We start from the raw sequence: 142,337 nt of genomic DNA, 5'->3' as shown, positions 1-142,337 counted from the left end.
AGCATAAACACCGGCACAGAGCGGTGGGGTCCAGTGGCCTGTTTCTGGGCCATAAATACTTTATAATGCCTCTCGGGGTTACCACTGACTAATTAGTGAAACAAGTGACTCAGTGGCCAGCTACAGTAAGAATGGCAAAGTAACTGGTTTCTGTTGCAATTGGCTAACTGCACAAGCCAGTGTGCTCCTGGGCCGTACAGCAACAGGAGGAGGCCATTGAACCCTTCGAGCCTGTTCCGTCATTCATCTGTCTCTGAACTCCCGTCTACCCAAATTGGTTCCGTAACCCTGAATAACCTTACTCAACAAAAAATCTATCGTGAGAACATAAGAAATAGGAGCAGGAGTCGGCCATCTGGCCCCTCGAGCCTGCTCCGCCATTCAATAAGATCATGGCTGATCTGATCTTGGGCTCAGCTCCACTTCCCTGCCCGCTCCCCATAACCCTTCACTGCCTTATCATTCAAAAATCTGTCTACTTCCACCTTAAATATAACCCTAACCCTAACCCAGCCTCCACAGCTCCCTGGGGCAGAGAATCCCACAGATTCATGGCCCTCTGAGAGAAGAAATTCCTCCTCATCTTAGTTCTAAATGGGCGACCCCTTATTCTTAAACTATGCCCCCTAGTTCTAGATTCCCCCACGAGGGGAAACATCCTCTCTGCATCTATCCTGTCAAGCCCCCTCAGAACCTTACATGTTTCAATAAGATACCTCTCATTTTTCTAAACTCTAATGAGTATAGGCCCAACCTGCTCAACCTTTCCTCATAAGTTGACCCCTTCATCTCAGGAATCAACCTCGTGAACCTTCTCTGAACTGCCTCCAATACAAGTATATCCCTCCTTAAATACGGAGACCAAAACTGTACGCAGTACTCCAGGTGTGGTCTCACCAACACCCTGTACAGTTGTAGCAGGGCTTCCCTGCTTTTATATCAATCTCAGATTTGAAATTTCCAATTGACCCTCCCCCAGCCTCAACAGCTGAAATGGGGGAGTGAGTTCCAGATTTCCCCCACCCTTTGTGTGAAGAAATGCTTCCTGAGGGCAAGAGTGAAGCACAGCTGGCACTGTGGCTGCGTGCAAACTCCCAGTGTGTTTTCCGGCCTTGTAGCGCTCTCGCGGCCAACCATGTTCCCTTTCTATGCAGCTCACCTCGAGCCTTCAGTGAACGTTTCTAAAATTGTCTCTAGGGTCAGCAGCAACCGAAAATGTTGAATTCTACTCCAAAGTGGCGAAGAAGCTGGATCGATTGGCACAGCAGTACTGCCATGAATTGAGCCCCAACGCTGAAGCTGACTCATCAGAGACAGGTACGTGTTGTCTGGAACCCCAGGGAGAGGGGGCGTCTGGAAACCAGGGGGAGGGAGGAGTATCTGGAACCCAGGGGGAGGGGGTGTCTGGAAACCAGTGGGGTGCGTGTTTGGGGACTAAGGGAACCGGGTTGAATGCTCCTGTATCCTAAAAAGGAGCAGCAGAATTTTTCCGAGGAGCGAGGTTACAAAAGCAAACCGCTCCCCCACGGCCCCCTTTCTCTCCATTCCCGAGGCTGCGGAGGGGTTTGTGAGCTGGGTGCCCCGCCTATCGGAAAGGCGAGGTGTACGATGTGGGCACAAAGGACTGGCTGCTGTGGATCGGGGCGGCTGCAGAGGTGTCATTTATGCCGCCTGACGTTCTGTTCTCGTTGAATTTTTCTTCAGTGAACAATAATGCGATGACTGACAAGGAGAAGATGATTGAGAAGATTGTGCTGATGCTGCAAGAGCAAGGAGATGGAATCAACAAGAAGGTGAGAGGCAGCGATGTGGGCTGAGGTTGGGCGTGCTGACCCGAGGCCCTGTGGAGACCTTGGGGCCGAAATTGCCCCGTTCGATAAGAGCCATGACCACGGGTGGGTGAAGACTCACCACCTAGTCGGCACGGAGTCACCGACATTTCATAAATTGCCCTCCATTTTTTTTTCCAGCACTGCTCGTCGCCGCACCCTGTGTCACCGTCCCTCGGGCACGCGCCGACCAACCGACAATGGTGCCCATGTGCTCAGCTGGGCCTCCAACAGGTAGCCCCGTCACCCCCCTCTTGGGTGCCAGGCTGCTGGCCCGGTGTAAGTGGTTTCCCTTGGGTGTTTTTGATGCACCCCATCGTTACACTAGTTCTAGACCTGGGAGTGATTACTGAACTGAACAGATGAATGAGTCACGGACAAATACCTCCGTCTCAACCGTCAATGCTTTATTAAAGCTACCTCAACACAGCGAAGCTATAAGTAAACACAGTGACGATGCAGTACAGTCCAATACCCTGGCATATCTAAACCGCCCCTTTCGCGAAGTACCCAACGTCTAAACCCTCTGCTCGCATCCACAGTGTATCCCCGAATCTGTACCGACTGGCTGGGCGTACCCCTATGGTCCTTGCAGCAAAACCTCCCCACTAAAACCCTCCTACGGCTTGGTTGGGCGAACACACACAACACCCCCTCACACAGTGGCTGTGATCTTAAAGATGCGTGGGCAGGGATGATGCTCACCGATTCGTTGGCTTACTCGCTGCTTCTCCTGGTGAAAACGTGTGTCTTCTGGTTCCGTACTGTCTATAGTATCCAAGTCCCAGTCTCAAATTTAGCTTGAGCAAGTTATTAGTTAAATGGAGAAAGATTGCAAAGTGTCGCAGTACAGCGGGACCTGGGGGTACTTGTGCATGAAAGACAAAAGGATAGTATGCAGGTACAGCAAGTGATCAGGAAGGTCAATGGTATCTTGGCCTTTATTGCAAAGGGGATGGAGTATAAAAGCAGGGAAGTCTTGCTACAGCTATATAAGATATTGGTGAGGCCACACCTGGAATACTGCGTACAGTTATGGTTTCCATATTTATGAAAGGATATACTTTGGAGGCAGTTCAGAGAAGGTTCACAAGGTTGATTCCTGAGATGAAAGGGGGTGTCTTATGAGGAAAGGTTGAGCAGGTTGGGCCTCTACTCATTGGAGTTTAGAAGAATGAGAGGTGATCTTATCGAAACGTATAAGATTATGAGGGGGCTTGACAAGGTGGATGCAGAGAGGATGTTTCCACTGATGGGGGAGACTAGAACTAGAGGGCATGGTCTTAGAATAAGGGGCCGCCCATTTAAAACTGAGATGAGGAGAAATTTCTTCTCTGAGGGTTGTAAATCTGTGGAATTCGAGTTGTGGAAGCAGTGATGGGGTATTGTGACTGGGCCGCAGGGGCTGTTCACCAACAGATTTTTTTAAGGGAACATTGCTCTCCCCGTAATTGAAGTCCCTCATCCCTGGAACCATTCTCGTAAATCTTTTCTGCTCCCTCTCTAAGGCCTTCACATCCTTCCCAAAGTGTGGTGCCCAGAATTAGACACAATTCTCCAGTTGGGGCCGAACCCGTGTTTGATACAGGTTCATCATAACCTCCTTGCTTTTGTATTCTATTTTTGCCTCTATTTATGAAGCCCTGGACTCCGTAAGCGTTTTTAACCGCTTTCTCAACCTGCCCAACCTGCCCTGCCACCTTCAACAATTTGTGCACATATACCCCAGGTCTCTCTGTTCGTGGATTGTATCCTTTAGTTTCTATGTCCTCTCCTTGTTCTTCCTACCAAAATGTATCACTTCACACTTTTCTGTGTTAAATTTCATCTGCCATGTGTCCGCCCATTTCACCAGCCTGTCTCTGTCTTCCTGAACTCTATCACTATCCTCCTCACTGTTCACTACACTTCCAAGTTTTGTGCCATCCCCAAATGTTGAAATTGTGCTCTGTACACCCACATCCAAGTCATTAATATATATCACAGAAAGCAGTGGTCCCAGTACTGACCCCTGGGGAACACCACTGTATACCTTCCTTCAGTCCGAAAAACAACCGTTCACCACTGTTCTCTGTTTCAAAGTATTGTTTTACTGTATATAATATTTAAAGTTACAATGTGCTTCATGTTAAACTTACTGCTGAAGCCATCCATCCATGGCGAGCTTTGTTACCTCTAGACTTGACTATTCCAACGCACTCCTGGCTGGCCTCCCACAGTCTACTCTACGTAAGCTAGAGTTGATCCAAAACTCGGCAGCTCGTGTCCTAACTCGCACCAAGTCCCACTCACCCATCACCCCCTGTGCTCGCTGCCCCATGTCCTGACTCGCACCAAGTCCCGCTCACCCATCACCCCCTCTGCTCGCTGACCTACATTGGCTCCTGGTTAAGCAATGCTTCGATTCCAAAATTCTCATCCTTATTTTCAAATCCCTCCATGACCTCTCCCTATCTCTGTAATATCCTCCAGCCCCACAACCCACCGAGATCTCTGCGCTCCTCTAATTCTGCCCTCCTGAGCATCCCTGATTATAATCGCTCAACCATTGGCGGCCGTGCCTTCTGTTGCCTGGGCCCCAAGCTCTGGAACTCCCTCCCTAAACCTCTCCGCCTCTCTACCTCTCTTTCCTCCTTCAAGTCCATGATAAGATCAGCCATGATCTTATTAAATGGCGGAGCAGGCTCGAGGGGCCGTATGGTCTACTCCTGTTCCTATTTCTTATGTTCTTATGTTCAAGACACTCCTTAAAACCTACCTCTTTGACCAAAGCTTTTGGTCACCTGTTCTAATTTCTATTTATGCGGCTCGGTGTCAAATTTTTTTCAAATCTCATAATACTTGGGATGTTTCACTACATTAAAGGCGCTATATAGAAACAGAAAATTGGTGCAGGAGTAAGCCATTCGACTCTTCGAGCCTGCACCACCATTCAATAAGATCATGGCTGATCATGCAACTTCAGTACCCCTTTCCTGCTTTTTCTCCACACCCCTTGATCCCTTTAGCCGTAGGGGCCACATTTAACTCCCTTTTGAATATATCTAACGAACCGGCCTCAACAACTTTCTGTGTAGAAAATTCCACAGGTTCACAATTCTCTGAGTGAAGAAGTTTCTCCTCATCTCGGTCCTAAATGGCTTACCCCTTATCCTCAGACTGTGATCCCTGGTTCTGGACTTCCCCAACATCGGGAACATTCTTCCTGAGTCTAACCTATAAATGCAAGTTGTTGTTGTACGCTCCTGCAGATAAAGGAAGACCCATTGCTCCAACGAACCATGAAGAGGATGTCGTACCGCAGCTTCACCAAGCTGGTGGAAGTCTTTACGGCCAATGTTGAGGAGCAGCACGAGGGTCCGACCACCAGCCCCGAGCTGACGAAGATCGCACTGACCATGGAACTGACCCGCAGGGTGGCCGGAATCAGCAGCCACCCCGTGCAGCAACTGATGGGCTACAGCATGCAGTACATGGACATGTTTGTCCCCTGGCTGCAGGAGAACGGCGGATGGGTGAGTGGGCCGTCGCTTGGCATTAGAAGAAGGGACCTTTTCCCTCCCCCGGGGTAATGTTGGCACCGGAAAGCCATGGGACTGAGGTCCCTACTGCCGACGCGGGAGGAATAATCAGCTCCTCCCTCCTTTACCGAAGTCTGTAACCACTGCAGGCACGTGCAGCCTCCAGCACCCGATGCTGAGAGAGGCAGAGAGGTTTAGGGGGGGAGTTCCAGAGCTTGGGGCCCCAGGCAGCTGAATGCACAGCCACCAATGGTGGAGCGATGGAAATCGGGGATGCTCAAGAGGCCAGAATTGGAAGAGCACAATTTGCGGCCAGGAAGTTCCTACAAACAGCAGATGGAATCAATGAGCAGTTAGTTAGTCTGCTTTTGATGGTAGTGGTAGGTGAGTGAGTGAGGGAGTAACATTGGCCAAGGCACCAGGAGAACTGCCCTTCAAAGGATGTTTTTACACCCACCTCCAGAAAGAAAGACTTGCATTTATATAGCGCCTTTCACGGCCACTGGGCTTTACAGCCAATGAAGTATTTTTGGAGTGTAGTCACTGTTGTAATGTGGGAAACGCAGCAGCCAATTTGCGCACAGCAAGCTCCCACAAACAGCGATGTGATAATGACCAGATAATGTGTTTTTGTTATGTTGATTGAGGGATAAATATTGGCCCCAGGACACCAGGGAGAACTCCCCTGCTCTTCTTCGAAATAGTGACGTGAGATCTTTTACATCCACCTGAGAGAGCGGACAGGGCCTCAGTTTAAAGTCTCATCCAAAAGACAGCACCTCCGACAGTGCAGCACTCCCTCAGTACTGCCCCTCCGACAGTGCAGCGCTCCCTCAGTACTTCCCCTCCGACAGTGCAGCGCTCCCTCTATACTTCCCCTCCGACAGTGCGGCACTCCCTCAGTACTGCCCCTCCGACAGTGTGGCGCTCCCTCTGTACTTCCCCTCCGACAGTGCGGCACTCCCTCAGTACTGCCCCTCCGACAGTGTGGCGCTCCCTCAACACTGCACTGGGAGTGTTAGCCTAGAATTATCTGCTCAAGACTCTGGAGTGGGACATGAACCCACAACCTTCTGACTCAGAGGCGAGAGTGCTGCCCACTGAGCCACGGATGACACAGATGCCACCGAACAGTGCAGAGCTCCCTCAGACCGGCACTGACCATGCCCCTAGTGGGGATTTGAACTTACAACCTTCTGACTCGAAGATAAGAGTGCTACCAGCTAAGTCACTCTTGTGTCTTTGCTCTACATTTAGCTCAGACACAGTTTGATTTAGAACATAAGAACACTAGAATTAGGAGCAGGAGTCAGCCATTCGGCCCCTCGAGCCTGCTCCGCCATTCAATAAGATCATTGGCTGATCATCGACCTCAACTCCACTTTCCCGCCCGATCCCCATATCCCTCGATTCCCTAGACTCCAAAAATCTGTCTATCTCAGCCTTGAATATATTCAGAGACTCAGCCTCCACAGCCCTCTGGGGCAGAGAATTCCAAAGATTCACAACCCTCTGAGTGAAGAAATTCCTCCTCATCTCAGTCCTAAATGGCCGACCCCTTCTCCTGAGACAGTGACCCCTGGTTCTAGACTCCCTAGCCCGGGGGAAACATCCTCCCTGCATCCACCCTGTCAATCCCCCTCAGAATCTTGTATGTTTCAATGAGATCACCTCTCATTCTTCTAAACTCCAGAGAGTATAGGCGCATTCTACACAATCTCTCATCATAAGACAGCCCTCTCATCCCAGGGAATCAGTCCGGTGAACCTCCGTTGTACTGCCTCCAAGGCAAGTATACCCTTCCTTAGATAAGGAGACCCAAACTGTGCACAGTACTCCAGGTGTGGTCTCACCAAGGCCCTGTACAATTGTAGCAAGACTTCCTTACTCTTATACTCCAACCCCCTTGCAATAAAGGCCAACAGGCCATTTGCCTTCCTTATTGCTTGCTATACCTGCATGCTAGCTTTCGGTATTTCTTGCACAAGGGACACCCAAATCTCTCTGAACACCACATTTAAAAGTTTCTCATCAATATTCTGTTCTCCTATTCTTCTTACCAAAGTGAATAACCTCACATTTCCCTACATCATCTCCTTTTAGCCAGTCCCTCGGAGTCGAGGATGACTTGCTGCCACACTAACACAAGTTCTCAGGTGACTGAAGAGTCCAATGCGGGACCTATAGTCTCTGTCACAGGTGGGGCAGACGGTGGTTGGAGGGACGGGTGGGTGGGTGGGGGGCCTGGGTTGCCGTGCGCTCCTTCCGCTGTTTGTGCTTGGGTCTCCGCGTGCTCCCGGCGAAGAGACTCAAGGTGTTCATCGCCTTCCCGGATACTCCTCCTCCACTTTGAGTGGTCTTGGGCCGGGGATTCCCAGGTGTCGGTGGGGATGTTGCACTTTTTCAAGGAGGTTTTGAGGGTGCCTTGAAGCGTTTCCTCTGCCCTAGATCTCTAACAAGCTGTTAGTATTTTTATTTACGAGTCAGAAGTTGCTAGTACACCATGGGGTTGAAATGTGTGTGCTTAGCCAGGCATGTGACAGTCAGTGATTATGGGCTTGACTGTATTGTATTGACTGTACTTGTGCATGAAACACAAAAGGATAGTATGCAGGTTCAGCAAGTGATCAGGAAGGCCAATGGTATCTTGGCCTTTATTGCAAAGGGGATGGAGTATAAAAGCAGGGAAGTCTTGCTACAGTTATACAGGGTATTGGTGAGGCCACACCTGGAATACTGCGTGCAATTTTGGTTTCCATATTTACGAAAGGATATACTTGCTTTGGAGGCAGTTCAGAGAAGGTTCACTCGGTTGATTCCGGGGATGAGGGGGTTGACTTATGAGGAAAGGTTGAGTAGGTTGGGCCTCTACTCATTGGAATTCAGAAGAATGAGAGGTGATCTTATCGAAACGTATAAGATTATGAGGGGGCTTGACAAGGTGGATGCAGAGAGGATGTTTCCACTGATGGGGGAGACTAGAACTAGAGGGCATAATCTTATAATAAGGGGCCGCCCATTTAAAACTGAGATGAGGAGGAATTTCTTCTCTCAGAGGGTTGTAAATCTGTGGAATTTGCAGCCTCAGAGAGCTGTGGAAGCTGGGACATTGAATAAATTTAAGACAGAAATAGACAGTTTCTTAAACGATAAGGGATAAGGGGTTATGGGGAGCGGGCGGGGAAGTGGAGCTGAGTCCATGATCGGATCAGCCATGATCTTATTGAATGGCGGAGCAGGCTCGAGGGGCTGTATGGCCTATTCCTGCTCCTATTTCTTATGTTCTTATGAATGAAACTCCTGTTTTTTTGGTCCTTTTGACAGATGATGGTGTTGCCTCTGGACGATGTGTCGGAACACCAAATAGACTGACTCCTGCCAAACAAAGGGAATTAAACTCCACGGAGAAGGGAGGAGAGTTGGCCGTTGCCTTGATCAAAGAAAAAGTACGAGTCTTTTTTAAAAAGCTAGAAACATGTTCGACGAGGCTACGGCCATCGAACAACCGAGCAGGCTCCTCGGATGAATGGGACAAAGGATTCTGCCTGCCATCGTGCTCCTGGGCATTTTCTGAGATTATTTACAGAGATGCATGGTGAAATCTCTGTGTTTCTTGTTTGCTGGTATTACTATCACAGTAGTTGTACTTTATACAAGTTATTTGGTGATGCAGTCTATGCCACCAGTATGAGCCCTATTTAATATGCATATTCAAAAAAAAAGGTTCCCTTTTTGCACCTCTCAAAGTCGCCTTGCAGCAACTTGGTGTCCTCCAAATATCTAAGCTTCGAATTAATGATGGCAAATAAGTCATATTATTAGTGTAGAAACAGCCTAAATTTGTGCCTTGTTTATCGAGGTGATGCTCCCCTGTTTTCAAAGGAACTATTCCACCGAATGATATCATTGGTTGAACGGATAATGCAAGGAGAAAATTCTCATCCTTGTTTACAAATCCCTCCATGGCCCTCTCCCCTCCCTATCTCTGCAATCTCCTCCAGCCCCACAACCCCCCCCGAGATGTCTGCGCTCCTCTAATTCTGCCCTCCTGACCATCCCTGATTATAATCGCTCCACCATCGGTGGCTGTGCCTTCTGTTGCCTGGGCCCCAAGCTCTGGAACTCCCTCCCTAAACCTCTCCGCCTCGCTACCTCTCTTTCCTCCGTCAAGACGCTCCTGAAAACCTACCTTTTTGACCAAGCTTTTGGTCGCCTGCCCTGATTTCTCCTTATGCGGGCTCGGTGTCAAATTTTTAAAAATCTCATAAGCGCCTTGGGACGTTTCACTACGTTAAAGGCGCTATATAAATGCAAGCTGCTGAGATGTGGGCTATAACATCAGAGGAACAGAGGAAGCAAAGAGAGAGAAAAAAGTATTTAAGAAAACTGACCGCATGTTGGAAATCTACCTCGCTCTCACCAGCAGATTTCACGATAGATACATTCATTGTTAGAATTCAAAGGGTGTGCAATTTCTGATTTGGACTTTTGGTTTAACTGTATCACTCTATTGGAGTGTCAGCTGTGGCTCAGTGGGCAGCACACTTGCCTCTGAGTCAGAAGGTTGTGGGCTCAAGTCCCGTTCCAGAGCCTTGAGCACATAAATCTAGGCTGACACTCCCAGTGCAGTACTGAGTGAGTGCCGCACTGTCGGAGATGCCGTCTTTCAGGTGAGACATTAAATGGAGGCCCCGTCTAAAGTGGACGTAAAAGATCCCACGACACTATTTCAAAGAAGAGCAGGGGACTTATCCCCGGTGTCCTGGGGCCAATATTTATCCCTCAATCAAAATAACAAAAAAACAGATGATCTGTGTCATGTATTCAACCAGCATTGTAACCCATGTATAATCTGACCTCAGTTGTACACTGTGAGAACAATGACCACTAGGTGGTGAACTTGTGGGAGACACTCCTAACCTGGACCTTCAGGTATAAAAGAGGAAGCTCCACCCACTTTCATGACTTGAGTGCTAAGGAATAAAGGACAGGTCACAGACTGACCTTCTCTCAAGCATGGGCCTCGTGTGCATTTATACTGTATAGTAAGGACGTATCAATCTGGGTCAGTATCACATTGCTGTGTGTGGGAGCTTGCTGTGTGCAAATTGGCTGCTGCGTTTCCCACATTACAACAGTGACAACACTCCAAAAGTGCTTCATTGGCTGTAAAGCGCTTTGAGATGTCCGGTGGTCGTGAAGGGCACTATATAAATGTAAGTCTTATTGCTTTGTATGGTGAGTAAGCCCTGTGCAACCAGCCTTGATCAACAAATACTGATGGTCCATAAGTTGTCCAGTCATCAGTGAGTAAATCAAACTGGTAAAGTTCAGCAAACTGAGCACATGTAGGTGGCATAGACTGCATCACCATCCGCCTCTATTTATTAATCTGTTGCAGTGTTGAATGTGGGGAAGGGGAGAAATGCAAGGAAACTTTGTTCAATGGTGCAGTACGGGGCTGGGGGGAGTATCTGTGCGGACATCACAGACGAACATCTCCCACCTGTTCCGAAGCTGGGGTATATTGCTTTTGTTGGTGTAACTGTCAAAGATTTGGCGCACGTTTGACAGGAGTAGATTGTATTCCCAATGGAGAAGCTTCCTTGGAAGTTAATCCCTCATTTCCTGTCCGGTTGGACGAGCTGTAGATCCCACATTGGGACGTTGCCTCCCAGAAACGACTGGCAGGGTGGTGTGTTTACTTGTACAGTTCCTTCTTTTTTTGTTTTGATATGTCATTTGAAGAATTAACCTATGGAGAGGGAGAGATGAACCGGTTAGGCTGCGCAATTCTCCCCAGGCGGATTATCTGTAGCTGTTGGTACAGAGTGTCGCTGGTACAGATCGCCCGCAAATGGTACATGATGAATGTCCGACTAATACCTCTTGTCACAAGGCTTTATTCAGCTTGCTACAACTTTAATTCAGCACAAAGGGAGTCTCTAGAGCAGGACTATCTCCCGCTCTTTTGCAGCTGCTGTCAGTAATTTGCTTGATCTCCGTGGTTATCAGGTGTGTTCGACGACACAGGCCCCATTTTGTGTCCGGCCTTGAATTCTGTTTTAGTCTGCCGAGACACGGCAACCTACGATCGGCTTGAAGCCGCTGAGAACGGCAACTCAGAGACCTTCTTAACCTAGTGGTTAGTGTTCAATGAACGTGAGCTGGTCCCAACCGCAGGTAGACAAGGTCATAGAAACATAGAAATTTACAGCACAGAAGGAGGCCATTCGGCCCATCGTGTCTGTGCCGGCCGACAAAGAGCTACCCAGCCTAATCCCACTTTCCAGCTCTCGGTCCGTAGCCCTGTAGGTTACGGCACTTCAGGTGCACATCCAAGTACTTTTTAAATGTGGTGAGGGTTTCTGCCTCTACCACCCTTTCAGGCCGTGAGTTCCAGACCCCCACCACCCTCTGGGTGAAGAAATTTCCCCTCAAATCCCCTCTAAACCTTATAACAATTACTTTAAATCTATGCCCTCTGGTTATTGAGCACTCTGCTAAGGGAAACCGGTCCTTCCTATCCACTCTATCCAGGCCCCTCATAATTTTATAAACCTCAATGAGGTGTCCTCTCAGCCTCCACTGCTCCAAAGAAAATCCCAGCTTATCCAATGTTTCCCCATAGTTAAAATTCTCCAGTCCCGGAAACATCCTCGTAACTCTCCTCTGTACTTCTCTGAATTATTAATTTAGATAAGGGAGCGATTCCACAGTCTTCTACCTCGGACCCTTGACTTGTTCTGAGCTCGACTCAAACATGAAAGGAATTGGTTCAGGCACATAAGATTAGCCACACATAGATAGACCCAGGTCCTTCTAGTTCACCTTCCCCCATCCTGGCAGTCGCACGATCCCATGATAATGGAGTTGTTGACCAATCACAGTGTTCGAGCTCCATCAATGAGTCTACAACAGACCTGGACAAGAGGCGAGGAAAACCCCCAGTGAAGGAGAGCTTTGGGGAACCAGAGCTCCAAATCCCCTGTTCCTCCCAAGCTCGCTACACTCGCCACACGGCACGTCATGGTTTGCCAAAAGGAGCCCGGCAACAACCATTTTTTTTTTGGCTGATTGCAATTATATAGGGCCCTGGTGAGACCGCACCTGGAGTATTGTGCACAGTTCTGGTCTCCGTACCTAAGGAAAGATATACTTGCCATTGAGGGAGTGCAATGAAGGTTCACCAGACTGATTCCTGGGATGGGGGGATTGTCCTATGAGGAGAGATTGAGCAGACTAGGCCAATATTCTCTAGAGTTTAGAAGAATGAGAGGTGATTTCATTGAAACACACAAAATTCTTACAGGGCTTGACAGGGTAGATGCAGGGAGGATGTTTCCCCCGGGCTGGGGAGTCTAGAACCAGGGGTCACAGTCTCAGGATAAGGGGTCGGCCATTTAGGACTGAGATGAGGAGAAACTTCTTCATCAGAGGGTGGTGAATCTTTGGAATTCTCTGCCCCAGAGGGCTGTGGAGGCTCAGTCTTTGAGTATATTCAAGGCTGAGATCGATAGATTTTTGGAGTCTCGGGGAATAAAGGGATCAGGCGGGAAAGTGGAATTGAGGTCGATGATCAGCCATGATCTTATTGAATGGCGGAGCAGGCTCGAGGGGCCGTATGGCCGACTCCTGCTCCTATTTATGATAATGTTCCCCTTTATCTTTTTACGGGGGGTGCAGCTCCTTTTACGAGGTTGTGGGGCCCATTCAAAATACCGCGCGTTTTCTTTTCCTATTTAAAAGTCGGGAGCTGCAGAGCGTTGCATGGCCACACAGCGCAAAGGGAGTATTGCTCTTGTATTCCAGTTGTCCCCAGTGTCACCGAGCTCCTTGTAGCTCTTGCACTCCAGTTACTGTAGCCATTGTTCACATGTGTAAATAACCACACACCAACGAGGACCCCCTTCACGTCCGTCCCGTCCCCTTCTGTGTGCCCATAACCAACTACTAATCCAGAGCAGGTTCCAGCTTTCACGCCAAAGACCACTCCTTCTCATTCCTTCGATTCGTAGCGAAGAGCTTGACATCATTGGAGGCAGTAATGGGCCTTAAAGAGGGAGGAGATTTCGGCCCTCCCTAATGATTTTGACCACTACCGTAAAACCTGGTGTACAAGTTGCTCCATTTTATAAAGCTGCCATATCAGTAAATACTGTACAAGTGGCCCCCTTATTTTGGAGGGCTTTGAATTCTGCACAGAGGTGTTCTGTATACTTGACTTTAAAGTAACCGCTATTATGTATAAAATATCTAGTGCTTATTTTTTTTTGTAAAATGTGAAAGTTTTGTATTGTCTCATAATGTCTTTAACTTTAAACTGTGAGGTTACAGGGATTTTCTCACTCGTTCTACCTTGGTGAGCCTGTCCCAATCCGAATGTTTACAGGAGTCCGGGTTCTCAGTAGCATTTTTTGAAAATTGGTTCACAGGATGTTAGCGTCACTGGCAAGGCCTGCATTTATTGCCCATCCCTAATTACTCTGCTGGCCCATTCCAGAGGGGCAGTTCAGCGTCACCCACATTCCTGTGGGCCTAGAGTCACATAGAGGCCAGGCCGGGTAAGGGCAGCAAATTTCCTTCCCTGAAGGACATTAGTGGACCAGATGGGTTGTTACGACAGTCTGGTAGTTTCATGGTTACCTTTACTGACACTGGCTTTTTAAATTCCAGATATATTTAATTAACTGAATTTAAATTCCCCAGCTGCCGTGGTGGGATTTGAACTCGGAGTCTCTGGATTATTAGTCCGGTAATGTAACCACTATGGCATTATTCCCGCTTTGTTGAACGCATCATTCGCCTTGCATCCGGTGGGAATGGTGAAAAGCGATTTTCGTTCTCAAATGCATTTGTGTCCGTGTGCACATATTTTCCTTCAAGGCTCCTTCAAATAGTTCGCTGGTTTAAGCTGCAGCAGGTGGTGAAAAGCTGAGCTCAAGAAGATCTCCCGTCCACTCTCCTGGCCTGCTTTGGGTTAACCATTCGAAGCTGGGATAGTGCCGAGGGACCGCGACTAATCTCTGTGTCACCGGGGCTGGGGAAAGGGAGCGGGGTCGCAGGGGGAGGGGGGGGGGGGGGTTAGAAGGAATATACCAGGTTTCCCATTCCCTGACTCGTGCTGCAAAGCAGAATTGACACCAGACACTAACGTGTGGGTGGGTGAGAATTGGCTGTGAGGCTGCCCCGACCTGTGTGAGAACACCAACGCAGGCCGGGGCTATAAATAAAGCTAGAGCGCCGAGCCCTGGAACATCGTGGGCGAAGGTACGGCGAATGAGGGATACGGGGCCCAGAAGAGGCGAGGGCCCAGGGGCAGCACGGGCCCAGCCCACACTGCGATATGTGTGCGCACTGGGTCCGTGCAGCAGAGCAGGTCTCCAGTCGTTCTGGTTCAACCCTTGCCACTGGATAAAGGCCTAGCTCTGTCGAGCCCCGTGTGGTGGCTGGTGTGCAACGGTCACCCCACGTTAAAATAATCCACGCACAGGCATCTTCCACCCCCTCAACTGGAGTTCAGGACTGGAACATCGGGTCCTTCATTGAGACATCTGTGAACTCTTGTGGAGGCAAGTCACCCTCGTTCGAGGGAGCGCCTATGATGGGTGGGTGAGGATAGGCTTTGAGGCATCCAGTGCTCGAATGGCCTGCTGACTCTTGGCCGTCTAGACGCTCACAAGATAGATGTGTGTTGGGTAAGGTTATCACGGGAAAGTGGATCTTCCAGCGGCTAGACGGAGTTGAGTCACAGATCAACCTCGATCTAACTGAATGGCGAGGCAGGCTCGAGGGGCTGAATGGCCTGCTCTTGCTTCTGTGTTTCCGAAGAGAGGCCGCTTTGGCAAAGGTCTGTCTGTTCCCGTGGAAACCAGCCCCCACAGCACGAGTTGGCCCCTTCAGGAGATTAAGGCATGGAAAACCTGGGCAAAGGACAATGGAAAGTCTTGTGCTGTGAATTTGTGTAACTGGGATGATGCTAATTGTCTCTCCGTGTTTTCTCGTCACTACACCGGACCTGACCTGAACACCTCGATTAGGTTTACTGACAATAGGTAAAGATTTTAAAAAATATTTTTACTGGTGGGTGGGCGTTAAAAGGATTTGTATGAATTTAAGTTGTCTGATGCTCAGTTTTAATTTAGTAAGAACCTTTTAATAATGTCTGTACAAATGTTTCACAAATAAACCTGTCTTTCTAATGAAGTGTGATGAGAAATTGCGTGTTTTTCAACATGGAAGTCTGATTCTAACGTAATGAGGAATCGCTCCGCCTTTATCTCCGATTACACATCGCCGATTTTCATCGTCTCACCATTGGTGGCCCTGTTCACCACTGCCTGGACCCTAAGCTCTGGAATTCCCTCTCTAAACCGCTCTACTTCTCTCTCATCGTTTAAGATGCTCCTTAAAATCTGCCTCGTTGACAAAGCTCTTGGTCGCCTCTCCTAATATAGTGTCAGCTCAGTGGGTAGCACATTCGCCTCTGAGTCAGAAGGTTGTGGGTTCAAGTCCCACTCCAGGGACTTGAGCACATGAATCTGGGCGGACGCTCCCAGTGCAGTGCTGGGGGAGCGTCGCACTGTCGGAGGGGCAGTACTGAGGGAGTGCTGCACTGTCGGAGGGGTAGTACTGAGGGAGTGCTGCACTGTCGGAGGGGCAGTACTGAGGGTGTGCCGCACTGTCGGAGGGGCAGTACTGAGGGAGTGCCGCACTGTTGGGGGGGCAGTACTGAGGGAGCGCCGCACTGTCGGAGGGGCAGTACTGAGGGAGTGCTGCACTGTCGGAGGGGTAGTACTGAGGGAGTGCTGCACTGTCGGAGGGGCAGTACTGAGGGTGTGCCGCACTGTCGGAGGGGCAGTACTGAGGGAGTGCCGCACTGTTGGGGGGGCAGTACTGAGCGAGCGCCGCACTGTCGGAGGTGCAGTACTGAGGGAGCGCCGCACTGTCGGAGGTGCAGTGCTGAGGGAGCGCCGCACTGTCGGGGGGGGGCAGTACTGAGGGAGTGCCGCACTGTCGGGGGGCAGTACTGAGGGAGTGCCGCACTGTCGGGGGGGGCAGTACTGAGGGAGTGCCGCACTGTCGGGGGGGGCAGTACTGAGGGAGCGCCGCACTGTCGGGGGGGGCAGTACTGAGGGAGTGCCGCACTGTCGGGGGGCAGTACTGAGGGAGTGCCGCACTGTCGGGGGGGGCAGTACTGAGGGAGTGCCGCACTGTCGGAGGTGCAGTACTGAGGGAGAGCCGCACTGTCGGAGGGGCAGTACTGAGGGAGTGCCACACTGTCGGAGGGGCAGTACTGAGGGAGAGCCGCACTGTCGGAGGGGCAGTACTGAGGGAGTGCCGCACTGTCGGAGGTGCAGTACTGAGGGAGCGCCGCACTGTCGGAGGTGCCGTTTTTCGGATAAAACATTAAACCGAGGCCCCGTCTGCTCTCTCAAGTGGACGTAAATGATCCCATGGCATTATTTCGAAGATGAACCGGGGAGTTATCCCCGGCGTCCTGGGGCCAATATTTATCCCTCAATTAACATTAGAGAAACAGACTATCTGGTCATTATCATCTTGCTGTTTGTGGGAGCTTGCTGTGCGCACATTGGTGGCCGCGTTGCCGACAATACAACAGTGACTACACCCCAAAAATACTTCATTGGCTGTGAAGTATTTTGAGACGTCCGGTGGTCGTGAAAGGCGCTATATAAATGCAAGTCTTTCTTGATATCTCCTTAGGTGACTCGGCATCAAATGTTGTCTGATAATCGCTCCTGCGAAGCACCTTGGGGCATTTTATTGCGTCAGAGGCACTGTATAAATGTGATTTCTAGTTCATAACGCAGTTTATTCCAGTGTGGGAATCGGAAGTCATTCATTTAATTTAACCAATGATTAAATTGGGTCGCAGAGGATGGTGTGTGAACACAGGGGGGGGGGTCCCTCGGTTCTTGTTTGTTGAAAGCCCCTTGTTCAGACCCACTCTGGTGGGCGGATGTGGGGACGGAGTGTGGGGGTTCCCAGGTTAGATTGCTGACTCTTTCACACTTTGCCTTTTGTGTAGGTAGCTTCTAGTGAGCAGCACTTCCTGCTCATGATGTCATCGAAATGGGACTTCATGTCATCGTATCAGGGTTAAGAAATAAAGAACTTGCACTGCAGTAGCGCCTTTCTTGACCTCAGGCCCTCCCAAAGAATCTTACAACCAATGAAATACTTTTTTTGGAGTGTAGTCACTGTTGTAATGTCGGAAACACGGCAGCCAATTTGCGCACAGCAAGCTCCCACATGTGATGATGACCAGATCATCTGTTCTTGGGTACTGAGGGATAAATATTACCCAAGAAACCAGCAGAACTCCCCTGCTCCTCTTCCAATAGTGGCCATGGGATCCTTCACATCCACCTGAGAGAGCAGACACAGCCTCGGTTTAACATCACATCCAAAAGACGGCACATCCGATGGTGAAGCACTCCCTCAGCACTGAAATCTTGACCCAGATAATTACTCATTGAAACATACAACATTCTTACAGCGCTTGACAGGGTAGATGCAGGGAGGATGTTTCCCCCCGGGCTGGGGAGTCTAGAACCAGGGGTCACAGTCTCAGGATAAGGGGTCGGCCATTTAGGACTGAGATGAGGAGAAACTTCTTCACTCAGAGGGTGGTGAATCTTTGGAATTCTCTGCCCCAGAGGGCTGTGGAGGCTCAGTCATTGAGTATATTCAAGGCTGAGATAGACAGATTTTTGTATATTAAGAGAATCAAAGGAGATTTGGGGATCGGGCGGGAAAGTGGAGTTGAGGTCGAAGATCAGATCAGCCATGAACTTATTGAATGGTGGAGCAGGCTCGAGGGGCCGAATGGCCGACTCCTGCACCTATTCCATGTGCTCTTACTCTGGGATTTCTGCCTGCTGCCACAGACCCACGTGTTGGGGATCCGGGGGAGCCCAGCTGAATGCTGGATTGTGTCAACCGTGCTGTGGGGAGGGAGTCTCTCACAGGCAGACTGATTCAATCCTCCCCCCCCCACGCCCCACAGCGCTGCTCTTCAGCTGATTTATGAATAGCTCTGACCGTGACCCTGGGAACTCTCCTCTCGTGTTCCCGCTGCGTGCTGTACTCCAGTTTCTCACTTCCTCTTCCCGGGTTGTTTATTTCAGACCTGAACCAAAATGGACCACAGCATAGGTTTTTGGATATTAAGGGAATCAAGGGATATGGGTGTTATGTCCTTTGGATGCTCTGATAATGACTCCACGAGGCAATGTGCTGTACTTGAACTGTCGTGACCATAGTCCTTTATTGATAACTCCAGAGTGAGGATCACACCTGGTGGCCTGCCTTTTATACTAGGCCTGGCACACCTGTACAGGAACCCACAAGTCTCCCACTGCAGTGCCCTCTGGTGGCGCACCTTGTGATAGTACCAACAGTGGCCATGTTGGATACATGACAATGGGGACAGTGCAGGAAAGTGGAGTTGAGGTAGAAGATCAGCCATGATCTCATTGAATGACGGAGCAGGCTCGAGGGGCCGAATGGCTGACTCCTGCTCCTAGTTCTCATGTTCTTATGATATGCTCTGGCGTGGGACTTGAATCCACAGAGGTGAGGCTGCTACCCACTGTGCCACAGCTGACACCTGCACTACACCAGGTTTCAGGCAAAGTTTATTTTAAAAGTCCGAAACCGAATCCACCGAAACCAAAATATGGCAGAGAACTGGGGGGGAGGGGTGGACAGGAAACATTTGAAGGCCATTTCCTCAGGGAAGCTTCATTGAAATGGAGAAGATTTCTACGACAGAAGAGAATAGGTGAGTGGAAATTAACTTGTTGGAGGCAAAGTAAGTTGTGAGGAACTGAGCTGCTGGAGATCTGAGGTCAGAGGGGAGGAGTAATCCTTAATGTGATCCTATCACCGCTTCCTTTGAGCCTGAAATGCTCCACATCCGTAATTCCAGCCCCCAACGGCCAGACAGCCCGCACGTTCTTGCAACTCTGGCCTTCCAGATCTGTTATTCTGTATATTTGTATGCAGTTTTCTTTGACAGACAGGCGTCCATCCAGCCCTGCCCCCGCCCCCACTGCAGTTTTTTGGCACGCATACAAACCCCGCCCCTGTCTAGCTCCGCCACCCCCCCCTCCCTTCCCAGCTCAAATCATTCCATGCACGTGGTACCACGAAGCAACACCTGAGGCTCCGACTCTTCCCACCTGCACCCCCCCACCCCCCCCCCGGGCCGAGAGCGGAGCGGACTTTGGCCGGCCCTTGCTGTCTTCTGGGGAGCTCTCTCCTCTGTCGCTTCAGGAGGTCAAAGTGGATCAAGTTACAGTTTGCAAAGTCAGTGAGACCTTGGGATGGGCGGTTCCTGTGAAACTTCAGGGCGTAGCTTATCCTGCAAGGGGACCAATCAGAAGCAAAGGGTGGGGCATGTTGGGCATTTTTGCAGTGCAAATAAGCGCATCCATAAAATAAATGGAAACATTCTCAAGCCGTTCTGAGGAAGAAGTCACAATTGGAACATCAACTTCGCACTACAGAGACTTCCTTTCCTGCTGTGTGTTTTCCCCTTGTGATCTCGACCTCAATTTTACAAACATACGAAGGCCATCCAGCCTCTCGTGCCTGTTTCGACATTCAGTTAGAGATACATCTCAACTCAGGATGTGACAAAGCACTTTACAGCTAATGAAGTACTTTTGAAGTTGTCATCAGCATCACAGGCAGTCCCTCAGAATCGAGGAAGACTTGCTTCCACTCTAAAAGTGAGTTCTCAGGTGGCTGTGCAGTCCAATACGGGAATTACAGTCTCTGTCACAGGTCGGATAGACAGTGGTTGAAGGAAAGGGTGGGTGGGGAGTCTGGTTTGCCGTACGCTCCTTCCACTGCCTGCGCTTGTCCTCCACATGCTCTCGGTGACAAGACTCGAGGTGCTCAGCGCCCTCCCGGAGCGGGCAGGGAAGTGGACCTGAGTCCATGATCAGATCAGCCATGATCGTATTAAATGGCGGAGCAGGCTCGAGGGGCTGTATGGCCTACTCCTGCTCCTATTTCTTATGTTCTTATGCTCTTCCTCCACTTAGGGCGGTCTTTGGCCAGGTACTCCGAGGTGTCAGTGGTTGCACTTTATCAGGGAGGCTTTGAGGGTATCCTTGAAACGTTTCCTCTGCCCACCTGGGGCTCGCTTGCCGTGTAGGAGCTCCAAGTAGAGCGCTTGCTTTGGGAGTCTTGTGTTGGGCGTGGTCGCTGGAGCTGGTCGGGTGTGGTCAGTGCCTCAATGCTAGGGACGTTGGCCTGACCCAGAACACTGACGTTGATGCGTCTCTCCTCCCAGGGGATTTGCAGGATCTCGTGGAGGCATCGGTGGTATTTCTCCAGCGATTTGAAGTGTCTGCAATATATGGTCCACGTCTCTGAGCCATACAGGAGGGCGGGTATCACTGCAACCCTGTAGACCATGAGCTTGGTGCCAGACTTGAAGGCCTGATCCTCGGACACGCTCTTCCTCAGGCAACCGAAGGCTGCGCTGGCGCACTGGAGATGGTGTCATCGATGTCTGCCCCTGCCGATAGCAGGCTCCCGAGGTATGGAAAATGGTCCACGTTGTCAGGGCCGCGTCATGTATTTTGATGACCAGGGGGCAGTGCTGTGCGACGGGGTCAGGTTGGTGAAGGACCTTTGTCTTACGGTTGTTTAGTTTAAGGCCCATGCTTTAAGAACATAAGAACATAAGAATTAGGAACAGGAGTAGGCCATCTAGCCCCTCGAGCCTGCTCCGCCATTCAATAAGATCATGACTGGTCTGGCCGTGGACTCAGCTCCACTTACCCGTCCGCTCCCCGTAACCCTTAATTCCCTTATTGGTTAAAAATCTATCTATCTTTGACTTGAAAACATTCAATGAGCTAGCCTCAACTGCTTCCCTGGGCAGAGAATTCCACAGATTCACAACCCTCTGGGAGAAGAAATTCATTCTCAACTCGGTTTTAAATTGGCTCCCCTGTATTTTGAGGTTGTGCCCCCTAGTTCTAGTCTCCCTTACCAGTGGAAACAACCTCTCTGCCTCTATCTTGTCTATCCCTTTCATTATTTTAAATGTTTCTATAAGATCACCCTCATCCTTCTGAACTCCAACGAGTAAAGACCCAGTCTACTCAATCTATCATCATAAGGTAACCCCCTCATTTCTGGAATCAGCCTAGTGAATCGTCTCTGTACCCCTTCCAAAGCTAGTATATCCTTCCTTAAGTAAGGTGACCAAAACTGCACGCAGTACTCCAGGTGCGGCCTCACCAATACCCTATACAGTTGCAGCAGGACCTCCCTGCTTTTGTACTCCATCCCTCTCGCAATGAAGGCCAACATTCCATTCTCCTTCCTGATTACCTGCTGCACCTGAAAACTAACCTTTTCGGATTCATGCACAAGGACCCCCAGGTCCCTCTGCACCACAGCATGTTGTAATTTCTCCCCATTCAAATAATATTCCCTTTTACTGTTTTTTTTCCCAAGGTGGATGACCTCACACTTTCCGACATTGTATTCCATCTGCCAAACCTTAGCCCATTCGCTTAACCTATCCAAATCTCCTTGCAGCCTCTCTGAGTCCTCTACACAACCCGCTTTCCCACTAATCTTAGTGTCATCTGCAAATTTTGTTGCACTACACTCTGTCCCCTCTTCTAGGTCATCTATGTATATTGTAAACAGTTGTGGTCCCAGCACTGATCCCTGTGGCACACCACTAACCACTGATTTCCAACCGGAAAAGGACCCATTTATCCCGACTCTCTGCTTTCTGTTCGCCAGCCAATTCTCTATCCATGCAAATACATTTCCTCTGACTCCGCGTACCTTTATCTTCTGCAGTAACCTTTTGTGTGGCACCTTATCGAATGCCTTTTGGAAATCTAAATACACCACATTCATCGGTACACCTCTATCCACCATGCTCGTTATATCCTCAAAGAATTCCAGTAAGTTAGTTAAACATGATTTCCCTTTCATGAATCCATGCTGCGTCTGCTTGATTGCACTATTCCTATCTAGATGTCCCGCTATTTCTTCCTTAATGATAGTTTCAAGCATTTTCCCCACTACAGATGTTAAACTAACCTGCCTTTAGTTACCTGCCTTTTGCCTTCCCCCTTTTTTAAACAGAGGCGTTACATTAGCTGCTTTCCAATCCGCTGGTACCTCCCCAGAGTCCAGAGAATTTTGGTAGATTATAACGAATGCATCTGCTATAACTTCCGCCATCTCTTTTAATAACCTGGGATGCATTTCATCAGGACCAGGGGACTTGTCTACCTTCAGTCCCATTAGTCTGTCCAGCACTACCTCCCTAGTGATAGTGATTGTCTCAAGGTCCTCCCTTCCCACATTCCTGTGGCCTGCAAATTTTGGCATGGTTTTTGTGTCTTCCACTGTGAAGACGGAAGCAAAATAATTGTTTAAGGTCTCAGCCATTTCCACATTTCCCATTATTAAATCCTCCTTTTCATCTTCTAAGGGACCAACATTTACTTTAGTCACTCTTTTCCGTTTTATATATCTGTAAAAGCTTTTACTATCTGTTTTTATGTTTTGCGCAAGTTTACCTTCGTAATCTATCTTCCCTTTCTTTATTGCTTTTTTAGTCATTCTTTGCTGTTGCTTAAAATTTTTCCAATCCTCTAGTTTCATACTAACCTTGGCCACCTTATACGCATTGGTCTTTGATTTGATACTTTCCTTTATTTCCTTGGTTATCCACAGCTGGTTATCCCTTCTCTTGCCGCCCTTCTTTTTCACTGGAATATATTTATGTTGCGCACTATGAAAGAGCTCCTTAAAAGTCCTCCACTGTTCCTCAATTGTGCCACCGTTTAGTCCTTGTTTCCAGTCTACTTTAGCCAACTCTGCCCTCATCCCACTGTAGTCCTCTTTGTTTAAGCATAGTACGCTCGTTTCTGACACAACTTCCTCATCCTCAATCTGTATTACAAATTCAACCATATTGTGATCACTCATTCCGAGAGGATCTTTTACTAGGAGATCGTTTATTTTTCCTGTCTCATTACACAGGACCAGATCTAAGATGGCTTGCTCCCTTGTAGGCTCTGTTACATACTGTTCTAAGAAACAATCCCGTATGCATTCTATGAATTCCTCCTCCAGGCTACCCTGTGCGATTTGATTTGACCAATCGATATGTAGGTTAAAATCCCCCATGACTACTGCCGTTCCTTTTACACATGCCTTCATTATTCCCTTGATTATTGCCCGCCCCACCGTGAAGTTATTATTTGGGGACCTATAAACTACGCCGACCAGTGACTTTTTCCCCTTACTATCTCTAATCTCCACCCACAATGATTCAACATTTTGTTCATTAGAGCCAATATCATCCCTCACAACTGCCCTGATATCATCTTTTATTAACAGAGCTACCCCACCTCCTTTCCCTTCTTGCCTATCTTTCTGAATCGTCAGATACCCCTGTATGTTTAATTCCCAGTCTTGGCCACCCTGCAACCATGTTTCTGTAATGGCCACCAAATCATACCCATTTGTAATGATTTGTGCCGTCAACTCATTTACTTTATTTCGAATGCTGCGTGCATTTAGGTAGAGTGTTTTAATACTAGTTTTTAAACCACGATTTTTAGTTTTGACCCCTTCTGCAGCCCTTTTATATTCAGTGGCCCTTTTTGTTTCTTGCCTTTGGTTTCTCTGCCCTCCACTTTTACTCATCTCTTTTCTGTCTTTTGTTTTTGTCTCCTTTTTGTTTCCCTCTGTCTCCCTGTATTGGTTCCCATCCCCCTGCCATATTAGTTTAACTCCTCCCCAACAGCACTAGCAAACACTCCCCTCTAGGACATTGGTTCCAGTCCTGCCCAAGTGCAGACCGTCCAGTTTGTACTGGTCCCACCTCCCCCAGAACATGTTCCAATGCCCCATGAATTTGAATCCCTCCCTGCTGCACCACTGCTCAAGCCACGTATTCATCTGTGCTATCCTGCGATTCCTACTCTGACTAGCACGTGGCACTGGTAGCAACCCCGAGATTACTACTTTTGAGGTCCTACTTTTTAATTTAGCTCCTAGCTCCTTAAATTCATCTCGTAGGACCTCATCCCTTTTTTTACCTATGTCGTTGGTACCAATGTGCACCACGACAACTGGCTGTTCTCCCTCCCTTTTTAGAATGTCCTGCACTCGCTCGGAGACATCCTTGACCCTTGTACCAGGGAGGCAACATACCATCCTGGAGTCTCGGTTGCGGCCGCAGAAACGCCTATCTATTCCCCTTATGATTGAATCCCCTATCACTATCGCTCTCCCACTCTTTTTCCTGCCCTCCTGTACAATAGAGCCAGCCACGGTGCCATGAACTTGGCTGCTGCTGCTCTCCCCTGATGAGTTATCTCCCTCAACAGCACTCAAAACAGTGTATCTGTTTTGCAGGGGGATGACCAGATGGGACCCCTGCACTACCTTCTTTGTACTACTCTTCCTGCTGGTCTTCCATTCCCTAGCTGGCTGTGGATCCTTCTCATGCGGTAAGACCAACTCACTACACGTGCCACTTATGTCATTCTCAGCATCGTGGATGCTCCAGAGTGAATCCACCCTCAGCTCCAATTCCACAACGCAGTCCATCAGGAGATGGAGGCGGATACACTTCTTACACACTTAGTCGTCAGGGACACCGGAAGTGTCCCTGAGTTCCCACATGGTACAGGAGGAGCATAACACGTGACCAAGCTCTCCTGCCATGCCTTATCCCTTAGATACCCTTAAATTGGTAACAACAATATTACAGTTTACTTACTGATATAAAAAAGAAAAAGAAAAGCTACTCACCAATCACCAGCCAATCACTTACCCCCTTGGCTCTGACGTCACCTTTTGATTCCTTTCTACTTCTTTTTTGCCTTCTCTCCCCGCTGTAGCTGCACAAGTCACGCCTTTATAGGCCGCTCCGACACTGCTCCCGCCTCTCACCATCTGTCGCTGCCTGTGGAACACCCGCTGGGCCTTTATAGGCCGCTCCGACACTGCTCCCGCCTCTCACCGACTGCCGCTGCCTGTGGAACACCCGCTGGGCCTTTTATAGGCCGCTCCGACACTGCTCCCGCCTCTCACCAACTGCCGCTCTTTCGTACGCCTCGGTAAAGATGTTGACGATGGCTTGGAGTTCAGCCTCTGAATGTGCGCAGACGCAAGCGTCGTCCACGTACTGTAGTTCGACGACAGAGGATGGGATGGTCTTGGATCTAGCCTGGAGATGACGGAGGTTGAACAGATTCCCACTCGTTCTGTAGTTTAGTTCCACTCCAGCGCGGAGCTTGTTGAGTCAGATGGAGCATTTTAGTGAGGAAGATCGAGAAGAGGGTTGGCACAATGACGCAGCCCTGCTTGATCCCCGTCCGGACTGGGTCTGTGATGAATCTATTTTAAAGTTGTAAGGCAGGAAACACAGCTGCCAATTTGCATACAACAGATCCCACATTTGATGTGACCAGATAATCTGTTTTTTTCGTTATGTTGGCTGAGGGATAAATATTGGCCCAGGACAGCGGGAAGAACTATCCTGCTCTTCTTCGAAAGTGGCGTGGGATCTTTTTTGTCCTTCTGAGAGGGCAGACGGGGCCTCGGTTTAACATCTCGTCCGAAAGAAAGCAACTTCGAGAGTGCAGCGCTCCCTCAGCACTGCGCTGGGAGAGTCAGCCTAGGATTTTTGTGGTCAAGTCACTGGAAACATAGAAACATAGAAAATAGGTGCAGGAGTAGGCCATTCGGCCCTTCAAGCCTGCATCACCATTCAATAAGATCATGGCTGATCATGCAACCTCAGTATCCCACCCCTGCCTTCTCTCCATACCCCTTGATCCCTTTAGCCGTAAGGGCCACATCGAACCCGCTATTGAATATGTCCAACGAACTGGCCTCAACAACTTTCTGTGGTAGAGAATTCCACAGGTTCACAATTCTCCGAGTGAAGACGTTTCTCCTCATCTCGGTCCTATGTGGCTTACCTCTTATCCTTAGACTGTGACCCCTGGTTCTGGACTTCCCCAACATGGGGAACATTTTACCTGCATCTAACCTCTCCAGTCCCGTCAGAATTTTATAAGTTTCTATGCTATCCCCTCTCATTCTTCTAAATTCTAGTGAGTATAAGCCTAGCCGATCCAGTCTTTCCTCGTATGTCAGTCCTGCCATCCCAGGAATCGGTTTGGTGAACCTTTGCTGCACTCCCTCAATAGCAAGAATGTCCTTCCTCAGATTAGGAGACCAAAACTGCACACGATATTCAAGGTCTCTGGAGTGGGATTTGAACCCACAACCTTCTGACTCAGAGGCGAGGGAGTGCTGCCCACTGAGACGCAATGGACACTGGTGGCAAGGTGATTACAGCTAGCTGAGGAGCGACAATGGCTGCGGGTACAGTGGGCATTTAAGTCAAAATTTCACAAAAGCAAGGGAAAGTTGTAAATTAGTTTAAAAAGAGTGGGGAACAAAATCATAATTGGTCACTATAGTGAGCATTTGTCCTTCCTAATGTGTGGCATTGATGGTACTTTAAGTAATTTGTGCTAGTAATGAAACTGAAAGTAATAGTGGGACATGCATTTTCAGACCCTTGGTTCCATGTGCAAACATGCTCTGGCTCCTCTGACTAAGCCCACGTGGGTTACATGCGACTGTTCAATATTTCCTGCTGAACACCATTGGCCAATCAGCTGCTCCGCCCGCTGCCCTTCCTGCTGATGGACAGCACGGGCGCCGAATCAGCTCACCGCACGGAGCAGCGGCCTGCCGCCAGACCCAACGGGCCTTGGCGCCGATTGGACGCGGCCGCGGAGCCAATGGTGCTGGCGCCCACGCCGGTGACTGGCAGCCACTCCCCTCCCCCCCCCCCCCGAGGTGGGGGGGAGGAGGGGGGGGGGAGTGGCTGACCAATGGCGAGGTCGGGAGGCTGCCGGTCGGCCAATGGGCGGCGAGGGGGTGGGGCGGGCGTCCGGGCACCGCCCCTTTCCTGGTATAAAAGAAGAGGCGAGAGCCGAGTGGGCCTTCTTACACAAGATGGCCGAATGCATGGAGGTAGGTGAGGGAGAGGGAAACGGGAAAAAGGGCTGGGCTGCTGGGGGGGGGGGGAAATGGCGTTCGCTTGCTTACCGAATAAAAGCGCAGCGAAGCCGGGGTCCCGAGGCGGGGCAGCGGGGCGGGTATAGGCCGGGGCTGAGGCGGCGGGCGGGCGGCCGATTGTCCGAGGCGGGACGGCGTGCCGACAAAATGGCGGCGGCGTGCGAGCGCGGCCCGAGCCTGTGAGTGTGGGGTTCGCTCATTATCCCCCCCTCCCTGGGTAGCTCCTGCAACTGAAGGTTTGTGGCTCCAAGGGGACTCGGAGCCACAAAATAAATCCCACTCCCCAAGAGACACAATCTCCCCAGTGCAACGCTGAGGGAGAGCCGCACTGCCACGGGCGCTGTCTTTTGCCAATGCTGAGGGGGGCACCGTGTTTTAGCAACGCTGAGAGAGAGCTGCACTGCCACGGGCGCTGTCTTTTGCCAATGCTGAGGGGGGCACCGTGTTTTAGCAACGCTGAGGGAGAGCCGCACTGCCACGGGCGCTGTCTTTTGCCAATGCTGAGGGGGGCACCGTGTTTTAGCAACGTTGAGGGAGGGCCGCACTGCCACGGGCGCTGTCTTTCGCCAACGCTGAGGGGCCACCGCACTGCCGGGGGCACCATCTTTCAGCAACGCTGAGGGAGAGCCGCACTGCCACGGGCGCTGTCTTTCGCCAACGCTGAGGGGTCGCCGTCTTTCAGCAACGCTGAGGGAGAGCCGCACTGCCACGGGCGCTGTCTTTCGCCAATGCTGAGAGGGCGGGCCGTCTTTCAGCAACGCTGAGGGAGGGCCGCACTGCCACGGGCGCTGTCTTTCGCCAACGCTGAGGGGCCACCGCACTGCCGGGGGCACCATCTTTCAGCAACGCTGAGGGAGAGCCGCACTGCCACGGGCGCTGTCTTTCGCCAATGCTCAGGGGGAGGGCCGTCTTTCAGCAACGCTGAGGGAGAGCCGCACTGCCACGGGCGCTGTCTTTCGCCAACGCTGAGGGGCCACCGCACTGCCGGGGGCACCATCTTTCAGCAACGCTGAGGGAGAGCCGCACTGCCGCGGGTGCTGTCTTTCAGTAACGCTGAGGGAGAGCAGCGGGGGGTGGGGGCCCCGTCTTTCGCCAGCGCTGAGGGAGAGCCGCACTGGGCTGAGGCGCCATCGTTCGCACGAGACAAACAGCCCCAGCCCCCCCCCTCCCCCTTGGCTGGACGTAAAAAGTCCCACGGAGTTATCCCCTTGGGGGAGGGGCAGTATTTATCCCTCAGCCCATGTCGGATTGGACAGCCGTTTAGTCACACTTGCTGTTTGTGGGAGCTTGCTGTGCGCAAGTTGGCATTTTCTCACGAGACATTAATCCGAGGCCCCGTCCGCCGTCCTCGGGTGCATGTACGTAAAACGATCCCGCGGCCGCTATTTCGGAGAAGCGTTTCTCCCTGGGGTCAATATTTATCCCTCAACCCACGTCACATTGTCCGGTTGTTTATCACCATTGCTGTTTGTGGGAGCTTGCTGTGCGCAAATTGGCTTTCCTGCATTGCATGTGTCAGCTGTGGCTCAGTAGATAGCACACCTGAGTTAGAAGTTTGTGGGTTCGAGTCCCACTCCAAGGATTTTGAGCACATTAATCCCAGTGCCAGTACCAAGGGAACGCTGTACTGTCGGAGGTGCCGTCTTTTGGATAAGGCATTAAAATGAGACGTCTGCCCTTCGCACCCGAAAATGATCCCGTTATAAAAAGGATGTGCAGGCCTTCGAAGGTGCAGGAAAGATTTACAAGTATGGTTCCAGGTATGAGAGACTTCAGTTATGTGGAGAAGCTAAGGTTGTTCTCCTTGGAGCAGAGAAGGTTGAGGAGATTTGCTAAGTGCTCAAAATCATGAGGGAGCCTAAACCAAGTAGATAGAGAAATTTTTCCCATTGGTGGCAGGGGCGAGTACCAGTGGACACAAATTTAAGGTGATTGGTAGAAGAACCAAAGGCGACACGAGGAAAAACTTTTTCCACAGCGAGTGGTTAGTATCTGGAATGGGCTGCCTGAAGGGGTGGAGGCAGACTCGATCGTGGCTTTCAAATTGGATAAATACCTGAATTGGGGGGGGGGGGGGGGGGGGGGATTGCAGCGCTACAGGACAGTGTGGTAGAGTGGGACTAGCTGCTTTTGTAGAGAGCCAACACGAGCCAAATGGCCTGTGCTGTAACCATTCTATGATTCCAGAAATGTGAGGTTATTACCTATCGGGAAAGGATGCACAGGCTGGGTCTCTTTTCTCTTGAAAAAGAGATGGCTGAAGGGTCAGCTAATAGAAGTCGTTTACAAATATGAACGGTCGTGATAGAGTGGATACAGTGAGAATGTTTCCACTTGTGGGGAAGAGCAAAACTGGGGGCCATCAATATAAGGTAGTCACCAAGAAATCTGAGTGGTGAGAATGTGGACCTCGCTACCACAGGGAGTGGTTGAGGCGAATAGTATCGATGCATTTAAGGGGAGGCTAAACAAGCGCATGAGGGAGAAGGGAATAGAGGGTTATGCTGATAGTTAGCGGAGGCTTGAGTGGAGCCTAAATGCCAGTGTGGACTAGTTAGGACATAAGAAATAGGAGTGGGAAGAGGACATTCAATAAGATGTCTGATCGTCTACTGCAGCTCCACCATCCTGCACTGTCCCCTTGATATCCAAAAAATCTATAGATTGCTGTTGGGCTGAATGGCCTGTTTTTGCAGTGTATATCCTTTGTAATAGTGTAGAAATAATTCTTCCCACCCACCACTCTTCGTGTGCTATTCAGACTTTACTATCAATATTAACTTTTTCCACCCAGAGAATTGTGAACCTGTGGAATTCTCTACCACAAAGTTGTTGAGGCCAGTTCGTTAGATATATTCAAAAGGGAGTTAGATCCCTTGCGGCTAAAGGGATCGAGGGGTATGGAGAGAAAGCAGGGATGGGGTACTGAAGTTGCATGATCAGCCATGGTCATATTGAATAGTGGTGCAGGCTCGAAGGGCCGAATGGCCTGCTCCTACACATATTTTCTATGTTAATACTTTGAATCACTTTTATATATTCACTTTTTGGGTTCTTTTTTCTACCTACTGTCTTAATCAATCCAGATCTCTGATCAGTTTGAATGGAGTTAAGGAGAGGGAGAGAACCCTTTGTTTCACCACATGAGGCTCTGTCTCTGTTCTAAATCTCCCACCATTTACTCAGCCAAGATTATCTTAATCAGCAGATTTTCTCTGTGACTGAAGTTTTTATTCAGTTACTTTATTGAAATAATGTTTGTGTGCAGATGAGCATAGTCCAGGTTATCTTTTTGAAAACTTAGCCCAGGATGATTCAACTCCAGTCTGTAATGTTTAGTTTGAGTTGAGGCTCTTTTTTAAAAAAAAATGTAAGTGGATTTTTTTTGGGGGTGTTGAGTCACCAGGCGTTGTATCAGATGATGTTTAGCCCCTCCCCATGTTCAGAATTGTGCCTAAGATGTGGGAAAAAGTCAGATCTGAAGTTTGTCATGATTGTTTTGAAGGCAGTTGTTGAGAATTTCTTGCGGTTTACAAAGTGACTCAATGCTGTACTCCAAATTTGCATAGCTTTAATCCCGCTTGTGCAATGCAGATTTGTTATAGGCTCCAGTTTGCTATGTATTTGAGCGGAAACCCTTTCGAGATGGTCGATAGGAAGGTGCAGGTTACTTTTAATTTCCTGTGGTTGGGTGTCCCAGCTTCAGTTTGGATCTTTAAGGCTATGGTGCACTGGAATGCTAGTTCATTTTACTACTATCTGGGTTAAGAAGGAGGTATTGGTGAGAGGTGGGGGGGGGGGGGGGGTTTGCATCATCAGTCCTCCACCCCTTCATAACCCTCAGCTCATTCAAAACTCCAATTCCCATATGCAATCTTGCATCGTCTGTCATCCATCACCCTGTCCTTGGGCGCTCGCTGCTCCTGGTCCTCCTGTTCTTCAAACGTTCTCATCCTCGTGCTCAAATCCCTTCAGCCTCCTCACTGCTGCCCATGTCTGTAACCACCTCCCTCCAGTCCTACAAGTCCCTCCTTAAAATCGCCGTTTCTTGCACTCTGTTCTTGTGCATCCCTCTCCCTTCACCCCCACGGTTGCCGCGGCTGTGCTTTCCGCCGCCTGAGCCCATGGTTCTGGAATTTCCTCCATAAGAAGGGCCGCCTCTCCGCTTCCCCCCTCATCCTACAAGATCCTCTGCCCACGTCTTAACGCGTCCTTCCCACAACTGTCTGACTCCGAGGCGAGGGTGCTACCAACTGAGCCGCAAAGTGTCAAAACAATCATGGCCTTAATTTCCAATTGCCACGTGTCTATTTGCCTGAGGTGATAAAGTATTGTTGCGTTCTGTGGTAGTCTGCAGATGTAAAGTTTCTTTTAGATTCTTCCATTGGAGATGATGGCAAGTCCTTTTTCGGTCTGACCTATAATAACTGTGTCCAATTTGCTTTGCAGGTGTCTACACTCCCTAGTGCTCCGGATGGCAGTAGTGCACCAGCCAAGGCTGGTGCTGAGGACATGACTTCCAAGGATTATTACTTTGACTCCTATGCGCACTTTGGAATTCACGAGGTGAGTGGTGGGAATTGGGCAGGGAGGGGGTTATAAGGGAGTTTCATTTCTTGACTTGATGCTTTCCACCAACGGCCATTATTTCAAATCCCGACGCTCAATAAGGGCGTAGCGCAGTGCCTAGCAGAGGCAACTTGTCATACTGCCGGCTGGTAAGACTTTTGTTCCTGGCTGCGGTGTACTCGTGAGTTCTGAGCCTGTTGCCAAGTGCGCTTGCCCAAAGGAGAGGAAAATCTGGAGTCACCTCAGTTCAGCACAAGAGTCTGCCAGCAGCAAACCTCTCAACATGTGGCTTCCAGAGCAGTTTTGAAGACAAATGTCTACCTTGTTAGTAAACAAGAACCTACCTCTGGTACCGAACCTTTTGTGACTTAAAAAAAAAAAAAAATGCTTTCCTCTTCTGCCACAGGAAATGTTGAAGGACGAGGTTCGCACTTTAACCTACAGAAACTCCATGTACCATAACAAACACCTCTTCAAGGGCAAGATCGTCCTCGACGTGGGAAGCGGGACGGGCATTCTTTGTATGTTTGCAGCCAAGGCCGGTGCGAAGAAAGTAATTGGGGTAAGGATTGCACCTCGTCCATCGTGGGCAGGTCTCGGTTGATGGCCTCTGGGCTGTGATGGGTGCTGTCCTTTGGCTGTGCTGTTTAAACCAAGGTTCTGTCTGTTCAACAACTTGTATTTATATAGCGTCTTTAACGTTAAAAACGTCCCGAGGCACTTCACAGCAGTGTTACAAGACAAAACAAATACATTTGACAACAAGTCACAAAGAAATTATGGCAGATGACCAAAAGCTTGGGCAAAGAGGTAGGTTTTAAGGAGAGTCTTAAAGGGGGAAAGGGAGCTGGAGAGGTTTAGGCAGGGAGTTCCAGAGCTTGGGGCCCAGCTGAAGGCACGACTGCCAATGGTTGAGCAGTTAAAATCAGGGATGCTCAAGAGGGCAGAATTTGAGGAGTGCAGACATCACGTGGGGTTGAGGCTGAATGAGATCAGAGTTAGGGAGGGGTGAGGCTGTTGAGGGACTTGTAAATGAGGATGCAAATTTTTAATCGAGGCGTTGCTTAACCGGGAGCGAGCACAGGGGTGATGGGTGAATGGGACTCTGAGTTAGGACACAGGGCAGTGAGCACAGGGGTGATGAGTGAACTGGACTCGGTGTGAGTTAGGACACAGGGCAGTGAGCACAGGGTGATGGGTGAGCGGGACTTAGTGTGAGTTAGGACATGGGCAGCCAAGGTTTTGGATCACCTCTCATTTGTGAGGCAGAATGGGAGGCCAGCCAGGAATGCGTTGGAGTAGTCAAGTGTAGAGGTAACAAAAGCATGGATGAGGGTTTCAGCTGCGGATGAGCTGAGGCAAGGGCGGAGACGGGCGGTGTTACGGAGGTGGAAATAGGCGGTTTTAGTTATGCTGCAGATATGTGGCCAGAAGCTCATTTCGGGGTCAAATATGACACCTAGGTTGCGAACAGTCTGGTTCAGCCTCAGACAGATGCTGGGGAGAGGGATGGAGTCAGTGGCTAGGGAACGCAGTTCGGAAGGATCCTGTGGCACTGTTCGCAGAAGAGCAGAGTTCTGCTGTCCGATCTAGCATTTTTCCCTCGCCAGGAATAGTTAATCGTTTATTTCATTGCTGTTTGTGCTGTACCTTCCTACACCAGTTGCTTTGCAGCAGAAAGTAATTTGTTGTGTGAAGTGCTTTGGATCATTTGAAGCACAAGATGCTATATTAATCAATTTCTTCATTATATTAGCCTCGTTAAAGAGTCAGGAGCAATGTTCCCTCTAAATGGTCTTTGTTGTGCTGGGCCTGTTTTTTCAGTGCACGGTCCTCTTCAATTCCTGCGCGCGCGTGATATTTCTACCGGAAAAGCTTGTGCGCGGCCCGTGTGGTTGCTCGCAGATTACTGAGCGGCCTCGTGCGCAAAGCTTGGAGAGAGCATTGGTCGGGATTGCTGTACGCCAGATGCCTTGCTGAGGATAGCCAGAGCGGCACTGAGCAGTATGTGGCGTGTAATAGTTGGCTGATCTCGACTAGGGGACACTGCAGTTGTCCCTGGGCTAGGGAGAGAAAAGTCAGCCTGATGAGTGGTGCCAGAGAGAGCGAGCGAGGAGGGGAACGAGCAAGGCTGTGTTGAATTCGTGGTCCAAGTAGCCTTGGCTTGACCCAGCCTCCAGTACCGTGTCCGAGTGGTCCATCTGTGTTGGCGCAGTGTTTGATCATGGTGACCTATCAGTCCGACCCCGAGCCTCGCCTGATTTAGACTGCTGCACATCTGCCCTTCACGACCAGAATCTCTAGTTAGTAGTGAGCAATGGGATTTCCAGTTGTATTTTTTTCATCTTCCTCGCATGAAAAAGATGCTAATTTTATTAATAACTTTGTCTTTTTATTAATAGTTTAATTAAACTTTTAATGTAAACTGACCACTTTTGGCCTTTTCCCAGTTTAAATGAAAGCTTATGAATGTTTTCTTTCAAACATTTTGATTTGTGTGGTGCAAAATGTGAGCTAATTTTCTTTATTTCTAAACAGATCGAGTGCTCCAATATCTCGGAATATGCTGAGAAGATCATTAAAGCGAACAATCTAGACCACGGTGAGCATCCACAGTGTTGTGCGTGTGTTTTGCGCCCTGCAGATGTTACGCAGCCTTTACAGGCAAATAAATGTTCCTCAGTCTTTTTGTTGTTCCTTCTCTGGAAGTGCCGACTTCTTTGCCAGGCAGCCTGGTACCTGGCCAAGAGCGACCGGGCCCTAGACCCCCGGGTACTAGAACTAGTGTGCTGATTGACTATTTGGCTGTGGGGTGCGTTGTGGCTGAGAATATCCTCTTTCAAGCGGTGTGGGTTGTCAGCGGGGCTCCCTGGATAAGTGTCACAGGGGCAGGATGGGTTTCCTTGCTCGCTGCTGCCCTACCCGAACTAAGCAGATGTTGCAGCAAATTACTCTTGATGATGCACTAGTCGCAACTTAAGTGCTTTACAAGAAACGGGTTAGATACCAAGCAGGAAGTGTAGGGGTTTACATAGGGGGGTGGGGACTGAAGATGCAGTTAGTGAGTTGTTTTTTTTTAAAGGGGCTTTATTGGGGGGGGCGGGGGGAGATAGCAGCATGAGTATGCTGTGAAGAGAATTATAAATGGTAGGAATGCAATGGCAGAAAGATCGGAGGGAAGGGACCGGGCGATCAGTCAGTGGAATTGAGGACAAAAATACTCAGAAGATCACTGGGCAGGGTGCTGGGAATTTGAAAACTAGGAAGAAGAGGTTCAAATCTATAGTCTAGGGCACGGGGAGTTAAAATGGGAGATGTGTTGTATGCAAGACAATGCGGGCTCTGACTTGGATCTGCATTTTACAGCATCTTGCCAAGTGAAACAGCTGCCCAGTAAGCCCATGGCATTTTTGTACACCAGTCAACTTGGAAGAGGCTGCTTCGGTGCTGTTGCCCCAGTGGCCGATCAGTCAGAACACCCAAGATCCAGCTGTTGCAATCAGCAGCTTGAGAGATCTGCTAATTAACGGGGAGGGGGGCCTGTGGAAACAGGCTTCACTCATGACCCTGGGGTCCATGAAAACACGCTGGGGCACTCGCGAGTGCACACTATGACACTGTTGCTGGAGAACCCTGTGACTGCCACGTGCATCATCTCGCTCCCTGGCTTCGATGCAATGAGCTTATTTTACAAAACAGTTGGTCATTTAATGATAGTAGAACTGGAGCTCGCCCAAGTCTGCGCTAGATATGACCTTGCATTGTGTTAGTCAGCCGTCCTGATCGTGGATCTTTAATTTCCACCTCTATGGTGATGCTGATCCAAACCCAGCTATCTTTCCAAAGTGGTGTTCCTTGTGGCTAAGCCTAGATTACAGGGGAGCAGGGGGTAAAGAAGACATGTAGCTGCTGATTTGTCCTTGCCTGATGTCAGCGCTACTGTACTTTCCAGTGGGGGTTGCTCGACAGTCATCTTTAATGGGAATCTTAGCAGTAAGGCTGATTATAGTTTCCTGTCGGCTGAGGTTGACCAACTCAACACTGACTTTTTAAAATTCATTCATGGTATGTGGGTGTCGCTGGCAAGGACTGGCATTTATTGCCCATCCCTAATTGCCCTTGAGGTGCTGAGGCACCGCTGCAGTCCGTGTGGTGAAGGTGCTCCCACAGTGCTGTTTGGGAGGGAGTTCCAGGAAATATTTCCAAATTAGGTGGTGATGTTCCCATGCGCCTGCTGCCCTTGTCAGTCTAGGTGGTGGAGGCCATGGGTTTAGGAGGTGTTGCCGAAGAAGCCTTGGCGAGTTGCTCCTGTGCATATAGAAACATAGAAAATAGGTGCAGGAGTAGGCCATTCGACCCTTTGAGCCTGCACCACCATTCAATATGACCATGGCTGATCATACAACTTCAGTACCCCATTCCTGCTTTCTCTCCATATCCGTTGATCCCTTTAGCCGCAAGGGCCATATCTAACTCCCTTTTGAATATATCTAACGAACTGGCCTCAACAACTTTCTGCGGTAGAGAATTTACAGGTTCACAATTCTGAGTGAAGAAGTTGCTCCTCATCTCGATCCTAAATGGCTTACCCCTTATCCTTAGACTGTGACCCTGGTTCTGGACTTCCCCCAACATCGGGAACATTCTTCCTGCATCTAATCTGTCCAGTCCCGTCAGAATTTTATGTTCCTATGAGATCCCCCTCATTCATCTAAATTCCAGTGAATATAAGCCTAGTCGATCCAGTCTTTCTTCATATGTCAGTCCTGCCATCCTGGGAATCAGTCTGGTGAACCTTTGCTGCACTCCCTCAATAGCAAGAATGTCCTTCCTCAGATTAGGAGACCAAAACTGAACACAATATTCAAGGTGTGGCCTCACCAAGGCCCTGTACAACAGCAGTAAGACCTCCCTGTTCCTATACTCTCATCCTCTCGCTATGAAGGCCAACATGCCATTTGCCGTCTGCTGTACCTGCATGCCAACTTTCAACAACTGATGTACCATAACACCCAGGTCTCGTTGCACCTCCCCTTTTCCTAATTTGTCACCATTCAGATCATATTCTGCCTCTGTTTTTGCCACCAAAGTGAATAACCTCACATTTATCCACATTATACTGCATCTGCCATGCATTTGCCCACTCACCTAACCTGTCCACGTCACCCTGTAGCCTCTTAGCATCCTCCTCACAGTTCACACTGCCACCCAGCTTAGTGTCATCTACAAACTTGGAGAATGGCACACACTGCAGCCACAGTGCACCAATGGCAGAGGGAGTGAACGTTTAAGATGGTAGATGAGGAATCAAACGAGCTGCTTTGTCCGAATGGTGTGGAGCTTCACGATTGTTGTTGGAGCTGCAGTCATCCAGGCAAAGTGCAGATCCTCCTTTTATGGAATTTCTCTGCCCTTTCACTGAGCTACACAGTCGCTGGGTTCAATTTTGGGTGACACAAAGCGGGGACAAACTGGGTGTTATTTTGGGTATGCTGTGTCCACCTGCTACATAAATCTCCACTCTTGGCCGGCCAAAGCCACGAAATGTCATTTGGTGGGTGCAGGGAGCTGTCTTAGCCACTTGTGAATGTACTGAATGCTCCTCGTTCCTGTCGCAGTTATCACCATCATTAAGGGCAAGGTGGAGGAGGTTGAGCTGCCTGTGGAGAAGGTGGACATAATCATCAGCGAGTGGATGGGCTACTGTCTCTTCTACGAGTCGATGCTGAACACCGTCATCTACGCAAGAGACAAGTGGATGGTATGTGTCGTGATAAAATTGGGTGCACGGTTGTGTGAATGCTGCTGGCTTGTTTAGTGCAGGCTGCTCGACCATTCAAGCAGTGATCCAGCAAAGCCCACGTGTGAATGGCAACTGGATTTCACCCTGTTTCCTTCCCGCCGGCTACTTGTGAAGTAACAATTGTACTTCTGATCTGTTCTGGAGCCTGATTTATTTGGCTAAATAGCACCCGGCGCTGGAGGTTTGGGGATCAGCGCGTGCCTGGCCTCCGCTGACGCTGTGCAGTTTCTCGTGCATTGTACGTGCAGGATGACATACCGTGGGCGTGCGAGGTGTCGCAAAGCTCGATCCTGTCCTCGTCGCGTGACCTCGCCCGTGCTGCCCAGCCGCCACCGGTGATGCTGAGGCAATTTTGAAGTGCCCCGATTGCCACCCTGGGTGAAATAGTAACCGCTGACGCCGAAGTTTGGAGTGTCTTGTATGCCAGTATAAAGCTGTGGGTATCTGCCCGTGCATGATGTAAAAATAACAATCCCTGTGTTGTATTTGAATAGAGGAGGAATTGGTGCTTCGACCCTTCCCATTGGTCCAAGGACCCCGCTCCTTATTTGTATTATTTTACATTATTGTACAAGCACAAGTTGAGTGTGTTTCCTATCTAGTCTGTTTAGGCACCAGTTTACTGGTAGTCAGTCCAGTTACACGCAATCGGGTCAAGATTGTAACTTGGATTAAACCTTTGTGTAACAAGTGCAGTAGAGTGTGTCTCCTAGTCAGCAGTGGTGGGCAAGGCTTGGGTTTTACTGCAGATTGCTGCATTTATTCTTCACTGATCAGTGTCCCCTTTTCAGCAACCAGAAGGCCTGATTTTCCCAGACCGAGCTGCTCTGTACGTCACTGCCATTGAAGACAGACAGTACAAGGACTACAAGATCCATTGTAAGTTTGCATGGATACAGTAGTACTATACAGCCAACAAAAGACTTGTTAAGTGACTGGTGTAATGTGTGCCGGTTGGCTGCTGCGTTTCCTGCGTTGTAGTTCGGGAGTGCTTCGTTGGCTGTGGGGTGCACAGAGGTTATGATCATCATCACAGGCAGTCCCTCGGAATTGAGGAAGACTTGCTTACACACTTAAAAATGAGTCCTTGGGTGGCTGAACAGTCCAATACGAGAACCGCAGTCCCTGTCGCAGGTGGGACAGATAGTCGTTGAGGGAAGGGGTGGATGGGACTGGTTTGCTGCACGCTCCTTCTGCCTTCGCTTGATTTCTGCATGCTCTTGGCGATGAGACTCGAGGTGCTCAGTGCCCTCCCAAATGCACTTCCTCCACTTAAGGCGGACTGGTCTTTGGCCGGGGACCCCCAGGAGTCAGTGGGGATGTTGCACTTTTTCAGGGAGGCTTTGAGGGTGTCCCTGTAACATTGCCTCTGGCCACCTGGGGCTCGTTTGCCATTGTAATTGTCACGGGTGCTATCGGAATGCAAATTTATTTATTTCCATTCCCCAAGACCCATCAGTAGACATGTCTTGCTTCACTCTCTCTCACACACACACACACACACACACACACTTCCCCCTCTCCCCGGCCAGCAGTGTGCTCCCTCACGAGCTTTGCAACTCCCTGAATTTTACTGCGAGGTTGGAAATAAATCTGGGAGTTCACACTGACGCTTAAGGTGTTGATGGAGGCGTCACCTGTGGCTTCATTGTCCTCAGTGCAGAGGCAGCGGGGCTGGATCAATTCTGCTCCTGGTCGCTACCCTAACCGGGACAGAATGTACGCATAATGTGGACATTGGCCGGGAACAGGGTTGTGACGCCTCCGTGGTCGAATAGCCCGACAACACTCACTGTCTAGGCTCAGACGTGAGAATTGGTCACTGAGGGTGACGCCTTTCCACCGACATTTACTGTGGATGCGTCGCCACAAACGGGAAGAGAGGGAGAGGGTAAGAGGCAAACTTAAGTCTACAGGCGGCAGTGGGTTGTGCACTGCAGTTGTCCCAACTCCACCTCCCGGTGCCACCAACAATTTAGATGATCATTTTATTCTTGTCAATTGATTTTACTTTTGAGTGGATCTGAGCGTTTCAGACAGCTGCTAGTCACTTGCTCCCTGACATTGAGCGAGGATTCTGATGAGATTGGAACAGTGACTGACTGTTCCTGGAGCCCCTCTGATCGTCCACACAACTGTGTGTTGCTCAATGTTTCGGTGTTAGTTTTCCTCCTCTCTAATCCTTGCCCTTTCTCTGTCCTGAAGGTGTTAACTGGTGGGGTACATGTACCAAGACTGCTGGCAGTCCCTCCGGCACCTCACCCATTGTCTCGTCTTTACTGGTCAATCCAGTCCAGGCACTAGGTGCCAGCTATTCAACGGTGATGGGCATTTCCTCTTCCTTAGTTCCAGAATCATGAGGCTAATTACAATGCCAGTGGTGTTTTTATTCGTTCACGAGATGTGGGCGTCGCTGACAAGGTCGGCATTTATTGTCCAACTCTAATTCTTGAGAAGGTGGTGGTGAGCCGCCGTCTTGAACCACTGCAGTCCGTGTGGTGAAGGTGCTCCCTGGAACTCCGAGCGAGGGAGTTCCAGGGTTTTGACCCAGCGACTTTGAAGGATGGTGTGACTTGGGAGATAGTGGTGTTTCCATGCACTAACTTGGATCGGCAACGGAAGCTGGGATCTGCCTGCTCCGTGGGCTGAGTTCCAGCCTTTGGTACACCCGCCTTTCTTTCCGTATCACATGTTCTGCGTTAATGATGAGGAATCTGTCAGACAGCAGCGCGCTTTTGAAATTCTTTCCATGAACTGTTTGTGGTGAAATTCCCCATCGGTACCCGATTTCTGGCTCCTGTTTTATTTCAGTGGAATAAAACAATGATGTGTTTTGAGGGGAAGCTCGAGAGGAAGGACTAGAAGGTTATGCTGATAGGATGAGATGAAGAAAAGTGGGAGAAGACTCATGGAGCATAACCAAAAAAAATTATCTGGTCATCGCATAGCTGTTTGTGGGAGCTTGCTGTGGGCAACTTGGCTGCCACATTTCCCATATTACAACAGTGACTACACTCCAAACGTACTTCATTTGCTTTGAGATGTCCAATGGTTGTGAAAGGCGCTATATAAATGCAAGTCTTTCTTAAACACTGACATGGACCAGTTGGGCTGAATGACCTGCTGTGCTGTACATTCGACGTGGTGTAGGAAACACGGCTGCCGATCTTTGCGCACAATAATGAGACAATGACCGAATCTAATTAAATGGTGAAACAGGCTCGAGGGGCTGAGTGGCGTTGGCCTGTAACTTGTGGTCCGTGGTGAAACGAAGGCGCTAGTGATCTCTGGGGCGAAACCTTGATGCTTCTCGCCGTGTAATTGATTGCAGTGCTGTGAATCGGGGATTCCTAGAGAAATCCAGCGGTGACATCATCCAGCTGGCTAAGCAGTTAATCACATTGAAGAATCCTCGCAGATGGCAAACCAGGAAATAAAAAGCAGCTTTTGTCCTTTTTTTTAATCGTTCAAGATTGGGACTTTCACATGGGGATATGGTAGAAGCTGAAATATGAACAAATGTTCCCCAAAAAATCATTTTTTTTTTAAATTGTAATCTTTGTCATGGAGAAATTTGATAATTCTATAAAGATAAAAAATTTATCTTCAGGGCCAGAATGGTTGGCTACCAGTCAAAACGCTGTTTAAACCCCCGCTCCCCCTCCCGGGTCTATTGCAACAAGCCGTAATATTTAATGGGGTTATTTAACAGCGATATTGGCGCAGAAACGTTCATGTTTGCATCGTGATTTCCCGAATTGCCGGGGAGGGAGAGGGCACAGCACACCGCATCGAAGCAGTGAATGACTGGCCGCGATTTCCGCGTTTAGCTATGTGTGTGCTTAAACCCTGATGTTGCAGTCCGTCTCGGACAAGTAATGACGACAGCTGCCTGCAAATTCCAGATCCATATAATTGTGTGTAATGCACCGATGGCTCTTGAGTGGTGGATCGATGCTGGACTAGTGCCAATCATTCTGCATCAGCTCTGGTGAAAATGATTTTTATTTTGGGACTTGCACGGGCCTCGGCCGTGGCACTTCTGGCTATTAGTGTGTGGCTATTGGCTGTCCTTGCCCAGCTTTGTGTTATCCACGTGTGTTTCGGCTGGACAGCAGTCAGGAGCAGGATTCCTGCTTGAATTTTCTTTCTGTGCCCTGGGCCATCTGTTGTGCCCCACTGCTCTCCTGACTGAGATCGGTGAATTCAGTGCCTGGCAGGGAGCTCCCCACTGAGCCAAGGGGACTGTCTGGGGATTAGTTTGTAACTGCGTGGTTTTATTGTGTGGGGGAGGATGTAGAAACAGAAAATAGGTGCAGGAGTAGGCCCTTCAGTCCTTTGAGCCTGCACCACCATTCAATATGATCCTGGCTGATCATGCAACTTCAGTACCCCATTCCTGCTTTCTCTCCATACCCCTTGATCCATAAGGGCCACATCTAACTCCCTTTTGAATATATCTAACAAACTGGCCTCAACAACTTTCTGTGGTAGAGAATTCCACAGGTTCACAATTCTCTGAGCGATGGGTAGAATTCTACAGCTAGTGGTAACTTGTCTGCAAGTTAATAACCAGCCTCTTTACTGTTTGTTGACAGGGTGGGAGAATGTCTATGGCTTTGATATGTCCTGCATCAAGGACGTGGCCATCAAGGAACCACTGGTGGATGTCGTGGACCCCAAGCAACTGGTGACCAACGCCTGCCTCATCAAGGTTAGCGGGTGATTTGATTACATTCTGCGCTTGCTCTCTGGGGGAGGTAGAACGGACACCATAAAATGTCAAACCACACCGTTGCGATGCACGTGATGGATAATATGAAGGGTTGGGTTGTGGGGCTGCTGTTGCATAACTCCTTCTGGCAATCCGAAGGATTCCAGCAGTCTGGCCAGAGTTTGGCTGCAGGGGTCCTAAAGACAAAGATGGTCAGAGAGGTGTGTGCATAATTTAAAAAAATGTAACAACAACTTGTATTTCTATAGCGCCTTTAATGTAGTGAAATGTCCCAAGGTGCTTCACAGGAGTATTACTAGATAAAAATTTGACACCGAGCCGCGTAAGTAGAAATTAGGGCAGGTGATTAAAAGCTTGGTCAGAGGTCAGTTTTAAGGAGTGTCTTGAAGGAGGAGAGAGAGGTTTAGGGAGGGAGTTCCAGAGCTTGGGGCCCAGGCAACAGAAAGCACGGCCACTGATGGTGGAACGATTATAATCAGGGATGCTCAAGAGAGCAGAATTAGAGGAGTGCAGATATCTTTTTGGGGGTGGGGAGGTTGGTTGTGGGGTTGGAGGGAATTAGAGATAAGGATTTGTAAGCGAGGATGTGAATTTTGAAATTGAGGCGTCGCTTAACCTACGAAAATGAATTCTGTTCCTTCAGGAGGTGGATATTTACACAGTGAAGGTGGGTGACCTGTCATTCACGTCGCCTTTCTGCCTACAAGTCACGCGCAATGACTACATCCACGCGCTGGTGGCGTACTTCAATATCGAGTTCACCCGGTGCCACAAGCGGACTGGATTCTCCACAGGTACGGTCCACAGGGGAGCCACAGGAGGCGGGGCCTTCCTCGTCCTTTCATGCCGGCCGATGAGAAGGTCGAAACTGCGATTGTGCTCGGAGTGGTGCTAGGTCCACGGGCCTTCCCTCGGATGCTGCTCGCCGCCTCTGTTTTAAAATTCTCGTCGTCTTATCCTTCCACGCCCCCGCCTCCTCTAACTTTTAATCTCCTTGTCTCCCCCCTGTGTCTTGGCTACTAACTCTCTCCAGTTAAACATGTTTCTCCCTAACTAGTCATAAGAAAACCCACTGATAATTTTGAACATTTCTATTCAATGTGATCGTGAAACTCCAGCACAGTTGGGCACTCGAGTAGTTGGTGTCCCTTGAGCATCGGCCCCTGCTCGGGTGTGGGTGTTGAGGCCACTGCTGCGGTCTGCCCCCTCCCATGGATGAATAGCTTACTCTGTGCTCTCTCTCAGCTCCTAATGAAGATTAACTGCTTAGATAAGGTAGTGAAGGCCCAGCAAGGGAGTGAGGTGGGGGACCTGGGAGTCCTTGCACACCAGTCATTGAAAACAAACATGCAGGTGCAGCAAGCAGATAGGAAGGCAAATGGTATGTTGGCCTTCATTGCAAGAGGATTTGAGTACAGGAGCAAGGGTGTCTTACTCCAGTTATACAGGGCCTTGGTGAGACCACACCTGGAGTATTGTGTGCAATTTTGGTCTCCTTACCTAAGAAAGGATATACTTGCCATAGAGGGAGTGCAGCGAAGGTTCACCAGACTGATTCCTGGGATTGGGGGGGGAGGGGGGGAAAGGAGAAGGGAGGGAGGAGGAGGAGGGAGGAGGGAGGGAGGGAGAGAGAGAGTGTCGACTGGGCCTGTATTCACTAGTTTAGAAGAATGAGCGGGATCTCATTAAAAGGTATAAAATTCTGACGGGATTGGATAGACTGGATGCGGGGAGGATGTTTCCCCCGGGCTGGGAAGTCTAGAACAAGGGGTCACAGTCTCGGTACTGGGTGGAAGGAAATTTAGGACTGAGATGAGAAGAAATGTTTTCACGCAGAGGGTGGTGAACCTGTGGAATTCTCTACCCCAGAAGGCTGTGGAGGCCAAGTCACTGAATATATTTAAGATGATTTCTAGACACAAGGCATTAAAAGGTATGGCGAGAATATGGTGTTGAGATAGAGGATCAGCCATGATCATATTGAATGGTGGTGCAGACACGAAGGGCCGAATGGTCTACTGCTCCTATTTTCTATGTAAGAAACCAGAGGATTCATCTCCCATCTAGTAAGTGTGTACACTTGTGGCTCGGGTGCTGAAGGAACAATTCGTTTGGCGGGTGGCGATAAAGGCCTTTGCCGTTGTTCCCTCTTCCAGTTTTCTGGGTGTAAATTCCAGCCACGGAGTCCATGTGCAGCACAGCTTGCTTGTGTGTCCACATGAGTGGTGTTACCGTCTTGACGATTTGATTGTGGTTTTGCCAAGTAAACTCGGTGACTGTGTACAATCCTCGTTCCTGTGGCGTAACCTGCCTCTGTCCTTCTCAATTGCAGCCCCCGACGCCCCTTACACTCACTGGAAGCAGACCGTTTTCTACATGGAGGACTACCTGACCGTGAAGCGGGGCGAGGAGATCTTCGGAACGGTTAGCATGAAACCCAACGCCAAGAACAATGTAAGTTTTTTGAAAATGCAAGCGTGCGCGTGCGTAGCAACGATTGCGGCTAAGATTACAGCCCCGCCGAGCTTGGAGTACCGTGCACCGTTCTGGTCTCCGTATTATAAAAAGGATAGAAGAATGAGGAGCAGGAGTAGGTCATTGGGCACCTCCAGCCTGCTCTGCCATTCAATGAGATCATGACTGATCTTCGACCTCGACCCCACCTTCCCGCCCAATCTCCATATCCCTTGTCCCTCAATATCCAAAAATCCATCAATCTCCCTGAACACCTCCACAGCCCCTCTGGGGTAAAGAATTCCAGAGCTTCATTAACCTCGTGAATGTAGAAGTTTCTCCTCATCTCTGTCCTAAATGGCCGACCCCTGATATCGAGGCACTGGGGAAGGTGTACCAGAACTGAGCAATTGCTCCAAAACGGGGACCCACCTGAAGAGTGGCATTGGCGGAGGTGTGGGGAGCGGGTTCCTTAGACGCAGCAAGCGTGCGGTCAGAAGGTGGTGGTGAATTCTGTACTCGACCGACAACATGGGAAAAAGGGAGTCGGCCATACACTCCCGCGAGCCTGCTCTGCCATTCACTAAGATCATGGCTGAACTTCACTTTCTCACCCAATCCTCTTAATCCCTTGATTCCCTTAGTGCTCAAAAATCTAGCGATCTCAGTCTTGAATATACTCAACGACTCATAGAAACATAGAAAATAGGTGCAGGAGTAGGCCATTCGGCCCTTCGAGCCTGCACTGCCATTCAATAAGATCATGGCTGATCATTCCCTCTACCCCTTTCCTGCTTTCTCTTCATACCCCTTGATCCCTTTAGTCATAAGGGCCATACCTAACTCCCTCTTGAATATATCCAATGAATTGGCATCAACAACTCTTTGCAGTAGGGAATTCCACAGGTTCACCACTCTGAGTGAAGAAGTTTCTCCTCATCTCAGTCCTAAATGGCTTACCCCTTATCCTAAGACTGTTCCCTGGTTCTGGATTTTCCCAACATCGGGAACATTCTTCCTGCATCTAACCTGTCCAGTCCCGTCAGAATCTTATACGTTTCTGTGAGATCCCCTCATGCTTCTAAACGCCAGTGAATAAAGGCCCAATTGATCCAGTCTCTCCTCATATGACAGTCCAGCCAATCCTGGAATCAGTCTGATGAACCTTTGCTGCACTCCCTCAATAGCAAGAATATCCTTCCTCAGATTAAGAGACCAAAACTGAACACAATATTCCAGGTGAGGCCTCACTAAGGCCCTGTACAACTGCAGTAAGACCTCCCTGCTTCTATACTCAAATCTCCTAGTTATGAAGGCCAACATACCATTTACCACCTTCACCGCCTGTTGTACCTGCATGCCAACTTTCAATGACTGATGAACCATGACACGCAGATCCCGTTGCACCTCCCCTTTTCCTAATCTGCCGCCATTCAGGTGATGATCTGCCTTCGTGTTTTTGCCCCCAAAATGGATTCCCTCACATTTATCCACATTACACTGCATCTGCCATGCATTTGGCCACTCGCCTAACCTGTCCAAGTCACCCTGCAGCTTCCTAGCGTCCTCCTCACAGCTCACACCGCCACCCAGTTTAGTGTCATCTGCAAACTTGGAGATATTACACTCAATTCCTTCATTTAAATCGTTATAATGTATATTGTAAAGAGCTGGGGTCCCAGCACTGAGCCCTGCGGCACTCCACTGGTCACTGCCTGCCATTCTGATAAGGACCTGTTTATCCCGACTCTCTGCTTCCTGACTGCCAACAAGTTCTCTATCCACGTTAGTACATTACCCCCAATACCATGTGCTTTGATTTTGCACACCAATCCCTTGTGCGGGACCTTGCCTTTTGAAAGTCCAAGTACACCACATCCACTGGTTCTCCCTTGTCCACTCTGCTAGTTACATCCTCACAAAATTCCAGCAGATTCGTCAAGTATGATTTCCCTTTCATAAATCCATGCTGACTTGGACCGATCCTGTCACTGCTTTCCAAGTGCACTGCTATTTCATCCTTAATGATTGATTCCAACATTTTCCCCACTACTGATGTCAGGCTAACTAGTCTATAATTACCCGCTTTCTCTCCTTCCTTTTTTAAAAAGTGGTGTTACATTAGCTACCCTCCAGTCCATAGGAACTGATCCAGAGTTGATAGACTGTTGGAAAATGATTACCAATGCATCCACTATTTCTAGAGCCACTTCCTTTGGTCTGCATCCCAGAGTACTTATCAGGCCCCGGGGATTTATCGGCCTTCAATCCCATCAGTTTCCCTAACACAATTTCCCGTCTAATAAGGATAGCCTTCAGTTCCTCCTTCTCACTAGACCCACTGTCCCCTAGTACATCCGGAAGGTTATTTGTGTCTTCCTTTGTGAAGAAAGAACCAAAGTATTAAATTGGTCTGCCATTTCTTTGTTCCCCATTATAAATTCACCTGAATCCGACTGCAAGGAACCTACATTTGTCTTCACTAATCTTTTTCTCTTCACCTATCCACTCAGAATCCACAGCCCTAGAATTGTAAATTTACAGCACGGAAGGAGGCCATTTCAGCCCATCGTGTCTGCGCCGGCCGACAAAGAGCTATCCAGCCTAATCCCACTTTCCAGCTTTTGGCCCGTAGCCCTGCACGTTATGGTACTTTGAGTGCACATCCAAGCACTTTTTGAATGTGGTGAGGTTTTCTGCCTCTACCATTTAGGAGAATATCCTGGGAGTTTAGGAGGGACAAGAGTGGAAAGTTCAGAGACACAGTCTAGGTATTAATAAAATAAAGATGCATAAGGAAGACTGAGAGGGAGGCTGGAGGTGAGAGAAACATGAGATTAAAAAAACACAAGAATTAGGAGCAGGAGCCATTCAGTAAGATCATGGCTGATGATCTACCTCAACTCCACTTTCCTGCCCAGTCCCCATTTCCCCAAGACTCCAATTCTAGCCATCTCAACCTTGGATATACTCATACTCAGCATCCACAACTCTGAAGAAATTTCTCCTCATCTCAGTCCTAAATGGCCAACTCCTTATCCTGAGACTTCCCCCCCCCCCCCCCCCCCCCCCCGATTCTCGACTCTCCAGCCAGGGTAAACATCCTCTGTCTACACCCTGTCCATCCAATCCCCCCCCTCCCCGGAATGTTATATGTTTCAATGAGATAAAACAATGGATTCAAATGTGACTTTTTTTTCTCCCTCCTCCAGCGGGACCTCGATTTCACCGTCGACATTGAATTCAAGGGGCAGCTGTGTGAGATCTCCAGCTCCATCGACTACAAGATGCGCTAGATCGACCTCCACCCACCCCCCCTCCTCTCCAGGCCGTCCGCACCGCTCCATTCACAGGCTCGAACGCGACCACTGTAGTGTCCTATGTGTAGATAACCTTCTCGTTTTCCAGATTTGGCTGTGTGCGACTGACTGCTCCCCTCTCCTTGATCAGTTAAGAGTCCATTGGCATGGTGTTTGGGCCGGGTGGGGGGGGTGGCGGAGGGAGAGGCGGGCATCTAGAATAATTCTAGTTCTAGCAGTTGCCACTTGTGCTATTATTGAACCATTCTTAAGCTGCTCTATTTTGTTTTTTTTTTTCTTTTAAAATCCAAAACATTTTAATGCAAATCCCTGACTTGAGCTAGATCTACCTTGGCAGGCAAGGGGTTAAGGTCTGGTCATGTATATTGTTAATGTTTTTTTAAAAAAAAAGAATGGTACTTTAGATAACTTATTTAGGGAGCTTGTTCCTGAATGGAGAACTCTTTTTTTTTTTTGTCGTCTCAAACATAGAGTGCATCTCGATGTGGGGTAGAGCGAAAGAGTTAAATCTGCTGTAACTAAAGAAACCAGAGATGAGGACGTGGGGTCCAAAGGTTAACCATGAAGTCCTGCACCCTCCACGGACAAATGCGATTGGGTTGAGGAAACTGTTTCGGATGTTTGGCAGATGGAGATATATTTTCCAGGCTTGTTCACGCTGTCATTTCTATTGTGCCCATTCTCCAGTTCGTGCGTAGACACATTCGAGTGCAAATTGCCTGGTTCCTCGCTCTTCCAAGGGCTCAAAATCCTGGGTGTTGGGGCAGGGGGGGAGCTGTGGGTGGTGGGTTTGCGTCGTGGCTCGGTGTTTAGGCCTACACTACAGCTGCTGGTGGTGGTCACTCCAGTATCGAAAGGTCTAAATAACCGAATTGCAGCTTCTGGTAGCATTGTGTTTTTTTTAAAAAAAAAAGAAAGATTTGATTCACTGCGAGGAGGTGGCTTTTTGGCTGGGTCAACATGGCATTTGAGGCTAGACGTTCCGTCTGAGTCCCTGGTCCCACTGTGATTTGTTCTTTCCATCTCCCTCAAAAGGAGTTCAATGTGACTTTAATTTTGTCTTTTTTTTTTGGGTCCTAAAATTAAGTGACTTTTCAACTGCTATTTATCCATCCATTAAATCGGCACCATTTTGAAATCTCTGTCCTCTGGCCTTCAGTTGCACAAAACTCTTGGTTCCATGTTAACTCTCATTTCTCCAGCAATTGCCAAGTAACCTTCCAGTGGGAGTCACTTGGTGACCTCTATGTCGCTGCTGCCCGTCTATCCCATGCACAGGGCTCTGTGCAAATGCTTCCATTGTGCATGTCGAGTCTTCAGGTCCGAGCGCCTGTGGCGGAGGTTTGTGGCGGCCCCCCCAACGCTTGTCTTGCACGTGTTGCAAGAGTCCATGTTACTGTGAAACTTGGCTGAGCCAAGTCATCAACGCTCCGTAGCCTTGCCAGTCCGGTTAAACAACTCAAAAGACGCTCTGTAATTGGGAATTTGTTGCACGATAAGAAATTTTGCGGGGGGGGGGGGGGGGGGTGGGGGGGAGTTCTGAAACTTGGGAGCAAGGGGAGATTTTGAACCTGCTGTGAGCAGGGAGGCTGTGCATAAACATTATTGATCGTGGTACCGTTTGTGCCTCATACGCGACTGCCCCACTATTGGAATGAACTTGTTTTTAATAAACCCGAGCAGAAGTGGTTGCATTCTCCTGAATGAATGAATTGTAGGGCTGTACCTATCCCCAGTCATGCTTTCTCTTTTCCCCCCCAAACCCAATAACTATTTCTGTTTTGGCAGGTCCCGGTTGCACCAGATGGAGAATTGACAATGTTGCTGGGCTGCGGAGTGGTGTAGCTCTGGCATAGTTTACAGCCCTAGTGCAGCAGGGAGTCATTGTTTCATCAACGCTACCTTAAAACGGTTATTGTTTGAGCAGGATCTGATCTGCTTAGCAACACACCATTCAGGTTGAGAAAGGGGGCTTTGACTTCTAGTTCTTGCACCGCACAACAGTTTTTGGCTCAAAACACTAATGTTTTATTCCCCTCCCTCTCGATTGGTCTAGACTGCAAGTTCAGTGAGAGCCACTCTGGTGGATGACATTTATGATGCTACATGATCCACTATCTGGACATGTATCTAAAGCACGTGCACACACCAACATGTTGTACCTTCCTGGTGGGGTGGTTTGAGTCTGGCCAGGGGTCGTTGACGGGCTATGCAGTGGATGAGCATCACCGATGACAGAGCTCAGTTTTACTCCTGCTTGTCTGCAGTCCAGCAATGGTCACTCTAGTGAGAGCCCTGGCTGATTTCCCCTCTCTCTTTTCAACCACTTCGAACATCAAGTGTTGTAGCTAATTGAAACATTCCCCCCCCACCACCAATGTTTCACCTGATTCCTTTTGACACCAGGCGGCCCCTTCTCAATACCGCGCAAGCGCGGTTGTTGCGTTGAAACGCTGGCTGTGTGTGATCCCTGGAACTGCGCGGCCCCACAGCGTAAAAGGAGCGTCCATGCTGTATTTACCGAGTTCCGCACAGACATGTGCTAAGTCAGTTGCCGCGCAGGGCAATTGAACCATTGCCAGTTCCAAAACTCTTTTCTGTCACGTTTTGTATGTTTGGTAAAGGTTTTCCTGTGGCAACGTGCTGTGGAGCTGCCTGGGGCGGGGGGGGCGGGGGGGCTAGTTGGAGCTGGGCGACTACATTCTTCAGTGCCAGCTTCAGCTGTTTGGGTTAGGCTTGCTCATCCGGTGTGAAAATGAAACTAGCACCAAGACTCTCTTGGAATCTGAATGCTGCCTCGCTGGGCCAGTTTTTATTTTTGAGGTGTGGAGATGGTGTTTTGGTTATGTACAATCCGATATCCAAGGGCTGTGACCAAGCTTTGATTCGACTGTCAAACAAGTAGTACTGTTCCCAGACGTGTGTTTTAACTTTTCCTATGTGTGCTTTTACTCAGTTTTTAAGGCGCACCTCCACGCTAATTGAATCTGCAATTCAGGAGTGGGTTGGCCTGCAACGATCATGGGTAGCATTTGCTTACCGGGTGCAATTTAATCTCCGGCGTTAACTGAGCCACGCCTGACGGGCTGCTGCGATCGTGACCAGGATCGGCCGGTCACCTGGCTGATGTTTGGAAGACGGGGGGGTCGTTTGATGCTCTTTAGCTTGTTGGGGGAGTCGAGCCTGGGATGTGAGAAATGTGCTGTGCCCTGCAGCCCCGACGTGCTTAGACTTTCTGTTCGGGATAGGGAGGAGAAGGACGATCCCTTTTCCGTTCCCCTTTTCAGTTTTAATGGGGCAGTTGTATTGCTGAAGCTTTGTTACAGCCCTTCCTTGTACCTGAAATTGATCTTTTTACAAAGTGTTAAGTGTGCGTTGGGACTGCCTTGTGGGTTTTTTTAATCCCCCAAGTACTGACTGGCGAACATTGTGGCTGTGTAGTAAATTATGTTTTTGTTTTTTTATATATGGTGACATTCATTCAGAATAAAAGTTTGACGTTACGCCCTTTTTGTGCATGTTTTTTTTTCAATCCCCAAAGTCATTCTGATGGAATAACCATAAAAATGGACTATCTGCTCATTGTCTCATTTCTGTTTGTGGGAGTTTGCTGTGTGCATATCCGCTGTAAAGCAATTTGAGATGTCTGCTGGTCGTGAAAGGTGCTATATAAATGCAAGTCTTTGAGGTAATTAGCAATGGGTTTCCACTTGTAATAAAGACTTGCATTTATATAGCGCCTTAGGATGTCCCAAAGCATTTTACAGCCGATGAAGTACTTTGTGAAGTGTAGTCGCTGTCGTAAGGAAACGCGGCAGCCAATTTGCGCACAGCAAGCTCCCACTCCCAGCAATGTGATAATGACCAGATAACTAAGTGATACTTGAGGGATCAATATTGGCCAGGACAGCAGGGTTAACTCCCCTGCTCTTGTTTGAAATAGTGACCTGGGATCACTTCCACCCAAGAGAGCAAACAGGGCCTCTGTTTAATATCTCATCGGAAAGATGGCACCTCCAACAATGTGGCAATGCACTGGGGGTGTTAAACTTAGATTTTGTGCTCAAGTCTCTGGAGTGAGACTTGAACCCACAACCTTCTGATTCAAAGCTGAGAGTGCTATAATGATTTAAAAAAACTGGATGGGCCCCTTTGCATCGGACACAACAGCAGCACACCCAGCCCAGTCAACCCTGGGGACTTGTACCAGAATTGGAAGAACTGTTCCACAGACTAGTCAAGCAATAGCCTGACGTTGACATTGGCTGAAGGACATGATTCTGAGAGTATGACAATGTCCCAGCCTCCTCCATCACCATCCCTGGGTATGTCCTGTCCCACTGGCAAGGACAGGCCCACCCGAGGTGGTAGCAGTGGTATACAGTTGGAAGGAAGTGACCCTGGGAGTCAATGTTGATTCATTGTTAACATTGACTCTGGATCCCATCAAGTCTCATGGCTTGAGGTCAAGCACCGGTAAAGAAACCGGATTACCACCTACCACCCTTCCTCAGCTGATGAACCCATAGTCCTCCATGTTGAGCACCACTTGGAAGAAGCACTGAGGGTAGCAAGAGCACTTTTGGTGATGGACATTGAAGTCCCCCAGCCAGAGTGGCTCGGTAGCACCATTACTGGCTGAGTCCCTGCAGCAGGGGGTGAGAACACCAACACGAGGGGAAAACCCTACTTGACCTCGTCCTCACCAATCTACCTGTTGCAGGTGCATCTGTCCATGACAGCATTGGTAGCAGTGATCACCGCACATTCATTGTGGAGGCGAAGACATCCTCCATCGTGATGTGTGGCACTACCACCGTGCTAAATGGGATATATTCAGGACAGATCTAGCAGCTCAAAATTCCATCCATAAGCGCTGTGGGCCATCAGCAGATTTGTATTCCACCACAATCTATAACCTCATGGCCTGGCATATCCCTCACTACACCATTACTATTAAGCCAAGACACCAACCCTGGTTCAATGAGGAGTGCAGAAGAGCATGCCAGGAGTAGCACCAAGCTAAAAATGAGGTTCCAACCTGGGGAAGTAGCATGCTATAAACAGCTAAGCTATCCCACAATCAACAGATCAGACCTGCCATATCCAGTTGTGAGTGGTGGTGGACAATTTAAAAAAAAACTAACATCCTGGGTCACCATTGATCAGAAACTTAACTAGATCAGCCACGTAAATACTGTGGCAACAGGAGTGGGTCAGCAGCTCTACGGTGAGTGTCTCACCTCCTGACTCCCCAAAACCTTTCCACGTCTACAAGGCACAAGTCAGGAGTGTGATGGAATACTCTCCACTTGCCTGGATGAGTGCAGCTCCAACAACACTGGCGCCCCCTGGCTGCAGTGTGCACCATCTACAAGATGCACTGCAGCAACTCCCACTCCCAAACCCGTGACCTCTACCACCTAGAATTACAAGGGCAGCAAGCACGTGGGAACACCACCACCTCCACGTTCCTCTCCAAGTCACACACCATCCCGACTTGGAGTATACTGGCTGTCGCTGGGTCACAATCCTGGAACCCCCTCCCTAACAGCACTGTGGGAGCACCTTCACCACACGGACTGCAGCGGTTCAAGAAGGCGGCTCACCACCACCTTCTCAAGGGGCAATTAGGGATGGGCAATAAATGCCGGCCTGGCCAGCGACGCCCACATCCCAGGAATGAATTAAAAAAAAGTCTTGCTGTTTGAGCTGCTCTGTCTGCGGGGCTTGAACCACAACCCAAGACTTGAGCACAAAAATTGAGGTTGACACTTAAGTGCAGTACTGAGGGAGCACTATCGGAGGTACCATCTTTCGGATGAGACGTTAAACCAACGACCTGTCCCGAGTTATCCCCGGTGTGCTGGCCAATATTTATCCCTCAATCAACATCGTATTGCTGTTTGTGGGAGCTTGCTGTGCGCAAGTAGGTGCCGTGTTTCCTATATTACATCAGTGATCACACTTCATTGGCTGTAAAGTGATTGGGATGTCCTGAATGGTGCATTGGAATTGCAAGGCTTTCTGTGAAATATATGCACGTTGAACCATTCAGGCATCACGCTCTCAAACAAAAACTCAAGAACTTTTATTTAAACGTGCTGCAGAACAGAAGTTAATCTTGGCTACATTTCCAAAACTTGAACTGCACAGATCGGTGATGGAAGCTGGTGTGCCAGTTAGTGCTCAAGAGAGCCACATCATCCGTGGAGTGACCAGACGAAGACCCCAAGGTACATTCAGCTTTAAACCAGGCATGAATTAGAAGCATTTTTTATTCGGCAAGTGCATCCACTACCAGGCACAAGATTAGGATCACAGGTCACACACAGATACCCAAAGAGTCTTGGAGTTTTACAATGTTTTATTAAAGAACGACAATTTCAAAGCATAATCATATACTACATGCAGTTAAGGTAAGTAAAATAGACGTACAACCCGTGACAGTAGGGAGTGATCTACAAGTCCCGAAGTGGAATGCCACGGACAGACAGGTGCCCGATGAGACAGCGTGGAAGTCTTGGGTCAGCGGATCTCTGCAGCAACACTCACTTCTGGTCTGCCCCTCCAGCTGTTAGGTGGATCCATGCTGGTTAATAACCTCAGAGGCTAAACTTAAAAACATAGAAATTTACAGCGCGGACTGAGGCCATTTCGGTCCATCATGTCCGTGCTGGCCGACAAAGACCCGCACGGCCCTCGGTCAGTAGCCCTGAAGGTTACATATAAACCTATGAACAACGGCGGAAAGGTAAAGAGTATCCGGCCCAACCAGCCCGCTCCACACAACTGCGATACCCCGTGTATCACAACATTCTACACTCCACCCCACCCGGATCCATGCGATAAAAAAAGATTAAAAACCCAGGCCAATTGGGGGGGGGGGAAATCTGGGGAAATTCCTCTCCGACCCATCCAGGCGATTGAAACTAGTCCAGGAGATCACTGGCCGTATTACATTCCCTGCAGTACTTAACATCGTATCTGTGCCAGCCAACAAGAGGTTATTCAGTCGAATCCCACTTACCAACCAGCTCTAGGTCCATAACTCTGCAGGGTACGGCTCTTCAGGTGCCTATCCAAGCACCTTTTAAATGTGGTCAGGGTTTCTGCCTCTACCACCCTTTCAGGCAGTGAGTTCCACACCCCCACCACCCTCTTCGTGAAGAAACGTCCCCTCAAATCTTTCCACCAACCACTTTAAACCTATGCCCCCCCCCCCCCATAATTGACTGGAACAAGATGTTGGGTCTGAGCCAGTATTCATCCACCCCGAGGAAGCCTTCACCCCCAAGCTGTCTCGTTTTTCCCTCTTGGTCACCCATTTTTATACTTTATTTCGATGGGCTGGTGGAAATCTGGTGTCAACCATCTTTGACCCATCCTATAGTCCAATCACAAGGGAGAGTACCTAGGAGATCATTTTCCTCCTTATCTCGGTCTGAATGTCTTGTTGCCCTTTCATGAGACAACTTGTTTATCTTTAAGGCTCCTTGCTTAAATCCCTTATCGCCATAACTGGGCCTTGAAGGCCTGTTATTCTGTCTTGTCTTACTGTGACCTTAGCTCTCTGTGTCTGCTGAGCTGGCACAAGTACTTCTTTTATAACATCATTATTTATTTTATAATTCACAATTTCTTTAGGTTTAAAGACTTCTTACACCCTGCACACATGGGAGAGCTGGTATTCACATTAATGCGGTGTGTGTCGACACCGCCAAACAGTGAGAGTTGTAGAAATAGCAGGGGCTTCGCCCTAAATTTTTTGCAGCATTCATCGTAGAAAATTAGTTAAAATTAAAGCGTTGGTACAGGTTGGACCTCGCTGGTGCAGAAACATCCACGGTTCGGCATTAGCTAGGCCTGAGGGAGAGGCGGTTTATTTTTTTAAAGTTTCAATTAGCTGGAGCGGCTGTCAGTCAGTGTGTTCGGCGATTGGCTGGAGCAGCTGTATCAGTCTGTGTTCGGCAATTGGCTGAGGGAGCCGCCCACAGGCTGCCAGCACGTGCACGCACACACACACAGGAGCCGGCGCACTGTCAACAGGTAGCAGTAAGCGTGACCTCCCATAAGTTCGGAAAATTCTCTGTTCCGGCACCAGTCAGGTCCCGAGGGTACGGGACCAGAGAGATCCAATGACGTATGCAAGGTTTATTACTGGAGAAAGGACATGGGGAAGAAAGCTGAATCCACAAAGTTTTAACCTGCACACAATGAATTGTGACTGGTGTGAGCAAAGGTGGCAGTCACTCTGCACCAGCAAGATCACACAAAGAACAGCGAAATGATAACCACTTGCGCTGCTTTAGCAGCGATCATAGAAACTTACGGCACAGAAGGAGGCCATTTCAGCCCATCGTGTCCGCGCCGGCCGACAAAGAGCTATCCAGCCTAATCCCACTTTCCAGCTCTCGGTCCATAGCCCTGTAGGTTATGGCACTTCAGGTGCGCATTCAAGTACTTTTTAAATGTGGTGAGGGTTTCTGCCTCTACCACCCTTTCAGGCAGTGAGTTCCAGACCCCCACCACCCTCTGGGTGAAGAAATTTCCCCTCAAATCCTCCCCCCAATTACTTTAAATCTATGCCCCCTAGTTGTTGACCCCTCTGCTAAGGGCAATAGGTCCTTCCTATCCACTCTATCCAGGCCCCTCATAATTTTATACACCTCAATGAGGTCTCCCTCAGCTTCCTCTGTTCCAAGGAAACCAAATCCAGCCTATCCAATCCGTCCTCATAGCTAAAATTCTCCAGTCCAGACAACAACCTCGTAAATCTCCTTTGTACCCTCTCCAGTGCAATCACATCTTTCCTGTAATGTGACCAGAACTGCACGCAGTACTCCAGCTGTGGCTGAGCGAGTGTTTAGATGGTTGGGGAGGAACATTGACCAGGACAACAGGGAATACCCCCGACAAGCCGCAAGGTTAAGCTGTCAGGAGAGTACATTCACTGGTGTCTGAATGACCTTGCTCTGTTTGCAAAGTGTTGGTTGGAAGTCACCCTGAGAACAGACACGTTGCATACAATTCTCTCTCTCTCTCCCCGAGGGGGGACACTGCAGATGGGGCATGTTCAGCAGAACTCGATCTCCATTCACAATTTCACTCGGAGGGATTCCGTGCAATGCTCACAATGCCAACATTTAAAGGTGAACTGGGATAAGTATTTGTGAAGGAAGATTATAAAAATACAGAGAAGTGGGGTTAGAGCAGATAGCTCTGGATTAACAGCGAGCTCTGGCCCAAAAGGCCTCATGTGCCCGTAAACTATGAGCTTATCACAATATGGTTATTTCCAGGTTCTCTGACCAGCAAAACTCAAGGGATCCAGTAAGGTATTAACTCACACCAAGTCCCGCTCACCCATCACCCCTGTGCTCGCTAACCCACATTGTCTCCCGGTTAAGCGATGCCTCAATTTTAAAATTCTCATCCTTATTTTCAAATACCTCCATGGCCTTGCCCCCCTCCCTATCTCTAATCTCCTTCAGCCACCCACCCCCCCCCCCCATCTCTGTAATCTCCTTCAGACCCCCCATCTCCCCGAGATGTCTGCGTTCCTCTGATTCCGGAGATGAGGGGGTTACCTTATAATGATAGATTGAGTAGACTGGGTCTTTACTCGTTGGGAGTTCAGAAGGATGAGTGGGGATCTTATAGAAACATTTAAAATAATGAAAGGGATAGACAAGATAGAGGCAGAGAGGTTGTTTCCACTGGTCGGGGAGACTAGAACTAGGGGGCACAGCCTCAAAATACAGGGGAGCTAATTTAAAACCGAGTTGAGAAGGAATTTCTTCTCCCAGAGGGTTGTGAATCTGTGGAATTCTCTGCCCAAGGAAGCAGTTGAGACTAGCTCATTGAATGTATTCAAGTCACAGATAGATGGATAGATGGATTTTTAAGCAATAAGGGAATTAAGGGTTACGGGGAGCGGGCGGGTAAGTGGAGCTGAGTCCACGGCCAGATCAGCCATGATCTTGTTGAATGGCTGAGCAGGCTCGGGGGGCTAGATGGCCTACTCCTGTTCCTAATTCTTATGTTCTTATGTTAATTCTGCCCTCATAAGCATACGATTATAATTGACCAGCTATTGGTGGCCACGTCTTCCGTTGCCTCGGCCCCAAGCTCTGGAACTCCCTGCCTAAATCTCTCCGCCTCCCTCTCCTCCTTCAAGGCACTTCTTAAAACATACCTCTTTGACCAAGCTTTTGGCCACATGCGCTAATTTCTACTTATGCAGCTCGGTGTCAAATTTTTAAATCTCATAATATTTGTGTGAAGCGGCTGGGGACGTTTCACTACGTTAAAGGCGCTATATAAATACAAGTATTCATATAGCAATCCAAATCAGAGATTACCCCTGTATGAATACTTACCAGTAGAAATTTAGCAGAGCAAGCTCGAGGGGCTAAGTGGCCTACTCCTGCTCCTATTTCTTATCTTCTTACAATGCATCGATACAAAAACACACGGCTCTGATAAATCCGTTAAATCCCCATTTTATTTCCAAGACACAGACTGCAAATGAAAATCGTTCTCTTTGTCCTACCCCTAAAAACACAGATTAAACAGCAATCGGGTTATTCAGAGCCACGGGCAGAGTCCTGCCGCCAGCCCAGAGAGAGCGAGAGGTTTGACCAACACCGTCCAGCGCCCTGATCCATTAGCCAAGGGCGCGTCACTTCTCCAGAGGGGCGTAGTTGAGGAGTTTCTCGATCAGGTCCACGTGAGACAGGAGCATCCGTCTGCAGCAATAGCGTTTCAGGCCCAGTGCGTCCAGGGCATCGCTGGGGAACGACAAACACACAATCAGTAACCGGTCAGTGCTGTGGCCCTGAGCCTGCTCCTCCTACCCAACATCCTCACATGGTGGGCGATATTGAGGCTCTGGAAAGGGCGCAGGAGAGGGCCACCAGACTAATTCCAAGTCTAAAGCATCTTAGTTATCAAGATAGGCTAAAAGAGTTGGGATTCTTTACCTTAGACTTGGGGGGGGGGGGGGGGGGGGGGGGGGGGGGGGAGGGGGGATATGATTGAGGGACGTGATCGAGGCCTCAGGAGAGGCGTGAGTTCGGGGCCCAGGAGAGGCGAGGGCCCAGGGGCAGCACGGGCCAGCCCACACTGTGATATGTGAGTGCACTAGGTCCGTGCAGCAGAGCTGGTCTCCAGTCGTCCTGGTTAACCCTTGCCGCTGGACCAAGACCGAACTCTGTCAAGCCCCGTGTGGTGGCTGGTGTGCAACGGCCACCCCACGTTAAAAAAAATCCACACACAGGCATCTTCCACCCTTCAGGATGTAGTTCAGGATCCAGAATATCATTGGAACACCTGTGAACTCATCAGTTTTCGGCATGGAAGCAAGTCATCCTCAATACGAGGGAATGCCTTTGATGATGATGAAGGGAATAGACAGTGTTCCAGCTGACAGTTTATTTCAATTAAATAGGTTAGGCAGGACCAGGGGGCACAAACCTAAGTTGTATTGGGCTAGATCGAGGTTAGATGCGAGGAGGTGGTCTATCCCCAGAGAACAGTACACCTCTGGAACAAGCTGCCGTTTCATGTGGTGGATGCAGTCACTGAATTCCTTCGAGCGAGAGCTGGATCTGTTTCTGGCTGTGGCGGAGATCGCCTCTTGCAGAAGGTGGGTGCTGGAGGGAGTTTAATGGCCAGGGTGATCTCCTGGACTAGTCAATCGTCGAGATGGGCCGGAGAGGAAATTTCAGAGATTTTTTCACCCAAATTGGCCTGGGTTTTTTTTTAAATCTGTTTTTTTGCCTCTCCCACAGGATCACAGGGTTTGGGGTGGGGTGGAGTGTCTATGTTATGGTGCGCGGGGTATCGCGATTGTGTGGGACGGACTCGATGGGATGAACCAACTGGTTTTTACCTGTCCGTCATTTTTTCGTATCTTAAAGGGTGAAATTATCAGGACAGGTTGCACAAACTAGGCTTGTATTCCCTGGAGTATGGACGATTAAGGGGTGAGCTAATTGAGGTGTTTAAGATGATTAAAGATGTTGAAAGAGTAGAGGGATACCATTTCCCCTGGAAAGCGCTTTGGGAGCTATCCGGTGATGGCAAAAGGCATTATATGCAAGTCTTTTTGGTCATTACCACATTGCTGTCTGTGTGGGATCTTGCTGTGCATAGAAAAAAAATGGGCTGCTGGGTTTCCAGTTACAAAACAGCCGCATTTCAAAAGCAGCACTTCATTGGCAATAAAGCACTTTGGGGAAGCTCCTGAAAAGGCGCTTATAGTAAATGCGAAAGAGAAAAAACAAAAAAGTTCCTTCTAAGTCTCCCCGCGGTCAGCTTAATACACTGCTTGGCTGACCGACAGCAGACTGGGAGGAACAACAAGGCAAGGGAGTTCACAATAAATGGGAGGACACAGCGGTGTGGAGGAACAGAGGGACCTTGGAGTGCAAGTCCACAGATCCTTAAAGGTAACAGGCCAGGTGGATAAGGTGGTTAAGATGGCATACTTGCCTTTATTAGCTGAGGGATAGAATACAAGAGCAGAGACGTTATGCTTAAACATTAGTTAGGCCACAGCTGGAGTACCGCGTGCAATTCTGGTCACCACATTACAAGAAAGATGTGATTGGACTAGAGAGGGTGCAGGAGATTTACGAGGACTGGACTGGACTGGAGAATTTTAGCATTGAGGAAAGACTGGATAGGCTGGGGTTGTTTTCTTTGGAACAGAGGAGGCTGAGGGGAGACCTTACTAAGGTGTATAAAATTATGAGGGGCCGAGATAGAATGGATAGGAAGGATCTGTTTCCCTTAGCAGAGGGGTCAACAACCAGGGAGCATAGATTTAAAGTAATTGGTAGGAGGTTTAGAGGGAATTTGAGGGAAAATTTCTTCACCCAGAGGGTGGTGTGGGTCTGGAACTCACTGCCTGAAAGGGTGGTAGAGGCAGAAACCCTCACCACATTTAAAAAGTACCTGGATGTGCACTTGACGTGCCGTAACCTTTTGGAGACATCCGGTGGTGGCAAAAGGCGCTATATATATATATATGTATATATATGCAATTCCTTTTTTCTTCTTCATAGAATCACAGATATTTACAGCATGGAAGGAGGCCATTTCGGCCCATCGTGTCCGCGTCGGCCGACAAAAGAGCCACCCAGCCCAATCCCACTTTCCAGCTCTCGGTCCGTAGCCCTGTAGGTTATGGCGCTTGAAGTGCACATCCAGGTACTTTTACCTACGGTGAGGGTTTCTGCCTTTACCACCCTTTCAGGCAGCGAGTTCCAGACCCCCACAGCCCACTGGGTGAAGAAAGCTCCCCCAGTTTCTTAACCGATAAGGGGATAAGGAGTTATGGGGAGCGGATGGGGAGCCGAGTCCATGATCGGATCGGCCACCATCGTATTGAATGGCGGAGCATGCTTGAGATGCCGTACGGCCTGCTCCCATTTCTTAAAACCGACTACCAATGACTTTAAATCTAAAGCCCCTAGTTGTCGGGTCATTGCCACATTGCTGGTTGTGTGTATAAGAACATAAGAATTAGGAACAGGAGTAGGCCATCTAGCCCCTCGAGCCTGCTCCGCCACTCAACAAGATCATGGCTGATCTGGCCGTGGACTCGGCTCCACTTACCCGCCCGCTCCCCATAACCCTTAATTCCCTTATTGGTTAAAAATCTATCTATCTGTGACTTGAATACATTCAATGAGCTAGCCTCAACTGCTTCCTTGGGCAGAGAATTCCACAGATTCACAACCCTCTGGGAGTAGAAATTCCTTCTCAACTCAGTTTTAAATTGGCTCCCCCGTATTTTGAGGCTGTGCCCCCTAGTTCTAGTCTCCCCGACCAGTGGAAACAACCTCTCTGCCTCCATCTTGTCTATCCCTTTCATTATTTTAAATGTTTCTATAAGATTACCCCTCATCCTTCTGAACTCCAACGAGTAAAGACTCAGTCTACTCAATCTATCATCATAAGTTAACCCCCTCATCTCCGGAATCAGCCTAGTGAATCGTCTCTGTACCCCCTCCAAAGTTAGTATATCCTTCCTTAAGTAAGGTGACCAAAACGGCTCGCAGTACTCCAGGTGCGGCCTCACCAATACCCTGTACAGTTGCAGCAGGACCTCCCTGCTTTTGTACTCCATCCCTCTCGCAATGAAGGCCAACATTCCATTCGCCTTCCTGATTACCTGCTGCACCTGCAAACTAACTTTTTGGGATTTCATGCAAAAGGACCCCCAGGTCCCTCTGCACCGCAGCATGTTGTAATTTATCCCCATTCAAATATTATTCCCTTTTACTGTTTTTTTTCTCCCAAGGTGGATGACCTCACATTTTCCGACATTGTATTCCATCTGCCAAACCTTAGCCCATTCGCTTAAACTATCTAAATCTCTTTGCAGCCTCTCTGTGTCCTCTACACAACCCGCTTTCCCACTAATCTTTGTGTCATCTGCAAATTTTGTTCCACTACACACTGTCCCCTCTTCCAGGTTATCTATGTATATTGTAAACAGTTGTGGTCCCAGCACCTATCCCTGTGGCACACCACTAACCACCGATTTCCAGCCCGAAAAGGACCCATTTATCCCGACTCTTTGCTTTCTGTTAGTCAGCCAATTCTCTATCCATGCTAATACATTTACTCTGACTCCGCGTACCTTTATCTTCTGCAGTAACCTTTTGTGTGGCACCTTATCGAATGCCTTTTGGAAATCTAAATACACCACATCCATCAGTGCACCTCTATCCACCATGCTCGTTATATCCTCAAAGAATTCCAGTAAATTAGTTAAACATGATTTCCCCTTCATGAATCCATGTTGCGTCTGCTTGATTGCACTATTCCTATCCAGATGTCCCGCTATTTCTTCCTTAATGATAGCTTCAAGCATTTTCCCCACTACAGATGTTAAACTAACCGGCCTATAGTTATCTGCCTTTACAGAGGCGTTACATTAGCTGCTTTCCAATCCGCTGGTACCTCCCCAGAGTCCAGAGAATTTTGGCAGATTATAACGAATGCATCTGCTATAACTTCCGCCATCTCTTTTAATAACCTGGGATGCATTTCATCCGGACCAGGGGACTTGTCTACCTTGAGTCCCATTAGCCTATCCAGCACTACACCCCTAGTGATAGTGATTATCTCAAGGTCCTCCCTTCCCACATTCCCGTGACAGCAATTTTTGGCATAGTTTTTGTGTCTTCCACTGTGAAGACCGAAGCAAAATAATTGTTTAAGGTCTCAGCCATTTCCACGTTTCCCATTGTTAAATCTCCCTTCTCATCTTCTAAGGGACCAACATTTACTTTAGTCACTCTTTTCCATTTTATATATCGGTAAAAGCTTTTACTATCCGTTTTTATGTTTTGCGCAAGTTTACTTTCGTAATCTATCTTTCCTTTCTTTATTGCTTTCTTAGTCATTCTTTTCTGTTGCTTAAAATTTTCCCAATCTTCTAGTTTCCCACTAACCTTGGCCACCTTATACACGTTGGTTTTTAATTTGATACTCTCCTTTATTTCCTTGGTTATCCACGGCTGGTTATCCCTTCTCTTACCGCCCTCTTTTTCACTGGAATATAGTTTTGTTGAGCACTATGAAAGAGCTCCTTAAAAGTCCTCCACTGTTCCTCAATTTTTCCACCGTTTAGTCTGTGTTTCCAGTCTACTTTAGCCAACTCTGCCCTCATCCCACTGTAGTCCCCTTTGTTTAAGCATAGTACGCTCGTTTGAGACACTACTTCCTCACCCTCAATCTGTATTACAAATTCAACCATACTGTGATCACTCATTCCGAGAGGATCTTTTACTAGGAGATCGTTTATTATTCCTGTCTCATTACACAGGACCAGATCCAAGATAGCTTGCTCCCTTGTAGGTTCTGTAACACACTGTTCTAAGAAACAATCCCGTATGCATTCTATGAATTCCTCCTCAAGGCTACCCCGTGCGATTTGATTTGACCAATCGATATGTAGGTTAAAATCCCCCATGATTACTGCCGTTCCTTTTTCACATGCCTCCATTATTCCTTTGATTATTGCCCGCCCCACCGTGAAGTTATTATTTGGGGGCCTATAAACTACGCCCACCAGTGACTTTTTCCCCTTACTATCTCTAATCTCCACCCACAATGATTCAACATTTTGTTCATTAGAGCCAATATCATCTCTCACAACTGCCCTATCATCCTTTATTAACAGAGCTACCCCGCCTCCTTTCCCTTCTTGTCTATCTTTCCGAATTGTCAGATACCTCTGTATGTTTAATTCCCAGTCTTGGCACCCCCTGCAACCACGTTCCTGTAATGGCCACCAAATCATACCCATTTGTAATGATTTGTGCCGTCAACTCATTTACTTTATTTCAAATGCTATGTGCGTTTAGGTAGAGTGTTTTAATACTAGTTTTTAAACCATGATTTTTAGTTTTGACCCCTCCTGCAGCCCCTTTATATTCATACATATTGTCCCTTCCTGTCACCTTGTGGTTTACACTTACCCCAGTGCTACTCTGTTGCCTCCTGCCTTTTGCATTCTTTCTTGGGGTCCTGTTCATCTAATTTCTCACCCACTCTAACTAGCTCAGAGCCCTCTCCTGTGTTCTGAATACACCTTGCATTGAGGCACCGAGCTTTCATGCTTGCCATTTTATTACACTTTGACCCTTTAGAATTTTGCTGTACAGTGGCCCTTTTTGTTTTTTGCCTTGGATTTCTCTGCCCTCCACTTTTACTCAACTCCTTTCTGTCTTTTGCTTTTGTCTCCATTTTGTTTCCCTCTGTCTCCCTGCACTGGTTCCCATCCCCCTGCCATATTAGTTTTAACTCCTCCCCAACAGCACTAGCAAACACTCCCCCTAGGACATTGGTTCCGGTCCTGCCCAGCTGCAGACCGTCCGGTTTGTACCGGTCCCACCTCCCCCAGAACCGGTTCCAATGCCCCAGGAATCTGAATCCCTCCCTGCTGCACCACTGCTCAAGCCACGTATTCATCGGAGCTTATCCTGCGATTCCTACTCTGACTAGCACGTGGCACCGGTAGCAATTCCCGAGATTACTACTTTTGAGGTCCTGCCTTTTAATTTAGCTCCTTAAATTCGTCTCGTAGGACCTCATCCCTTTTTTTTTTAAACCTATGTCGTTGGTACCAGTGTGCACCCACGACAACTGGCTGTTCACCCTCCCTTTTCAGAATGTCCTGCACCCGCTCCGCGACACGAGGCAACATACCGCCCTGTATGGGATGATGCTGTGCGCAGCAACAACAACTGGGTTTCCTACATCACACACCGACCGCCACCACATTTGCCAAGAGGCCTTTTTTTTTTTGGCTGTAAAGGCGAAAGAGGACAAAAGTTGTCCCTGTATGTGCCCGCGGTCCGCTTTGCACCCCGCCGGCCGCCCGCCCGCGGCGTCACTCACCCCTCCGTGTACTCGGCCTGCAGCAGGCCCAGGTAAGCCTCCCACTTGTTGCCCACCACCTTGCCGCAGGTGAAGCAGCGGACCGGGATAATCATCGTGCGCGGGGGAAAGCTTTAAATTTAACAATAAATCTGTCCCCGAGAAGGGGAGGGGGGGGGGGGGGTTACTCTGCCGTCTCAAGCGGCCTTCTCGTTTCTTCCAGCCGCCTCCGCTGTCGTCGTCGTCGTCGTCGTCAAATGGCCGCTCGCCTCCCCCTCTCCTGCGCATGCGTTGTATGGCCCCCCCCCGGTCACTGCGTCTGTGCCCGAGGGAGCCGGGCCGGCGGTGGGCGAGACTGCGCATGCGTTCTCTGGTCCGTGCTGTTGACTGCGCATATCTCTTCCAGGCAGCGTGCTGGTTAGTGCGCATGCGTTGCGAGTTACCTGTTCGCTGCTGCGCATGTGCCAGAAGGGGGACGCAGAAGGGCGGCGTGACTCGTCGTGAGCAGCAGAGGGCGCCAGTACTGTAATTGTCAGAGGGTCTGGGAGGGGTGAATTGGGAAATGGGAGTGGAGAATAGGGAACGGGAGGGGAGAATTGGGAATGGGAGGGGGAATGGGAGGGTGAATTGGGAAATGGGAGTGGAGAATAGGGAATGGGAGGGGAGAATTGGGAATGGGAGGGGGAATAGGAGGGTGAATTGGGGAATGGGAGTGGAGAATAGGGAATGGGAGGGGGAATTGGGGAATGGGAGGGGAGAATAGGGAATGGGACTCCCAAAACAAGCGCTCTACTCGGAACTCCTTCACGGCAAGCGTGCCCCAAGTGGGCAGAGGAAACGTTACAAGAACACCCTCAAAGCCTCCCTGATAAAGCGCAACATCCCCACTGACACCTGGGAGTCCCTGGTCAAAGACCGCCCTAAGTGGAGGAAGTGCATCTGGGAGGGCGCTGAGCACCTCGAGTCTCGTTGCCGAGAGCGGCAGAAACCAAGCGCAGGCAGCGGATGGAGCGTGCGGCAAACCAGTCCCACCCTCCCCTTCCCTCAACCACTGTCTGTCCCACCTGTGACAGAGTCTGTGGCTCTCGTATTGGACTGTTCAGCCGCCTGAGAACTCATTTTTAGAGCGGAAGCAAGTCTTCCTCGATTCCGAGGGACTGCCTATGATGATGATGATGCATGTGCCAGAGGGGGAGAGGAAGAATGGCGTGATGCCTTGTGAGCAGCAGAGGGCGCCACTACTGCGGTTGTCAGAGGGAATGGAATCACAGAACGGTTACAGCACAGAAGGAGGCCATCCGGCCCGTCGAACCCGTGCCGGCTCTCTGCAGGAGCACCTCAGCCAGTCCCACTCCCCCCGCCCTTTCCCCGTAGCCCTGCAATTTTTTTTTCCTTCAGATACTTTTAAAATTCCCTTTTGAAAGCCACGATTGAGTCTGCCTCCAGCACCCTCTCAGGCAGCGCATTCCAGATCCTAACCACTGCTGCGTAAAAGTTTTATCTTGTGTCGCCTTTGGTTCTTCTGCCAATCGCCTTAAATCTGTGTCCTCTGGTTCCCGACCCTTCCACCAATGGGAACAGTTTCTCTCTCGATCTACTCTGTCCGGACCCCTCATGATTTTGAACACCTCCATCAAATCTCCTCTCAACCTTCTCTGCTCCAAGGAGAACAACCCCAGCTTCTCCAGTCTCCCCACGGAACTAAAGTCCCTCGTTCCTGGAACCATTCTCGTAAATCTCCCTCTGCACCCTCTCTAAGGCCTTCACATCCTTCCTAAAATGTGGTGCCCAGAATTGGGCACAATACTCCAGTTGGGGCCGAACCCGTGTTTGATACAGGTTCATCATAACCTCCACACTTTTGTACTCTATGCCTCTATTTATGAAGCCCAGGATCCTGTAAGCCTTGTTAACTGCTTTCCAAATCTTCAACGATTTGTGCCCATACACCCCCAGGTCTCTCTGTTCATGCACCCCCTTTAGGATTGTACCCTTTAGTTTCTATGTCCTCTCCTCATTCTTTCTACCAAAATGTATCACTTCTCACTTTTCTGCGTTAAACTTCATCTGCCCCGTGTCCGCCCATTCCCCCAGCCTGTCTGTGTCTTCCTGAAGTCTATCCCTCTCCTTCTCACTGTTCACTGCACTTCCAACTTTTTGTGTCATCTGCAAGTTTTGAAATTGTGCCCTGTACATCCACATCCAGGTCATTAATATATATCACAGAAAGCAGCGTTCCCAGTACCGACCCGAGGGGAACACCACTGTATACCTTCCTCCAGTCTGAGAAACAACCGTTCACCACTGTTCTCTGTTTCCTGTCACTGACCCAATTCCGTATCCATGCTGCCACCGTCCCTTTCATTCCACGGGCTTCACCTTTGCTGCAAGCCTATTGTGTGGCACCTTGTTGATTGCCTTTTGGAAATCCATGTCCACCACATCAACCGCATTAACCTCATCAACCCTCTCTGTTACCTCATCAAAAAACTCAATCCAGTTGGTTAAACACGATTTGCCTTTTAACAAATCCGTGCTGGCTTTCTTTAATTAATCCACCCATATCCAAGTGACTGTTAATGTTGTCCCTGATCACTGTTTCTAAAAGCTTCCCCACTGCGAGGTTAAACTGACCGGCCTGTAATTGCTGGGTTTATCCTTACACCCTTTTTTTGAACAATGGTGTAACATTTGCAATTCTCCAGTCCTCTGGCACTACCCCTGCATCCATGGAGGATTGGAATATTATGGCCAGTACCTCTGTGATTTCCGCCCTCAATTCCCTCAGCGTTCTAGGATGCATCCCATCTGGTCCTGGTGATTTATCTTTAAGTACAGCCAGCTTTTCTAATACCTCTTTATCAATTTTTATCCTATCCAGTGTCTCCTCTACTTCCTCCTTCACTATGTCTATGGCAGCATCCTCTTCCTTGGTGAAGACAGGTGCAAAATACTCATTGAGTACCTCAGCCTACCCTCTGTCTCCATGCGTAGGTCTCCTTTTTGGTCCCTAATTGGCCCCTCCCTTCCTCTTACTACCCGTTTACTATTAATGGGCCCAAGTTTGCCCCCAGGGTTAGAACAGCGCATCTCCGTGTGGTGCGCCGACTTTTTAGAACAGAAAGGGCGCCTATTATTTACCTTGGTATTCTCCCCTCCGTCCGGTCGATCCAGGCCCTTGGCGCAGTGCAGCAGAATGCGTGGAGGACGGAGCCAGGTCCCGGTGCTGAAAACAGTGCCAGGACCTCTGCACATGCGCGCTAGAATGTTCACGCATGTGCAGTAGCTCCTCGCCCCTGAGGGCTGTGTGGGAGGGGCATGAAGCACACAGCCCCTAGCCCTGGCCGAATGGGCTCACCAGGTGGCGAAGACCGGACTCAGGCCTCCTGTTCAGCTCCCGCTCCCCGCACTCCCCCCCCCCCCCCGTTCAGCCTCATCCTCTCCTCCCCTTCCCTCTCCTCCCCCCTCCTTTCCTCTCCCTCCTCCTCTCCTCTCCCCCCTCTTCCTCTCCTCCCCCCTCCTCCTCCCTCTCTCCTCTACTTCCCTTCCTCCTCTCCCCTCTCTCCCTCCCTCCTATCTCCTCCCTCCCTCACTCCTCTCCTCCCTCCCTCTCTCCCTCCTCTCCCCCTCCCTCCCTCACTCCTCTTCCCTCCCTTCCCTCCCCTTCCTCCCTCCCTCCCCCTCATCTTCCCTCCTCTCCCAACCCCCTCCTCTCCCCCTCCTTCCCCCCCTCCCCTCGCTGTCAGAAACATAGAGAGACACTGACAGAGACAGAGAGAGAGAGAGACACTGGGGGGGCCTATTCCAGCACACTGTTGGGGGGGCTCCCGGTGCTGCAGTTGGTGAGTAGAGACTTAATTTTTTATTTATTGATTTTTTAATTTTTTTTTTGATTGATTTATTGATTTATTTATCATTTATTATTGATGATGGCTCTTTATTTGTAAAAGTGAAGTGTCTAATGCTTATAAGCTTCCCTTCCACCCCTCCCCCCCCCCCCCCCCCACCCCACCCCATCTCTCGTTCCCTACGCCTGATTTATAAGTGTAGGCAAGGTTTTTCTGAGCGTACAAAAATCTACACTTACTCCGTTCTAAGTTAGTTTGGAGTAAGTTTTCGCTGCCTAAACTTTCAAAACAGGTGTAAGTGGCTGGTCACGCCCCCTTTTGAAAAAAAAATCTGTTCTAAAATGAAACTATCCTAACTCACTAGAACTGGAGCAAACTAAATGCCGAGAATTGCAATTTCTTAGATGCGCCATTCTAAACTAGTTGCTCCAAAAAAATAGGAGCAACTCAGGCCGAAACTTGAGCCCTATATGCCTATAGAAGACTTTGAATTCCCTTTTATATCAGCTGCCGTTCTATTCTCATACTCTCCCTTTTTCCTCTCTTCTTCACCTCCTCTGACCTTTCGATATACAGCCTGATTCTCCGATGTATTTGCAACTGACATCTGTCATACCTGCTCTTCTTCTGCCTCAATCATACTCTCTCTCTGTCTTTCATCAGCCGGGGAGCCCTGACTGGGAGGGGGAATATGGGAATAGGGGAATGGAGGGGGAACATAAGGAATAGGAGCAGGAGTCGGCCATTCGGCCCCTCGAGCCTGCTCCGCCATTCAATAAGATCATGGCTAATCCGATCAGGGACTCAGCTCCACTTCCCTGCCCGCTCCCCATAACCCTTGACTCCCTTATCGCTCAAAAATCTGTCTATCTCCACCTTAAATATATTCAATGACCCAGCCTCCACAGCTCTCTGGGGCAGAGAATTCCAAAGATTTACAACCCTCTGGGAGAAGAAATTCCTCCTCATCTCCGTCTTAAATTTAATTCAGTGTCAAATTTATATTTGTCTGTAACACTGTTGTGAAGCACCCTGGGACATTTTACTATGTTAAAGGTGCTATATAAATAAAAGTTATTATTTTATTATTATTATTATTATTATTATTAAATGGGCGACCCCTTATTCTGAAACTATGTCCCCTAGTTCTAGACTCCTCCACGAGGGGAAACATCCTCTCTGCATCTACCCTGTCCAGCCCCCTCAGAATCTTATACATTTCAATAAGATCATCTCTCATTCTTCTAAACTCCAATGAGTACAGGCCCAAACCTGCTCAACCTTTCTTCATAAGATGAACCCCTTCATCTCCGGAATCAAGCGAGTGAACCTTTTCTGAACAGCCTCCAATGCAAGTATATCCCTCCTTAAATATGGCGACCAAAACTGTACGCAGTACTCCAGGTGTGGCCTCACCAATACCCTGCACATGGGGAACTAGGGGGATGGGGGAGATGGGGGGGGGGGAATAACGGAATGGAAAGGGGGATTATGAATGGGGAGGGCTATTCGGGGAATAGGAGGTGGAATTGGGAAAGGGGGAATACAGGTAGTGGGAATAAGGAAACAGGAGGGGTGTTTTAAAATGTAATGATTAGTGGAACATGGAGAAGGGACAGGAGCCTGAGGGAAAAACAGCACTAAAGGAGAATGAAGTAATGTAAAATAGCAAAAGCAGAATAAAGGAAACGAAATATCACAGCCAGCCTCCGTTTAATATAATTCTTTATTGCACACACTGTGTGAGATTTTGAAATAGCTGAATGGGATATTTTGAGTTAAAAGCCACTACGGGTGATTTTTTTATGGGAATATATATGTATGGGTGAGTAAAGCAATGGGGGGGAGGGGGAAATTAATTATAAATAATCTCGGCAGTGTGTAATATCGAAGTGAGAAAGTTGAGGGGGGTAAAGAAAAGTTGCAGTGATTAGCGTTTGAATTTTTTAAGAGGGAATTAAAAAACTGCTTCCTGGAATTTAGCGTTTCAGTAATTCCCCCACCCAGAGACAGAGATTCGGTGCCTGTAAAACTTTACAGGGAACTTACTTTTAATCCCACCACTTTTACTCAAAACGTACCCTCTCGCTGAATCTTCTCATGAAACATTTTTTTTCTCGTTCATTTTTTTGTTTAAGCTTTTTTTTAAACTCAAACTTTATATAAAGTATGCTTAGAAAAAAAAGTTTAAGTAGTAAACAGTTTCGAGAGCGAAATGTTTATGAAATTAACTTTACACACAGAAAAACGTTAAATAGTAAAAAGTTTAAATAAAAAGTATTCACAGAAAGCAAATAAAAAGTTTCGACAGGGAGAAAAAGTTTTTTTTTTCTGTTTGTGAATTTAATTTTATAAAATTTTCCCTCTCAAAACTTTTTACTATTTAAACTTTTTTTATGCATCTGAATTTAATTTTTATAAATTTTTCCCTCTCAAAACTTTTTACTATTTAAACTTTGTTTATGTATCTGAATTCAATTTTTATAAACTTTTCCCTCTCGGAACTTTTACTATTGAAACTTTTTCTTCCCTAAATATACTTTTTTATAAACTTCTAAACTTTTCCCTGATTTTTATCCCCCTGCTAGTTTCCAAACTTTTTTTCTTTCCCCCAAGTCTCTGCCTCTTTAAACCATGTGAGAGCAAAACTGTTTCCATTGCCACCCACTTCCGTCTGTCTGTAACTCAAGGCGGTGTGTATCCAAACGCCAGACCCTTCCTTGCGTCTCTACTGAGCAGGAATACAGCACAGATCCGCCTCTGAATCAACAGAACAGCCATTGGAGATCTGCTCAGAATCGCCTTCTGCAACTTGGCAGACAGAGGTAAGTCAGTAACTTTTTATATTGGGGGTGGGAATGGAACAACTTTATTTTACAAGTTTGATTTTTTGGCGGAGGGGCTGTGAGTGATGGAAATTCCTCTTAGTCCTCAGCTCAGTTTTATCAGGATGGAAATAAAATGGCATAGGCAGGATTTAAAAAGAGGGACTGGCAAGAGAGAGTGTTTAAGCTGCACATTGCCCCGCTCAGACCCTCTGATCGGGGCTCACTGCATATCCCTCATCACTCAAGCCCAACTTTTGCAACTTCACTGTCCCAGGAAAGTCTGGGACTCGTGTGGACCGTGATAGTGAGGGACTTGCGCAGGTTTTATTTTTTACGAAAGCCAGCTAGAGCTGTTGGTTCAATCAGGAATGATGGCCACAGCTTGCTTTTAAATAATTGCCTTTCGCCAAACAGTCCCCCAGGCACTACACAGGACAGAGTTCTGAGGAAACGTTCGAAAGTAAGACTTGCACTTATATAGCGCCTTTCACGACCACCGAACGTCCCAAAGCGCTTTACAGCCAATGAAGTACTTTTGGAGTGTGGTCACTGTTGTAATGTGGGAAACGCGGCAGCCAACTTGCGCACAGCAAGCTCCCACACACAGCAATGTGATAATGACCCAGATAATCTGTTTCAGTGATGTTGATTGAGGGATAAATATTGGCCCCAGGACACCGGGGAGAACGCCCCTGGAGTTTTAAAGTGGGGGAGAGAGGCAGAAAGCTGAGAGGCATTCCGGAGTATGGCACATAGTCCTAAATACTCTGACACTAGTGGAGGAGTGAAAGAGAGAATGGGATCTTCAAAAGGGAAAGGATCTTTTGAAGTGTATATAGGAAACGCGGTAGCCAATTTACGTGCAGCAATGAGATCATCTGTTTTTAGTGATGTTGGTTGAGGGATAAATATTGCCCAGGACACCAGAGGGAACTCCCCTGCACTTCTTCGAAATAGTGCCGTGGTATCTTTTACATCCACCTGAAGCATGGCTGGCACCTACAATAAACGACGCTGGAACAGAATGATGAGGGACATTAGTTTGAAACCCGGGTGTATCACTCTCAAACTGAATTTGAAATTCTAACGTGCCCTTCCCTAGAGGATCCTTTACTATAATTAATCCTATCTCATTACACATTACCAGATCTAAAAACCACACTTGGAGCACTGCGTACAGTTCTGGCCGCCATATTATAAAAATGATATAGAGGCACTGGAGAGGGTGCAGAGAAGATTTACAAAGATGGTGTACCTATCAGGAAAGGATGAACAGACTGGGTTTCTTTTCTCTTGAACACAGAAGGGTGACTTGATCGAGGTCTTTAAAATGATGAACGGTTTTGATAGAGTGGATACAGAGAGAGTGTTTCCACTTGTGGGGAAGAGCATAACTAGAGGCCATCAATATAAGACAGTCACCAAAAAACCCAATGGGGAATTGAGAAGGAACCACTTTACCCAGAGAGCGGTGAGAATGTGGAACTCGCTGCTACAGGGAGGGGTTGAGGCGAATAGTATCGATGCATTTAAGGGGAGGCTGGATAAACACATGAGGGAGAGGGAAATAGTCATCATCATCCTAAGTAGTCCCTCGGAATCGAGGAAGACTTGCTTCCACTCCTGAAGTGAGTTCTTTGGTGGCTGAACGGTCCAATACGAGAGCCACAGACTCTGTCGCAGGTGGGACAGATAGTCATTGAGGGAAGGGGTGGGTGGGACTGGTTTGCCGCACGCTCCTTCCGCTGCCTGCGCCTGACCTCTTCACGCTCTCGGCGATGAGACTCGAGGTGCTCAGCGCCCTCCCAGATGCACTTTCTCCACTTGGGGCGGTCTGCGGCCAGGGTCTCCCAGGTGTCAGTGGTGATGTCGCACTTTACCAGGGAGGCTTTGAGGGTGTCCTTGTAACGTTTCCGCTGCCCATCTTTTGGCTCGTTTACCGTGAAGGAGCTCCGTATAAAGCACTTGCTTAGGGAGTCTCGTGTCTGGCGTGCGAACTGTGTGGCCTGCCCAGTGAAGCTGATCGAGTGTGGTCAGTGCTTCAATACTGGGGATGTTGGCCTGGTCGAGGACACTGATGTTGGTGCGCCTGTCCTCCCAGGGGATTTGCAGGATCTTGCGGAGACATCGTTGGTGATATATCTCCAGCGACGTGAGGTGTCTTCTGTACATTGTCTATGCCTCTGATCCATACAGAAGGGTGGGTCTTACTACAGCCCTGTAGACCATGAGCTTGGTGGTAGATTTGAGGGCCTGGTCTTTGAACACTCTTTTCGTCAGGTGGCCGAAGGCTGCGCTGGTGCACTGGAGGTGGTGTTGAATCTCAAGGGAATAGAGCGTTATGCTGATAGATTTAGATGAGGAAAGACGGGAGGAGGCTCGAGTGGAGCATAAACGCCGGCATGGACTGGTTGGGCCGAATGGCCTGTTTCTGTTGTATATCCGATGTAATGTAATCATGCTTGACATGAACGTTCTCAAACAAAATTTGACACCGAGCCACATAGCGACACATTAGGACAGGTGACCAAAAGCTCGGTCAAAGAGATCGATGTTAAGGAGCATCTTAGAGGAGGAGAGAGAGGCGGAGATGGAATTCCATAGCTCCACACGCCAACATACCACACGCCAACGTACCACATGCCAACATACCACACGCCAACGTACCACATGCCAACATACCACACGCCAACGTACCACACGCCAACATATCACACGCCAACATATCACATGCCGATGTACCACACACCAACATATCACATGCCAACGTACCACACGCCAATGTACCACACACCAACATATTAAACACCAACATATCACACGCCAATATATCACATGCCGATGTACCACACACCAACATATCACATGCCAACGTACCACACGCCAATGTACCACACACCAACATATCACACGCCAACATATCACACGCCAACATACCACACGCCAATGTACCACACACTGAGTGGTGCAATTATCCACTACTCCATTTAGTGCTCGTGCTGAGAGCCGGCACGGACTCGATGGGCCGAAAGGCTTTCTTCCGTGCTGTAACTATTCTATGACCCTATGAATCTTTCTTAATTTCACTGTCTCTCACAGCCGCTGCTTTTCCGTCCATTGCCTCGATCACTGCTCCTGGAATCCCAATGTTCTCATGGTCAAGTGAGATTCCGTGTTCTTTCCTGTGCCAATACGCTGTTGGAAACTCTGAATTCAACTGGAAAAATAACACTCCCATAGATTGCAAAAGACCCATTACAATGGGCAGGGTGGAACTCTATGTTTTAAAGGAACAGTTCTGTGCACTGCAAGAAGTTAACTTTTGTCCCGCATTATTCAGTGGCTCCCCCTGGCCCCGTGCGTTTATTCAGCTGATCCAGGAAGGTTCAGAGTTCAACCCCTGCGCTGTCCCGAGTTATCAGTCTGACTTGTGGTCAGGGCACATTTAGCCACAGGGTCAGAGCGGGGAAAATAGCACACTGCTCACCGAGAGTACAGATATTGGGTGGGGTCCTGGGAGGGATTCAGCTCACTCGCACTTTCTCTCTTTTTTCTCTCTCTCTCTCCTTCATTATTTTTTTTATTCTCTCTCTCTTTCTGTTTTTCTCTCTTTTTCGTGCTCTCTTTCACTCTCCCTGTTTCGCTCTTTCTCTCTCTTTCTCCCTCAGGGATTATTGGGGGGGGGAGAGTGGGGGCAGGGATTTTTTTTGTGCGAGGGATTGTTGGGAAGGTGGGGATTGTTGGGGGGGTGGGGATTGTTGGGGGGCGGGGATTGTTGGGGGGGGATTGTTGGGGAGGGGATTGTTGGGGAGGGGATTGTTGGGGGGGTGGGGATTGTTGGGGGGGGTGGGGATTGTTGGGGGGGGTGGGGATTGTTTGGGGGGATGGGGATTGTTGGGGGGGATTGTTGGGGGGGGGGATTGTTGGGAGGGGGGATTGTTGGGGGGGGTGGGGATTGTTGGGGGGGCGGGGATTGTTGGGGGGCGGGGATTGTTGGGGGAGGGGATTGTTGGGGGGGATTGTTGGGGGGGGATTGTTGGGGGGGTGGAGATTGTTTGGGGGGGTGGGGATTGTTGGGGGGGGATTGTTGGGGGGGTGGGGATTGTTGGGGGGGATTGTTGGGGGGGGATTGTTGGGGGGGTGGGGATTGTTGGGGGGGTGGGGATTGTTTGGGGGGGGATTGTTGGGGGGTGGGGATTGTTTGGGGGGGGTGGGGATTGTTGGGGGGGGATTGTTGGGGGGGTGGGGATTGTTGGGGGGGGGATTGTTGGGGGTGGGGATTGTTGGGGGGGTGGTGATTGTTGGGGGGGGGATTGTTGGGGGGGGTGGGGATTGTTTGGGGAGGTGGGGATTGTTGGGGAGGGGATTGTTGGGGGGGTGGGGATTGTTGGGGGGGGGTGGGGATTGTTGGGGGGGGTGGGGATTGTTTGGGGGGATGGGGATTGTTGGGGGGGATTGTTGGGGGGGGGATTGTTGGGAGGGGGGATTGTTGGGGGGGTGGGGATTGTTGGGGGGGCGGGGATTGTTGGGGGGCGGGGATTGTTGGGGGAGGGGATTGTTGGGGGGGGATTGTTGGGGGGGGATTGTTGGGGGGGTGGAGATTGTTTGGGGGGGGGATTGTTGGGGGGGTGGGGATTGTTTGGGGAGGTGGGGATTGTTGGGGGTGGGGATTGTTGGGGGGGTGGGGATTGTTTGGGGGGGGATTGTTGGGGGGGTGGGGATTGTTTGGGGAGGTGGAGATTGTTGGGGGTGGGGATTGTTGGGGGGTGGTGATTGTTGGGGGGGGGATTGTTGGGGGGGGTGGGGATTGTTTGGGGAGGTGGGGATTGTTGGGGGTGGGGATTGTTGGGGGGGTGGTGATTGTTGGGGGGGGATTGTTGGGGGGGTGGGGATTGTTTGGGGAGGTGGAGATTGTTTGGGGGGGGTGGGGATTGTTGGGGGGGGATTGTTGGGGGGGGTGGGGATTGTTGGGGGGGTGGGGATTGTTTGAGGAGGTGGGGATTGTTGGGGGTGGGGATTGTTGGGGGGGTGGTGATTGTTGGGGGGGTTGGGGATTGTTGGGGGGGGATTGTTGGGGGGGGATTGTTGGGGGGGGATTGTTGGGGGGGATTGTTGGGGGGGTGGCGATTGTTGGGGGAGGTGGGGATTGTTTGGGGGGGTGGGGATTGTTGGGGGGGTGGGGATTGTTGGGGGGGGTGGGGATTGTTTGGGGGGGGTGGGGATTGTTGGGGGGGGTGGGGATTGTTTGGGGGGGGTGGGGATTGTTTGGGGGCGTGGGGATTGTTGGGGGGGTGGGGATTGTTTGGGGTGGGGTGGGGATTGTTTGGGGGCGTGGGGATTGTTGGGGGGGTGGGGATTGTTTGGGGGGGGTGGGGATTGTTTGGGGGCGTGGGGATTGTTGGGGGGGGTGTGGGGATTGTTTGGGGGCGTGGGCACAGATTGTAAGCTGTACGTGACAATGTGCCTGTACAGTCTGCGCTGGGCTATTGTGTGAAGGGTTCCGGCAGGAACACACAGCTTGGTTGTTTATCTTGGCTGCCTCGCTGGCTGAAACAGATTACTGAATCCTTTGAACTAGGACTGGGCAGAGGAGACCCAGCTGTTCAACGAGTTAGGTTGTGAGGAGTTAGTGTGTGTAAAATATTTGCTTCTTGGGTTCTTTGCTTAAGAATTCATAGCAGCACAGTGCTATTAAGAGCTAGTCGGTTTATTAGCAAAAGGTTTAACAATAACAGTCACTCACTCATAGGCAGTCCCTCGGATCGAGGATGACTTGCTTCCACGCCAAAAAGGGATGAGTTCACAGATGTTTTAATGAAGGACCTAATATTCCAGATCCCAAACTACATCCTGAAGGGTGGAAGATGCCTGTGCGTGGATTTTTTTAACGTGGGGTGACCGTTGCACACCAGCCACCACACGGGGCTTGACAGAGCGAGGTCTTGGTCCAGTGGCAAGGGTTAACCAGGACGACTGGAGACCAGCTCTGCTGCACGGACCCAGTGCGCTCACATATCGCACAGTGTGGGCTGGGCCCCTTCTGCCCCTGGGCCCTCGCCTCTCCTGGGCCCCGATCACGTCCCTCTACAATCTCTCGCCGCTCCTTCGCCCCCTGACCTCGCCGCTCCTGCTGTACCTGCCCCACGCTCCAATCAGCGACCTGGACCTTGATGACGTCACTCTTCGCTGCCGTCGCCCTCCTGCACCAGCACGTGCTGCTCACTGAGGTGGTACATCGCCAACGCTGCTCCCGGGCTGCCGCACATCCGCTCCTTTTATGGCCCTGACCTGCCGCTGGTGTTCTCACACAGGTCGGGGCCTCCAAGCTGCGCCCTCCCTCCCTAACAGCACTGTGGGAGCACCTTCACCACACGGACTGCAGCGGTTCAAGAAGGCGGCTCACCACCACCTTCTCAAGGGGCAATTAGGGATGGGCAATAAATGCCGGCCTTGCCAGCGACGCCCACATCCCAGGAACGAATAAATGAAGAAAGAATTCTGTCCCAACTGAGGTCAAGGATCAGAGCTCAAACCACATTACCGGTTCATCCACCAGGCTCACAACCACCTGTCTCATCGTGGACCCCGAAACCCAACTGGCTGGGGTTTTATTGAGTCTTGTAAACATCACATGACTGGCTAAGCCACTCCCAACTCAGCAGCTCTACAACTCTTTTAAAATAAAACTATAAAACCGAGTGCCCCTTATTAGAGGGACACTAGAACACACAAATTAACAATAAAACTTTAGACTTCATTAAAATTTGGTTGCCGGAGGTGATGATGCACTCCAGTCCCTCCGGCGCCCACCTATCGCGGAAGGCCGCGAGCGTACCGGTGGACACCGCGTGCTCCATCTCCAGGGACACCCCTGGCTCGGATGTAACCGCGGAAGAGAGGCAGACAGTCGGGCTGAACGACCCCCTCGACCGCCCACTGCCCGGACCGGCTGATGGCCCCCCTTGGCCGTGCCCAGGAGCAGTCCTACGAGGAGGCCCTCCGACCTGCCCACTCCCCTCCGCACAGGGTGCCCAAAGATCAGGAGCGTGGGACTGAAGTGCAAGCAGAAAACGACGAGCAGCCCCTTCAAATATTGGAAGAGGGGCTGCAACTTTCAACAGCTCCACAAACCTGTGAGCTTACTCACCAAATCTGGCATCAAACTCATGGTCTACAGGGCTATAGTAATACCCGCCCTCCTGTATGGCTCAGAGTACCATGTACAGTAGACACCTCAAGTCGCTGGAGAAATACCATCAACGATGTCTCCGCAAGATCCTACAAATCCCCTGGGAGGACAGACGCACCAACGTTAGCGTCCTCGACCAGGCCAACATCCCCAGCATCAAAGCACTGACCACACTCGACCAGCTCCGTTGGGCGGGCCACATTGTTTGCATGCCAGACACAAGACTCCCAAAGCAAGCGCTCTACTCGGAACTCCGACTTGGCAAGCGAGCCCCAGGTGGGCAGAGGAAACAAGGGCACCCTCAAAGCCTCCTTGATAAAGTGCAACATCCCCACCGACACCTGGGAGTCCCTGGCCAAAGACCGCCCTAAGTGGAGGAAGGGCATCCGGGAGGGCGCTGAGCACCTCGAGCCTCGTCGCCGAGAGCATGCAGAAACCAAGCGCAGGCAGCGGAAGGAGCGTGCGGCAAACCAGTCCCACCCTCCCCTTCCCTCAACCACTGTCTGTTCCACCTGTGACAGAGACTGTAATTCCCATATTGGATTGTTCAATCACCTCAGGACTCACTTTTAGAGTGGAAGCAAGTCTTCCTCGATTCCGAGGGACTGCCTATGATGATGATGATGATGATGCGTACATTACAGCATGCCACACTAACGGGGTCCCCCCAGGCTCAGGGACACGATTGCGACATTGGAACTGGCTGTTCTGTGTCAGACCATTATACCTGTGCAGACCAGAAACCTTGGCCCTGCTTTGTACCCTGGGACCCGGTTGCACCCTCGGGGCTGCTGATCTGGGCCTCGCACCTTGAGATTTATTACCAGAGGAAATGCAACTGAGCTGAGGGAGTTTCAGCCCTTGCCAGCCCCCGGCCCTCCCCTCTGTCTGTGGCAGTTATTCACTCACACGCCAGCCCGAGCCGTCCATTCTATCAGTGTGTTTAATAACTTTGCAGAGTGAGTGACTCTTCACCTCCCAGAGCCACTGACCTATGCTGGGGTGTATGTTCTACTGAAGCCCCAAGTCTTCTAGCAACCTTCGACCGAGTGGCCTTTCTTTTCATGTGTGGGGCCAGGCAGGCTGTTTAACTATGGGGGCATCACCCGATCCTGAAATCGGCAGCCCGTGTCCTAACTCGCACCGAGTCCCGCTCACCCATCACCCCTTGTGCTCACTGCCCCGTGTCCTAACTCGCACCCAGTCCCGCTCACCCATCACCCCCTGTGCTCGCTGCCCCGTGTCCTAACTCACACCGAGTCCCGCTCACCAATCACCCCCTGTGCTCACTGACCCGTGTCCTAACTCGCACCGAGTCCCGCTCACCCATCACCCCCTGTGCTCGCTGCCCCGTGTCCTAACTCACACCGAGTCCCGCTCACCCATCACCCCCTGTGCTCACTGCCCCGTGTCCTAACTCGCACCGAGTCCCGCTCACCCATCACCCCCTGTGCTCGCTGACCTACATTGGCTCCCAGTTAAGCAACGCCTCGATTTCAAAATTCTCATCCTTGTTTTCAAATCCCTCCATGGCCCTCGCCCCTCCCTATCTCTGTAATCTCCTCCAGCCCCACAACCCCCCGAGATCTCTGCGCTCCTCTAATTCTGGCCCCTTGACCCACCCCGATTTTCATCTTTCCACCATCGGTGGCCGTGCCTTCTGTTGCCTGGGCCCCAAGCTCTGGAACTACCTCCCTAAACCTCTCCGCCTCTCTCTCCTCCTTTAAAACGCTCCTTAAAACCGACTACTTTGACCAAGCCTGTCCTAATAGCTCCTTATGATATCGGTGTCAAATTATGTTTAGTAATGCTCCTGTGAAGTGCCCTGGTACATTTTATGACACTAAATTCGCTATATAAATTGTTGTTGAATTATATTCTCTGGAGTTTAGAAGAATGAGAGGTGATCTCATTGAAACATACAAAATTCTTACAGGGCTTGACAGGGTAGATGCTGGGAGGATGTTTCCCCCGGGCTGGGGAGTCTAGAACCAGGGGTCACAGTCTCAGGATAAGGGGTCGGCCATTTAGGACTGAGATGGGGAGAAATTTCTTCACTCAGAGGGTGGTGAATCTTTGGAATTCTCTGCCCCAGAGGGCTGTGGAGGCTCAGTCTCTGAATACATTCACGGCTGAGATCAATAGATTTTTGGACGATGGGGGAATCGAGGGATATGGGGATCGGGCGGAAAAATGGAGTTGAGGTCGAAGATCAGCCATGATCTCATTGAATGGCGGAGCAGGCTCGAGGGGCCGAATGGCCAACTCCTGCTCCTATTTCTTATGTTCTTATGAAATGCAGACTTTTCTGTAAGGGGGAAGGGGAACTTGAAAAACGCTCACCAGTGGGTCTCTGGCTGGATTTGTTCCACCACCCCTATCCCAATGGCACTGAGGCCAATTGTAAATTCCCTTCCCCCCCCCCCCCCCCCCTGATCTGCGTGCAACAACTACATTAATACAAAGAAAAAAGGACTTGCATTTCTATAGCGCCTTTCACAATCTCTGGACGTCTCAAAGTGCTTTACAGCCCATGAAGTACTTTTTGAAGTGAAGTCACTGTGGTAATGTGGGAAACGCGGCAGCTCAATCTGCACACAGCAAGCTCCCACAACCTTTAACATTGTAAAATGTCCCAAGACGCCTCACAGGAGCGTAATCGGAAATAATGAGATATCGGGACAGGTGACCAAAGGCTTGGCCAAAGTGGTGGGTTTTAAGGAGCGTCTTAAAGGAGGAGAGAGAGGCGGAGAGGTTTAGGCAGGGAGTGCCAGAGCTCGGGGCCCGGATCAACTAATGCAACACGGACCAGGGCTGGAATCCTGGGAGCCTTTCTGATTCAATGTGGATTGACACAATCCTACAGTCTGCATTTAAACACCTAGGAGGCGTTGGGGTGGGAGACATTTATCGATAACGTTGAGTGAAGATCCGTGGCCCAGGACAACACCAAGACTGGAAAAGCAGGAGACAAGATTAAATAAGTGGTTAGTGGGCGATGCCAAGTTTTAAAAAGCTGCAGATGTTTGAAGGAAGGGGGTGGCTGGAGATGATGAGGGGTTCCACAGTAGTGAGGGACCAGGAAAGGGTGAGTTAGAGTCGGAGACAGCCCGATGAGCTTTGGTTTCAGCACAGCAAGGACGCAAGGGAGAGGAGGAAGTATTTGCATCAGCAACCGTTTATATTTATATAGCGCCTTTAACGTAGTAAAACTTCCCAAGGTGCTTCACAGGAGCGGAATCGGACAAAGATTTGACACCAAGCCACATAAGAAGAAATTAGGGCAGGTGACCAAAAGCTTGGTCAAAGAGGGAGGTTTTAAGGAGCGTCTTGAAGGAGGAGAGAGAGGCGGAGAGGTTTAGGGAGGGAGTTCCAGAGCTTGGGGCCCAGGCAACAGAAGGCACGGCCACCGATGGTGGAGCGATTATTGTTATGTTCAGAATAACTCCACAAGACTGTGTACTGTAAGCTCAAACTGTGCAACCTTGGAGTCTTTAATGTAACCAGAGTGAGGAGGCAGCATGATAGACTTCCTTTTATGCCTGATTGCCCAGGGTGTGCAGGTGACCCTTGGGTCTCCCACAGGTGCGCCCCCTGGTGGCACGTCTTACACACTAGTAAAGTTAACATACATAACAATTATAATCAGGGTTGCTCAAGAGGACAGAGTTAGAGGAGTGCAGACATCTCGGGGGGTTGTGGGGCTGGAGGAGATTACAGAGATAGGGAGGGGGCGAGGGCCATGGAGGGATTTGTAAACAAGGATAAGAATTTTGAAATCGAGGCGTTGCTTAACCAGGAGCCAATGTTGGTCAGCGAGCACAGGGGGGGAATGGGTGAGCAGGACTCAGTGCGAGTTAGGACACGGGGCAGCGGGCACAGGGGGTCATGAGTGAGCGGGACTTGGTGCAAGTTAGGACATGGGGCAGTGGGCACATGGGGTGATGGGTGAGCGGGACTCGGTGCGAGTTAGGACACGGGGCAGTGGGCACAGGGGGTGATGGGTGAGCGGGACTCGGTGCGAGTTAGGACACGGGGCAGTGGGCACAGGGGGTGATGGGTGAGCGGGACTCGGTGCAAGTTAGGACATGGGGCAGTGGGCACAGGGGGTGATGGGTGAGCGGGACTCGGTGCAAGTTAGGACACGGGGCAGTGGGCACAGGGGGTGATGGGTGAGTGGGACTCGGTGCAAGTTAGGACACGGGGCAATGGGCACAAGGAGTGATGGGTGAGCGGGACTTGGTGCGAGTTAGGACACGTGGCAGCTGAGTTTTGGATCACCTCTAGTTTATGTCGGGTAGAATGTGGGAAACTGGCCAGGAATGCGTTGGAATAGTCAAGTCTGGAGGTAACAAAGGCATGGATGAGGGCTTCAGCAGCGGATGAGCTGAGGTAAGGAGCGGAGATGGGCGATGTTACGGAGGTGGAAATAGACGGAGAATATTTTGGGAGTTTAGAAGGGACAAGAGTGGAAAGTTCAGTGACACAGTCTGGGTATCAATAAAATAGTGAAAGACACACAAGAAAGACGGAGAGAGGGAGGCTGCAGGAGAGAGAAACATAAGAAATAGGAGCAGGAGTCGGCCATTCGGCCCCTCGAGCCTGCTCCGCCATTCAATAAGATCATGGCTGATCTTCGACCTCAACTCCACTTTCCCGCCCGATCCCCAGATCCCTCGATTCCCCAAGAATCCAAAAATCTATCGATCTGAACCTTGAATATATTCAGCATCCACCACCCTCTGAGTGAAGAAGTTTCTCCTCATCTCAGCCTTAAATGGCCGACCCCTTACCCCGAGATTGTGACCCCTGGTTCTAGACTCTCCAGCCTGGGGGATCTGAAGAATCAACTATGAGACGACAATGTTTTTCTCCTACCTTGCTTAACATATAATCGTCATCTGTTTTCAATTATACCTCCCTGCATCACTGCTAAACACAGAGGTTATAAACAGTCACTGTTTAACTATTCCAATAAATGCCTTCAAGCTCTCGGCAGAACTATATGTACCTTTTTTTTTGTTCGCTGAAAGTGAGTTCTGTTTGCAAAGTCGCTTGCTGCCATAAAATTAAACTTGGACTCAAATATTAATGGATAGAGAAGTTCAGCTGTGTCTCAGTGGGCAGCACTCTCTCCTCCGAGTAAGAAGGTCGTGAGATCAAGCCCCACTCCAGAGACCTGAGCACCTAAATCTAGGCTGACACTCCCAATGCAGTGCTGCGGGAGCGCCGCACTGTCGGAGGGGCAGGTCTGAGGGAGTGCCGCACTGTCAGAGGGGCAGTGCTGAGGGAGCGCCGCACTGTCAGAGGGGCAGTACTGAGGGAGCGCTGCACTGTCGGAGGGGCAGTACTGAGGGAGCGCCGCACTGTCAGAGGGGCAGTACTGAGGGAGCGCCGCACTGTCGGAGGGGCAGGTCTGAGGGAGTGCCGCACTGTCAGAGGGGCAGTACTGAGGGAGCGCCGCACTGTCGGAGGGGCGGTGCTGAGGGAGCGCCGCTCTGTCGGAGGGGCAGGTCTGAGGGAGCGCCGCACTGTCGGAGGGGCAGTGCTGAGGGAGCGCCGCACTGTCAGAGGGGCAGTGCTGAGGGAGCACCGCACTGTCGGAGGGGCGGTGCTGAGGGAGCGCCGCACTGTCGGAGGGGCAGTGCTGAGGGAGCGCCGCACTGTCGGAGGGGCGGTGTTGAGGGAGCACCACACTGTCGGAGGGGCAGTACTGAGGGAGCGCCGCACTGTCAGAGGGGCAGTACTGAGGGAGCGCCGCACTGTCAGAGGGGCAGTACTGAGGGAGCGCCGCACTGTCGGAGGGGCAGTACTGAGGGAGCGCCGCACTGTCGGAGGGGCAGGTCTGAGGGAGTGCCGCACTGTCAGAGGGGCAGTACTGAGGGAGCGCCGCACTGTCGGAGGGGCGGTGCTGAGGGAGCGCCGCTCTGTCGGAGGGGCAGGTCTGAGGGAGCGCCGCACTGTCGGAGGGGCAGTGCTGAGGGAGCGCCGCACTGTCAGAGGGGCAGTGCTGAGGGAGCACCGCACTGTCGGAGGGGCGGTGCTGAGGGAGCGCCGCACTGTCGGAGGGGCAGTGCTGAGGGAGCGCCGCACTGTCGGAGGGGCGGTGTTGAGGGAGCACCACACTGTCGGAGGGGCAGTACTGAGGGAGCGCCGCACTGTCGGAGGGGCAGTGCTGAGGGAGCGCCGCACTGTCGGAGGGGCGGTGTTGAGGGAGCACCACACTGTCGGAGGGGCAGTGCTGAGGGAGCGCCGCACTGTCGGAGGGGCGGTGTTGAGGGAGCACCACACTGTCGGAGGGGCGGTGCTGAGGGAGTGCCGCACTGTCGGAGGGGTAGTACTGAGGGAGCGTCTTCCTCACAGATCACACTGCCACCCAGCTTAGTGTCATCTGCAAACTTGGAGATACTACATTCAGTTCCTTCATCTAAATCATTAATGTATATTGTAAATAGCTGGGGTCCCAGCACTGAACTTTGCGATACCCAACTCGTCACTGCCTGCCATTCTGAAAAGGACCCGTTTATTCTGACACTCTGCTTCCTGTCTGCCAACCAGTTCTCTATCCACGTCAATACATTACCCCCAATACCATGTACCTTAATTTTGCACATTAATCTCTTGTGTGGGACCTTGTCAAAAGCCTTTTGAAATTCCAAATACACCACATCCACTGGTTCTCCCTTGTCCACTCTACTAGATACATCCTCAAAAAATTCTAGAAGATTTGTCAAGCATGATTTCCCTTTCATAAATCCATGCTGACTTGGACCGATCCTGTCACTGCTTTCCAAATGCACTGCTATTACATCTTTAATAATTGATTCCAACATTTTCCCCACTACCGATGTCAGGCTAACCAGTCTATAATTCCCTGTTTTCTCTCCCTCTTTTTTAAAAGGGAGAGGGGCTGGACCCCAAGGAGAGAGGCGGTGGATTAAGAACTCCCTAACCAATATAAACTCCCAAACGTTAGTCTAACATTCCATAAATTGTTCAACACAGCCTTGTTACATTCGATATAAGTGGGTCCCAAGGGAGTGTGACTGTCCCTAACCTTCGCCGCAAAGTGTTTGATATAAGTTGGTTGGTCTCCTGACCCGACCCTGTGAACCTGCAACATTGACGTCAGACACTCAATCGCGATTGTGTCCATCTCTGGCCACCTTTGTCTCCTTCCAATTCGCTGTCACTCTCTCCACTCCAATTGGCCCTCTAACTGAGGTGCCTGTTCTGAAGACCCACAACTCCTTTGAATCAACAGCATTTATATAGTGCCTTTAGTGTAGTAAAAACATCTCAAGGGCTTCACAGGGGTGATTATCAGACAAAATTTGACACCGAGCCACATAAGGAGATATTAGGACAGGTAACCAAAAGCTTGGTCAGATAGGTAGGTTTTAAGGAAGGAGGAGAAAGAGGCAGGGCGGTTTAGGGAGGTGTAATGTAGGCACCTGTGAGTATGCTCATAGGTTTGTAGAGCTGTTGGCGGTCTGGAAGAGTCCGTGTTCCACGTTTTTATCGAATGTACGAGGTTGCAGCCCCTGTTCCATTATTTAAAGAGGCTGCTCCTCAATTTCTGGCTGCAATTCAGTCCCACACTCCTGATCTTTGGGCACCCTGTGCGGAGGGGAGCGGGCAGGTCGGAGGGCCTCCTCGTAGGACTGGTCCTGGGCCTGGCCAAGGGGGCTATCAGCCGGTCCAGGCAGCGGGCGGTCGAGGGGGTCGTTCAGCCCGACTGCCTGCCTCTCTTCCGCGGTTACATCCGAGCCAGGGTGTCCCTAGAGATGGAGCACACAGTGTCCACCGGTACGCTTGCGGCCTTCCGCGAAAGGTGGGCGCCGGAGGGACTGGAGTGCATCATCACCCCCGGCAACCAAATTTTAATTTGATCTGTTAGTGTCTAAAGTTTAATTTGTTCAATTGTTGGTTTTGGTGCCCCCTTTTAATAAGGGGGCATTTGATTTGTATTTCATTTACAGGTTCTGCCAAAATAGTTGTAGAGCTGCCTGGGCCTACCTCGGTACTGCCCCTCCGACAGTGCAGCACTCCCTCACTACTGCCCCTCCGACAGTGCAGCACTCCCTCACTACTGCCCCTCCGACAGTGCAGCACTCCCTCACTACTGCCCCTCCGACAGTGCAGCACTCCCTCACTACTGCCCCTCCGACAGTGCAGCGCTCCCTCAGTATTGCCCTTCCGACAGTGCAGCACTCCCTCAGTACTGCCCCTCCGACAGTGCAGCGCTCCCTCAGTACTGCCCCTTCGACAGTGCAGCGCTCCCTCAGTACTGCCCCTCCGACAGTGCGGCGCTCCCTCAGTACTGCCCCTCCGACAGTGCGGCGCTCCCTCAGTACTGCCCCTCCGACAGTGCGGCGCTCCCTCAGTACTGCCCCTCCGACAGTGCGGCGCTCCCTCAGTACTGCCCCTCCGACAGTGCGGTGCTCCCTCAGTACTGCCCCTTCGACAGTGCAGCGCTCCCTCAGTACTGCCCCTTCGACAGTGCAGCGCTCCCTCAGTACTGCCCCTCCGACAGTGCGGCGTTCCCTCAGTACTGCCCCTCCGACAGTGCGGCGCTCCCTCAGTACTGCCCCTCCGACAGTGCAGCGCTCCCTCAGTACTGCCCCTCCGACAGTGCAGCGCTCCCTCAGTACTGCCCCTCCGACAGTGCGGCACTCCCTCAGTACTGCCCCTCCGACAGTGCAGCGCTCCCTCAGTACTGCCCCTCCGACAGTGCGGCACTCCCTCAGTACTGCCCCTCCGACAGTGCAGCGCTCCCTCAGTACTGCCCCTCCGACAGTGCGGCACTCCCTCAGTAGGGTGACTTGGATAGGTTAGGTGAGTGGGCAAATGCATGGCAGATGCAGTAATATGTAGATAAATTTGAGGTTATCCACTTTGGTGGCAAATACAGGAAGGCACAATGGTGACAGATTAGGAAAAGGGCAGATGCAAAGAGACCTGGGTGTCATGGTACATCAGTCACTGAAAGTTGGCATGCAGGTACAGCAGGCGGTGAAGAAGGCAAATGGCATGTTGGCCTTCATAGCAAGAGGATTTGAGTGTAGGAGCAGGGAGGTCTTACCTAAGTTGTACAGGGCCTTGGTGAGGCCACACCTTGAATATTGTGTACAGTTTTGGTCTCCTAATCTGAGGAAGGACATTCTTGTTAATGAGGGAATGCAGCGAAGGTTCACCAGACTGATTCCCGGATGGCAGGACTGACATATGAAGAAAGACTGGATCGACTAGGATTACCTTCACTGGAATTTAGAAGAATGAGAGGGGATCTTATAGAAACATATAAAATTCTGACGGGATTGGACAGGTTAGATGCAGGAAGAATGTTCCCGATGTTGGGAAAGCCCAGAACCAGGGGTCACAGTCTAAGGATAAGGGGTAAGCCATTTAGGACCGAGATGAGGAGAAACTTCTTCACTCAGAGAATTGTGAACCTGTGGAATTCTCTACCACAGAAAGTTGTTGAGGCCAGTTCGTTAGATATATTCAAAAGGAAGTTAGATGTGGCCCTTACGGCTAAAGGGATCAAGGGGTATGGAGAGAAAGCAGGAAAGGGATACTGAAGTTGCATGATCAGCCATGGTCATATTGAATGGCGGTGCAGGCTCAAAGGGCCGAATGGCCGACTCCTGCACCTACTTTCTATGTTTCCCCCACGTGCCGTCCCTCTCTACAGGCTCCCACCCCTCCAGCCCCCCCTCCCCAACCTCCTGTCATTATAATGTGTGCCCATGTGAGTACGCTCACAGGTTTGTAGAGCTGTTGAGTTGGGAGTGCCTTAGCCAGTCACGTGATGTTCACAAGACTCAATAAAACCCCGGCCAGTTGGGTTCGGGGGATCCACGATGGGGCAGGTGGTTGTGAGCCTGGTGGATGAACCGATAATGTGTAGTGTGATTGTTAAACCTTTTGCAAATAAACCAACTAGTTCTTAATAGCAATGTGTTGCTATGAATTCTTAAGCAAAGAACCCATGAAGTAAATATATTACAGCCGCTGACTCACATTTCATGGCCTTGCGATCCTCCGCTGCTCTGTCTCCACCTTTTCCCGGCACTGTTTATGGCCTCTCTTGTGCTATTTCCAGGATCATTGCAGCATGAAGCTGACTCTTGTGGTGTGACCTCAAAGGTTCAGAACGGGAATTAAATTGATGTGATCTGCCTCGGTGGGGGAATGAGTGATTCCAGCTGTTGCCCTGGGCTCTCGCTGATCATTCCTCGTTCTACCCCATCTTGAGGTTTGCGTTTTCCAAAGCCGTCACCTCCTTGCATATTTCACCCCTCACCTACATTTTGTTTGAAAGCAAGTTAGTCTCCTCCCTTCCTCCTCTTCCAAGGCAAGGTTAAGCCAACGGTATCAGTTTTTCATTATCTGCAACCGGATTTTGGAGGGGCAGTAAGTACTGAGGGAGCGCTGTACTGTCAGAGGGGCAGTACTGAGGGAGCACCGTACTGTCAGAGGGGCAGTACTGAGGGAGCACCGTACTGTCAGAGGGGCAGTACTGAGGGAGCGCCGTACTGTCAGAGGGGCAGTACTGAGGGAGCACCGCACTGTCGGAGGGCAGTACTGAGGGAGCACCACACTGTCGCAGGCTAGTACTGAGGGAGCACCACACTGTCGCAGGCTAGTACTGAGGGAGCACCACACTGTCGGAGGGCAGTACTGAGGGAGCACCACACTGTCGGAGGGCAGTACTGAGGGATCGCTGCACTGTCGGAGGGACAGTACTGAGGGAGCACCGCACTGTCGGAGGGGCAGTACTGAGGGAGCGCCGCACTGTCGGAGGGGCAGTACTGAGGGATCGCTGCACTGTCGGAGGGACAGTACTAAGGGAGCACCGCACTGTCGGAGGGGCAGTACTGTGGGAGCTCGGCACTGTCGGAGGGGCAGTACTGAGGGAGAGCCGCACTGTTGGAGGGGCAGTACTGAGGGAGCGCCGCACTGTCAGAGGGGCAGTACTGAGGGAGTGCCGCACTGTCGGAGGGGTAGGACTGAGGGAGCACCGCACTGTCGGAGGTTAGTAGTGAGGGAGCGCCACACTGTTGGAGGGGCAGTACTGAGGGAGTGCCGCACTGTCGGAGGGGCAGTGCTGAGGGAGCACCGCACTGTCGGAGGTTAGTACTGAGGGAGCGCCACATTGTCGGAGAGTAGTATCGAGGGAGCGCCGCACTGTTGGAGGGGCAGTACTGAGGGAGTGCCGCACTGTCGGAGGGGCAGTACTGAGGAAGTGCCGCACTGTCGGAGGGGTAGTACTGAGGCAATGCCGCACTGTCGGAGGGGCAGTACTGAGGGAATGCCGCACTGTCGGAGGGGCAGTGCTGAGGGAGCACCGCACTGTCGGAGGTTAGTACTGAGGGAGCGCCGCACTGTTGGAGGGGCAGTACTGAGGGAGCGCCGCACTGTCGGAGGGCCAGCACTGAGGGAGTGCCGCACTGTCGGAGGGGCAGTACTGAGGGAGTGCCGCACTGTTGGAGAGGCAGTACTGAGGGAGCGTCGCACTGTCGGAGGGGCAGTACTGAGAGAGCGCCGCAATGTCGGAGGGGCAGTACTGAGGGAGCGCCGCACTGTCGGAGGGGCAGTACTGAGGGAGCGGCACACTGTCGGACGGGCAGTACTGAGGGAGCGCCGCACTGTCGGAGGGGCAGTGCTGAGGGAGCACCGCACTGTCGGAGGGACAGTACTGAGGGAGCGCCGCACTGTTGGAGGGGCAGTACTGAGGGAGTGCCGCACTGTCGGAGGGGCAGCACTGAGGGAGTGCCGCACTGTCGGAGGGGCAGTACTGAGGGAGTGCCGCACTGTTGGAGAGGCAGTACTGAGGGAGCGTCGCACTGTCGGAGGGGCAGTACTGAGAGAGCGCCGCAATGTCGGAGGGGCAGTACTGAGGGAGCGCCGCACTGTCGGAGGGGCAGTACTGAGGGAGCGGCACACTGTCGGACGGGCAGTACTGAGGGAGCGCCGCACTGTCGGAGGGGCAGTGCTGAGGGAGCACCGCACTGTCGGAGGGACAGTACTGAGGGAGCACCGCACTGTCGGAGGCTAGTACTGAGGGAGCACCGCACTGTCGGAGGGACAGTACTGAGGGAGCACCGCACTGTCGGAGGCTAGTACTGAGGGAGCGCCACATTGTCGGAGAGTAGTATTCAGGGAGCGCCGCACTGTCGGAGGGGCAGTACTGAGGGAGCGCCGCACTGTTGGAGGGGCAGTACTGAGGGAGTGCCGCACTGTCGGAGGGGTAGTACTGAGGCAATGCCGCACTGTTGGAGAGGCAGTACTGAGGGAGCGCTGCTCCGCCACGAAGTCGGGTATGCTTTGGCCCACACAGCGTCTGTAGTTGTAGAACCTGTGTCTGGCCGTGTGTAGGCTGCTCGCTGGCTTCAGGTGGTCTCTCACCAGTGTGCTCAACTCCTCAAACGACTTGCTTGCTGGTTTCTCAGGTGCCAGCAGGTCTTTCATTCAAGCGTAAGTTTTCGAGCCACAGCTGGTCAAGAGATGGGCTCTTCTCTTGTCTGCCTTATCGTCGCCCAGCCAGTCTTTGGTCACAAAGCTTTGCTGGAGCCTTTCTATAAAGTCATCCCAATTGTCTCCAGCATTGTATTTCTCATCTGAGCTGTTGGTAGCCATTCTGTGGATTCTGTGATCCCGTAACTCGTCGCCACTGTTAAGTCCTGACTCTAATGTACTGACTTACACGAGACACAGGCTGAAGTCAAGGTCACTCAGGACCTGCACCTTTAATTCCAGCTCTCCAGTCCCGCACTTGCCCGAGACCTCCCTTTATATACCTCAGTGGGACAGGTATGGAGTGTCTCCTGCAAGTGCACCCCTGGTGGTAAGGTATGCTTATTGTTACAGGTCATATCCAGTTACAGTCATGTATAGCATGGTAAGATACAGTTATATACAGTAATGTGAGATACATGACACAATCAACATAACAAAAACAGATTATCTGGTCATTATCACATTGCTGTTTGTAGGAGCTTGCTGTGTGCAAATTGGCTGCAAGGCGCTATATAAATGCAAGTCTTTCCTTCTTTCTTTCAGTTCAGACGAAAGGTCATTGACCCCAAACGCTAACTCTGTTTCTCTCGCCACAGGTGCTGCCTGACCTGCTGTGTGTCTTCCAACATTGTTCTATGTTTAATTGCCATATGAGGGCCTTCTAGTGGGAATCATTGGATTGGTCAGGTTACTTTTGTTCCCCACCTTGGTGAGACAAATTGCCATGGGACCTTTTACGTCCACCTGACAGAGCAGATGGGGCCTCAGTTTAACGTCTCATCTGAACGACGGCACCTCTGACAGTGCGGCGCTCCCTCAGTACTGCCCCTCTGACAGTGCGGCGCTCCCTCAGTACTGCCCCTCCGACAGTGCGGCGCTCCCTCAGTACTGCCCCTCCGACAGTGCGGCGCTCCCTCAGTACTGCCCCTCCGACAGTGCGGCGCTCCCTCAGTACTGCCCCTCCGACAGTGTAGCACTCCCTCAGTACTGCCCCTCCGACAGTGCGGCGCTCCCTCAGTACTGCCCCTCCGACAGTGTAGCACTCCCTCAGCACTGCCCCTCCGACAGTGCGGCGCTCCCTCAGCACTGCCCCTCCGACAGTGCGGCGCTCCCTCAGAATTGCCCCTCCGACAGTGCGGCGCTCCCTCAGTACTGCCCCTCCGACAGTGTAGCACTCCCTCAGCACTGCCCCTCCGACAGTGCGGCGCTCCCTCAGCACTGCCCCTCCGACAGTGCGGCGCTCCCTCAGCACTGCTCCTCCGACAGTGCGGCGCTCCCTCAGTACTGCCCCTCCGACAGTGCGGCGCTCCCTCAGCACTGCACTGGGAATGTCAGCCTGGATTTTTCTCCAAGTCCCTGGAGTGTGACTTGAACCCACAACCTTCTGACTCAGAGGCGAGAGTGCTGACTGCTGGGCGACGGCAAAAATCTTCTCCTTTAAGAAAAAATAAAATACGGCTTGCATTAATCTTAACATAATATAAGCGTATTTAATTTATTTTTTTTTTCTTGAGTTGTGTTGGGAAAGGTTCACGTTTGTAATTCCGTAAGTTCCCCATGAGAATTTAACGAGCTGAAGTCACCATGGAAACCGTGCCTGCACTTCCTGTTCTCAGGGCCTGAGGCCCTCGTTGCCAATTGGTCCACTTCCTGTTGCTTTATTAATAGTGTCGCCGTTCCTTTCCGCTTGTGATTAAATCTCCTTCGTTTCCAGCGATTATGGGGCCTGAAAACGTTGAGCGCTTCTTTTCCCAAGCGCTCGGCGACGGTGACACCTCAGCATGTCACGCTGCGTGACTCCTCGTCAAGGCCAGAAGGGTTGGGCCAACAGTCCGTCAGCTGATACAGCAGCAATGTGCAGCCATGCAGCGCCGTTAACATCGAGAACCCTCCTCAAGGCGCTTCACAGGAGCGTTAATCAGGGACAATTTCACGCCAAGCCGCATAAGGTGATATTAGGGCAAGATATTGGCCCAAGGAGTAGGGCTTAAAGAGCATCTTAAAGGAGGAGGGAGAAGCGGAGAGGGTTTAGGGAGGGAATTCCAGAGCTTGGGACCCAGGCAGCTGAAGGCACGGCCAACAATGGCGGAGTGATGGAAATCAGGGGATGCGCAAGAGGCCGGAATTGGAGGGGAGCAGAGGTCTCGGAGGGTTGTAGGGCTGTAAGAGATTACAGAGTGAGGGAGGGGGCAAGGCCACAAAGGGATTTGAAAACAAGGATGGGAATTTTTAAATCGAGGCGTTGCCGGACCGGGAGCCAATGTTGGTCAGCGAGCAGAAGGGGGATGGGTGAGCGGGATTTGGTGTGAGTTAGGACACGGGGCAGCGAGTACAGGGGGTGATGGGTGAGCGGGACTCAGTGCGAGTTAGGACACGGGGCAGCGAGCACAGGGGGTGATGGGTGAGCGGGACTCGGTGCGAGTTAGGACACGGGGCAGCGAGCACAGGGGGTGATGGGTGAGCGGGACTCAGTGCGAGTTAGGACACGGGGCAGCGAGCACAGTGGGTGATGGGTGAGCAGGACTTGGTGTGAGTTAGGACACAGGGCAGCGAGCACAGGGGGTGATGGGTGAGCGGGACTCGGTGCGAGTTAGGACACGGGGCAGTGAGCACAGAGGGTGATGGGTGAGCAGGACTTGGTGTGAGTTAGGACACAGGGCAGCGAGCACAGGGGGTGATGAGTGAGCGGGACTCGGTGTGAGTTAGGACACGGAGCAGCGAGCACAGGGGGTGATGGGTGAGCGGGACTCAGTGCGAGTTAGGACACGGGGCAGTAAGCACAGAGGGTGATGGGTGAGCAGGACTTGGTGTGAGTTAGGACACAGGGCAGCGAGCACAGGGGGTGATGAGTGAGCGGGACTCGGTGTGAGTTAGGACACGGGGCAGTGAGCACAGGGGGTGATGAGTGAGCGGGACTCGGTGTGAGTTAGGACACGGGGCAGCGAGCACAGCGGGTGATGGGTGAGCAGGACTTGGTGTGAGTTAGGACACGGGGCAGCGAGCACAGGGGGTGATGGGTGAGCAGGACTTGGTGTGAGTTAGGACACAGGGCAGCGAGCACAGGGGGTGATGAGTGAGCGGGACTCGGTGTGAGTTAGGACACGGGGCAGCCGAGTTTTGGATGATCTAATGTTTACAGACGTGGAAGGTGGGAGGCTGGTTACGAGAGCGTTGGAATAGTCGAGTCTGGAGTAACATAAGCATTGAATGAGGATATGTACTGGATATAGAGGCACTGGAGAAAGTGTAATAAAGTTTTACATGGATGACACCAGGACTGAGAGCTTGCAGCTATCAGGAAAGACTGAATAGGCGGGGGCATTTCTCTCAACAAAAGAGAAGACTGAGAGATGACTTGATAACGGTCTTTAAAATTATGAGAGGATTGGATAGGGTAGATGTAGAGAGAATGTTTCCACTTGTGGGGAAGAGCATAACTAGAGGCCATCGATATAAGATAGTCACCAAGAAATCCAATGGGGAATTCAGGAGAAACTTCTTTCCCCAGAGAGTGGTGAGAATGTGGAACTCGCTGCCACAGGGAGGGGTTGAGGTGAATAGTATCGATGCATTTAAGGGGAAGCTGGATAAACACATGAGGGAGAAAGGAATAGAAGGATATGGTGATGGGGTGAGATGGAGAGGGGTGGGAAGGGTCTGGAGTGGAGCATAATCCCCGGCACGGAGCGGTGGGGCCAATGGCCAATTCCTGGGCTGTAAATACTGCGTAATTCCAAGAACAGCACAGTACCCAGTAGAATGTTGAGCTAGAATGAACCAAGATGATCTCAGCCAGAACAGTAGTTCAGAGATTTCAATTGGCCTAAACTATCGAGGAGGCAAAAAATTCCCAATCCCGAATGCTACCCAGTGGATCCTGTAAGAAAGAACGTCCGGTGAAGACAGGATTAGGCTATGATGCCTCATGACAGAAATTCATTGCAAGAACACAAGAAATAGGAGCAGGAGTCGGCCATACGGCCCCTCGAGCCTGCTCCGCCATTCAATAAGATCACGGCTGATCTGATTCTGGCCTCAACTCCACTTCCCTGCCTGATCTCCATATCCCTTGAATACCTTAGACTCCAAAAATCTATTGATCCCAGTCTTGAATATACCCAGCGATTCAGCATCTACAGATTGGTAGAGAATTCCAAAGATTCACCACCCTCTGAGTGAAGAAATTCCTCGTCATCTCAGTCCTAAATGGCCGACCCCTTATCCTGAGACTGTGACCCCTGGTTCTAGACCCCCCCAGCCCGGGGGAAACATCCTCCCTGCATCTACCCTGTCAATCCCTGTAAGAATGTTGTATGTTTCAATGAGATCACCTCTCATCCTTCAAATTTCCTGAGAGTATAGGCCCATAAGAAGACACGAAGGTCAAACGAAAGAGTATAAAAGAAAGACTTGCATTTATATAGCGCCTTTCATGACCTCAGGATGTTCCAAAGCGCTTTACAGCCAATGAAGTACTTTTTGAAGGGGAAACGTGGCAGCCCATTTGCACACAGCAAGCTCCCACACACAGCAATGTGATAATGACCAGATAATCTGTTTTAGTGATGTGGGTTGAGGGATAAATATTGGCCCCAGGACACCGGGGAGAACTCCCCTGCTCTTCTTAGAAATAGTGCCGCGGGATCTTTTACATCCACCTGAGAGAGCAGATGGGGCCTCGGTTTAACGTCTCACCCGAAAGATGGCACGTCTGACAGTGCATCGCTCCCTCAGCACTGCCCCTCCGACAGTGGGGCGCTCCCTCAGTACTGCCCCTCCGACAGTGCGGCGCTCCCTCAGCACTGCCCCTCCGACAGTGCGGCGCTCCCTCAGTACTGCCCCTCCGACAGTGCGGCGCTCCCTCAGCACTGCCCCTCTGACAGTGCGGCACTCCCTCAGCACTGCCCCTCCGACAGTGGGGTGCTCCCTCAGTACTGCCCCTCCGACAGTGCGGCGCTCCCTCAGTACTGCCCCTCCGACAGTGCGGCGCTCCCTCAGTACTGCCCCTCCGACAGTGCGGCGCTCCCTCAGCACTGCCCCTCCGACAGTGCGGCGCTCCCTCAGTACTGCCCCTCCGACAGTGCGGCGCTCCCTCAGTACTGCACTGGGAGTGACAGCCTGTATTATGCGTTCAAGACTCTGGAGTTGGAATTGAACCAATGACCTTCTGATGCATTTACATTTGGGTGAGGGAGGGAGCCCAAATTATTATACCCCAGTTTGCGGATACTCGCTGTTCATGCTCACAAATACATTTTAAAGGCCCCTTGGCTGTGGACCCCCAAGGCGCACATAGCTAAACTCGAGCATGAGTCCGTATGTTGGGAAAAGGGCCTCATCTTTTCTCAAAGTAACTGGCAGGAAGATTTGGCATCACAAACCTGAACGAGAGACCTGGCTTTCAGCATTTTATTTGAGTTCAGAGTGAGCCTGGGGACTAAATTCCATTTGCTGCAAGTCAGACTTTCCACTGTGCGCTCGCTGCCCCTGAGCTGTGTATGCAGCCAGCCTCAGTCACTCCTCACCATCATCCTGGCCTTCGCCGGAGCCCGAGGGCTCGATCATTGATCCGTGGCTGTCAGCACACCGACACAGTCCTCACTCAGCCCTCCTCCACCACACCAGGCTCCTGCTACATAACCCTCGAAAAATCTCTCTCTCTCTCTCCCTCGTCTTCTCTCTCTCTCTCTCTCCCTCGTCTTCTCTCTCTCTCTCTCTCCCTCTCTCCCTCGTCTTCTCTCTCTCTCTCTCTCTCTCGTCTTCTCTCTCTCCTCCCTCGTCTTCTCTCTCTCTCTCTCTCCCTCGTCTTCTCTCTCTCTCTCTCGTCTTCTCTCTCTCCTCCCTCGTCTTCTCTCTCTCTCTCTCCTCCCTCGTCTTCTCTCTCTCTCTCTCTCTCTCTCCTCCCTCGTCTTCTCTCTCTCTCTCTCTCCTCCCTCGTCTTCTCTCTCTCTCTCTCCAACCTCGTCTTCTCTCTCTCTCTCTCTCTCCTCCCTCGTCTTCTCTCTCTCTCTCTCCTCCCTCGTCTTCTCTCTCTCTCTCTCTCTCTCCTCCCTCGTCTTCTCTCTCGCTCTCTCTCTCTCTCCTCCCTCGTCTTCTCTCTCTCTCTCTCTCTCTCCTCCCTCGTCTTCTCTCTCTCTCTCTCCTCCCTCGTCTTCTCTCTCTCTCTCTCCTCCCTCGTCTTCTCTCTCTCTCTCTCTCTCTCCTCCCTCGTCTTCTCTCTCTCTCTCTCTCTCTCTCCTCCCTCGTCTTCTCTCTCTCTCTCCTCCCTCGTCTTCTCTCTCTCTCTCTCCTCCCTCGTCTTCTCTCTCTCTCTCTCTCTCTCCTCCCTCGTCTTCTCTCTCGCTCTCTCTCTCTCTCCTCCCTCGTCTTCTCTCTCTCTCTCTCTCTCTCCTCCCTCGTCTTCTCTCTCTCTCTCTCCTCCCTCGTCTTCTCTCTCTCTCTCTCTCTCCTCCCTCGTCTTCTCTCTCTCTCTCTCCTCCCTCGTCTTCTCTCTCTCTCTCTCTCTCTCCTCCCTCGTCTTCTCTCTCTCTCTCTCCTCCCTCGTCTTCTCTCTCTCTCTCTCTCTCTCCTCCCTCGTCTTCTCTCTCTCTCTCTCCTCCCTCGTCTTCTCTCAATCTCGCTCCTCCCTCGTCTTCTCTCTCCCTCTCTCTCTCTCTCCTCCCTCGTCTTCTCTCTCTCTCAACTCCCTCGTCTTCTCTCTCTCTCTCTCTCTCTCTCTCTCTCCTCGTCTTCTCTCTCTCTCTCTCCTCCCTCGTCTTCTCTCTCTCCGCCCTCGTCTTCTCCCTCTCTCTCCTCCCTCGTCTTCTCTCTCTCTCTCCTCCCTCGTCTTCTCTCTCTCTCTCTCTCTCTCTCTCCCTCGTCTTCTCTCTCTCTCTCCTCCCTCGTCTTCTCTCTCTCTCTCTCTCCGCCCTCGTCTTCTCTCTCTCTCTCTCTCCTCCCTCGTCTTCTCTCTCTCTCTCCGCCCTCGTCTTCTCTCTCTCTCTCTCCTCCCTCGTCTTCTCTCTCTCTCTCTCTCTCTCTCTCTCTCTCTCTCGTCTTCTCTCTCTCCGCCCTCGTCTTCTCTCTCTCTCTCCTCCCTCGTCTTCTCTCTCCCTCTCTCCTCCCTCGTCTTCTCTCTCTCTCTCTCTCTTCTCCCTCGTCTTCTCTCTCTCTCTCTCTCTCTCTCTCTCTCGTCTTCTCTCTCTCTCTCTCTCTCCTCCCTCGTCTTCTCTCTCTCTCTCTCTCTCTCTCCCTCGTCTTCTCTCTCTCTCTCCTCCCTCGTCTTCTCTCTCTCCTCTCTCGTCTTCTCTCTCTCTCTCTCTCTCTCTCTCTCTCTCTCTCTCTCTCTCTCTCTCTCCCTCGCCTTCTCTCTCTCTCTCCTCCCTCGTCTTCTCTCTCTCTCTCTCTCTCCTCGTCTTCTCTCTCTCTCTCTCCTCCCTCGTCTTCTCTCTCTCCTCCCTCGTCTTCTCTCTCTCTCTCTCTCTCTCGTCTTCTCTCTCTCCTCCCTCGTCTTCTCTCTCTCCGCCCTCGTCTTCTCTCTCTCTCTCCTCCCTCGTCTTCTCTCTCTCTCTCTCTCTCTCTCTCCCTCTGTCTTCTCTCTCTCTCTCTCCTCCCTCGTCTTCTCTCTCTCTCTCTCTCTCTCCGCCCTCGTCTTCTCTCTCTCTCTCTCTCCGCCCTCGTCTTCTCTCTCTCTCTCCTCCCTCGTCTTCTCTCTCTCTCTCCTCCCTCGTCTTCTCTCTCTCTCTCTCCTCCCTCGTCTTCTCTCTCTCTCTCTCTCTCTCTCCTCCCTCGTCTTCTCTCTCTCTCTCTCTCTCCTCCCTCGTCTTCTCTCTCTCTCTCTCCCTCGTCTTCTCTCTCTCTCTCTCCTCCCTCGTCTTCTCTCTCTCTCTCTCTCTCTCTCTCTCCTCCCTCGTCTTCTCTCTCTCTCTCTCTCTCTCTCTCTCTCTCCTCCCTCGTCTTCTCTCTCTCTCTCTCTCTCCTCCCTCGTCTTCTCTCTCTCTCTCTCCTCCCTCGTCTTCTCTCTCTCGCCTCTCGTGTTCTCTCCTCCCTTGTGTTCTCTCTCTCTCTCTCTCATTCTCTCTCTCTATCCTCCCTCATCTTTTCTCTCTCTCCTCCCTCGTGTTCTCTCTCGTGTTTTCTCTCTCTCTTGTGTTCTCTCTCTCTCCTCTCATGTTCTCTCTCTCTCTCTTATTCTTTCTCACTCTTCTCATGTTCTCTCTTTCTCTCCCTCTCGTTCTCTCTCTCCCTCTCGTGTTCTCTCTCTTCTCCCTCTTGTGTTCTCACTCTCTCTCTGTCCTTGAACACCAATCACTGAAAGTTAACCTGCGGGTACAGCAAGTGTTTAAAGCAAATGGTATGTTGGCCTTTATTACAGGAGGTTTAGAGTATAAGAGTAAAGATGTCTTGCTACAATTATTCAGGGCCCTGGTGAGACCACACCTGGAGTATTGTGTACAATTCTGGTCTCCTTACTTAAGGAAGGAAATACTTGCCACAGTGGGAGGGCAACGAAGGTTCACCAGACTGATTCCTGGGCTGGGGGGATGGTCTTATGAGGAGAGATTGAGCAGACTAGGCCGATATTCTCTGGAGTTTAGAAGAATGAAAGGTGATCTCATTGAAACATGCACAATTCTTACAGGGCTTGACAGGGTAGATGCAGGGAGGGTGTTTCCCCCGGGCTGGGGAGTCTAGAACCAGGGATCACAGTCTCAGGATAAGGGGTCGGCCATTTAGGACTGAGATGAGGAGAAACTTCTTCACTCAGAGCGTGGTGAATCTTTGGAATTCTCTGCCCCAGAGGGCTGTGGAGTCTCAGTCGTTGAGTATATTCATAGAAACATAGAAAATAGGTGCAGGAGTCGGCCATTCAGCCCTTCTAGCCTGCACCGCCATTCAATGAGTTCATGGCTGAACATGAAACTTCAGTACCGCCTTCCTGCTTTCTCACCATACCCCTTGATCCCCCGAGTAGTAAGGACTTCATCTAACTCCCTTTTGAATATATTTAGTGAATTGGCCTCAACTACTTTCTGTGGTAGAGAATTCCACAGGTTCACCACTCTCTGGGTGAAGAAGTTTCTCCTCATCTCGGTCCTAAATGGCTTACCCCTTATCCTTAGACTGTGACCCCTGGTTCTGGACTTCCCCAACATTGGGAACATTCTTCCTGCATCTAACCTGTCTAAACCCGTCAGAATTTTAAACGTTTGTATGAGGTCCCCTCTCATTCTTCTGAACTCCAGTGAATACAAGCCCAGTTGATCCAGTCTTTCTTGATAGGTCAGTCCCACCATCCCGGGAATCAGTCTGGTGAATCTTCGCTGCACTCCCTCAATAGCAAGAATGTCCTTCCTCAAGTTAGGAGACCAAAACTGTACACAATACTCCAGGTGTGGCCTCACCAAGGCCCTGTACAACTGTGGCAACACCTCCCTGCCCCTGTACTCAAATCCCCTCGCTATGAAGGCCAACATTCCATTTGCTTTCTTAACCGCCTGCTGTACCTGCATGCCAACCTTCAATGACTGATGTACCATGACACCCAGGTCTCGTTGCACCTCCCCTTTTCCTAATGTGTCACCATTCAGATAATAGTCTGTCTCTCTGTTTTTACCACCAAAGTGGATAACCTCACATTTATCCACATTATACTTCATCTGCCATGCATTTGCCCACTCACCTAACCTATCCAAGTCACTCTAAAGCCTCATAGCATCCTCCTCGCAGCTCACACTGCCACCCAACTTAGTGTCATCCGCAAATTTGGAGATATTACATTTAATCCCCTCGTCTAAATCATTAATGTACAATGTAAACAGCTGGGGCCCCAGCACAGAACCTTGCGGTACCCCACTAGTCACTGCCTGCCATTCTGAAAAGTACCCATTTACTCCTACTCTTTGCTTCCTGTCTGACAACCAGTTCTCAATCCACGTCAGCACACTACCCCCAATCCCATGTGCTTTAACTTTGCACATTAATCTCTTGTGTGGGACCTTGTCGAAAGCCTTCTGAAAGTCCAAATATACCACATCAACTGGTTCTCCTTTGTCCACTCTACTGGAAAAATTCCAGAAGATTTGTCAAGCATGATTTCCCTTTCACAAATCCATGCTGACTTGGACCTATCATGTCACCATTTTCCAAATGCGCTGCTATGACATCCTTAATAATTGATTCCATCATTTTACCCACTACTGAGGTCAGGCTGACCGGTCTATAATTCCCTGTTTTCTCTCTCCCTTCTTTTTTAACAGAGATCGATAGATTTTTGGATATTAAGGGAATCCAGGGATATGGGGATCAGGCGGGAAAGTGGAGTTGAGGTCGAAGATCAGCCATGATCTCATTGAATGGCGGCTCGAGGGGCTAAATGGCCGATTCCTGCTCCTAATTCTTATGTTCTTATGTTCTCTCCCTTCTCGTGTTCTCTCCCCCTCACTCTCTCCCCCCTCACACTCTCGCCCCTCTTTTCTCGCTCCCCTCTACCAGCCATGAGTAAACTATGATCATTTCCCAGCACTTTCCCATTATGACATTTGCAGGTAATGGCATCAGCCAATTAGACGCTAAATGTCCGGATTATGCGAACGTAGGCAATGCGGGTGAGGTCGGACTCAGGCTTGGCTACAATACACGATCCACGATTGTGCCCACACTCAATGCCTGGACCCACACGTGACGAATTGCCACTCGGTGTGGTACTGGAGGGCACCCTGTGGCCGAGGATCTGTGTTCTGGGAGCAGTCAGGGCCGGAGATTTCAACACAAAATTCCAGGCAGTCACTCCAGTGCAGTACTGAGGGAGCGCCGTACTGTCAAAGGGACAGTGCTGAGGGAGCGGTGCACTGTCGGAGGAGCAGTACTGAGGGAGCGCCGCACTGTCGGAGGGGCAGTACTGAGGGAGCGCAGCATTGTTGGAGGGGCAGTACTGAGGGAGCGACGCACTGTCAGAGGGGCAGTACTGAGGGAATGCTGCACTGTCGGAGGTGCCGTCATTCATATGAGACGTTAAACAGAGGTCCCGTCTGCTCTCTCAGGTGGACGTAAAAGATCCTATGCCACTGTTTCGAGGAAGAGCAGGGGAGTTATCCCCGGTGTCCTGGGGCCAATATTTATCCCTGAAACAACATAACAGAAACAGATTATCTGGTCATTATCACGTTGCTGTGTGTGTGGGAGCTTGCTGTGCGCAAATTGTCTGCTGCATTTCCCACATTACACCAGTGACTACACTCCCAAAGGTACTTCATTGGCTGTAAAGCACTTTGGGACGTCCTGAGGTTGTGAAAGGCGCTATATAAATGCAAGTTGTTTTGGAGAAACAATTGGGAGAACAAAAATGAAGGAAGTTAGAGATCTCCGAGTCGAGATACATGTTTTTTTATTGATACACGAGATGTGGGCGACTCTGGCAAGGCCACATTTATTGCCGTGCCTTGTTGCCTCGCTGCTTTGGTGCGATCACATGGATGGGCGTTAAGATTCAAGCTCGTAACGTGAACTCGGGTCACGTGTAGGTCAAACCCACCAGGGTTCCCTGAGAGACATTAGTGAGCCTGCTTTGGTTTAAATGACAAGCGTTTGTGGTTATTCCTGGTCCGATGCCCGGCCACAAAGAATTTCAGGATTCAATCCCAAGCTATCCAGAGTGACGTTTCAACCCGCGGGAGGCCAAAATTGCCCCTTTCAATACGAACATTAGGCGCCTGAGATCAGCGCCCATGGGCCGGTGAGCAATCGCCGCGCGGTCGGCTAGGAGGTGCCCGCCATTTTGAAAATGGCCCTGGTGGATTTTCCCGGCACAGAACGTCTCCAATCCGCCGGTGCCCCGGACAGTGTTTCTCCGGCGGGATCCATCTTGTGGCTGGGCGGCGCGTCCGCCCTTAGAGGGGAGGGCGCACTGCCGCAGGCCGCCATTTTGTGTTAGTTGTCGGCCAACTGACAGGTAGGCCCGACAATGGCGCCCATCAACCCCTCCATCTCCCTATTGAGTGCCAGGCTGCTGGCCCGGCCGAAACCTTCCCTGGTGGCCCAGTGTTTGGCACTAAATTGCCTGCTGGCCCCGCAGCGGCGCTCCCTTTTATGATGGCTGCTCTGCCCCTCCCCCAACAGTCGCTCTGCCCCGCCCCCACCTCCGCCCCGCCCCCACCTCCGCCCCTCCCCCAACAGTCATGCTGCCCCGCCCCCACCTCCGCCCCTCCCCCAACAGTCGCTCTGCCTCGCCCCCACCTCTGCCCCTCTCCCAACAGTCACGCTGCCCCGCCCCCACCTCCGCCCCTCCCCCAACAGTCGCTCTGCCTCGCCCCCACCTCTGCCCCTCCCCCAACAGTCGCTCTGCCCCGCCCCCACCTCTGCCCCTCCCCCAACAGTCACGCTGCCCCGCCCCCACTTCTGCCCCTCCCCCAACAGTCACGCTGCCCCGCCCCCACCTCTGCCCCTCCCCCAACAGTCGCTCTGCCCCGCCCCCACCTCTACCCCGCCCCCACCTCTGCCCCTCCCCCAACAGTCACGCTGCCCCGCCCCCAACTCTGCCCCTCCACCAACAGTCACGCTGCCCCACCCCCACTTCTGCCCCTCCCCCAACAGTCACGCTGCCCCGCCCCCACCTCTGCCCCTCCCCCAACAGTCGCTCTGCCCCGCCCCCACCTCTACCCTGCCCCCACCTCTGCCCCTCCCCCAACAGTCACGCTGCCCCGCCCCCAACTCTGCCCCTCCACCAACAGTCACGCTGCCCCACCCCCACCTCTGCCCCTCCCCCAACAGTCACGCTGCCCCGCCACCACCTCCGCCCCTCCCCCAACAGTCGCTCTGCTCTGCCCCCACCTCTGCCCCTCCCCCAACAGTCGCACTGCCCCGCCCCCATCTCTGCCCCTCCCCCAACAGTCACGCTGCCCCTCCCCCAACAGTCGCACTGCCCCGCCCCCATCTCTGCCCCTCCCCCAACAGTCACGCTGCCCCTCCCCCAACAGTCGCTCTGCCCCGCCCCCATCTCCGCCCCTCCCCCGACAGTCGCTCCGCCCCGCCCTTCCCCCCCCCCACTCCCCCGCCACCAACGCCGCTCCCACCGGAAACGAGCGAGAAAGTGCTGGAAATCAGCGGGCTGCCCGCCCCACGCGCTGGGGCGCACAGAATACTTTAGAATCTGTAGCGGTGGCGCGAGTACGGGACCCTCGGCTTCCGTTAGCGGGGAGCGCGCACTGCCAACTCCGCAGTGGGGCGAGGGGCCGCCATACCGGGGATGCGGGGTACCGGGCTGCGCCATCGCGGCACGGAGCCACCCAGGCAACGTAAGGCAGCCGGGCCAAAAGAAATGGCGCGTGCCCCCCCCCTTTACGTTTCGCACAAACAATGCGAATGTCTCCCCCCCCACATAAACGCAACTTGTTGTTAAAGGCGCTATATAAATTCAAGTTGTTGTTACAGACGCTGTATAAACGCAATTTGTTGTTGTTAAAGGCGCTGTATAAATGCAAGTTAATTTTGGTGCTGGAGGCAGTGAGCGGTGATGGACTTGTGCGCTGGTTGAGAGAGAGCCAAGTCCTTCGAGAGAGAGAGGAGAAAGATTAAAGACAAACAAAGTGGACTCAGACTTCTTGTGACATTTGTTTTTGAAGTTACAAAATGCTGGTTTGAGTATAAGATGGATGAAATATTTGACCGTTCTGTGAGCGTGACCTTGCTGCCTGCAGTGCGTCTCTCTGTCGTTAAGCAGCAATGAGCGTGCTGTTATTTGGGCTGTGTTGCAGAGCTGTGTGAAATACCAGCACATTCCAGAGGAAATGGGGAACAGACCTCGGCAGAAAGTTCATTTATACACATATATGGTAAAAGGTCGCAGAGAATCAATACACTGGCAGCCAGCGCTTCCACAGAATGAGGACTGAAGCCTGTTCCCCATGCAGTCTGTCTGTCCGATAGACTTAATTGAGGTGTATAAAATGATGAGGGGCCTGGGATAGAAAGGACCTATTTCCCTTAGCAGAGGGATCAACAACCATAGATTTTAATTAATTGGTAGGGGGTTTCGAGGGGATTTGAGGGGAAATGTCTTCACCCAGAGGGTGGTGGGGGTCTGGAACTCACTGCCTGAAAGGGTGGTAGAGGCAGAAACCCTCACCACATTTAAAAAGTATTTGGATGTGCACCTGAAGTGCCGTAACCTACAGGGCTACGGACCGAGAGCTGGAAAGTGGGATTAGGCTGGGTAGCTCTTGGTCGGCCGGCACGGACACGATGGGCCGAATGGCCTCCTCGCGTGTCATAATTTTTCTATAATTCTATGATCAGGCTAACTTCCCCCTTCTCCCCCCCTCCCCATCCCCATCCCCCACTAGCCTCTCTCCCCATTGCCCCTCACCCTATCGTCCCTCCTCCACTCGCCCCCTTACCCTTTCCCCCCTCTCCCCCCATTGCCCCTCCCCCCATCGCCACTCCCGCACTAGCCCCTCTCCTCATCGCCACTCGCCCCCTCTCTCCCTCACCCGTCCCCCTCCCGCTATACTGAATAGTTAGCCCTCAGCTCGATGGTGCCAGTTTGCCACACAGATAACTGAGTCACTCACAAGTTGTTTGGGATGTTTAATCTCGCCCATTCAGCCTGTGCGAGTGTTTTGCTAATCTACGTATCTGTCTGTGTTTCTGACGTGCTGTCCCTGGTCACTGAATTAGAGGCATTAAGTTCTCTCTGAACTGTACTGACTGGCGCCATCATTTACACAGTGAGGGGCTGTAACAGCACACTGCCTCGTCTTATACACACACTCACACGCCCTCAGTACTGCCCCTCCGACAGTGCGGCGCTCCTTCAGTACTGCCTCTCCGACAGTGCGGCACTCCCTCAATACTGTCCCTCCGACAGTGCGGCGCTCCCTCAATACTGTCCCTCCGACAGTGCGGCGCTCCCTCAGCACTGCCCCTCCGACAGTGCGGCGCTCCCTCAGCACTGCCCCTCCGACAGTGCGGCGCTCCCTCAGTACTGCCACTCCGACAGTGCAGCACTCCCTCAGTACGGCCCCTCCGACAGTGCGGCGCTCCTTCAGTACTGCCTCTCTGACAGTGCGGCACTCCCTCAGTACTGCCCCTCCGACAGTGCAATGCCCATCTCAGCACTGCCCCTCCAAAAGTGTGGGGCTCCCTCAGTACTGCCCCTCCGACAGTGCGGCGCTCCCTCAGTACTGCCCCTCCGACAATGCGGCGCTCCCTCAGTACTGCCCCTCGGACAGTGCGGCGCTCCCTCAGTACTGCCCCTCTGACAGTGCGGCACTCCCTCAGTACTGCCTCTTTGACAGTGCGGCGCTCCCTCAGTACTGCCCCTCCGACAGTGCGGCACTCCCTCAGTACTGCCCCTCGGACAGTGCGGCGCTCCCTCAGTACTGCCTCTCCGACAGTGCAGCACTCCCTCAATACTGTCCCTCCGACAGTGCGGCGCTCCCTCAGTACTGCCCCTCCGACAGTGCAGCACTCCCTCAGTACTGCCCCTCCGACAGTGCGGCGCTCCTTCAGTACTGCCTCTCTGACAGTGCGGCACTCCCTCAGTACTGCCCCTCCGACAGTGCAATGCCCATCTCAGTACTGCCCCTCCGACAGTGCGGCACTCCCTCAGTACTGCCCCTCCAACAGTGTGATGCTCCCTCAGCACTGCCCCTCCGACAGTGCGGCACTCCCTCAGCACTACCCCTCCGACAGTGCGGCACTCCCTCAGTACTGCCCCTCCGACAATGCGGCGCTCCCTCAGTACTGCCCCTCCGACAATGCGGCGCTCCCTCAGTACTGCCCCTCGGACAGTGCGGCGTTCCCTCAGTACTGCCCCTCCGACAGTGCAGCACTCCCTCAATACTGTCCCTCCGACAGTGCGGCGCTCCCTCAGTACTGCCTCTCCAACAGTGCGGCGCTCCCTCAGTACTGCCCCTCCGACAGTGCGGCGCTCCCTCAGTACTGCCCCTCCGACGGTGCAGTGCTCCCTCAGTACTGCCCCTCCGACAGTGCAGCGCTCCCTCAATACTGTCCCTCCGACAGTGCAGCGCTCCCTCAATACTGTCCCTCCGACAGTGCGGCGCTCCCTCAGTACTGCCCCTCCGACAGTGCGGCGCTCCCTCAGTACTGCTCTCCGACGGTGCAGTGCTCCCTCAGTACTGCCCCTCCGACAGTGCGGCGCTCCCTCAGCACTGCCCCTCCGACAGTGCGGCGCTCCCTCAGTACTGCCCCTCCGACAGTGCAGCACTCCCTCAGTACTGCCCCTCCGACAGTGCGGCGCTCCCTCAGTACTGCCCCTCCGACAGTGCGGCGCTCCCTCAGTACTGCCCCTCCGACAGTGCAGCACTCCCTCAGTACTGCCTCTCCGACAGTGCGGCACTCCCTAAAGGACATCAGTGAACCAGATGGGTGTTTACGACAATCCTGTAATTTCATGGTCACCATTACTGACAATAGCTTTTTATACCAGTCCCTCCACTCCCCCCCTCCCCCGTAAATTCCCCTAGCTGCCGTGGTGGGATTTGAACTCTTGACTCAGGATCTTTAGTCCGGGGCTCTTAACTGCCTGGGCGCAACTAGGAATGGGCAGTAAATGCGGCCTTGCGATGACACCCACATCCTGAGACCGAGTAAACTGAAGGAAGCGCCCCTGACCAAGGGGAATTCCTCATGTGGGCTTCACACAGACCCAGAGAACATAGAAACATAGAAACATAGAAAATAGGTGCAGGAGTATTCACTGGAATTTAGAAGAATGAGAGGGGGTCTCATAGAAACATATAAGATTCTGACGGGATTGGACAGGTTAGATGCAGGAAGAATGTTCCCGATGTTGGGGAAGTCCAGAACCAGGGGACACAGTCTAAGGATAAGGGGTAAGCCATTTAGGACCGAGATGAGGAGAAACTTCTTCACTCAGAGAGTTGTTAACCTCTGGAATTCTCTACTGCAGAGAGTTGTTGAGGCCAGTTCGTTGGCTATATTCAAGAGGGAGTTAGATATGGCCCTTACGGCTAAAGAGATCAAGGGATATGGAGAGAAAGCAGGAAAGGGTACTGAGGTGAATGATCAGCCATGATCTTATTGAATGGTGGTGCAGGCTCAAAGGGCCGAATGGCCTAATCCTGCACCTATTTTCTATATTTCTACCACCATTAAATATGATCATGGCTGATCATGCAACTTCAAGACCCCATTCCTGCTTTCTCTCCATACCCCTTGATCTCTTTAGCCGTAAGGGTCGGCCAAAGATGGCCGTTCGGAGGTGAAGGAGAACATAGCGATGGTGTACGATCTTCATCCTGTAATAGAGCTCCCCCTAGTGGACCACTACCCCAACTCGTGGACTACTGCTCCACCTGGTGGACTACTGTAGTATTGCCACTACTGATGTCTGTACAACAAAAGGGTCATGAAGTCACATGATGGCAGTTGCTGTTGGAATCACCTTGTAGAGAGTGTTTGTTAGTGACGGCGTAAGAATATATCACACCTCCATCTTTTCTTTTTTCCTAGACTTCGAGAAGCTCAATATGGGGCAAAACTGCCTGCAGTGCATGAAGTATTTGCTGTTCATCTTCAACCTCATCTTTTGGGTGAGTAATCTCTCATCTGTCTTCCGGTTTTTTTGATGAATTTTTGTGTTCATCCAGGTGGCACTGAGCGGCCAGGATTGACAACAAGAGTAAAGCTCCCTCTCATCTGCTGACACCTGCAAGTGGTTCCCCTTCGGTGTTTTCGAAGCAACCCCACTTTACAATAGTTCTAAAGCTGGGAGTGAACTACTGTACTGAACAGATGAATGAGTCAGGGACGGATACCTTGGTCCGAGTACCGGCAATGCTTTTATTAAAGTTAACGCACACACCCTGGTGTGTAAAACAAACAAATGCAGTACAACACGCAGTCTGGCCTGTCTAAACAGGCCCCTAACGCGAAGTACCCACGTCTAAAACACCTCCCCTGAAAACCCTGAAGAATTGTCTTCCCAGAACCCATGCCCATCATTCTAAGTCCAACATGGAGTAGCACCCAGGCCCCTCCCACAAACAACTTGCAGCTTTTTTTCTGCACCAGTCTCCGCAATAGGCTGCCTATCGGTGATGCTCTGTGGACCCATGCCCACTGGGGACTGGACTGAGACCACCCAACCTCCTTGCAAGTTGGACCCTTGCACACAAAGAGAAGAAAAGAAAAACCTCATTTATGTAGTGCCTTTCATGACTTGGGCAGTGAGAGAGGAAGGTCAGGAACTTGGCAGGGGGCGAAGGTCGGGAAGGTGGGGTGGGGTGGGTGCAGGGGGAAAGGTCAAGCATTTGGGCGTGTGGGGGGGGGGGCAGGGAATGTTAGAAACTTGGGGTCAGGAAGTTGGGGAGAGAAGTTCAGGAACTTGGGCTGGGGGGGGGCGGAGGTCACGGACTTGGAGGTTGGGGGAAGGAACTTGTTTGTGAGATGGGAGATCCTTTAACCCATGAGAGTGAGCTCTGCCTTTTCCAAGTGAGCTCTGTGCTGTCTGGAGTTGGCAGTCAGAATGGCTCGAATTGCACTTTGCAAAGTCACTGATTACGTAGGCAGGGCGGTTCCAATTGCACATTCCAGAGAAACTGCCGGGTGTGTTTTATCCTCCAAGGGGACCAATCAGCAATCAGATCATGTGATCAAAGGGGACCCAATCAGAGCTTTAGGTGTTGCAAATAAACGCGTTCCTCAAAATACCGCGCAGAGCGAGGGGTTGGGGGGGGGGGCGGCGGGGGGGGGGGGGGGGGAGATCGATGAGAGAGGGAGGGGGGAATCAGGGGGGGGTTGGGTAGAGAGGAGGCTACGTGGGACCCCTTGAGCACTTTGCGGCCTAGCGGCTTGCAGGAAAGGTTTGGTTACAGCCCGCCCTGTCACAGTCACAGTTTGATCTGGGATAGTCAGTGCTGCAGCCCAGTTCTGGACAGGTCTGTTGAGGTGACTGTTGTAATGTATTTGCTTCCTGGGTTCTTTGCTTAAGAATTCATAGCAACACATTGCTATTAAGAACTAGTTGGTTGATTAGCAAAAGGTTTAACAATCACACTACACATTACCAGTTCATCCACCAGGCTCACAACCACCTGCCTCATCGTGGATCCCCCGAACCCAACTGGCTGGGGTTTTATTGAGTGTTGTGAACATCATGTGACTGACTAAGCCACTCACAACTCAACAGCTCTACAACTATTTTAGAAAGAACTTTTAACTCAAGTAGCCCCCTTTTAGTAAGGGCACTAGAACCCACAAATTTCCAAATCAACGGGGAATTTTACCTAATTATATTAAGATTCTGTTCCCGGGGTGATGATGCACTCCAGTCCCTCCGGCGTCCACCTCTCACGGAAGGCCGCGAGCGTACCGGTGGACACCGCGTGCTCCATCTCCAGGGACACCCTGGCTTGGATGTAACAGCGGAAGAGAGGCAGGCAGTTGGGCTGAATGACCCCCTCGACCGCCCGCTGCCTGGACTGCTGGGCCAGGCCCAGGAGCAGTCCTACGAGGAGACCTTCGGACCTGCCCGCTCCCCTCCGCACAGGGTGCCAAAGATCAGGAGTGTGGGACTGAAGTGCAACCAGAAATCGAGGAGCAACCCCTTCAAATAATGGAAGAGGGGCTGCAACCTCACACACTGTACATACACACGGAACACGGACCCCTCCAGACTGCAGAAAACAACAGCTCTACAACTCTTTTGCAGGGGAGACAAATAAACATTAAATCAAGTGCCCCCTAATCTGGGGAACACTCCAGCCACTTTTCAACTGCCTTTTTTTAAACTTTTTTTTTGTGATTTTTTTTTTTGGGCAATAAAATCATAAAGTTTACAAGTGCCCCCTATAAAAGGGGAGGGAGACACTAAAAACTCCGGCAATTAAAACAAATTAAACTTTAAAACATAAAATCAAATTAAAATTTGGTTGCCGGGGGGTGATGATGCACTCCAGTCCCTCCGGCGCCCACCTCTCGCGGAAGGCCGCGAGCGTACCGGTGGACACCGCGTGCTCCATCTCCAGGGACACCCTGGCTCGGATGTAACCGCGGAAGAGAGGCAGGCAGTCGGGCTGAACGACCCCCTCGACCACCCGCTGCCTGGACCGGCTGATGGCCCCCTTGGCCGTGCCCAGGAGCAGTCCTACGAGGCCATCGGACCGACCCGCTCCCCTCCGCACAGGGTGCCCAAAGATCAGGAGCGTGGGACTGAAGTGCAGCCAGAAATTGAGGAGCAGCCCTTTTAAATAATGGAACAGGGGCTGCAACCTCACACACTGTACATACACGTGGAACACGGACTCCTCCAGACCGCAGAAAACAACAGCTCTACAACTCTTTTGATTGGAGAACAAAATTAAACAGTTAAATCAAGTGCCACCCGATCTGGGGGACACTCCAGACACTTATAACTGCCCTCTTTTTTTCCTTTTTTTTTGTTATCCTTTTGTATTTTGTTTTGGTTTTTTTGGGCACTAAAATCAATTTTTTTTCCAAGTGCCCCCTTTAAAAGGGGAGGGGGACACTAAAAACACCGGCAATTACAACAAATTTAACTTTAAAACATAAAATCAAATTAACATTTGGTTGCCTGGGGTGATGATGCACTCCAGTCCCTCCGGCGCCCACCTCTCGCGGAAGGCCGCGAGCGTACCGGTGGACACCGCGTGCTCCATCTCCAGGGACACCCTGGCCCGGATGTATGCGCGGAAGAGAGGCAGGCAGTCAGGTTGAACGACCCCCTCGACCGCCCGCTGCCTGGACCAGCTGATGGCACCCTTGGCCGTGCCCAGGAGCAGTCCTACGAGGAGGCCCTCGGACCTACCCGCTCCCCTCCGCACAGGGTGCCCAAAGATCAGGAGCGTGGGACTGAAGTGCAGCCAAAAATTGAGGAGCAGCCCCCTTAAATAATGAAACAGGGGCTGCAACCTCACACACTCCATAAAAACATGGAACACGGACTCTTCCAGACCGCAGAAATTGCAGGCGGCCTGGGAGTCCATGAACCGGCTTAAAAATTTGTTGCACGGCACTGCTCCGTGCACCACCCTCCAGGCCAAGTCCCCGATAAATAGTGGGAGGACAACAGCTCTACAAACCTGTGAGCATACTCACAGGTGCATACATTACAAGTGTACACAGGAGGCATGCGTGTATATTCCTGACCAGTCACTGCCTGAATCTCCCGGTGCCCTGAACAGGACGATATCAGTGAGCCCCGATTACAAGAGCTGTAACGAAAGCAAGTCCAAAATCATGTACGTAATGAGCGATGTTTAGTTGTATCCTGGAACTCCAGTAGCGGACGACGAGGTTCAACACCGCCTTCAGTGCGCCAGCGCAGCCTTCGTCCGCCTGAGTAAAAGAGTGTTCGAAGACCAGCCCGTCAAATCTGCCACCAAGCTCATGGTCTACAGGGCTGTAGTAATACCTGCCCTCCTGTATGGCTCAGAGACATGGACCATGTACAGTAGACACCTCAAATCGCTGGCGAAATACCACCAACGATGTCTCCGCAAGATCCTGCAAATCCCCTGGGAGGACAGACGCACCAACTTTAGCGTCCTCGACCAGACCAACATCCCCAGCATTGAAGCACTGACCACACTTGATCATCTCCACTAGGCAGGGCCACATTGTCCGCATGCCTGACACAAGACTCCCAAAGCAAGCGCTCTACTCGGAACTCCTACACGGCAGGCGAGCCCCAGGTGGGCAAAGGAAACGTTACAAGGGACACCCTCAAAGCCTCCCTGATAAAGTGCAACATCCCCACCGACACCTGGGAGTCCCTGGCCAAAGACCAGTCCGCCCTAAGTGGAGGAAGTGCATCCGGGAGGGCGCTGAGCACCTCGAGTCTCGTCGCCGAGAGCGTGCAGAAACCAAGCGCAGGCAGCGGAAGGAGCGTGCGGCAAACCAGTCCCACCCTCCCCTTCCCTCAACCACTGTCTGTCCCACCTGTGACAGGGACTGTGGCTCTCGTATTGGACTGTTCAGCCAACTGAGAACTCACTTTTAGAGTGGAAGCAAGTCTTCCTCGATTCCGAGGGACTGCCTGTGATGATAATGCGTGGAGAAAGAAAGTCAAAAGTATTTTCATACCGAAAAACAAATGATTTTAAAATGTATTTGCTATTCATAAAATATCATCCTTCAACGGGGCCTCCCAGATTGGTTTGAACGGGAAAAGAAAGTTTGGGGCTGCTCCAGTTTGTGTGTAAGCATCGGATCCAACCCTCCCCTGGGGAACTAATTGTTGATATTCTTTGGCTTCACTGCAACTGTGTCGAGACCCTGAGCCAAGCACAGTCGCGCATGGCTTCATGTGGTGGATGCTGCAGTGGGATGGTGGGAGTCCTGCCCCACAACGTGACTTGCAAGCAGATCCAAATCATCATACGATGAAATCAGCTCCTCCGAAAGCCGGCGTTCTGGTACAGGGCGACTCCAAGCTCAGGAATGGCCCCAAGTCTCCACCGATGCTCCTTCCCGTTGCTGGGATTAAACCCTCCCAAACCCCCGACCCCCACCGCCTAGAAGGACAAGGGCAGCAGGCACATGGGAACACCACCACCTCCACGTTCCCCTCCCAGTCACACAAACCATCCCGACTGGGAAATATATTGGCCGTTCCTTCATCATTGCTGGGTCACAATCCTGGAACTCCCTCCCTAACAGCACTGTGGGAGCACCTTCACCACACGGACTGCAGCGGTTCAAGAAGGCGGCTCACCACCACCTTCTCAAGGGGCAATTAGGGATGGGCAATAAATGCCGGCCTGGCCAGCGACGCCCACATCCTGTGATTGATTGATAATTTTTAAACTTTGCATTTATATAGAGCCTTTCATGATCTTCACAGCCAATGAAGTATTTTTTGAAGTGCAGTCACTGTTCGAATATAGTGTCTTTGAAGTCAGAAGGTTGTGGGTTCATTCACGCTCCAGAGAGCTTGAGCATGCAATCTAGGCTGCCTCTCCCAGTGCAGTGCTGAGGGAGCGCCGCACAGTCGGAGGGGCAGAACTGAGGGAGTGCCGCACTGTCGGAGGGGCAGTGCTGAGGGAGCGCCGCGCAGTCGGAGGGGCAGAACTGAGGGAGTGCCGCACTGTCGGAGGGGCAGTGCTGAGGGAGCGCCGCACAGTCGGAGGGGCAGTACTGAGGGAGCGCCGCACTGTCGGAAGGGCAGTACTGAGGGAGCGCCGCACTGTCGGAGGGGCAGAACTGAGGGAGTGCCGCACTGTCGGAGGGGCAGTGCTGAGGGAGCGCCGCACAGTCGGAGGGGCAGTACTGAGGGAGCGCCGCACAGTCGGAGGGGCAGTACTGAGGGAGTGCCGCACTGTCGGAGATGAGATTTTAAACCGAGCCCTCTCCGGTGGATGTGAAAGATCCCATGTTAATATTTTGAAGAAGAGCAGGGGAGTTATCCTCAGTGTCCTTGGGGCCAATATTTATCCCTCGACCAACATCTCAAAAAAAACAGATTATCTGGTCATTCATTGCTGTTCGTGGGAGCTTGCTGTGCGCAAAGTGGCTGCCGCGTTTCCTACATTACTACAGTGACTACACTTCAAAAAGTACTTCATTGGCTGTAAAGCACTTTGGGATGTCCTGAGGTTGTGAAAGGCGCTATATAAATGCAAGTCTTTCTTCTTTCTCTCTGTTTCTTTCTCTCTAGACCCGACTACTCTAACCCACTCCTGGCTGGCCTCCCACAGTCTACCCTAGGTAAACTAGAGGACATCCAAAACTCGGCAGCCCGTGTCCTACATCACACCGAGTCCCGTTCACCCTTCACCACCCAGGTGCTCGCTGCCCAACATTGGCTCCTGGTCCGGCAATTTTAAAATTCTCATCCTTTTTTTTCAAATCCCTCCATGGCCTCACCCCTTCCCTATCTCTGTAATCTCCAGTCATACAGCACTCCGGGATCTCTCCTCCTTTAAGGCGCATCTTAACCAGAGTCAGAATCAGGGGAAGTCATAACGGGGAACAAAGAAATGGCGGACCAATTGAACAAGTACTTTGGTTCGGTATTCACGAAGGAGGACACAAACAACCTTCCGGTTATAAAAGGGGTCGGGGGGTCTAGTAAGGAGGAGGAACTGAGGGAAATCCTTATTAGCCGGAAAATTGTGTTGGGGAAATTGATGGGATTGAAGGCCGATAAATCCCCAGGGCCTGATGGACTGCATCCCAGAATATTAAGGAGGTGGCCTTGGAAATAGTGGATGCATTGACAGTCATTTTCCAACATTCCATTGACTCTGGATCAGTTCCTATGGAGTGGAGGGTAGCCAATGTAACCCCACTTTTTAAAAAAGGAGGGAGAGAGAAAACAGGGAATTATAGACCGGTCAGCCTGACATCGGTAGTGGGTAAAATGATGGAATCAATTATTAAGGATGTCATAGCAGTGCATTTGGAAAGAGGTGACATGATAGGTCCAAGTCAGCATGGATTTGTGAAAGGGAAATCATGCTTGACAAATCTTCTGGAATTTTTTGAGGATGTTTCCAGTAGAGTGGACAAGGGAGAACCAGTTGATGTGGTATATTTGGACTTTCAGAAGGCTTTCGACAAGGTCCCACACAAGAGATTAATGTGCAAAGTTAGAGCACATGGGATTGGGGGTAGTGTGCTGACATGGATTGAGAACTGGTTGTCAGACAGGAAGCAAAGAGTAGGAGTAAATGGGTACTTTTCAGAATGGCAGGCTAGTGGGGTACCGCAAGGTTCTGTGCTGGGGCCCCAGCTGTTTACACTGTACATTAATGATTTAGACGAGGGGATTAAATGTAGTATCTCCAAATTTGCGGATGACACTAAGTTGGGTGGCAGTGTGAGCTGCGAGGAGGACGCTGTGAGGCTGCAGAGCGACTTGGATAGGTTAGGTGAGTGGGCAAATGCATGGCAGATGAAGTATAATGTGGATAAATGTGAGGTTATCCACTTTGGTGGTAAAAACAGAGAGACAGACTATTATCTGAATGGTGACAGATTAGGAAAAGGGGAGGTGCAAAGAGACCTGGGTGTCGTGGTACATCAGTCATTGAAGGTTGGTATGCAGGTGCAGCAGGCGGTTAAGAAAGCAAATGGCATGTTGGCCTTCATAGCAAGGGGATTTGAGTACAGGGGCAGGGAGGTGTTGCTACAGTTGTACAGGGCATTGGTGAGGCCACACCTGGAGTATTGTGTACAGTTTTGGTCTCCTAACTTGAGGAAGGACATTCTTGCTATTGAGGGAGTGCAGCGAAGGTTCACCAGACTGATTCCCGGGATGGCGGGACTGACCTATCAAGAAAGACTGGATCAACTGGGCTTGTATTCACTGGAGTTCAGAAGAATGAGAGGGGACCTCCTAGAAACATTTAAAATTCTGACGGGGTTAGACAGGTTAGATGCAGGAAGAATGTTCCCAATGTTGGGGAAGTCCAGAACCAGAGGTCACAGTCTAAGGATAAGGGGTAAGCCATTTAGGACCGAGATGCGGAGGAACTTCTTCACCCAGAGAGTGGTGAACCTGTGGAATTCTCTACCACAGAAAGTTGTTGAGGCCAATTCACTAAATATATTCAAAAAGGAGTTAGATGAGGTCCTTACTACTAGGGGGATCAAGGAGTATGGCGAGAAAGCAGGAATGGGGTACTGAAGTTGAATGTTCAGCCATGAACTCATTGAATGGCGGTGCAGGCTAGAAGGGCCGAATGGCCTACTCCTGCACCTATTTTCTATGTTTCTATGTAACCCCTAACTCTTTGACCAAGCTTTTGGTCACTTTCCTAATATCACCTATTTTTTTCTCTTTCATAGCAACATAGAAAATAGGTGCAGGAGCAGGTCATTCGGCCCTTCGAGCCTGCACCACCATTCAATATGATCATGGCTGATCATGCAACTTCAGTACCCCATTCTTGCTTTCTCTCCATACCCCTTGATCCCTTTAGCCGTAAGGGCCACATCTAACTCCCTTTTGAATATATCCAACGAACTGGCCTCAACAACTTTCTGTGGCAGGGAATTCCACAGGTTCACAATTCTCTGGGTGAAGAAGTTTCTCCTCATCTCGGTCCTAATGGCAGCTGGTGTTGACTCCATCATTCACGCCCCATCGAGACACATCTTTTGTTTCCTAACTTGTGCCATTACCATCTCAATTCGGCCCATCATCCCTTTTGTCTCTCTAATCTCTCCTGCCTTCCTTCCTATCACAGACCTTCCCCATTGTTCATTCCTCCCCTCCCCCTTCCAGTGGCCCCTGCACTTCCTCAACAATCTGTCGCATCTCGAACTTTTGCCAGTTCTGACGAAGGGTCACCGAGCCGAAACGTTAACTCTGTTTCTCTCTCCACAGATGCTGCCCGACCCGTTGAGATTACCAGCACTTTTATTTCAGATTCCAGCATGCGCAGTATTTTTATTTTGTGTACGAATACAGGTTGCAACATCCCGAATCCGGAACTCTGAAAACCGGATATTTTGTGCATAGCTGATGGAATCCTCCGGAATTATTGTCCGAAACTGGACATTTTTGAGGCCAAACCCAAAACACGGCACGGTTTGGGTCGAGGATTCTGGATTTAAGACCATTGATTTTCTTATCTGAAATCCGGAAAAACCCAAAAACCGGCACAGGTTCGGTCCCGAGGATTCCGGATTTTGGACGTTGCACCTGTATCTCCTTATGTGGCTGGGGTGTCAAAACCTTGTTTGGTAATCGCTCCCGTGAAGCGGCTTGGGATGTTTTTAACTACATGAGAGGCGGTGTATCAATGCCACATTGTCGTATCCCGTTACAGCTGGGAGGATGCGGGATTCTGGGAGTCGGAGTGTGGCTGGTGATAACGCAGGGAAACTTCGTGACGCTCTCCTCGTCCTTCCCGTCTCTCACCGCCGCCAACTTCTTCATTGCCGCCGGCTCAGTGATCATGATCGTGGGGTTCCTGGGCTGCCTCGGGGCGGTGATTGAAAACCGCTGCCTGCTGCTGAGCGTGAGTACTGCGTTTTACAGCCCCGCGACCGGGCCATTCGGACCACCGGGTCTAAGTCAGAGGGGCGGAAATTCGCTCGTGCCTCAGTTGGGGCAGTGTCCCGGGCGGAGCAGTAAATTTTGCGCCGTCGAATGGATTGCGTCTGCCGCCGCAAAATTCATCCGTCGGGCCTGATGTTTGGAGCGGGGCGCTAAGGGAGGCGTGGCTAAGGGAGGCGTGGCTAAGGGAGGTGTGGCTAAGGGAGGCGTGGCTAAGGGAAGGGTTGCTAAAGGAGGCGTGGCTAATGAGCCGTGGCTAAGGGAGGCGTGGCTAAGGGAGGCGTGGCTAAGGGAAGGGTTGCTAAGGGAGGCGTGGCTAATGGGCCGTGGCTAAGGGAGGCGTGGCTAAGGAAGGCGTTGCTAAGGGAAGGGTTGCTAAGGGAGGCGTGGCTAATGGGCCATGGCTAAGGGAGGCATGGCTAAGGGAGGCGTTGCTAAGGGAAGGGTTGCTAAGGGAGGCATGGCTAATGGGGCGTGGCTAAGGGAGGCGTGGCTAAGGGAGGTGTTGCTAAGGGAAGGGTTGCTAAGGGAGGCGTGGCTAATGGGCCATGGCTAAGGGAGGCATGGCTAAGGGAGGCGTTGCTAAGGGAAGGGTTGCTAAGGGAGGCGTGGCTAATGCGCCGTGGCTAAGGGAGGCATGGCTAAGGGAGGCATGGCTAATGGGGCGTGGCTAAGGGAGGCTTGGCTAAGGGAGGTGTTGCATGCCTCTCTCAGGGCCCTGAGCATGGGAAGATACCGAGCTAAACAGCCGGCCTTGGGGCACCATAATAGAGGCCTGGGTGGGGGGGAAAAAAACCTGAAAAGAAACCACCAAAAACATTCCCAAAATACAGCCCACGCCACCACAACATAAATCGCCAAAAAAAGTTCAAAAAAAAACAATCACGCTTACCCGAGGTGGACATTACTGACCTCACTGTGGCCACGACAGCTCGGACCACCCGTTTCCCCAGGCGGGGTCCCAGCATGGCTTTCTATGGGTCGGGCGGGAGCCAAAACTTGAGCCAGTCGCGACCAGGGGCGTTGTAGACCAGCTCGCCTCCCCCGGGCGGTAATGGCCCGTGCCGCACCAAAACCGGCCTCGAATGTCCCAGAGGGAGATCGGGATGGAGAATCCCAATTGTGCTGGAAACTGGCCGTCCGGGCGCACGGGATTTCTGCTGCTATTGCTGCCCCTGCAGGGCGCTAAGACGGGGTGGCAGTTCCACCCCGGTGAGCTTTTATCTCGCGCATGTTGGTTATGACCTAGGAAGACAGAAACAGCAGGAGCCCATCGAGCCCCTTGAGCATGTTCCACCATTCAGGATGAGGAGAGACTGGATCGACTGGGCCTGTATCCACTGGAAGAATGAGCGGGGATCTCATAGAAACATATAAAATTCTGACGGGATTGGACAGGTTAGAGGCAGGAAGAATGTTCCCGTTGCTGGGGAGTTCCAGAACCAGGGGTCACAGTCTAAAAATAAGAGGTGAGCCATTTAGGACCGAGATGAGGAGAAACTTCTTCACTCAGAGAATTGTGAACCTGTGGAATTCTCTACCGCAGAAAGTTGTTGAGGCCAGTTCGTTAGATATATTCAAAAGGGAGTTAGATGTGGCCCTCAGGGCTAAAGGGATCAGGGGGTAATGGAGAGAAAGCAGGAATGGGGTACTGAAGTTGCATGATCAGCCATGATCATATTGAATGGTGGTGCAGGCTCGAAGGGCCGAATGGCCTGTTCCTGCACCTAATTTCTATGTTTCTATGTTTCACTGAGATCGTGGCTGATCTGTGACCTAACGCTGCCTTCGCCCCATTTCTCTTAATACCTTTGGTTAACAAAAATATATCAATCTCAGATTTAAAATTAACAATTGACCGTATCAATTGCCATTTGCGGAAGAGAGTTCCAATCTTCTATCACCCTTTGTGTATAGAAGTGTTTCCTAACTTCACTCCTGAAAGGTCTGGCTCTAATTTTTATACTATGCCCCCTAGTCCTAGACTCCCCAACCAGCGGGAATAGTTTCTCTCTATCTACCCAAGGCTTCTTCGGCAGCACCTCCCAAACCTCTACCCCCTAGAAGGACAAGGGCAGCAGGCGCACGGGAACACCACCACCTCCACGTTCCCCTCCCAGTCACACACCATCCCGACTTGGAAATATATCGGCCGTTCCTCCATCGTCGCTGGGTCACAATCCTCCCAAACAGCACCTTCACCACACGGACTGCAGCGGTTCAAGAAGGCGGCTCACCACCACCTTCTCAAGGGGCAATTAGGGATGGGCAATAAATGCTGGACTTGCTAACGACCATGAATGAATAAAAAAAATATTAATATCTTGAAAACGCATAGCAGATCACCCTTTAACCTTCTAAATTCCAGGGAATACAACCCTAGTTTGTGTAATCTCTCCTCGTAACTTAATCGTTATCTCCCGTCCATGACCCATTGGACAAAATTCTGTCACTCTGTCACTCGTGGCTCAGTGGGCAGCACACTCGCCTCTGTGTCAGAAGGTCATGAGGTCAAGTCCCATTCCAGATCCTTGAGTACATAATCCAGGCTGACACTCCCAGTGCAGTACTGAGGGAGCGCCGCACTGTCGGAGGGTCAGTACTGAGGGAGCGCCGCACTGTCGGAGGGTCAGTATTGAGGAAGCGCCGCACTGTCGAAGGGGCAGTACTGAGGGAGCGCCGCACTGTCGGAGGTGCAGTACTGAGGGAGCGCTGCACTGTCGGAGGGGCAGTACAGAGGGAGCACCGCACTGTCGGAGGGTCAGTACTGAGGGAGCGCCGCACTGTCGGAGGGGCAGTACTGAGAGAGCGCCGCACTGTCGGAGGGGCAGTACTGAGGGAGCGCCGCACTGTCGGAGGGTCAGTACTGAGGTAGCGCCGCACTGTCTTGGGGCAGTACTGAGGGAGAGCCGCACTGTCGGAGGGGCAGTACTGAGGGAGCGCCGCACTGTCGGAGGGGCAGTACTGAGGGAGTGCCGCACTGTCGGAGGTGCAGTACTGAGGGAGCGCCGCACTGTCGGAGGGGCAGTACTGAGGGAGCACCGCACTGTCGGAGGTGCAGTACTGAGGGAGCGCCGCACTGTTGGAGGGTCAGTACTGAGGGAGCGCCGCACTGTCGGAGGTGCCGTCTTTCAGGTGAGACATAAACTCAGGCCCCGTCTGTCCTCTCAGATGAACATAAACATAGAAACATAGAGACATAGAAAATAGGTGCAGGATTGGCCATTCGGCCCATCGACCCTGCACCACCATTCAATATGATCATGGCTAATCATGCAACTGCAGTACCCCATTCCTTGTTTCTCTCCATACCCCTTGATCCCTTTAGCCATATGGGCCACATCTAACTCCCTTTTAAATATATCTAACGAACTGGCATCAACAACTCTCTGCGGTAGAGAATTCCACAGGTTCACAATTCTCTGAGTGAAGACTTTTCTCCTCATCTCGGTCCTAAATGGCTTACCCCTTATCCTTGGACTGTGACCCCTGGTTCTGGACTTCCCCAACACCGGGAACATTCTTCCTGCATCTAACCTGTCCAATCCTGTCAGGATTTTATATGTTTCTATGAGATCCCCTCTCATTCTTCGAAATTCCAATGAATATAAACCTAGTCGATCCAGTCTTTCTTCATATGTCAGTCCTGCCATCCCGGGAATCAGTCTGGTGAACCTTCGCTGCACTCCCTCAATAGCAAGAATATCCTTCCTCAGATTAGGAGACCAAAATTGAACACAATATTCCAGGTGAGGCCTCCCTGCAGTAAGACCTCCCTGCTCCTATACTCAAATCCTCTCGCTATGAAGGCCAACATACCATTTTCCTTCTTCACCGCCTGCTGTACCTGCATGCCAACTTTCAATGACTGATGTACCATGACACCCAGGTCTCGTTCCACCTCCCCTTTTCCTAATCTGTCACCATTCAGATAATATTCTGCCTTCCTGTTTTTGCCACCAAAGTGGATAATCTCACATTTATCTACATTATACTGCATCTGCCATGCATTTGCGCATTCACCTAACCTGTGCAAGTCACACTGCAGCCTCTTAGTATCCTCCTCACAGCTCACACTGCCACCCAGCTTAGTGTCATCTGCAAACTTGGAGATATTATATTCAATTCCTTCATCTAAATCATTAATGTATATTGTAAATAGCTGGGGTAGCACTGAACCTTGCGGTACCCCACTAGTCACTGCCTGCCATTCTGGAAGATTTGTCAAGCATGATTTCCCTTTCATAAATCTATGTTGACTTGGACCCATCCTGTCACTTCTTTCCAAATGCACTGCTATTACATCTTTAATAATTGATTCCAACATTTTCCCCATGTCAGGCTAACCGGTCTATAATTCCCTGTTTTCTTTCTCCCTCCTTTTTTTAACTACCCTCCAATCCATAGGAACAGTCTATAGAATGTTGGAAAATGACCACCAATGCATCCACTATTTCTAGGGCCACTTCCTTAAGTACTCTGGGATGCAGACTATCAGGCCCTGGGGATTTATCGGCCTTCAATCCCATCAATTTCCCTAACACAATTTCCTGAACAATAAGGAATTCCTTCAGTTCCTCCTTCTCGCTAGACCCTCGGTCCCCTAGTATTTCCGGAAGGTTATTTGTGCCTTCCTTAGTGAAGACAGAACCAAAGTATTTGTTCAATTGGTCTGCCATTTCTTTGTTCCCCAAATTCACCTGATTCTGATTGCAAGGGGACCTACATTTGTCTTCACTCATCTTTTTCTCTTCACATATCTATAAAAGCTTTTGCAGTCAGTATGTTCCCTACAAGTTTACTCTCGTACTCTCTTTCCCCCCTCCTAATTAAACCCTTTGCCCTCCTCTGCTGAATTCTAAATTTCTCCCAGTCCTCAGGATTGCTGCTTTTTCTGGCCAATTTATATGCCTCTTCCTTGGTTTTAACACTATCCCTAATTTCCCTTGTTAGCCACGGTTGAGCCACCTTCCCCGTTTTATTGTTATGCCAGACAGGGATGTACAATTGTTGAAGTTCATCAAGCGATCTTTAAATATCTGCCATTGCCTATCCACTGTCAACCCTTTAAGTATCATTCGTCAGTCTATCCTAGCCAATTCACGTCTCATACCATCGAAGTTACCTTTCTTTAAGTTCAGGACCCTAGTCTCTGTATTAACTGTGTCACTCTCCATCTTAATGAAGAATTCTACCATATTATGGTCACGCTTCCCCAAGGGGCCTCGCACAACAAGATTGCTGATTAATTACACAACACTAGGATGGCCAGCTCTCTAGTTGGTTCCTCGACATATTGGTCTGGAAAACCATCCCTTATACACTCCAGGAAATCCTCCTCCACCGATTGCTACCAGTTTGGTTAGCCCAATCTATATGTAGATTAAAGTCACCCATGATAACTGCCGTACCTTTATTGCATGCATCCCTAATTTCTTGTTTGATGCCATCCCCAACCTCACTACTACTGTTTGGTGGTCTATACGCAACTCCCACTAGCGTTTTCTGCCCTTTAGTATTCTGCAGCTCCACCCATACCGATTCCACATCATCCAAGTTAATTTCCTTCTTTACTATTGCGTTAATCTCCTCTTTAACCAGCAATGCTACCCCACCTCCTTTTCCTTTCTGTCTATCCTTCCTGAATGTTGAATACCCCTGGATGTTGAGTTTCCAGCCTTGGTCACCCCGGAGCCATGTCTCCGTAATCCTAATTACATCATATTCATTAACAGCTATCTGCGCAGTTAATTCATCCACCGTAGTACGAATGTTCCTCGCATTGAGACACAGAGCCTTCAGGCTTGTTTTTTTTAACACTCTTTGTCCTTTTAGAATTATGTTGCACTGTGGTCCTTTTTGATTTTTGCCTTTGATTTCTCTGCTCTCCACTTTTCCTTATCTCCTTTCTACCTTTAGCCTCTGCCCCCATTTTACTTCCTTCTGTCTCCCTGCATAGATTCCCATCCCCCTGCCATATTAGTTTAAACCCTCCCCAACAGCACTAGCAAACACTCTGTCTAGGACATCGGTTCCTGTCCTGCCCAGGTGCAGTCCGTCCAGTTTGTACTGGTCCCACCTCCCCCAGAACCGGTTCCAATGTCCCAGGAATTTGAATCCCTCCCTCTTGCACAGGCCACGTATTCATGTTAACTATCCTGCTATTTCTACTCTGACTAGCACGTGGCATCAGTAGCAATCCTGAGATTACTACCTTTGAGGTCCTACTTTTTAATTTAACTCCTAGCTCCCTAAATTCAGCTTGTAGGACCTCATCCTGATTTTTACCTATATCGTTGGTACCTATATGCACCACGACAACTGGCTGTTCACCCTCCCTCTCCAGAATGTTCTGCACCCGCTCCGAGACATCCTTGACCCTTGCACCAGGGAGGCAACTTACCATCTTGGAGTCTCAATTGCGGCCGCAGAAACGCCTATCTATTCCCCTGACAATAGAATCCCCTATCACTATAGCTCTCCCATGCTTTTTCCTGCCCTCTTGTGCAGCAGAGCCACCCATGGTGCCATGAACTTGGTTGCTACTGCCTTCCCCTGATGAGCCATCTCCCCCAACAGTACCCAAGGTGTTATATCTCTTTTGGAGGGGGATGACTGCAGGGGAGCCCTGCACTGCCTTCCTACTCCTGCTCTGTCTGATGGTCACCCATTCCCTATCTGCCTTTGTAACCTTTACCTGCGGTGTGACCAACTCACTAAATATGCTATTCACGACATCCTCAGCATCGCGGATGCTCCAGAGTGAATCCATGCGCAGCTCCAGTGCAGCTGGATACACTTCCCGCACACATAGTAGTGTCCCTGATTTCCCACATAGCACAGGAGGAGCATGACACGGCTCTGGGCTCTCCTGCCATGACTTAACCCTTAAATTAACTTAATTTAGCAACAATGCCAAAGGTTTCCTACTGATAAAAAAAGAAAGAGAAAAAGATAAAGATAAAATACTCACCAATCCACCAGCCAATTAATTACTCGCTTGGCTGTGGCTATTTCTTTTTACTTCTTTGTTTTACCTTCAGCCTCAATCTCCCGCTCTCGCTGTGATCTTGGGCCTCGGGTCAGCACTCCTTTTATCCCTGTCGCTGGTTCCACTCTCACTGTGAAAAGATCCCACGGCCACTATTTGAAGAAGAGCAGTTTACTGGTTTGCTGCGCTCCCGTACCTACAACCTTCACACAGCACCCACATCTCCAACAGATAGCGGGGGCTTTCCATTTCTCAGTTTGAGCTGGATTTTGAACCCTGTTGTGAGGCCAGATTCTCACCCACTGCAACCCCCCGCCCCCCCCACCCCTAGACCTGGGTTAAAGTGTGGGCCACGGACCGGAGGTCCTGAATGGTCTGGTCCATCACTGCCTGCCCGGAGTGGGGCAGAACCACTTCCGTCGGTCCTCGCTTTCAGTCGCTTTTCTGATTCTGACCTTCTCACGACCTTCTTCTTTCCCACAGTTTTTCGTGGTGCTTCTGATCATCTTCCTGCTCGAAATGATCATTGGAATCTTGTACCTGTGCGGCCAAGACATGGTAAGTGTGGATTCTGGGCGTTTTGTCCAGCTTGTGTTTCTGCCCAAAGCATTAACATCAATGTCCTCGATCTCCCCCTCCATTTCCCCCCCTCCCCCCCCCGGCCCTCCCCCTCCCCCCCCCCCCCCCCCATGTAATGTATGCCCCTGTGAGTATGCTCACAGGTTTGTGGAGCTGTTGAATTTCTGCAGTCTGGAGGAGTCCGTGTTCCACGTGTATGTACAGTGTGTGAGGTTGCAGCCCCTGTTCCATTATTTGAAGAGGCTGCTCCTCAAATTCTGGTTGCACGTCAGTCCCACACTCCTGATCTTTGGGCACCCTGTGCGGAGGGGAGCGGGCAGGTCGGAAGGCCTCCTCATAGGACTGCTCCTGGGCATGGCCAAGGGGGGCCATCAGCCGGTCCAGCAGCGGGTGGTCGAGGGGATCGTTCAGCCCGACTGCCTGCCTCTCTTCCGCAGTTACATCCGAGCCAGGGCGCCCCTGGAGATGGAGCACGCGGTGTCCACCGGTACGCTCACGGCCTTCCACGAGAGGTGGGCGCCGGAGGGACTGGAGTGCATCATCACCCCCGGCAACCACATTTTAATTTGAACTATTACTGTTAAAAGTTAATTTGTTTAAATTGTCGGTTTGAGTGCCCCTTTAATAAGGTGGCATTTGATTTATAGGTACAACCAAAATAGTTGTAGAGCTGTTGAGTTGGAATGGCTTAGCCAGTTACATGATGTTCACAAGACTCAATAAAGCCCCGGCCAGTTGGGTTCGGGGGATCCACGATGAGGCAGTTGGTTGTGAGCCTGATGGATAAACTGGTAATGTGTAGTGTGATTGTTGAACATTTTGTTAATCAACCAACTAGTTCTTAATAGCAATGTGTTGCTATGAATTCTTAAGCAAAGAACCCATGAAACAAATACATTACACCCACCACCTCCAGTCTAACTCAGGCCCAAAGTGATGCACACTGAAACCCCAGAACAATGTTGGTCCCATCAATCAGTGCCACTAAATGGTATTGGTCATTGATCGATCAGCTGGGGTCAGTTTCCACATGTACGCTGATGACACCCAGCTCTACCTCACCACCACTTCTCTTGACCCCTCCGCGGTCTCTAAATTGTCAGACTGCTTGTCCGACTTCCAGTTCTGGATGAGCAGAAATTTTCTCCGATTAAATACTGGGAAGACGAAGCCATTGTTTTGGGCCACAAACTGCGTTCCCCAGCGACTGACTCTATCCCTCTCTCCAACTTCTATCTGATGCTGAACCAGACTGTTCGTAACCTTGGTGTCATATTTGACCCTGGAATGAGCTTCCGGCCACATGTCCGCACCATAACTAAGACCGCCTATTTCCACCTCTGTAACATCGTCCGTCTCTGTCCCTGCCACAGCTCTTCCGCTGCTGAAATCCTCATCCATGACTTTGTTACCTCTAGACTTGACTATTCCAACGGACTCCTGGCTGCCTCCCACATTCTACCCCACGTTAGCTTGAGGTGATCCAAAACTCGGCTGCCCCGTGTCCTAACTCGCACCAAGTCCCACTCTCCCATAAACCCCTGTGCTCGCTGACCTACATTGGCTCCCGGTTAAGCAACGTCTCGATTTCAAAATTTTCATCCTTATTTTCAGCTCCCTCCATGGCCTCGCCCCTCCCTATCTCTGTAATCTCCTCCAGCTCCAAAACTCCCATGATCTTATCAGATCAGCCATGATCTTATTGAATGGCGGAGCAGGCTCAAGGGGCCGTATGGCCTACCCCTGCTCCTATTTCTTATGTTCTTATGTTCTTATGTCTGCGCTCCTCTAATTCTGCCCTCTTGAGCATCTCTGATTATAATCGCTTAACTATTGGTGGCCGTGCCTTCTATTGCCTGGGCCCCGAGCTCTGGAACTCCCTCCCTAAACCTCTCCGCCTCTCTTTCCTCCTTCAAAATGCTCCTTATAACCGACCTCTTTGACCAAGCTTTTGGTCACCTGCCCTAATTTCTCCTTTTGCGGCTCGGTGTCAAATTTTAAAAACTCATAATACTCCAGTGAAGCGCCTTGGGATGTTTCACTGTGTTAAAGGTGCTATATAAATACAAGTTGTTGTTGTTATTGGCTCCGATTGATCAGCTGGGGTCTGTTGCTTTACCTAAGGAAGGATATACTTGCCATAGAGGGAGTGCAACGAAGGTTCACCAGACTGATTCCTGGGATGGGGGGATTGTCCTATGAGGAGAGATTGAGTAGACTAGGCCTATATTCTCTGGAGTTTAGAAGGATGAGATGTGATCTCATTGAAACATACAACATTCTTACAGGGCTTGACAGGGTAGATGCAGGGAGGATGTTTCCCCCGGGCTGGGGAGTCTAGAACCAGGGGTCACAGTCTAGGGATAAGGGGTCAGCCATTTAGGACTGAGATGAGGAGAAATTTCTTCACTCAGAGGGTGGTGAATCTTTGGAATTCTCTACCCCAGAGGGCTGTGGAGGCTCAGTCTTTGAGTATATTCAATGCAGAGATCGATAGATTTTTGCATATTAAGGGAACGAGGGATATGTGGACAGTGCAGGAAAGCGGAGTTGAGGTCGAAGATCAGCCATGATCTCATTGAATGGCGGAGCAGGCTCGAGGGGCCGAATGGCCGACTCCTGCTCCTGATTCTTATGTTCTTGGCTCCAATTGATCAGCTCCTGGCCTGTGGTATCAGATCTGATCGAGCAGGCGTCTCCTCGCCTCGGAACTCATTGATCAAGCAGGGCATGGAATCAGATCCAATCCACCGGCCAGCAACTGGTTTAGGAACCGATTGTTCACCCAACACAAACCCGTGCCCTGATTTCTATCGTGCTTTAATCCTAGATAAACAAGTACGCCATTAAAGAGCTGAAGAACGGGCTTCAATTCTACAACACGTCTGGAAACATCGGGCTGACCAACGGGTGGGATATTGTGCAGACAGACGTAAGTTCACAATCCCCGGTGGCAAACTTGCTGGCTCTGGATTTTGGTCGGAAGTGAAGTTGACTGTGTGTGTGTGTGTGTGTTTCTTTCCCGGTCCAGTTCCGGTGTTGTGGTGTCATCAACTACGACGACTGGTTCAGCGTCTTAAATGGAACAAAGGTGCCGAATTCCTGCTGCTTCAAGCTGGTCAGCAACTGCTCAAGTATGCCCGATACCTGGTGGAAAGATGTGAGTCGCACGTTCCTTGTCTGTATGCGCGAAGGGAGGTCTCGCCACTGTGACCTCCCTCAGCCCTACACCCCTCCCTAGCTCTGTGACCTCCTTCAGCCCTACACCCCTCCCTATCTCTGTGACCTCCTTCAGCCCTACACCCCTCCCTAGCTCTGTGACCTCCTTCAGCCCCACACCCCTCCCTATCTCTGTAACCTCCTCCAGCCCCTACACCCCTCCCTATCTCTGTAACCTCCTCCAGCCCTACACCCCTCCCTATCTGTGACCTCCTTCAGCCCTACACCCCTCCCTATCTCTGTGACCTCCTTCAGCCCCACACCCCTCCCTATCTCTGTAACCTCCTCCAGCCCCTACACCCCTCCCTATCTCTGTAACCTCCTCCAGCCCTACACCCCTCCCTATCTGTGACCTCCTTCAGCCCTACACCCCTCCCTATCTCTGTGACCTCCTTCAGCCCTACACCCCTCCCTATCTCTGTAACTTCCTCCAGCCCCTACACCCTCCCTATCTCTGTAACCTCCTGCAGCCCCTACACCCCTCCCTATCTCTATAGCCTCCTCCAGCCCTACAATCCTCTGAGATCTCTACCCTCCTCCAATTCTGGCCTCTTGCGCATCAGCGATAGTCGACCGTTTGTTCCTCAAGCCCCGGCGGAGGCCCACCGAATGACTGCGACTGTGTTCTGATGACCTCCAACCTTCCTCTGTCTTCTCACCGCCTTTGGGGTTCAATAGCTGTTTCTCATACCTTTTTCCCCTCACACACACACACACACACACACACATATTGCAGCTACCTGGGTTTCAACTCTGGCTATTAGTTTCTAGCTTTTGACCTTCAACACCTTATCTGGTATTCTTTAAAAACGGAATGTTTTCTTCCAAGAACTTCTATACAAACAATCTTGTATTATTTATGTTTGGTTTGTAGCTTTAGCGATAAGAAATGCGTTGTTGATCTTTGTTTTATTTCATGGATAATGAATGTTCTGGCCTTGACCATCCTAGCTCGAACATAACAGTAGTTGGAATGGTCAACATAAATATTGGCTCAATTTACCATCATGCTTTGCTTCTCAGTTTTGACCATGGTTGGCTAAGTTTACACGAATTTCAGTTAATGTTATCAGATAATAACTAAACAAAAGCCTTATTAAAACACAATCGCAACATGCAGAAAAGTTTTATCTTACACTCGGGACGGGCAATAACTGTCGGCCTTGCCAGTGACTGCCACACCTCGAGAATGAATATTACAAAAATAATATGTTGGCTCACACGCCACCAGTTGAGCTCCGAGAACCAGATCCCCAGCCGGAATCTTCAGGGGAGAAAGAAACAAAGATCGCCAATTAATACAACGAGAGCAGCGTTGTAACTCAGGGTTAACGCCAGGGGTTGGAGCGTCATGGACTGTCCCTTCAAGTCTTAAAGCTGCGCGTGGCGCTCAGTTCTTCCAAGCGTTTTAACTTGTTCTCCTTGTGTCGGCAGCCTTGCTATGAAAAGGTCATCGAGTGGCTGAAGGACAACATTGTGGCTGTCTGCATCTTCGGGCTGTGCATCCCAGTGCTACAGGTACATGGCATCACAGAATGAGTGGTGAATTTTGCCTCTACTACTGACGAGATCATAGCTGGGGCATGGCTCTCCAATCCACAGCCGGAGCTAGTGTGGTCGATGGCTCCGTTCCTCAGGCATCATCCTTCTCCCATTCAAAACTGCCGCCTTAGCCTACTTCCTCAGAAATCCCACCCTTATTCGATCCATTCTGCCCCCTCTAAGACCCTCAGATCTGTATTTGCCGCTCAGCTCTCTGTCCAGAAACTCACTCTGGCCCAGTTTCCGCCCTTCTTGCAGTGCCAAGACTGCCCTGGCCAAAATCACGAATGGGTGGTGCATCATAAGAACATAAGGAGTAGGAGCAGGAGTCGGCCATTTGGCCCCTCGAGCCTGCTCCACCATTCAATGAGATCGTGGCTGATCTGATCTTGGTCCCAACTCCACTTCCCCGCCCGCTCCCCATAACCCTTGACTCCCTGATTATTCGAAAATCTGTCTATCTCCTCCTCAAATATATTCAATGACCCAGCCTCCACAGCTCTCTGGGGCAGAGAATTCCACAGATTCCCGACCCTCTGAGAGAAGAAATTCCTCCTCATCTCCGTTTTAAATGGGTGACCCCTTATTCTGAAACTATGCCCCCTAGTTCTAGATTCCCCCACGAGGGGAAACATCCTCTCTGCATCTACCCTGTCCAGCCCCCTCAGAATCTTATACATTTCAATAAGATCGCCTCTCATTCTTCTAAACTTCAATGAGTACAGGCTCAACCTGCTCAACCTTTCCTCATAAGACAACCCCTTCATCTCATGAATCAACCGAGTGAACCTTCTCTGAACTGCCTCCAATGCAAGTATATTCCTCCTTACATAATGAGACCAAAACTGTACGCAGTACTCCAGGTGTGACCTCACCAACGCCCTGTATAGTTGTAGCAGGACTTCCCTACTTTTATACTCCATCCCCCTTGCAATAAACGGCAACATTCAATTTGGCGTCCTAATTACTTGTTGTTACCTGCGCGCTAACTTTTTGTGTTTCATGGACAAGGACCCCCAGGTCCCTCTGTACCGCAGCATTTTGTAAACCTGCTCTGAACTGCCTCGCCCTCTTTTGAACCTGAAAATCCTGCAGAGAGGTGTGATTAACAGTATTGCACCCAGCGCAGTTCCTGCTGTCTAATTTGTGAATGTTTTTTCCCCCCTTCCTTCCCCAGATACTCGGGCTCATCTCCTCCTTGGTGATGTACTGCCAGCTGGTGAAAGCAGAGAAACACTACAGCTGAAAGCATATCTCTCTCCTTTTATTTTTTTGCGCGTCTCCTGGGACACCCGCCTCCGTGAGTTCTGGGACTCTGTTCTCCCGTCTCCTCATCACTAGCGTTTGGCACGTAAGCCATCTCCAAGTAGGCAACAGAGTGGGGGCTTCTAACATTTTCGGCAAGCGTCTTGAAACAATTGAAGAAGTTTCTTTGCGCACAGGATTCAGAGGCCGTTGTGTTACTCAACCCGCGGATGTTGTAATTAGAAACTCCAACGCTATAACTGCTTCCTAGTGACATTGTAGGCAAATACTCTGTGTTGAAAGCAACTTCTCAAGACGTCCCACGCGCACCTTTGAGGTGCTGGGAGTCAACAGGAAACTGCTTTTATCGCTGGAATGTGTAATTATCTTTTTTTTTTAAATGTAAGTTTTTCTGTTAGTGTCTTTTTCTTTAAATGTCTTTGTTTTTTTTGGCGATGCCAAGCTCCCCGCCAGGTGTCTGGCTGGCAGGGAGCACAGGTCGCAGATGGGAGGGGCACAAGACTTGCGGAGCCTATTCTCCAACCTGCGCTCCCTGGGGAGCGATGGCCGTCACATAGAAATTTACAGCGCACAAGGAGACCGTTTCACCCCATCGTGTCCGTGCCGGCCCGACAAAGATTTTTTTTTAAATTTCAAAATATACTTTATTCATATAAAAAAGTTTGTACAGTACATTCGAAAGCAGTTCAGTCCATTTAGCTGCGGTCAGCCATCCCATACACTACATTTGGGTGCTGACGGCAGTTCCGTTCGATACATTTCCCTTGCTTTTCAGTTCAAGTACAATTCGGTACAATACGGGATTTGCCGGCCTGACAAAGAGCCCCACGGCCCTCGGTCAGCAGCCCTGAAGCTTTGTGACTTCTGGTTGGGGTGGACGCGCTCCCCCCTTGGAGGTTTCGCCATGTGACGTCGTGCCTCCGACCGCCCCGCCCCGCCCCTGCACTCCCGCCATTGGTCGGCCGTGTCCACACGCCCCGCCCCTCACGACACCCCGCCTCCCCCTCGGAAAAGCGAACAGACCAGACCAGCCCCGTCGTTCCGCAATTAGCTGATTCTTGACGATTAGTCAAACAACCCTTCCCCCAATATTTTTAACCAGAGAGAATAATTTATAATTAGGGATTCTGGTATTGAGCTGAAAACCCCTGATCATAGAAGCATGGAGCCTTACAGCGCAGAAGGAGGCCATTCAGCCCATCGAGCCTGTGCTGGCTCCTTTGAAAGAGCGATCCCATTAGTCCCACTCCCCCGCTCTTTCCCCATAGCCCTGCAATTTTTTTTCTTTTGAAATATTTATCCAATTCCCGTTTGAAAGTCACTATTGAACCAGATTCCACCGCCCTTTCAGGCAGCGCGTTATAACAACTCGCTGCGCAAACACAAATTATCCTCATCTGCTCCTCTAGTTCTTTTGCCAATTTTCTTAAATCTGTGTCCTCTGGTTGATGACCCTCTTGCCCCTGGAAACAGTTTCCTCCCTATTTACTCTATTAAAACCCCTCACTGCAGCGGGGGGGACAAGAATTCTCAAACGTTTTTTAAACACCCCCGGGGGCAGAGGGAGGGACGGATTTTGTTGACCAAACGAGACTGTCTTTTCGTTCTAATTCTACACGACTTCGAGAGGTTTCCAGCTTGCGGCCTGTGTGAATATAGTCTTTCCGTGAATCGTTAAGCCAGAGGGCTTGTAACGTGTAAACTTTCTGAACAGCACAATTAAAGTTTCCTGGTTTCTGAACTACAGTCCTGAGATTGCAATTCTGCGTCATTTTTCCATCGCGAGAACCTCACCTTGAACACATCGGTGGCCGGATTTTAGGCTTCTCTGTTTTTGGGGGCGAAAACGGATTTTGTTGACCAAACGAGACTGTCTTTGTCGTTCTAATTCTACACGACTTCGAGGGCGGGATAGTTACCGGCCGGGAATCATCTGCGCTTTGGTGAGGAATTTTCGGACTCTGGACCCTGCGCTAGGGGGGGGGCGCAGTGCAAAGGGGGGGCCTGGTACAACTTGTTGAGGTGCAAAAATGGGAAACTTGCGAACTGAAGTGCCGGTTCGTGTGCTCCGAGAGAGGCGGGGGAACACATTCCCAATACATTGCCCAAGCCACCACAACACAAATCACTGAAGGAATTAAAGAACAAACACTTACCTTCGGAGTACTTTACCGTTGCTGTTTGTGGGAGCTTGCTGTACGCAAATCGGCTGCCGCATTTCCGACCTTACAACAGTGACTAAGCTTCAAAAAAGTACTTTTGTTGGCTGTAAAGTGCTTTGGGACGTCCTGAGGCCTTAAAAGTAGCTATAGAAATGCATGTTTTTCTTGAGCTGAAATTAGTTTACAGGCAGCATTGGCAGTGTCACTCAGAGAGACTAAGGGCAGTGGGAGAAAGTCACGCTGGCACTGTGGGTGACTTCCTCCTGAGGTTGCTTCTGAGGTCACAAACCCGCGACCTCTGCCACCTAGAAGCACAAGGGCAGCAGGCGCACGGGAACACCACCACCTCCACGTTCCGCTCCCAGTCACACACACCATCCCGACTGGGAAATATCTCGGCCGTCCCTTCCATCGTCGCTGGGTCACAATCCTGGAACTCCCTCCCTAACAGCACTGTGGTGGGAGCACCTTCACCACACGGACTGCAGCGGTTCAAGAAGGCGGCTCACCACCACCTTCTCGAGGGGCAATAAGAACGTAAGAAATAGGAGCAGGAGGAGGCCATTCGGCCCCTCGAGCCTGCTCTGCCATTCAGTAACACTCGGCACGCCAGGGGCCCGTCGACACTTCAGTCCCACCCAGGGCACCAACCTCCTCCTCCCCCCCCTCCCCGACCTTGGGTCGCCTTCCCCTTCCGTTCCCCCCCCCCCCCCCACCCCGGCCCCGGGCTGACCTTCCTTTATCCGGCAAAATCCCTTATTCGGCACAGACCAGGTCCCGAGGGTGCCGGTTAAAGGAGGTTCAATCTGTACACTACATCTACTGGTTCCCCTTTATCCTCCACCCTGCTCGCTACATCCTCAAAGACCTCTAATAAATTCGTCAAACATGATTTCCCTTTCATAAAACCATATTGACTCTGTTTGATCGTATTATGATTTTCTAAGTGTCCTGCTACTACTTCCTTAATAATGGATTCCAGCATTTTCCCAACTTAGGGATGGGCAATAAATGCCGGCCTTGCCAACGACGCCCACATCCCATGAATTAATTAAAAAGAAAGATAGAATAAAGAGAGACTGACTCTGGATCTAGCTATACTAAACAGGAGCTGCAATACTTCGCACTGGCGGTGGAGGGGCTGGAATGGGAAACCGGTTTATACTTGCAGTGAAAGATCCTAATTTAGAAATGTGAAACAGGATTCCTCGGGTCAGGATACAAAAAAAACAATTTTAAGAGCAGAAACTCCCCACAGTTGTAGGTCAGGGATATTCCCACCCAAATACTGGGCCAATGTCATTTCTTTAATCAGCTATGAATTGCAGGAAACACCTTGTTCATGCTGCCTCGCAGCGAGCGGTTGTAGCTGTTTGGGAAATGCGTTCACTTACTCAGGGACGTCTCCCCTCCCTGCAACTGGCCCAAGGCAAGAATCAACTCCGCCGCCCCAAATATACAAAGTGTAAGGTTTATTGAAAGAAAAAAGATCGACTTGATTTTATACAGCGTCTTTCCAACGTTGCAATAGTGGCAACACTCCAAAGGTATTTCATTGGCTGTAAAGCGCTTTGAGACGTCCAGTGGTCATGAAAGGCGCTATATAAATGCAAGTCTTTCTTTCTTTCATGCCCAGTGGACATCTCAAAGCACTTTACACCAATGAAGTACTTTTTGGAATGTAGTCACTGTTGTAAAGTGGGAAACGCGGCAGCCAATTTGCGCACAGCAAGCTCCCACAAACAGCAATGTGATAATGACCCAGATAATCTTTTTTTTGTTATATGGATTGAGGAATAAATATTGGCCCAGGACACCGGGGATAACTCCCCTGCTCTTCTTCGAAATAGTGCCCTGGGATCTTTTATGTCCACCTGAGAGGGCAAACGGGGCCTCAGTTTAACATCTCATCCGAAAGACGGCACCTCCGACAGTGTGGCGCTCCCTCAGTACTGCCCCTCCGACAGTGCGGCGCTCCCTCAACACTGCCCCTCCGACAGTGCGACGCTCCCTCAGCACTGCACTGGAGTGCTGAGGGAGCGCCGCACTGTCGGAGGGGCAGTACTGAGGGAATGCCGCACTGTCAGTGGGGCAGTGCTGATGGAGCACCGCACTGTCGGAGGGGCAGTGCTGAGGGAGTGCCACACTGTTGGAGGTGCCGATTTTCGGCTGAGACATCAAACCGAGGCCCCGTCTGTCCTCTTAGGTGGACGTAAAAGAGCGAAGGAATTGGGGGATGCACAAAAGGCCAGAGTTGGTGGAACATAGAGTTCTATACAGAGCAAGAGCATAAGCACATAATAGGAGCAGGAGTCGGCCATTCGGCCCCTCGAGCCTGCTCCGCCATTCAATGAGATCATGGCTGATCTGATCCTGGCCTCAACTCCACTTCCCCGCCCGCTCCCCATAACCCTTCACTCCTCTATCGTTCAAAAATCTGTCTATCTCCACCTTAAATATATTCAATGACCCAGCCTCCACAGCTCTCTGGGGCAGAGAATTCCACAGATTCCCGACCCTCGGAGAGAAGAAATTCCTCCTCATCTCCGTCTTCAATGGGCGACCCCTTTTTCTGAAACTATAGCCCCCGAGTTCTAGATTCCCCCACAAGGGGAAACATCCTCTCTGCATCCACCCTGTCAAGCCCACTCAGTATCTTATTTGCAAGGGCCAGTGTTGCCGGTCACGTGGGCACTACAGACAGCAGCTGACCCGAGTGTGGCTGAGCTTTCGGGTACAAGCTGCCTGGTGTCACATGGTGACTGCAACTTGCAATAGTGCAAGTTCTTTACCGTAGTAAAACGTCCCATAGGCATTTCACAGGAGCGGTTATCAATCAAAATTTGACCCCGAGCCACATGAGATATTAGGGCAGGCGACCAGATGCTATTTCGAGTTTGGGGCCCAGGAGAGGCGAGAGTTCGGGGCCCAGAAGAGGCGAGGGCCCAGGGACAGCAGGGGCCCAGCCCACATTGCGATATGTGAGCGCACTAGGTCCGTGCAGCAGAGCTGGTCTCCATTCGTCTTGGTTAATCCTTGCCACTGGACCAAGACCTCGCTCTGTCAAGCCCGTGTGGTGACTGGTGTGCAATGGCCACCACACGTTAAAAAAAATCCAGGCACTGGCATCTTCCACCCTTCAACCTGTAGTTCAGGATCTGGAATATTAGTTCCTTCATTGGAAACACCTGTGAACTCATCCCTTTATGGCGTGGAAGCAAGTCATCCTCGATACGAGGGACCGCCTATGATGATGATGATGGTCAGAGGGGTAGAAACATAGAAAATAGGTGCAGGAGTAGGCCATTCGGCCCTTCGAGCCTGCACCACCATCCAATATGATCATGGCTGATCATTCCCTCAGTACCCCTTTCCTGCTTTCTCTCCATACCCCTTGATCCCTTTAGCCATAAGGGCCATATCTAACTCCCTCTTGAATATATACAATGAACTGGCATCAACAACTCTCTGCGGTAGGGAATTCCACAGGTCTGAGTGAAGAAGTTTCTCCTCATCTCAGTCCTAAATGGCTTACCCCTTATCCTTAGACTGTGTCCCCTGGTTCTGGACTTCCCCAACATCGGGAATATTCTTCCTGCATCTAACCTGTCCAGTCCCGTCAGAATTTTATGTTTCTATGAGATTCCCCTCTCATCCTTCTAAACTCCAGTGAGTACAGGCCCAGTCGATCCAGTCTCTCCTCATATGTCAGTCCCGCCATCCCGGGAATCAGTCTGGTGAACCTTCGCTGCACTCCCTCAATAGCAAGAACGTCCTTCCACAGATTAGGAGACCAAAATGGAACACAATATTCCAGGTGAGACCTCACCAAGGTCCTGTACAACTGCAGTAAGACCTCCCTGCTCCTATATGCAAATCCCCTAGCTATGAAGGCCAACATACCATTTGCCTTCTTCACTGCCTGCTGTACCTGCATGCCAACTTTCAATGACTGATGCACGATGACACCCAGATCTCATTGCACCTCCCCTTTTCCTAATCTGCCGCCATTCAGATAATATTCTGCCTTTGTGTTTTTGCCATATTTATCCACATTATATTGCATCTGCCATGCATTTGTCCACTCACCTAACCTGTCCAAGTCACCCTGCAGCCTCTTAGCGTCCTCCTCACAGCTCACAGCCACCCAGCTTAGTGCCATCCGCAAACTTGGAGATATTACACTCAATTCCTTCATCTAAATCATTAATGTATATTGTAAATAGCTGGGGTCCCAGCACAGAGCCCTGTGGCACCCCACTAGTCACTGCTGGCCATTTATCCCGACTCTCTGCTTCCTGTCTACCAACCAGTTCTCTATCCAGTCAGTACATTACCCCCAATACCATGTTTAATTTTGCACACCAATCTCTTGTGTGGGACCTTGGCACCTTGTCAAAAGCCTTTTGAAAGTCCAAATACACCACATCCACTGGTTCTCCCTTGTCCACTCTATTAGTTTCTTCCTCAAAAAATTCTAGAAGATTTGTCAAGCATGATTTCCCTTTCATAAATCCTTGCTGACTTGGACCGATCCTGTCACTGCTTTCCAAATGCGCTGCTATTTCATCTTTAATAATTGATTCCAATATTTTCCCCACTACCAATATCAGGCTAACCAGTCTATAATTACCCGTTTTCTCTTTCCCTCCTTTTTTAAAATGTGGGGTTACATTAGCTACCCTCCAGTCCATAGGAACTGATCCAGAGTCGATAGACTGTTGGAAAATGATCACCAATGCATCCACTATTTCCAGGGCCACTTCCTTAAGTAGGGATGCAAACTATCAGGCCCCGGGGATTTATCAGCCTTCAATCACATCAATTTCCCTAACACAATTTCCTGACTAATAAGGATTTCCTTTAGTTCCTCCTTCTCACTAGACCCTCGGTCCCCTAGTATTTCCGTTTGATTCTGTCTTCACGAAGGAAGACACAAATAACCTAAGTATTTGTTCAATTGGTCTGCCATTTCCTTGTTCCCCATTACAAATTCACCTGATTCTGACTGCAAGGTACCTACATTAGTCTTCACTAATCTTTTTCTCTTCACGTATCTATAGAAGCTTTTGCAGTCAGTTTTATGTTCCCAGCAAGCTTTTAAGGAACATCTTAAAAGGAGGAGAGAAAGAGGCAGAGAGGTTTTGGGGAGGGAATTCCAGAGCTTGGGGCCCAGGCAATCACCAATGCTGGAGCGATGGAAATCAGGGATGCTCAAAAGACCAGAATTGGAGGAGCGCAGAGATCTCGGGGGTTGTGGGGCTGGAGGAGGTTACAGAGATAGGGAGGGGCGAGGCCATGGAGGGATTTGAAAACAAGGATGTAGGATTTTAAAATCGAGGCATTGCCGGGACTGGGAGCCAATATAGGTCAGCGAGCACAGGGGTGATGAGTGAGGAAGGGGCTGTGTGAAAGGGTTAACTCTCTCTGCTAGGGTAAGACTGTCCAGTGACTAACTGCAAAGGCAAAAAGGTGGGTTATAGGCTTATTTGTGTAAATTCTCATCTTAAAGTGTGCGAATGTGTCGGTGGTAATTATTCATGCACAGTGACAAACTGTAATATTTTGCGCTGCAGTGTGACTGACCCCTGGTGGTATTTATTGAAATGACAATGAGAGAGCTGTTTAATCACAAAAAGACTTAAAAATAACTTTTATATATATAGCGCCTTTAACACAGTAAAACATCCCAAGGCGCTTCACAACTATTTTACAGCACGTTAGATATTGACCATTGAGGGAAAGAGAGAAAAAGCAGGAGAAGGAAGTGTAAAATGAAGTTAAAGGCTCGGGTCCAAGGCGGCAGCCAAAACACGCACGCAGATAGACACGGGCAAGAAAACTAAAAAAATTTAAAATTACATTGTAAATAATACAATAAGTAGTATACAATAGTAAAATCAGTATAATAAAGATTAATTATAATTAAATAAAATTAAATATAAAGCATAATTATAAATTAAGTTAAAATGAGAAAATCAGCAATTGAATCAAATTAAATCAGTTATTAGTGGGAACTAGTGCTCTCCACTCTCCCGTCTTGCGACAGTTGGAACTAGTGCTCTCCACTCTCCCGTCCTTATATATATCAGTAATTAACTTTTAGCATTGTTGTTGCCAATTTCAGTGTATCTAAGGGTTAAGTCATGGCAGGAGAGCTCGGACACGTGTTATGCTCCTCCTGTACTATGTGGGAAGTCAGGAACACTTCCGGTGTCCCTGACGACTACGTGTGCGGGAAGTGTATCCGCCTCCAGCTCCTGACGGACCACGTTGCGGAGCTGGAGCTGCGGGTGGGTTCACTCTGGAACATCCACGATGCTGAGAATGATGTGAATAGCACATTGAGTGAGTTGGTCTTACCACAGGTAAAGGGTCCACAGCCAGATAGGGAATGGAAAACCAACAGGAAGAGCAGTGCAGGGAAGGTAATGCAGGGGTCCTCTGCAGTCATCCCCCTGCAAAACAGATACACTGCTTTGAGTACTGTTGAGGGGGATGACTCGTCAGGGGAGGGCAGCAGCAGCCAAGTTCATGGCACCGTGGCTGGCTCTGCTGCACAGGAGGGCAGGAAAAAGAGTGGGAGAGTGATAGTGATAGGGGATTCAATTGTAAGGGGAATGGATAGGTGTTTCTGCGGCCGCAAACGAGACTCCAGGATGGTATGTTGCCTCCCTGGTGCAAGGGTCAAGGATGTCTCGGAGCGGGTGCAGGACATTCTGAAAAGGGAGGGTGAACAGCCAGTTGTCGTGATGCATATAGGTACCAACGACATAGGTAAAAAACGGGATGAGGTCTTACGAGACGAATTTATGGAGCTAGGAGTTAAATTAAAAAGTAGGACCTCAAAAGTAGTAATCTCAGGATTGCTACCAGTGCTAGTCAGAGTAGGAATTGCAGGATAGCGCAGATGAATACGTGGCTTGAGAAATGGTGCAGAAGGGAGGATTCAAATTCCTGGGACATTGGAACCGGTTCTGGGGGAGGTGGGACCAGTACAATCCGGACGGTCTGCACCTGGGCAGGACCGGAACCAATGTCCTAGGGGGAGTGTTTGCTAGTGCTGTTGGGAGGAGTTAAACTAATATGGCAGGAGGATGGGAACCTATGCAGGGAGACAGAGGGAAATAGAAGAGGGGCAGAAGCAAAAGATAGAAAGGAGAATAGTAAAAGTGGAGGGCAGAGAAACCCAAGGCAAAAAGCAATACGGGCCACATTACAGCAAGATTCAAAAGGGGCAAAGTGTGTTAAAAAGACAAGCCTGAAGGTTCTGTGCCTCAATGCGAGGAGTATTCGGAATAAGGTGGATGAATTAACTGCGCAGATAGCAGTTAACGGATACGATGTGATTGGCATCATGGAGACATAGCTCCAGGGTGACCAAGGTTGGGAACTCAACATCCAAGGGTATTCAGCATTTAGGAAGGATAG

The 142,337-nt window shown here is 50.6% G+C and overlaps 4 protein-coding genes across 5 annotated transcripts in view; 3 read left to right on the top strand and 1 right to left on the bottom strand.

Moving 5' to 3' along the window:
- bcl2l12 (BCL2 like 12) overlaps positions 1-10,550 on the top strand; it is a 26,972-nt gene extending 16,422 nt beyond the window's left edge. The window contains exons 4-7 of the mRNA XM_070862371.1: positions 1,198-1,317; positions 1,705-1,793; positions 5,081-5,344; positions 8,675-10,550. Coding sequence (XP_070718472.1) covers positions 1,198-1,317; positions 1,705-1,793; positions 5,081-5,344; positions 8,675-8,722 — 521 coding nt within the window. The 3' untranslated portion in view covers positions 8,723-10,550. The remainder of the gene's footprint in view (positions 1-1,197; positions 1,318-1,704; positions 1,794-5,080; positions 5,345-8,674) is intronic.
- Positions 10,551-27,386: 16,836 nt separating this feature from the next.
- Positions 27,387-49,893, top strand: prmt1 (protein arginine methyltransferase 1). The gene is made up of 10 exons (XM_070861852.1): positions 27,387-27,439; positions 31,934-32,050; positions 32,460-32,615; positions 34,592-34,655; positions 37,672-37,814; positions 38,648-38,735; positions 42,455-42,570; positions 43,235-43,385; positions 44,924-45,045; positions 48,258-49,893. Exons 1-10 carry the CDS (start codon positions 27,422-27,424, stop codon positions 48,339-48,341), a joined length of 1,059 nt encoding a protein of 352 aa, XP_070717953.1. The 5' UTR covers positions 27,387-27,421; the 3' UTR covers positions 48,342-49,893.
- Positions 49,894-58,854: 8,961 nt separating this feature from the next.
- On the bottom strand, positions 58,855-66,065 carry polr2l (RNA polymerase II, I and III subunit L). The gene is made up of 2 exons (XM_070861843.1): positions 65,790-66,065; positions 58,855-59,158 (listed from the first exon to the last, which is right to left on the bottom strand). Exons 1-2 carry the CDS (start codon positions 65,882-65,884, stop codon positions 59,050-59,052), a joined length of 204 nt encoding a protein of 67 aa, XP_070717944.1. The 5' UTR covers positions 65,885-66,065; the 3' UTR covers positions 58,855-59,049.
- Positions 66,066-72,308: 6,243 nt separating this feature from the next.
- On the top strand, positions 72,309-134,490 carry LOC139230062 (tetraspanin-4-like). Of its 2 annotated transcripts, XM_070861841.1 has the most exons (8): positions 72,311-72,441; positions 109,631-109,710; positions 118,918-119,109; positions 126,622-126,696; positions 129,548-129,649; positions 129,749-129,877; positions 131,371-131,454; positions 132,656-134,490. In XM_070861841.1, exons 2-8 carry the CDS (start codon positions 109,648-109,650, stop codon positions 132,722-132,724), a joined length of 714 nt encoding a protein of 237 aa, XP_070717942.1. In that variant the 5' UTR covers positions 72,311-72,441; positions 109,631-109,647; the 3' UTR covers positions 132,725-134,490. The 2 variants fall into 2 exon arrangements, with proteins under 2 accessions (XP_070717943.1, XP_070717942.1); XM_070861842.1 differs by lacking the exon at positions 129,749-129,877 and having other exon boundaries at positions 72,309-72,441.
- The last annotated feature ends 7,847 nt before the right edge of the window (positions 134,491-142,337 follow it).

The sequence above is a fragment of the Pristiophorus japonicus genome, chromosome 19 (genome assembly GCF_044704955.1).
Source record: "Pristiophorus japonicus isolate sPriJap1 chromosome 19, sPriJap1.hap1, whole genome shotgun sequence".
Taxonomy (NCBI): Eukaryota; Metazoa; Chordata; class Chondrichthyes; family Pristiophoridae; genus Pristiophorus; species Pristiophorus japonicus.
This window is presented reverse-complemented; position numbering and strand designations above follow the sequence as displayed.

What these genes read in the sequence shown, in the direction of transcription:
- LOC139230062 (XM_070861841.1), top strand. Translation starts at nt 109,648, where the DNA reads ATGGGGCAAAACTGCCTGCAGTGCATGAAGTATTTGCTGTTCATCTTC. An exon ending in TCTTCAACCTCATCTTTTGG is followed by an intron (nt 109,711 to 118,917) that starts GTGAGTAATCTC and finishes ATCCCGTTACAG; the next exon opens with CTGGGAGGATGCGGGATTCT. An exon ending in GGGATATTGTGCAGACAGAC is followed by an intron (nt 129,650 to 129,748) that starts GTAAGTTCACAA and finishes TTCCCGGTCCAG; the next exon opens with TTCCGGTGTTGTGGTGTCAT.
- polr2l (XM_070861843.1), bottom strand. Translation starts at nt 65,884, where the DNA reads ATGATTATCCCGGTCCGCTGCTTCACCTGCGGCAAGGTGGTGGGCAAC. An exon ending in CAGGCCGAGTACACGGAGGG is followed by an intron (nt 59,159 to 65,789) that starts GTGAGTGACGCC and finishes GTCGTTCCCCAG; the next exon opens with CGATGCCCTGGACGCACTGG.
- prmt1 (XM_070861852.1), top strand. An exon ending in CAAGGACTACAAGATCCATT is followed by an intron (nt 38,736 to 42,454) that starts GTAAGTTTGCAT and finishes GTTTGTTGACAG; the next exon opens with GGTGGGAGAATGTCTATGGC. An exon ending in CCAACGCCTGCCTCATCAAG is followed by an intron (nt 42,571 to 43,234) that starts GTTAGCGGGTGA and finishes CTGTTCCTTCAG; the next exon opens with GAGGTGGATATTTACACAGT.